The 144179-nt window shown below is 49.4% G+C and overlaps 1 protein-coding gene across 1 annotated transcript; it reads right to left on the reverse strand.

The window, feature by feature from the left end:
• Positions 1–2204: 2204 nt before the first annotated feature.
• Positions 2205–106972, reverse strand: LOC144246967 (uncharacterized). The gene is made up of 3 exons (XM_077785997.1): positions 106896–106972; positions 105772–105791; positions 2205–3208 (listed from the first exon to the last, which is right to left on the reverse strand). The coding sequence occupies exons 1-3, from the start codon at positions 106970–106972 to the stop codon at positions 2205–2207; spliced, it is 1101 nt and encodes a 366-aa protein (XP_077642123.1).
• Between the last annotated feature and the right edge of the window lie 37207 nt (positions 106973–144179).

The raw sequence follows: 144179 nt of genomic DNA on the forward strand, positions 1-144179 counted from the left end.
TTCTGTTAAGGAGGAAGATTTCCACATGCACCTCATGACCTTTTATTCTTCAATCAAATGAGTGGGGTTTTTTATTTCCCAGTTTGGAGAAGAGCAGATAGAAGCATTCCCCAGGTGATCCTGACACTGAATTTCTCTATAGGAGGTCTGGGCATGTACCAGAATGAGCCCCCTGAGGACTGACCCTGCTTGGACAAGCTGCTCCTCACCCCCAGCCTCACCATGTCTGACATCGCCCACCTGGCACTGACATCCCTGTGCCCTGCAGCAGAACCTTGTCCCTGGGCTCTGCAGCTCCATGTCCCAGCCAATTGCACCGTGTCCCACCTGCTCTCCTCAGGGCTCTGCCTGCACACAGGCCCAGGAGAAGTTTTCCTCTTGGGAAAGAAAGAATGGAAAAGCCTGAACAGGTTTCCTGAACAACAAACCCCACTCAGGAACCACCTGCTCAGTACAGGCTGCATGGAATGGTTTCACCTTTCTACAAGGGACAGTGTGACCAGAAATGATCTCTGGAAGCAGAATTCTCTGAGTCTCCCAGCTGAATTCTCTGTCCCTGTCCTTTCCCTAGATCCATGTTGCAGATGGAAGCTGCTGGTGCCATCCTCACCTTTTACCTCTCTTTGGAATGCAAACAGATGTTCCCAGGTGCGTTAAACAGGATTTGCTCAATGTTTCTATAAATCTTTTGTGCCACTCATGGAATGAAGGGGCCATTTTGGCACTGAGGGGGTGACGTGGAAGCAAGGAGTCAATTGTGACCCTGGGGTCCCATGGAACCAAGGGGCCACAGTGACACAGCAGGGCCACGTGGATCCAGTGGTCCATTGTGACACTGTGGATCCAAGGAAACCATGGAGACACCCCCAGAACCTCATGGAACCAAGGAGTCCATGGTGACCCAGCAGGGCTGCATGGAGCCAATGGTCCATGGTGACACTGCCCATCCAAGGAGGCCATTTGGACACTGCAGAAGCTCATGGAGTGAGGTGGCCATTGTGACACTGAAGAACTTCATGACACCAAATATCCATGGGGACACAGCAGGGCATCATGGAACCCAGGAACCGTTGTTGGTAGTGCAGAAACTCCTGGAACCAGGGACCGTGGTGGCACTGCAGCACCAACACAGCTGCTGCACCTTGTCCCCTGCCCTGCACAGCTCCTTGGGAGGCACGGCAGGAGCAGCACCCTGGGAGCCTCGGGAATGCCCCTCTGGGATCCATGGCACACACTCCTTGGGGATGGAATTCCAGTTCCCAGCCAGGAAAAGATGATCCTGCCCTTGAAGGCAAAGCTCTTGTGGAAGAGTCAAAAGCCAAGTGGAGCAAGATCTTAGAGTGACATTTCACTGCCAGCCTTCATAACTTCACCCATGGTGGTTGTAGTTCATGGATTGGGAATGAAATCAGGGCAGGGCCTTTGGTGGGAGCTTCCCTGGGTCAAGGGAGACACTGAGAGATAAACAGAGCAGGCAAAGGAAGGCAGGAGAGAAAGGAGGACACAAACACAATCAACTGAGAAGGTGGCACTCTGAAAAGCAAAACAGAACTGACTGAAAATTAATGGGACAGGAAGCAATAATTCTGAATGTTTTATTTACTTTCAAAATATATCCCATACACCCAGTTGCACACAATCGTGATCCCACACCCTTTAAATTTGGATCCCTCTTCTCCCAATTTCCCTCCTACCCCATCTCACACTGGAGGCTGTGGAATTGGTTCTTTTGTCATGGGTTAGAGTTTTTTGAGGTGGAAATAAGCCATTTTGAGGTGGGGTAAGATTTGGGTGTTTTCAGTGAAACTGAGTCATTTTGAGGTGACAGATCAATCCATCTTGACTTTGGGAGGGCAAAGATGTGGAGAACACAGCCTGAAATCCCCCAAGAACCCACAAATCCTTCAGAATATGTCCCCAGACTATAAATTTCATCTCAAATACCTGTTAAAGGGTTGGACTTTGAATCTCTGAATAATTACTTTCTTTTCAGTCCTATTTCAGGTGTTTTAATTGATAAAGATATATCTGAAGAATGTTAAGGCCAAACCAAAAAGATGACCAGTCAGGTGTCTTCCCAACATGGATCACAGGGAATGTGGGTCACCAGGCCTTTGCACAGCATGGGTCTTCCCATGGGGGATAAGGCTGGAGCAGGGCACAAAGATCTTCATGCAGTTTGGGGACTCTCAGGGCTTCCTTTACTAGTGTCTCCATTGGTGTTTGGTCAAGTGAGAGCTCTGGGTGAAGCTCTTCCCACACTGGGGACACTGGCAGGGCCTCTCCCCAGTGTGTATGCGCCGGTGCTTGACAAGGGAAGAGTTGTACTTGAAGCCCTTCCCACAGTCGGGGCAGCGGAAGGGCCTCTCATCCATGTGAATCCGCTGATGGCAGAGGAGATTAGAGCTGGTCTTAAACTTCTTCTGACACTCAGGACACTCATAGGGCCTCTTGTCAGTGTGGATCATTTGGTGGATGATCAGGTTGGACCTCTGGCTGAAGCCCTTCTCACATTGCTCACACTTGTATGGTCTTTCCCCAGTGTGGATCCTCTGGTGGCGGATCAAGTTGGATCTTGTGCTGCAGCTCATCCCACATTCCTTACACTCATAGGGCTTCTCCCTGGTGTGGATGTGCCAGTGGGTGACGAGGGTGGAGTTGCGCTTGAATCCCTTCCCACAGTCCGGGCAGTGGAAGGGCCTCTCATCCGTGTGAATCCGCTGGTGCAGGAGGAGAGTGGAGCTGGTGTGAAACCTCTTCTGACACTCAGGACACTCATAGGGCCTCTCCCCAGTGTGGATGCTCTGGTGGGTGACAAGGGCAGAGCTGCAGCTGAAGCCCTTCCCACACTCCCCACACTCGTAGGCCCATTCCCCAGTGTGGATCATCTGGTGGCAGATCAGGCTGTTGCTCTTCCTGAAGCTCTTCCCACACTCCAAGCACCTGTAGGGCTTCTCCCCATCAGGAAGCTTCTCAGGCACCACCAGCTCCGAGCTCTGGCTGAAGCTCTGCCCACCTTCCTGGCCCAGAGTGGGTCTTTCCTCCTCAGAGCATCCTGGGCTGGGTTTGCAGCCCCTCCTCCTGTGGGATCTCTGGGGCTTTTCCTCACTGTTGTATTCCTGCACCATGGAGCTGCTCAAAATGGCCTCTTCCATGAGGTTCTCCTGTGGGGATTTATCCTCCCTGGTCTTTATCTTCTTCTCCTTGTCTGGGGGAGGAAGAACAGGGAGAGGATGGGATTTGCCTCCGTGCCGCAGGGAAGGGCAAGGAGATCCCCCCAGTGCGTCCCCGGCAGGAGGGCACTGGCAGCGGGGCTGTCCTGCAGGCGGGGGCTGTGCTGGGCTGGGAGATGGAGCAGGAGAGAGGGGGAAAGGGGCACTGACTTCCTCCTCACCTGCCTCGGTGTCCCAGGGCATCTTCCTCTTCCTTGCAGCCTCCTCCACCATCTGGCGAATTTTTGGGGATGGGAAATCCTGTTTTGGGAGGAAAAAAGTTATGAGCACAGTGAGTTTGTTACTGGTTGGAAGGCAAACCAGGGGGAGAGTCTAAGCCAGAATGACAATTGAATAAGAAAATTAAGATCAAGGCAATGATGCAGGAACACTGTCTTAATCTGAGAGAGTCAGGATATAACCTGACACCCCGTTGCTCAGGGTGGTGGTAGCAGTCTGATGAAATGGTGGCTGCAGTCCAGCTGGAGTGATGAATGTGATTCTGTCAAAGCAGTGATCCTCTAGAAGGGTCTGGTCTTCCTCTGAAGGTCCAGTGGTGGTTATGGAGCTCTTCTCCTCTGAGAATCCAGTAGGCAAGGTGGTTGTGGTGTTGCAAATGGTGAGATTATATCCAGGTAGGAATGCTTGGTTCCTCCCCCTGGGCGGAGCATCCCACAATGGGATGATGTAATTTTATCAGTGCTGCAGTGACACTCAATGGCCCATTAACAGAAGATGGCCCCTGGAGGGCGTTATCAGGGCTGAGCCATGGAAGAGATAAAGAACACTGCCCCACCTGTTGATAACAGTTTATGGAGATGGGGACTGAAAACACTTTTGGTTACATCTGACACTGAAACTGGAAACAATGAGGCAATCCCTGCTCGGGGTGGGGGGTGAACACCACCCCCCTTACCCAAACTGGCTCAGGTGTAAAACCCCCACCCTGGGAAGGCCACGCACACAGGGGACAATGACACACTTGCCCCGCCCCAGGGGAGATCTCTGTCCCTGTCACTCCCTTGCTCTCTCCCCTTTTCTCTTTCTTTGCATCTCTCTCTACCTCACATTTACTGTTCAATAAAATCCACTTTGGATTTGGTCTTGTGAGCACCTTAATTGGGGCAGAGGCATCTCTCTAACAATTTTATTATCCAGAATGCAACATTATTTTACACAGTGAGTTCAGGGCTCTGTTGTCTGACCCCAAGTGCCTTTGACAACAGCATGTTTCTCTCCTCTGAGGAGTTTGTGGCTCTTTCTGGAGGAACTCTTGGAAGCTTGGATGCAGCTTCCTCTGAGTGACTTTTGGGAGAACTTACGAGGAAAATGGCTCTTGTGGGTGGCCAGTGTAAAGAAAATATTTTGTTTTCCTTCTTTGAAAATTCTGTTAAAATCACTGGAGGAAAGGGACCAAATGATACCAGCAAGACTGACAAGGATCATTCACCTCAAAGTGAGGAACACAAGGCTACTTAAATCCTACAAGAAGCCCAGCTCAAGTAGGTAAATTCCCAAATAACTCCTGAATTCACGGGCTTTGGGGGGAGAAGCATTATTTTCTTGATCCCTGTCATCTTTGTGATAGCTACACAGACCTTTCCCTTCCTTTTAATAATCTGTATTGGGCCAAATTTCCATGGGGTTTTTTTTGTTTGTTTGTTTTTTATTTTTTTTTGGAACCTGCCAGCATCTGAGCTGGAGCTGTACTGGAACTGATGAAATTTGGAATTGCCAGAGAATTGCTTCTGTTGTTTGTCTATTCATGTTTGGGATTTATTTGTGTTTCCATCAGAAATGACTTGTGGGAAGAGCAAATCTTCCTCAAGGCATTTTATGTAGGGTTAACTTTGATTTCTGCTGAGTTTGTTTTGTCCAGTGTCCAGGAGATGCTCAAGGGGTCTCTGGTTTTGGTTTGGCCCTAATTTACTTCTGATTTGTCTTTATCACTTAAAAACACCTGAAAAATGACTAAAAAGAGTATTGACCGGAGATGTCAGAAGTCCCACCATTTAAGAGGTATTTGAGGTGGACTTTACTGTTTGGGAACATATTCTGGAGGATTTGTGGGTTCTTGGGGGATATCTGGTAGTATTCTCCATATCTTTGCACTCCAAAACCCAATGTGGATTGGTCTGTCACCTCAAAGTGACTCAATCACACCTCAAAATGGCTGGTTCCCACCTCAGTCCCATGCCAAAATTGCTCAATTCTTCAGCCTCCAGGATGAGATGGGGTTGGAAGGTGATCGGGAGAAGTGAGATCCAAATTTGAGTGTGTGGGGTCAGGATTGTGTGGGGCTGGGTGGGTGTGATTTATTTTGATAATAAGTAAAACTATCAGAATTATTGATTTCTGTCCCATTCATTTTCTGTCAGTTCTGATTTGATTTTCAGAGTGCCGCCTTCTCAGCTGATTTTGTTTGTGACCTCCTGTCCCAGACTGAAAAGCAAGATGTGTTCTTTTTGCCATCTGTATGGCAGTTGTCCTGTGTTAAGTGGGCAGTTTTTCCTTATCTCTTCCACAATCAATCCTCCCTCAGGACAGACATTTGCTGATAATGGGCTATTGAATGTCACAGCATGAATGATAAGAAATGTGGAGAGTTTTGTGGATGAATGGCTTCGTGAGAAAGGACATGACTACGTGCAGTTAGTGAAGCAGTAGCTGAAAATTGCATAGTGCAGCAATAGCAGATGTAGCAATAATATCTTATGTCCTTGGGTAAGCTGGTTCCCAACAGTAGAATGGTCAGCAAAAAGATAAATGTAAGGGAAAACAAAGCAAGCTCAGAAAGCTCCAAAGGCGGGGTTGACCTGTTTTTAATACACCAATGATGAGCCTAAGTTTTGCAATATGCATGAGCTTCATTATAACGCGTATAACTATACATGTGTGCTTGGAATAAACTGAGACTTGTTGACATTATAGAATGGACTTGTCTCCCGTCACTATTTACACAAGGAACGCATAAGAAAGGGGCAGGGTGAATGGGGGGAAGAAGGGAAAATTACAAACCCCCAAACTCCTCCTCGTCCTCATCCTCCATTTACTCGTCGTCGTCCTCCTCCTCCTCCTCCTCCTCCTCATCCTCGTCCTCCTTGTCCTCCTTGTCATCCTAGTCCTCGACCTCCTCCTCCACCTCCTTGTCCTGCTCATCCTTATCCTCCTCCTCCTCAATTTCCCCCTACACATCCTCATTCTCATCCTCTTTATCCTCCTATTCCTCCTCCTCCTCCTCGTCTTCCTCGTCCTCCTCCTCCTTGTCCTCCTTGTCCTCCTCGTCCTCCTTCTCCTCCTCATCCTCGTCCTTTTCCTCATCCTTGTCCTCCTCCTCATCCTCCTCCTTATGCTCCGCATCCTTATCCTCTTCATCCTCCTCATTGTCGTCCTCATCCTCATTCTCCTCCTTCTCCTCCTCCTCATCTTCCTCCTATTCCTCCTCCTTGTCCTCCGCATCCTGCTCATCCTCATCCTCCTCGTCCTTCTCCTCCTGGTCCTCCTCATCCTTGTCCTCCTCCTCTTTATTCTCCTCCTTCTCCTCCACCTCCTCCTGTTCATCTCCTTTCTCCTCCTCCTCCTCTTACTCGTCCGCCTCCCCCTCTTCCTCATCCCCCTCCTCCTCCTCCTCATCCTCGTCCTCGTCCTCGTCCTCCTCCTCCTCCTCCTCCTCGTCCACCTCCTCCTCGTCCTCCTCCTCCTCGTCCTCCTCCTCGTCCTCGTCGTCCTCCTCCTCCTCCTCTTCATCCTCCTCCTCCTCCTCGTCCTCCTCCTCGTCCTCGTCGTCCTCCTCCTCCTCCTCTTCATCCTCCTCCTCCTCCTCGTCCTCCTGCTCCTCGTCCTCTTCCTCCTCCTACTCCTCGTCCTCCTCCTCCTCCTCCTCCTCCTCCTCCTCATCCTCCTCCTCCTCGTCCTCCTCCTCGTCCTCCTCCTCCTCATCCTCCTCCTCCTCGTCCTCCTCCTCGTCCTCGTCCTCGTTTTCCTCCTCCTCGTCTTCCTCCTCGTCCTCCTCATTCTCGTCCTCCTCCTGGCCCTCCTCCTCGTCCTCCTCGTCCTCCACGTCGTCCTCGTAGTCCTACTCATCCTCCTCGACCTTCTCCTCGTCCTCATCCTCGTCCTCGTCCTCGTCCTCCTCCTTCTCGTCCTCGTACTCCTCCTCGTCCTCCTCCTCCTCCTCCTCCTCCTCCTCCTCGTCCTTCTCCTCCTCATCCTCGTCCTCATCCTCCTCCTCCTACTCCTCCACCCCCTCCTCTTCCTCCTCCTCTTCCTCCTCCTCCTCCTAGTCAACTTCATCCACGTCCTCGTCCTCCTCCTCCTAATCCTCATCCTCCCCCTCCTCCTCGTCCTCCTCCTCCTCGTCCTCGTCCTCGTCCTCCTCCTCTTCATCCTCATCCTCCTCCTCGTCCTCCTCCTCCTCGTCCTCCTCCTCCTCATCCTCGTCCTCTTCCTCCTCGTCCTCTTCCTCGTCCTCCTCGTCCTCCTCCTCCTCCTCTTCAGCCTCCTCCTCCTCGTCGTCCTCCTCTTCGTCCTCCTCCTCGTCCTCATCCTCATTTTCCTCCTCCGCGTCCTCCTCCTCCTCATCCTCGTCCTCCTCCTCCTCGTCCTCCTCCTCGACCTCCTCCTCCTCATCCTCGTCCTCCTCCTCCTCGTTCTCCTCCTCCTCTTTGTCCTCCTTCTTCTCCTCGTCCTCCTCCTCCTCGTCCTCCTCCTCCTCATCCTCCTTCTACTCGTCCTCCTCCTACTGCTCCTCATCCTCATCCTCGTCCTCGTCCTCGTCCTCGTCCTCGTCCTCGTCCTCCTCCTCATCCTCCTCGTCCTCCTCATCCTCCTCCTCATCCTCCTCCTCCTCGTCCTCCTCCTCCTCATCTTCGTCCTCCTTCTCCTCCTCCTCATCCTCCTCCTCCTCGTCCTCCTCCTCCTCGTCCTCCTCCTCCTCGTCTTCGTCCTCCTCCTCCTCCTCGTCCTCCTCCTCCTCGTCCTCCTCCTCCTCGTCCTCCTCCTCCTCGTCCTCCTCCTCCTCGTCTTCGTCCTCCTCCTCCTCCTCGTCCTCCTCCTCCTCGTCCTCCTCCTCCTCGTCTTCGTCCTCCTCCTCCTCCTCCTCCTCCTCCTCCTCGTCCTCCTCCTCCTCGTCCTCCTCGTCCTCCTCGTCCTTCTCCTCCTCCTCTATAGCCTCCTCCTCCTCGTCTTCATCCTCCTCCTCCTCCTCTACTTCCTCCTCCTCCTCGTCCTCCTCCTCCTCGTCGTCCTCCTCCTCCTCCTCGTCCTCCTCCTCCTCGTCCTCCTCCTCTTCTTTGTCCTCCTCCTCCTCCTCCTCCTCCTCCTCCTCCTCCTCCTCCTCATCCTCCTCCTCCTCGTCCTCGTCCTCCTCCTCCTCGTCCTCCTCCTCCTCGTCTTCGTCCTCCTCCTGCTCCTCCTCGTCCTCCTCCTCCTCATCCTCCTCCCCCTCGTCCTCCTCGTGCTCCTTGTCCTCCTCATCCTCTTCATCCTCCTACTCGTCCTCTTCCTCCTCGTTCTCCTCCTCCTCGTCTTCGTCCTCCTCCTCATCCTCCTCATCCTCCTACTCGTCCTCCTCCTCCTCGTCTTCGTCCTCCTCCTCATCCTCCTCATCCTCCTCCTCGTCCTCCTCCTTCTCGTCCTCCTCCTCATCCTCGTCCTCCTCCTCCTCGTCCTCCTCCTCCTCCTCCTCGTCCTCCTCCTCCTCGTATTCGTCCTCCTCCTCCTCCTCCTCTTCCTCCTCCTCCTCGTCCTCCTCCTCCTCTTTGTCCTCCTCCTCCTCCTCCTCCTCCTCCTCCTCCTATTCCTCCTCGTCCTCCTCCTCCTCCTCGTCCTCCTCCTCCTCGTCCTCCTCCTCTTCTTTGTCCTCCTCCTCCTCCTCCTCCTCCTCCTCCTCCTCCTCCTCCTCATCCTCCTCCTCCTCGTCCTCGTCCTCCTCCTCCTCGTCCTCCTCCTCCTCGTCTTCGTCCTCCTCCTGCTCCTCCTCGTCCTCCTCCTCCTCATCCTCCTCCCCCTCGTCCTCCTCGTGCTCCTTGTCCTCCTCATCCTCTTCATCCTCCTACTCCTCCTCGTCCTCCTCCTTCTCGTCCTCCTCCTCATCCTCGTCCTCCTCCTCCTCGTCCTCCTCCTCCTCCTCCTCGTCCTCCTCCTCCTCGTATTCGTCCTCCTCCTCCTCCTCCTCTTCCTCCTCCTCCTCGTCCTCCTCCTCCTCTTTGTCCTCCTCCTCCTCCTCCTCCTCCTCCTCCTATTCCTCCTCGTCCTCCTCCTCCTCGTCCTCGTCCTCCTTTTCCTCCTCCTCGTCCTCCTCCTCGTCCTCATCCTCCTCATCCTCCTCCTCGTCCTCCTCCTCCTCGTCCTCCTCCTCCTCCTCTTCAGCCTCCTCCTCCTCGTCGTCCTTCTCTTCGTCCTCCTCCTCGTCCTCGTCCTCATTTTCCTCCTCCTCGTCCTCCTCCTCCTCATCCTCGTCCTCCTCCTCCTCTTTGTCCTCCTCCTCCTCCTCCTCCTCCTCCTCGTCCTCCTCCTCCTCGTCCTCCTCCTCTTCGTCCTTGTCCTCCACCTCCTCGTCCTCCTCCTCTTCGTCTTCGTCCTCCTCCTCCTCCTCCACTTCCTCCTCCTCGTCGTCCTCCTCCTCATCCTCCTCCTCCTCGTCCTCCTCCTCCTCTTTGTCCTCCTCCTCCTCATCCTCCTCCTCCTCCTGCTCCTCATCCTCATCCTCGTCCTCGTCCTCCTCCTCCTCCTCCTCCTCATCCTCCTCGTCCTCCTCATCCTCCTCCTCGTCCTCCTCCTCCTCGTCCTCCTCCTTCTCGTCTTCGTCCTCCTTCTTCTCCTCATTCTCCTCCTCCTCGTCCTCCTCCTCCTTATCCTCCTCCTCGTCCTCGTCCTCCTCCTCTTCGTCCTCCTCGTCTTCGTCCTCCTTCTTCTCCTCATTCTCCTCCTCCTCGTCCTCGTCCTCCTTTTCCTCCTCCTCGTCCTCCTCGTCCTCCTCGTCCTTCTCCTCCTCCTCTATAGCCTCCTCCTCCTCCTCGTCTTCGTCCTCCTCCTCCTCCTCTACTTCCTACTCCTCCTCTTCCTCCTCCTCCTGGTCCTCCTCCTCGTCCTCCTCCTCATCCTCCTCGTCCTCCTCCTCCTCGTCCTCCTCTACTTCCTACTCCTCCTCTTCCTCCTCCTCCTGGTCCTCCTCCTCCTCCTCCTCCTCCTCCTCCTCGTCCTCCTCCTCCTCGTCCTCCTCCTCTTCTTTGTCCTCCTCCTCCTCCTCCTCCTCCTCCTCCTACTCCTCCTCCTCCTCCTCCTCCTCCTCCTCCTCCTCGTCCTCCTCCTCCTCTTTGTCCTCCTCCTCCTCCTCTTCAGCCTCCTCCTCCTCGTCGTCCTTCTCTTCGTCCTCCTCCTCGTCCTCGTCCTCATTTTCCTCCTCCTCGTCCTCCTCCTCCTCATCCTCGTCCTCCTCCTCCTCTTTGTCCTCCTCCTCCTCCTCCTCCTCCTCCTCGTCCTCCTCCTCCTCGTCCTCCTCCTCTTCGTCCTTGTCCTCCACCTCCTCGTCCTCCTCCTCTTCGTCTTCGTCCTCCTCCTCCTCCTCTGAAGAGAGCCTGACAGAGGAATGGTTGAACGACAAGGGACATGATACTGTAAAGTTAATCCAAATAGGGAGGGCTACGTGACTGCTGCAAAGTTCGCATGGCCCTGAAGAATAGATGATGTGCAGAAAGCAGGATATTGAAATTGCTTAGTATGTAGAAGTAGATAGAGAAGAACAAAGGGGGTACTAAGCTGTTCTAACTGCAAGGCCAGCCGGACAGGCATGTATCGATCATAACGATACTTTTAAGATAATAGTACAAGTCACATAGCAACCAATCATGAGCTTGGCTTTTGCAATATGTATGAGCTAATTAACGAACATATATAAACTATGTAATCTGTTACAATAAACAGAGACTTGATGATCATGATATCATGAGTCTTGTCTCCCGCGGCATTTTCCTCTAACAACTGGCGCCCGAAAGCAGGGACCTGATCCGAGCCTAAGGCGAGAGGGGTGCTGCGTTGGAGTGCGGGTCCTGCAGCTGGAAGGACGGCGAAAATAAAGAGAAGAGGCGAAACGCTCTTCTCCGCGCCCTGAGTGACCGTAGAAGCGGGCTCAGCCGATACGTGCTGCCGAAGCCTGAAGGAGCCAGCAACGGTACCGACGTAACCATGGAAAGGCAAGCAGCATATGATTTATTTAGTGCTTCTCTTAGAAAAAGGCAGATTAGGGGGATTGACTTAGATAAGGATCTCCCTTCGCTATTGCATCATGCTGAGTCTTACGGCTTTTTCATTAACCCCCATAGTGTTCATAAACTTTCAGAATGGAGAAGATATAGGGATAAGTTGTGGGAATTAGTGTTAGATGAGGATAAACCGGGCAAGAAAATGAGTAAACTTTGGAGAGTGGTTGATAACGAATTGTTAATGTGTCAAGCAGAAAAGAGGGCGGTGGAAGTGATACGGACAGCTCTGGAGAAAAATAAGGAATGTAAACCCTCGCTTCTCTCCAGTGAGCCAAACCCTCCGGTTCTCACAAATTTTCCCATTCCCATCTCTGCTTCTGAAATGCCTGTACCTCCCATAGACACTAGTAGCATTGAGGTGCTGGAAATTGAGATCCAAATTGCTTTATGGCAACGGGACTGGGATCCCAAATTCACTTTGTGTGAACGGGGATCAGGTAGAACGGAGCGGGCGCGGGGCCAGACAGAACGGGGCCGGCCAGCACCGAGCCGGAGGCGAGCCCGGGGCGGAGCGGACATCAGCCGAGAGACGGAAGGCTCCTTGCTGCCGAGCAGCAGCGCAAGGGGGGAGAGGGGCGTTCCTGGGGCTCAGCCGCGCTGGAGCCGGAGCAGGCGGGGCGCGGCCGTGGCGGGGGTGTCTCTTCTCCCATCCACAAGGTGACACAACAAGGACGGGAGCGAGGCGGCGCCGCCCCTCATCTCCCCGCAGCGCCCAGCAATGGCGGCGGAGATGGCGGCACAGTCCTGGTTGCCATGGCAGCGACAACACCGAGAGCAGCAGCGCCACCGGTGGCGGGATCGCAACACTACAGCAAAAATTTCAACAGCATCTTCCCAATTTCTTACAAGAGTCAGAGACGTAATGAAAAAGTACAGCAGGACCGAGTGTTTTCCAAGATAACAAGAAGGATGAACATTATGTGAATCAATATTATTTCAAATATGATATAGATAAAAATCACTGTATAAAGATAGAAATGTTAGTAATGATTTAATTACCAAAAATGTCTCTGCAAACAAAGAGTTGAGAAAATGTCACCTGATGGAATTTTAGTATTGAGTTTGTAATCTCTGTCTTTGGGTTTTTATAGATAATAATATAAGTAATAGTGATTTTTAAGTTTTATAGATAATACGATAAATAGTGATTGTTAAGTTTTTGTAAGTAATGATAAGTAGTGATTGTTACTAATGTTATATGAGTGCTTTAAAAGGATTTGCTTAAACTATTTTAAACATTTCTTGTTAATAAGTTAATCATAAAATGTGAGTTGTCTGATTTTTGTGATAAGAATTATTATTAAGGTATTAAGGTATTAAGGTGTTGTTATAGTATTTACAGTCAGTTTTCATATGTTTTATTGTCTCTTTAGGTGATTGATTACAAAATGTTTTTTCAGGATCCTGTGTTTTTGATTTTTTAACTACTCATGTGTTTTCTTTATCCAATCTTTTATGCAGCTGCAATTCATCTTCCTTTAAAAATTCATTATCCAAATTTTAATTCAAAATTTCAGACTTCAAATTTTCAGATTTCTGAAGAAAGGGTTTGTTGTATTTAGAGAATTTTTGTCTTGAAAGAGATTTTAAACAGGTTCAATTATTTAATAGTTTGATAAATTTTTAATAATAAGGTTTTTTACTTATAACTGTTATTTCTAAGACTTTTGTTTTATAATGTGTTCAAACATATCCTCCAATTAGAGTTTGAGCTCTGGCCAAGCTCTGGCTCTACATGAATGGTGTGATTGACCCAGGTGTTTTCTGCATCAAAAAGTATTCAAGTCCTTTTGGCTTGACAATTTGACCATGTAGGGCAGCTGAGCCTCAAAGGGAGTTTTGGAGAGACATGATCCGGACATGTTTTATCCAAATCTCTGATGTTTTAAGGTTTATCAGCTGCTGCAGACTCTGGGATGACAATTTGATAGTGTAGCACTTGGTAACTGTGATTTTATATGTAATATTAATTGTGTATTATCTGATTGATTTTTATTTGTTATTAGTTTCTTTACTATATGCATTGTTTTATTCTTGATGTTTTTTCATGTTTATTATAAAGATGTTGATATTTCCATTTCTTCATGCAAATTTTAAGAAACAGAATTGAGAGAGGACCCTCCAGTCCCTGTGGGGAGTGTTGAGTTTGTTTGTGTTTTAGCAGGTACAGAATCTGGATAAATTTCAGTGAAGAATGTTAAACTTATCAATTTCAAGAAAACACTAATCTCTCCACAAGTAAATCAGAGGATGCACAGCAAAAGTGGATTGTGCAAAGATTTGTGTTTCACCCACAAAAGATTGTATATTTTTAATTATGTTACAGACTTTTTTACTAAGTTTTAATAAGTTTTAGTAATGCCTGTGATTTTTCTGTTCATTTTGCCATTGCTTTTCAATGGCAAAAGAAAAAGAGGGACAATCAATTAGATAATCAAAAGCATAACATTAAGTTTATCATAAATATAGTTTGTATTTAGAATTAAATTTGTTCCTTTCATGTTAAACAGAACAATCAAGAACATGAGAAATATGAAGTGGGGTGCACTTCTGTAATACTAACCTCATTTTCACCCCACGAGTTACTTCAGTGCAAGCTCTCACACAATTAAAAATCCTAGCCTACTGGACAGAAAAATAAATTAATATTTCATCTAAAATATTAAGTGAGCTTGCCACAAATATAGGTAGTATCTGTCATGCAGTTCTGCAAAACAGAGCAGCTGCCACTAATTTACTTCTTCTAGCCCAAGGTCATAGTTGTGAAGAATTTGAAGGAATGTGCTGTATGAACTTATCTGATCACTCTACATCTATCCATAAGCAAATACGAAAATTGACCAAGCTAACTCAACAGTTAAAAGTAGAAGATAGATTAGGTTTAAAAAGATAGCTAAAAGGATTGGGGATCGGACCATAGTTAAGAAACATTATCAAATACGGCATAATAGTTCTAAGCATAATTGTGATACTTCTGTTTGTTTTGCCCTGTGTGTTTACTTGCTTACAAGGCTTGATGCAGCAGCTTTTGCAGAAAATGCTGAATGCACACCTTCTTGTCCAAAAGGAAAACGGGGGAGATGAAGAGAGCCTGACAGAGGAATGGTTGAACGACAAGGGACATGATACTGTAAAGTTAATCCAAATAGGGAGGGCTACGTGACTGCTGCAAAGTTCGCATGGCCCTGAAGAATAGATGATGTGCAGAAAGCAGGATATTGAAATTGCTTAGTATGTAGAAGTAGATAGAGAAGAACAAAGGGGGTACTAAGCTGTTCTAACTGCAAAGCCAGCCGGACAGGCATGTATCGATCATAATGATACTTTTAAGATAATAGTACAAGTCACATAGCAACCAATCATGAGCTTGGCTTTTGCAATATGTATGAGCTAATTAACGAACATATATAAACTATGTAATCTGTTACAATAAACAGAGACTTGATGATCATGATATCATGAGTCTTGTCTCCCGCGGCATTTTCCTCTAACACTCCTCCACTTCCTCCTCCTCGTCGTCCTCCTCCTCATCCTCCTCCTCCTCGTCCTCCTCCTCCTCTTTGTCCTCCTCCTCCTCATCCTCCTCCTCCTCCTGCTCCTCATCCTCATCCTCGTCCTCGTCCTCGTCCTCCTCCTCCTCCTCCTCCTTATCCTCCTCGTCCTCCTCATCCTCCTCCTCGTCCTCCTCCTCCTCGTCCTCCTCCTTCTCGTCTTCGTCCTCCTTCTTCTCCTCATTCTCCTCCTCCTCGTCCTCCTCCTCCTTATCCTCCTCCTCGTCCTCGTCCTCCTCCTCTTCGTCCTCCTCGTCTTCGTCCTCCTTCTTCTCCTCATTCTCCTCCTCCTCGTCCTCGTCCTCCTTTTCCTCCTCCTCGTCCTCCTCGTCCTCCTCGTCCTTCTCCTCCTCCTCTATAGCCTCCTCCTCCTCCTCGTCTTCGTCCTCCTCCTCCTCCTCTACTTCCTACTCCTCCTCTTCCTCCTCCTCCTGGTCCTCCTCCTCGTCCTCCTCCTCATCCTCCTCGTCCTCCTCCTCCTCGTCCTCCTCCTCTTCTTTGTCCTCCTCCTCCTCCTCCTCCTCCTCCTCCTACTCCTCCTCCTCCTCCTCCTCCTCCTCCTCCTCCTCGTTCTCCTCCTCCTCTTTGTCCTCCTCCTCCTCCTCCTCGTCCTCCTCCTCCTCGTCCTCCTCCTCCTCGACCTCCTCCTCCTCATCTTCGTCCTCCTCCTCCTCCTCCTCCTCCTCGTCCTCCTCGTCCTCCTCCTCCTCCTCGTCCTCCTCCTCCTCGTCCTCCTCCTCGTCCTCATCCTCTTTTTCCTCCTCCTCGTCCTCCTCCTCCTCGTCTTCCTCCTCGTCCTCCCCGTCCTCCTCCTCCTCGTCTTCAGCCTCCTCCTCCTCCTCGTCCTCCTGCTCCTCGTCCTCGTCCTCGTCCTCGTCCTCGTCCTGCTCCTCCTCGTCCTCCTCATCCTCCTCCTCGTCCTCCTCCTCCTCGTCTTCGTCCTCCTCCTCCTCCTCCTCGTCCTCCTCCTCCTCGTCCTCCTCCTCGTCCTCCTCCTCCTTTTTGTCCTCCTCCACCTGCTCCTCATCCTCCTCCTCGTTCTCCTCCTCCTCGTCCTCCTCCTCCTCGTCCTCGTCCTCCTCATCCTCCTCCTCGTCCTCCTCCTCTTTTTCCTTGTCCTCCTCGTCCTCGTCCTCCTCCTCGTCCTCCTCCTCCTCATCCTCATCCTCCTCATCGTCCTCCTCCTCCTCATCCTCCTCCTCCTCCTCGTCCTCCTCGTCCTCGTCCTCCTCCTCCTCCTCTTCCTCGTCCTCCTCCCAGTCCTCCTCCTCCTCTTTGTGCTCCTCCTCCTCCTCCTCGTCCTGCTCGTCCTCCTCATCCTCCTCCTCGTCCTCCTCCTCCTCCTCCTCATCCTCCTCCTCCTCCTCCTCTTCCTCCTCCTCCTCCTCGTCCTCCTCGTCCTCGTCGTCCTCCTCCTCCTCCTCCTCCTTCTCTTCCTCCTGCTGCTCCTCCTCCTCCTCCTCCTCCTCTGAGTGTGGTTCTCAGGATTCAATGACTCTAGGATTACAGGAACCTGGAACTCTGGGATTCCATGGCTCTGTGACCCCATGGATGGATTCAGGACTGTCTCCAAGGCCACAAGGGAACGTTGGTGCCAGCGGGAGGGGCTGCAGTGCAGGGGCACCAACAGCTGAGAGGCGACTGCAGCTGCTGCTGCTGCTGCTGCTGCTGCTGCTTGTGGGGGTGCTGCTTGGAGGGGTAGAGCCCTGGTTTGGCTGAGCATTGCCATCTCAGCCTGTGAGCTCCTGGGAGCTCAGGACAGAGCCAGGACTGACCCAGGTTGGCAATGCACTTGAGGACAGACACAGAGAATGGAAAGTGCCCACGGAGTGGTTTCGAGCAGGTCTGTGGGAAGGAGGAGGGAGGGAGGATGAATCCCCTACCCAAGGCTGCCAAGGGAAGGCTTTGGGAGGGAAAGGAAGCCTTGACCTGACACTAAGTCCTTCAAGGGCTCAGTTGCCCACGCTGAGCAGGATTTCGTCGCGCAGAACTGACAGGGCCAGATCCAGGGATGGGGAGGACATCGATGCGGGCTTCAGTTGAGCAAATTCTGCAGTGCTGACAAAGAGAGAGACTACATCCAGGTGAGGGAGGCAGGTGGAAAAGGCTTTGTGCCGTCCCTGCTCAGAAGGGATCCTCAGCACAGCCCTGACGATCTGTACATAGGAGAAAACAATCAACACAAAACAACAAAATGATAAACTGCTAGTAACCAGAAGAAGCTCAAGTTCCCTGAGGTGGGAATTGGAGCAGGAGAGCTTGAGGATCTGTGGGATATCACAGAAGAACTGGCCCAGGGCATTGCCATGGCCCAGGGGCAGGGAAAATGTATTGGCTGTGTGCCGCAGAGCATTGAGAAAGGCACTGGCCCAGGCAGCTGCTGCCATGTGGGCACAAGCTCTGCTGCCCAGGAGGGTCCTGTAGTGCAGGGGTTTGCAGATGGATACGTAGCGGTCATAGCACATGATGGTCAGCAGGAAATATTCTGTTGCAGCACAGAAAAGAAAAAAAAAATTGTGCAGCACATCCTGTGTAGGAGATGTTCCTGGTGTCCCAGAGGGAATTGTGCATGGCTTTGGGGACAGTGGTGCAGATGGAGCCCAGGTCGCTGAGGGCCAGGTTGAGCAGGAAGAAGAACATGGGCGTGTGCAGGTGGTGGCCGCAGGCTACGGCGCTGATGATGAGGCCGTTGCCCAGGAGGGTAGCCAGGGAGATGCCCAGGAAGAGGCAGAAGTGCAGGAGCTGCAGCTGCCGCGTGTCTGCCAGTGCCAGCAGGAGGAAGTGGCTGATGGAGCTGCTGTTGGACATTTGTTGTGGCTGCACATGGGCACCTGTTCATGGAGAAAGGACAGGGACAAGTCAGGAGAGGCTGCTTGGAGCCAAACCTTGGCCATTCCCTGCAGCCTGTCCTGCTGGCACTCACCCACCCTTGTTCCTGCTCTGGGAAAACCTTCACCCAGGTCCCTGCCTGAGCTCCAGTTGTGCTGGCTGAGTGTGCCAGGAGCAGCCAGGCCTGTGTCTGGGGGCTCTCGAGGAGCCATCCCTGCCCTGCTGCCCTGGGTTTGTGGCCATTTAGCAGAGGGGCAAGGCTGGATATTCAGGATTTATTAGGGGAGTAATTCCTATTGCAGAGAGGCTTGATACCATCTGCACTCATACTTCTAAGGGAAACAAAACAGATGTCAGGAGTTGGTTTAAGGAATTGTTATCCTACCCATAGATCATTCCTTTCTCTCTGAGGTCAGAAATCCCCAGCATTCCTGCTGCACTCAGAGTTTGCCACTGAGAGATGTGAGAGGCAAAGGATTCCCTGTGGCTGAAGGAAGGTGAGGGGCTGGATGGGCTTGTTCCCCCAGCACTGCTCTGCTCAGCCCCCTCTCCTTCCCTGAGCATCTCCCTGGGCCTGGACATCCCCTCCTGAGAGGTGCCTTGTCCCTGCCAGTGCTCACAGAGCCCATCCCACCCTGTGTGCCCTCGGCCCGGCCCTACAGAAACCTGCCTGTGTGCAGGGCCCTGGCTGGGGCAGGCTCTGTGTGCAGCTGGGCAAGGGCAGCTCAGGAGAGCCCTGCTGGGCCCTGCAGAGGTGATGCTGCTGCTGCCCAGGGCTGAGGAGTGGCTGAAGGCCCTTTGGGAGGCTCCCAGCAGAGACACTGACCACCCAAAGTCACAGTTCTGGAGTCTCTGTAAATGTTCAAACATTCCTTTGATGATCCTGTGTGTCCCTTTCAACTCAGAATGTTCTGTGATTCTGGGATTACAATTTCTGTTCTGCTTCTCTCAACCCCCTGCTGCCTATAATCAAAAGACAAAAAAAGAACCCTTGCAACAGTGTTAGAACAGTAAAGTAAAAACCATACCTTTATTGGAAGTTTCCAGGTGTCCCAGTGAGGATGAGGAACACCCAGCCCCTGATTTCAAAAGTTCATTAAGGTTAATTAATTAGGATATTTAACAGGAACGTCCAGTAGGAGATTCAGTTGCCCCAATTCCACACCCCTGGATCAACACATTCCAGTAAGTCCGAGGACTTCTTTGCCCCAGTTTTAGTTATGACTGTTCACATTGTGGTCAAATACCAAAATATTCTTCTTGTATACACTCTTCCTGATAATAAGACGATACAGTATTTCAGGAATATATTTAGACAGTCAATTTATTGTACTAAAATCTAAGAGAAAAGTAGGAAACATACTAGTGTCAGCAAAGATTACAGTTACATAAGTACATAACAGTAGTTTGATAAAGCTAATTAAGAGTTTAATGGAGCTAAGTAAGGATTATAATTTTATAATTACAAAATAGTAACTTACAGAGCTACAGTATATGAAAAATGTATAAAAAGCAAAAATCTTTATGTAACCACCCCAACATTCCCATCCTGCACCAAGCAGGAAATAGAAAATACTCTCAGGAAAGCTCCTGACCTTTACAGCAATCCCAGGCTTACCTTCTTTGGGAAGTGTCCTCCGGAGCTGTGCCCAGGCTGGTCTGGAGCTGGGAGCAGCCCTGCCCCAGCCAGCCCCTCTCAGCAGCAGCACCTGCCCTGCTCAGGGTGGCTCCTTCCCCCCACAGCTCCTGGCCAGCGCTGGGAGCAGCTCCAGGGCCGGCTGAGAGCTGTCCCTGGCAGGCAGCAGAGTCCCTGGCCCAGCACAGCGCCCTGGGCTGCAGGACCCTGCTCTGCAGGACAGCCCTGGGCACCCTGGCTGCTCTGCACAGGAGATGAGCAGAGAATGCACGCACAGGGTCTGTGGGCATTGGGATGTTCCAGCTTTAGGAGATCTCTCCAGGAGCTGCAGCTGCATTGTCCTGCAGCCAGAGGTTCCTGTGCCAAGGGCTGGCAGTGATTCTGCCCCGGGCACTTCTCAGCCCCTTCCCAGCCCTGACTGATTGAAGCTCTCTGTGCCTCTGTGCTGTGCTCGGGCTGGCTGCAGGCAGTGCCCCAGCCCTGCTGGGCTGGCAGAAGAGCTGCTCAGCAAGAGAAATGTGCTTTTGAAGCTCTGCTTGGTTACCAGGATCACCCTCTGTGCCAGGAGCCCGGCCCAGCTCAGCAGCACAGACACAGCACAAGGACTTTAATGACCCTCTGGGGCTTTGTGCTCAGGCCCTGAACATCAGGCCCTGAGAGGGAGCTGCAGAAACCTCTGCAGAACTCCAAGTCAGAATCCAACTCCAAAGTTTCTTGGACTTTTAATGTGTCCCACTGAGGGACACGACTGAGAAAATGTCCCCAGGCCCCAGGCAGAGCAGAGAACTGGAGGCACTGATGCCAGGTGGGGACAAAGAGAAGCCAAGTCTTGGTGCCCTGGGGCACAGCAGGGTCTGTGCCACCAAGGGCTGTGAGGAGACACCTTGTCCTGAGGCCCTGGGGCCTCCTGGCACAGCCCCAGCCAGGCTGGGCACTGTCACTCCCAGGTCCTGCCCTCAGCATCCCCCCCATGCCCACATCCCAGTGGCCTCAAGGATCTGCTGGAAGGAGTCCCTGGGGAGCCTTGGTCAGGAATGGCCCTGGGGGCTCCTTCATGCTCCCAGGGACTGCAGGTTTTTCAAAGTGCTTTGGCTTTTGCTTTTGCCTTGGAGTCTCTGAGAGGTTTATGCAATCATGGCCTCCAATTATCTGCTGTAATTAGTCCCGGGAGAGGCTTTGTCAGGAACAACACTCAGTGGGGCCCATTATTGCTTCAAGGTACTTCAGTTTTATTAAGGTACTTGGTGTTTGCCTTTTTATACAGACTCTGTGAGAGGTTTGTGCAATCATGGCCCCAGTTATCTGTTTTAATGAGTCCCTTCAGAGCTTTGTACAGGGACTCAGTAGGGCTCATTAATACTTTGAGATTCTTCGCTTTTGTAAGGTACTTTGGATTTTCCTTTCCACATTGACAGTTCTTTGTGCCATTTTGAGTCTCTGAGAGGTTTTTGTGCCATCCTGGCCTCCAGTTCTCTCCTCCAAGGACTCCATGAAGAGACTGTGGTATAGATGAACCTTTGTGGTTCCCATTAATGCTTTAGACCCCAACCACTTTGGGGTTTTCTTCTGACTTTGACTCTGGGAAAAGTTTTTGCAATCTCCTCTCAGGCCCTGAGGTTCCAGGGCTCAGCTCCAAATGCACCATGGGGCTCATTAGGGTCAAGTATGTCCTGACAAACCACGGGTCTGCCTCAATTTCTCTCTGCTCTCGTGCAGCTTGTCATTAAGTTTCTGTAGTGATTTTGGGTCATCATTTTGAGATTTCTCGGCCAATGCTTCAATAGTGTGGTGGCTAATTACCAGTGCACTCACTAGAATATACTTACTATTTCCTGCTGTGACATAGGATTAGGAGAAAGGCAAAGTAGTCAAAAAATATTAAAAGGGTATAAATAAATTGTATTAACAATAACTAAAGAAAGAGTAATAAGAATTACAACAAAACTTTCAGAACACTTCCTCTCTCCATACAACCTGACAATGTAAAGAGACAAAACCCAAAATTTTCAGTCAGTTTACCACCTCTAAAATAGTCTTTCTTCACTTCACTTAGGGAGAGAAGTTCCTCTTGTTAATGTTATGAAGACTTCTCCACAAGAAAACAGTTATCTCATGGCTTTTCATTTCCGTGAGTAACAGCTGACTGGAAAAATCTGCAGTCATGAAGTCCCTCCCATTTTTTCACAGCTTTTCCCACAGTTGTGTTTATGGGCCATGTCAGCTTATGGGGTATTAGTATAAACATGAGCTGTTTAAGAGCAAAGGTTCTCTTCATCTATTTCTGAAATCATCATCTCTGGGAACAGAGATCTTCTCTCCCTGAGGACACAGGGTCTCATCACTCTGCTGTCCTCTGTTCAAACTTCTCATGGGATCACAGCTACTTCAACATTAGCTTACTTTAGCATGGAGGCCTTTGCTGAAACAAGTCATCTCCCCATACTTTTCAATGCATTATAGGGAAAAAGAGAGTCTGATGTATCCATTATATCCTTCTCCATAGCTTTAGCAGAGGATTTAAGCCCCAAGATCAAGGCATCTCCTCATCCCTCCCATCTGGGACTCAACTTCCTCTTCACTGACCTCGGTGTCTTCATGTTGCTCCTCTGTGTTCCTGCCCTGTGTCCTTTTCTCTCACGGGAGGGAGGATGGCAGCACTGGCAGAGTCAATATCTCCCAGGGCTGCAGATGGTTCTGTGAGCCCGGCCGGGCTCGGTAGCCAATTCTTGTTTTGGCCATGGTCCCTGGACATGAAGACCAGTTATTTTCTATAGGAATGAAGGAACAGAGCCCCACTGCTTTTGGGGCAAATGAGAAGTGACCACAAGCGGCAATGTCCAGCCAGAGCTTCCAGATTTTGTTCTTAGAGATACCCTTGAATATAGGAAAGATTTTAGGCAGAGTGTCAGTTTTGGCAATGGGCATCTGAAAAGACGGATGGTTCTTTTCCATACAAAGGAAACAAAGGAGCCCCATTGCACCAGGAGTTGATGAGGGGCAGCCCTTGACATCCCAGCATCAGCCAGACCTGTCAGATGGCCACTGGAAGGCCAAGCCAGCCAGAACTGTTCCATGTTCCCTCGGTTCCATGTGGCCCCACAGTGTCCCAATGGTCCCTGGCTTCCAGGCGGCCCTGAGGTGTCACAATGCCCCTATGGTGACCCCAGGCCCTGAAGGGTCAGAATGGTCTCCATGGTTCCATCTGCCCCACAGAGTCATAATGGTCTCTGGGCCCATGGAGCCCCGCGGTGTCACCATGGCCCCTTGGTTCCATGGGCTCCAGTGGTGCCACAATGATCCCCTTGGTTCCATGAGGTGCCCACAGTGTCACAGTGATCTCCATGGGAAGGAAAGAACCGAGCCCCAGTGTGGCAGGGGCAGCCACCAGAGACCAAAGCCATCCAGACTTGATGGTACTGGCAGATTTTGGCTGGGAGCAACCCTTGGATATAGGGAATTTTAGAGGTGGGATCCCAGTTTCAGATATGGACACCTGGAGGACAGTTTTTTCCATAGGAAGGAAAGCACAGAGCCCGAGTGTTTCAAAGGCAGAAGAAGAAAGGGGTGGCTCCTGGGAGGCTGAGCCAAACAGACCTGTTCTTCCTGGCATCATTTGTCATGGAGGAATCCTTGGATAGATGGAATTTGGGAGGAGGAATCTCAATTTTGACAACAGTCACCTTGAGATAAAGGACAGTTATTTCCACTGGAGGGAAAGCACCAAGCCCCAGGGTTTCAAAAGCAGATGAGAGGCAGCCTCAAGAGGCCAAGGGCAGCCAGACCTGTCTGTCCTGGCAGCTTTCACTTGGGAGCTATCCTTGGATGTACAGAGTTTTGGAGGAGGAATCCCAATTTTGGCCATGGCCCATGGAGGAGAAGGAGAGTTCTCTCCCATAGGAAGGAAAGCCCAGAGCCCCAGTGCCTCAGGGCAGGTGAGAAGCAGCCCTGGACATGCCAAGGTGGTCAGGTGGTCCCCAGGAGGCCCAGCCAGCCAGACCTGGTCCGTGTTCCCTTGGTTTGGTGGTGATGCCTTGAGAGGCTGCCTAGAACAGAGCTAGGCAGTGTTAAAGGAATAAAGCAGGATTTATTAAAAGGCCTTCAAGGGATACACCTTGGGCAGTACAAGAGCCTGGCCCTGGCTCCATCCTAGATGGAGTCCAGGTCATGAGTTTTCACTGGGGCAAACAGAGAGATTTGATCTGGCAGGATGTGTAAAACAATCTCCTGTGATATCTACTTGTTCTCACACAGAGCACTTGGCTGCAGGGACACATTCCCATCGTTCCTGCCCAGGTTTCAGGATTCCAACACTGCTGTCCTTCCCAGGAGCTGTTCCTTCAGCTGCCTCGGGAGGGCCTTTTGGCGTCTGGACCCACACTCTGGCCCCATTATTAGCACTGCTGGATCCAAACCCTTTATCTCCATCAACAGCAGTGATTTGAAGTGGATCTCCTTTTTTTCCAATTGTTCTAAACACTGACAATATCAATAATTGTGCTACTTTGTCATGGGTTTGAATAATCCAATTTTGTTCACTATTGTTTAACTGAATTACTTCAATTTCCCCTTGATAATCTGCATCAGTTCCTCCTCCCATGGCATGAGCACTTTGCAAGGCCAAGCTCCAGTGAACAGTTACCAAACCAAAGTGTCCTGGAGGAATCTGGATTCCTGTTCCTGTATTGCTAACTCTCATTTGCTTCTGATTTATCCTGACTAATTCCAGTGCATGAAGGTCCAGCCCTGCAGCCTCTGGGTTGGCCCTGCCAGGGCCATCACACCCAGAACAATTTCCCAGGTAGTCCCAGTCTCACTGCCCAGGGCTGTATTTGCACACTGGGAGCAGCCGTGCACAGCCAGGGGGTTTCCATTTCCCCAGGGGCCATTGGTAAGGGCATGGAGCACATCTGGGAGATGGGTTCTCCATGGGGACAGGTTCCCAGCTCCTCATTCTTTAACTGCTCTTTTTACAAACCCTTCACCAGTTCAACCAATCCTGCAGCTTGTGGATTGTCTGGTACATGAAAAACCCAGCATTCTTAATCACTGTATTTCTCATGTAACCCACAAAGCATTCCACACCACAGTATCAGCAAGCCCTATAAAAATAGCCAATTTCATGCATTCCTCTGGTATTTGTCGTACACAATCTTGCAGAGTTTACCACTGACATTTGGGTCTTGGCCAGTCCTTTTCTGTAGGGGATTCAGTGTCACAGTGGGCAGCCAAAGCTGACAAATTAGTATTGTCAGCATTATTTCACATTATCAATTTTTTATTATGTCAAAAAAAAGGATCATGTTATATTTTTATATAACTGCTATTATTAGTAATAATAATTATATTTCACTTGCACAAATGAACCTGTATCCCCAAATCCAACCAGAAACACCTGAATTCACCCAAATCCACCAAAGTTTCCCCTTCTATGACAAACCCACCGTGAGAGAGAAATCCGAGCAGGAGTCCTGGAATTTTGGGAACAATCCTGAAATTCCAGGAAAAAAAAAGCCAAAATTCTTGGAAGAACCCCAAATCCAGCCTCAATTATCTCTAAAATCCACACTATAACCACCCAAAGCTTCCCCTTCTGGGACAAACCCATGATGAGAACAGAATCCTGGGGAAAATACCCAAATTCTGGGAAAAATCCTGAAATTCTGGGGAAAAAAATCCCAAAATGCAGTTGAGAACCCACCCAAAATCCCATGGAAAACACCCCAATCCATCCAGGAACCCCCCAGAATTCACACTGAATCTACCAAAGCTTCCCCTTCTACCCCATAGTGATACCCAAATCCAGGGAAAAGTCCACAGATCCTTGAGAAAACAGGACATTTTGGGGAAAAAACCCAAAATCCTGTGAAGAAACATAAATCCAGCCAGTCCACCCCCAGTCCCCTGGGAAGGACTCCAAATCGCTGTTGGAACCTCCCCAATTCCTCTGAATTCCCCCAAAATTTCTCTGAAATTCCCCAAATTCCTTCTAGGACTTCCCCAGATCCCTCAATAACGTCCCAAATTGCTTTTGGAACTGCCCCAAATCCTTTCTGGAACCTCCCCAAATACCTCGGAAAATCCCTTGGAAAACCCCAAAATCCCTCTTGGAACTCTCCCAGATCCCTGAGAATTCCCCCAGACCCCTCACAAAGCCCCAAATCCTCCCCAGACCCCCTCTGAATTCCCCCAGACCCCTCAGAAAGCCCCAGATCCCCTCTGGAGCCTCTTCCAGATCCCCCCAAAATCCTCGGGAACAACCCCAAAGCCCCCGAGCCGTCCCCAGCTCCCCCCGGAGTGATCCCAAATCCCCCCGGAGCCAGCCCAGGTCCCCTCTGGAAGCTCCCCGAGTCCCTCGGGAAGCCGCAGATCCCCGGGAGCCGCCGGGCAGCGCCGGGAAAGCCCAAAGCCCCGCGGCAGTGCCGCATCCCGGCCGGAGCTGCCCCGGGAGCCCCGCGGGGCCGGGGCCGGGGCCGGGATGCGCCGTCCCAGCGGATCCAGCGCGCCCGGCCGGGCTCGGCCAGCGCGGCCCAGGGCAGGGAGCGCTGGTGGGGCGGGAGCGGGAGCGGAGCGCGAACGGGACCAGCGCAGAGCCAAGGGGGGAGAGGCCCCGGCCCCACAGAGAGCGGGGCCGGAGCGCGGGGCCGGGCGGGGATGGCTCGGGGATTGTTCCGGGCGATTCGGGCGCTCGCAGCGATCTGGGCGGGATTCCTGGGCTGCTTCTGGGAGGTTTGGCTGGGATTTTGAGGGAAGTTTTCGTGGGGATTTTTTGGGTGGATTTCCTCGCACTTCGGGTGGGATGTGATAGGACTTGGGGGCATTTTTTGGGGAATTTGAGAGGGGTTTGGTGGGATTTCGGCGCGGATTTTTTGAGTGTATTTGGTGTGGATTTTGCGGGGGTTTAGGGAAATTTTGGTCGGATATTTTGGGTGATTTGGTGGGATTTTTTGTGTGGATTTTGTGTGATTGGGGGATTTTTGGCTGCATTTTTGTACAGATTTTTCTCTGTGGATTCTGTGGGATTTTCATGGGGATTTAGTGGGACTTTTTGTGGGATTTTTGTGTGGCATTTAAGGGGATTTTGGGGGCGATTTTTATGGGGATTTTGAGGGATTTCTGTGAGCCTTGGGGTGATTTTTTGTGGATTTTTTTGGGTGAGTTTTGTGGGCTTTTGGGTGGAATTTTTGTGGAGATTTACCTGGGATTTTGTGTGGTTTTTCTGGCATTTTCAAGGAATCTACAGTGGAATTTTTGTGGGAATTTTATGGTATTTTTGGTGGGATTTTTTGTGAGGATTTTGAGTTGATTTCTATTGGATTTTGGGGAGTTTTGGGGGATTTTTTAGGAAGATTTTAGTTGGGTTTTGGGTGTTTTGGGGGGGATTTTTATGGGATTTTGATGATATTTTTGTGAGGACTTTTGGTGATATTTTTGTGAGGGTGAGTGGTGCCTTTGGTTCCAACCAACTTTCCTCCCCGAGCCAACGTTACCCACTCCCTCACACGTCCCCCCGTGCCTTCCCACTGCCTTGTCCTGTCTGGGCTTCCACAGCCCCTCATCCCTTCGTGGCCCCGTCCCCTCAGGGTCTCCCCCAGCCTGGCCAACCTGATCCATCAAGAGGCACCTGGGAGCCCTCAGCATTCCAGGCAGCAACACACGGGCAGGAGGACACGGATGGCGCTTCCTGCCTGGGACAGGGCTTGTGGCCATCTCCAGGCACCGCTCTCACAGAGATCCCCACAGCTCCAGCCCCTGCCCATCTGCTCTGTGGGCAGCACAAAGGTTTCAGCAGAACCACCAAAGGCCAAGGGGCTTCTGGCCATTTTCCCTGCAACCCTGCATGCCTGGGCAGCTTGCTGAGCCCAGGAACCCTTTTCTCCCTCTTCCCCTAGGCCCTGCAGAGCCTGGGCAGCAAAAGAAAGATCCTGGGAGTCTGTCTATTACAACACATCCTATATTTCTATGCTAAAGAAAAACAAAAAGAAGAAAAGAACAATCCTAAAGAAACGAAACATTCCTGCCGGCTCGGGTGGTCCCAGCAGACAGAGCCTCTGGGATCAGCTCTCTGCAGAGCTGCAGCAGCGCAGCCAGCCGAGCCCTGACAGACGAGGCCGTCTCCTCCATGCCCTGCAGAGCCGATCATGCAGGCTGTGGAAGCGGGAATATCGAGCTCTCTCTATTCCCTGGAGGACAGACAATGTTTGAACTGCCAGGCTCGCAACGGCAACACTGATGTCATTGGCCGTGTCTTCTAGGGCTGAAAGAGAGAGGAACAGCGCCATGGTCAGTTCCCGCATCTGAGGGGACCCGAGGAGATCCCTGTGCCAGGGCCATCCCAGCCGGCTCTGGCCATGGCCAGCAGGGAGCAGGGACCAGCTGGATCAGCCCAAAGCTGCTGGCCACGAATCCCCCAGGTGCCCTGAAAGCTCTGTGTGCTCTGTCCACGCCGCCCCTGGTCTGCACAGGGAGCAGAGCCCTCCGCAGCTGGGGCAGGGCTCGCAGCTCCCCCGCCAGCCCTCGCGTGCAGCCCGCTGCCCTCACTCACCCTCACAGATGAGATGGAGCTCTTCCTTCCTCCCCCTCAGGTACCGCCCGGCCGTCCCTGGGAACACAGAGCCTGTCAGGCCCAGCGGCACAGCTCCCTGCCAGCGGCGCCGCCAGCCCTGTGCCCACACGCCCTCCTGGCCCGGCTCGTGGCTCACCCATGAACCTGACGGCCGCCTCTCGCAGGGGCTCCTGTGGGCTCTGCAGGTAGGGCAGGGCCCGGCGCAGGTGCTCGGCCACGCTGCTGCTGTCCTCTGCCAGCTGGAGAGAGCGACAGGAGGGAAGGGTTGGCCCCGCAGCCCCCCGGGCCGGGGCTCCATGGGCACCCGGCTCGGGCCGCAGGAGCCTGGAGCAGAGCCCGCGCGGCCTCGGGCTGCAGCAGCGGGCAGGGGCACAGCTGCCAGCCCGCACACCGAGCACCGCGCTCAGGGGCTGCTCCAGGCTGGGGCTGCGGCTTCCCGGCCCTCCTTACCAGGATCTCAATGAACCTCCAAAGTTTCTCCTTCTTTACAGGCTTTTCAAGATCTCTCCTGTTCAGGAATTTGGCCACACAAAGCAGGGTTTCCCAAGAAGCCTGGAGAGCAGTAGAGACACGGAAATGGCCCCACAGCCCAGGATCAGCATCCCTGTGCCAGGGCCAGGAGGAGGATGCAGCCTGCCAGGCGCCAGGGCAGGAGGCAGCCAAGCCCCCTCCCAGGGCGACAGCAGCAGCCCGTGAGTCCTCACCTCTGCCACACTCTGATTCTCATCATGGCAGTGGAAGAAGAGTGGGAGCAGGCTGTGACACACTTGTGTCATCAGGAGCTTTTTCTCTTCTTCCACTACAGTAGACAGCAAGGCTCGAAATACAAACATGGAGATCCACTGCACATGCCAGTCATCCTGTGTAACAGGAAGGAAACAAGACCTTGGCATCAGCTGATTCTGGCCCACCTTGGCGCAGGCCTGCATCTCCACAGGGCACCAAGTGTCTGGGCAGCAGCCAGTGGCCGTGGCTGAGGGCACAGAGCCTTACGTGTTCAAAGAGTGGCAGGAGCACCTTAGCCAGCTGCAGGGCGATGGGGCTGGGTATTGGGTGTCATTATCCAAGAACAAATCACTAAGTAGAACAATGCTCATCCTGACCACATCACTATCATTTTCCTGCAGGAGCTCCCCAAGGCTTTCGGTCAGGCTCCGCATTCTTTTGGCCTGTGCGGAACAAAAGTGTGTGAAAGGCCACCCTGCTGCCACAGGGCCCAGAGGCCAAAGGCCTGTCCCGCAGCCCTCGGGCAGCTGAAGTGGGAGGCAGGAGAGCTGGGAGCAGCTGACCCAGTGCCTGAAGACCAGCAACTGCGTTCCCCAGCACCACGCTGCCTGCACGGCTTCAGCTGCTGCCCCCTCCTTACCAGCGAGGGATTATCCCTGACCAAGAGGAGGGCTCTCAGAACCTGGCGGCGCATCTCTGTGTGCTCACTCAGCAAGTGCCTCGACAAGAGATCCATGATGCTGTCACTGCATGCACTCAAGTCCAGGCAATGCAGGACCTGAAAGGCACAGGGCAGTGACAGGGGACCCGGCCGGCAGGAGCCCAGAACCGCACAGGGCGGGGACCAGGCAGCAGCGCAGGGCGTGGGCACCATCCCAGGCAGCTGCGGCTACGAGAGGGCAGAGAGCTGGGAGGCAGCGCCGGCCTTCAGACTCACCTCCACAAGGAATGCCAGGGCAGGGAAGTGCCAGTATGGCATCTCTTTGCGGAGCAACTGAAGGAGATAGTCTAAGATGCTTTTACACTCATCGATGGATTCTTTGCCCATCTCCCTGGAAGGCAGAAAATGGCACTAAGATGTGGCAGCAGCTCTCTGGCCTCAGAGAGAAACAAACAACTTTCCCAGGCATCGCCTGAGAAAGTCTGAGAAGATCAGAGGAAAGAATGAAAAAACATTCTTATCTTAACATGCTGCACCTGGCATTGTGAACATTCGGAATATGTTACAGAGATTTGTCTACCAAAATGTGCTTTCTTAAGTAACTAATGGTATAGTGTTTAGACTAGAAAACACATTAAATCAACCTATATCATAACTATCTATAAGAACAATGGGTTTCTTAATAATAATTATTATTGATCGGACCTCTGAAATACATGGAGTCAGTGATAATTACTGGCCGGGGGCCCGCTCCTACGACACTAAGACCCTGAGCCGGGGGGGAAGCCCCTCCCAGGACAGACTGATGCAGTTCTTGTCTTTACCCCCCACCCTGCAGGGGGACCTGGGCCCTTTGAGATGTGGCTGCTGCTGGGCACCCTCCTCTCCCAGCCTTTCCCAGTCTGCTTGGCTGTCCCTCGTCCCTCTGGCCCATGGCCATGGGGACTGAGTGGGATATCCCAGCCACAGAGCACAAATGCCGGGAGCAATGGGGAGAAGGGGGTCTCACCTGGCCAGCAGACCCACGGCATAAATGTGGGTGTCAGCACAGAGCAGCGTGTCCCAGCCACGCTTGCGCTCCATTGACAACACCACATCCTCATAGTCCATTTGGCACAGCAGGGACTTCAGGGTCCTCACTGCAAACCTGAGTGCAGAGCAAAGCCCGGGTCACACTGGGAGCACTGGCTCCTGCCCTGGCCATGTGGCAGGGACAGAAGGATTGGGATAGAGCACCTGTTGGGGCTGCTGGCAAGGCCATGTTCTTCCTGGCATCCCTTCCAGAAGGTATCCACCTCCTCTGGCATCTCTTTGGTGCTGAAGAACACTTGGAAGAGCAGATGCACAAATAACTGCGGGAAATGCTCATCCACTATATCTGGGACACAGCGCTCCTGAAGGATCTTCCATATCACCACAGTTGCCTGCAAAGGACGAAGCCCCCCGAGGCAGCGTTCAGTGCCAAGGTGTCCGTGGGACAGGGCCCGAGCGTGGCAGGGAGAGGCCCAGAGAGACACAGGGGGAGCAGCGGGCCTGGTGGCCCTGCAGCTGTCCCTAGGCCAGCTTTCAGTCCAGTGCCTGAGGCAGGGAGATGCAGTGGGGAAAGGAGGATGGAGAGCTGCTGGACAGGTGGCCTTGGGGCCAGCAAAGTCCACTGGCAGAAACTCACAGCCAGGGCAAAGACAGTCATTCTGTTCCCATCGCAGGTGCTCATGCTGTGCTCTGGCCAGCTCCCCAGCACATCCAGGAGTATCTGCTGTGCCAGCTCTGCAGTCCAGGGTGTGCACATGATGGTCTTCCACATGGCCATGGCAGCTCTGCGGGGTTAGAGCTCTGTCTCAGGGCATCTCAGACACAGCACCGTGGTCTGGGCATCTCTAGAGGCCCGGGTTGACTGCCGGCTCTGCCTTTGCCCACTGCCCCTCTCCAGCAGCAGCCAGGCAGCCCAGCCCTGTGGGGACAGGCCCCTGTGGGACAACGAGGGAGCATGGCAGCAGGCTTGGGGCTGACATGCCAGGGCCTGGAAAGGGAGCAGCCAGAGGGCCCTGGGACTCTCTGTTGGTCAGAAACCTGGCCCAGGCTGTACAGGGCGATGGGTTGGGGTGAGCCCTGAGCCCTCTGGGCAGATGGGCCCCATACCTGTCACAGGATGGGGCCACACGCAGGAGTGTCATTACTGCCTCATTTGGCTGCGCTTCTGTGAGATACAGCAGGGCGTTGTCCAGCCTGTGCTCAGCAGAATCATTGGCCATGAGCCACTGGTGGATGTATCTCACCATGCCGGGCACCTGGAGAAGGCACAGGGAGACTTGGAAAGCTGCCAGAGGGATCAGCGTTCCCAGGGTCCCCAGAGAAGTGCTTCCCTTCCCGCCACACTGCGATGGCCTCAAAGGCTCACAGGGGCCAGCACTAGTGGCTTGGGAAGCTATGTGACTCATGGGGCAATTGAAGCCTGGCCACATCTGCTTACTTGCTCTGCTCTGGGAACACCACTCTGCACAAGCAAATCCAGCAGGGCGGCACTGGTCTCATGTCCGAGGAGCTCTGAGTATGCTCTGAGCCCAGGGCTCATGACACTGGTCTCTTCCTGCCGAATTCTCTTGATGAATTTGCAAACGAGCTGTAGGAGAAGAGCAAGAAGCCATGGCATGCTGCAGGTGTGCTGCTGGGCTGAGCAGTGCCAGCAGGCCCAGCCCAGGTGGGGATGGCTGCAGGTACCTGCGCTGTTCTGCGGAAGCGGCCACGGGTGCGTTCCTGCTCTTGTGTGCGCTGCACGGCTGCACCTGGCAAAGAGCGAGCGCAGCCCGAGCTGAGGGGCTGCGGGAGAGGCCGGAGAACACAGCCCAGCCCTGCACCGCCCAGGCAGGGACAGCCCCGTGACGGCCCAGGGCACGGAGCACGTCTGTGGGGTGTCTGCCCGGCCCCTATTCCATCCTGACCATGGGCATGGCCCCAGGGGATGGCATGGCATGGCATGGCATGGCATGGCATGGCATGGCATGGCATGGCATGGCATGGCATGGCATGGGGCCAAGCTGGCTGCAGGCACCAGCCCTGTGGCCCAGCTCTGCCACTCACTCTTCTGCCGTGGCTGGAACTGCTCCAGCTCTTCAGGCTGCTGTGCTGGGGCAGCTCCAGGGCCTTCTTTCTCCTCCTTCCCCCGGGCCAGCTTGGGCACGCTCGCAGGTCTGTGCTCTACGACACTGCCTGGATTCATGGCTGCTTGCAGAAGGTGAAAAGGAAAAGGTCCAAGTCAGCAAGTGCTGCAGTCGTGCCTTGAGGGCACCTGCAAGTGTGAAGACTTGGCAAGGCTACAGGACAGCAAGTCCTGCACTCTGCTCTTGGGGCTCCAGCCACAAGGACAGGAGACTCCTGTCAAGGACAGTGAAAAGCAAATGCCACAGTCTGCCCTCGAGGGCAGCTGCAGAAGATTTGCCTTGGGAAGGCCAGGGGTCACCAAGTGCTCTGCTCTGGCCACGAGCTCACCTGCAGGAGTAATACCTTGGGAAAGCTCTGGGTCAGCAAGGAACGAGTGGCTGTGCGAGGGCTCCTCACAGCACCGCTCTCTCGCGTCCTCTCTCGTCGTGTGCACCGAGCACTGTGGAGTGTAACTGTAACTTGTAACTGCCAACACCTCTGCCAGAGCGTGTCACCAAGGGCCCTTGGAATCCCTGCCCCGTTCCATTCCACGGTGACCATGCTGCACCGTGTCACCAAGGGCCCTTGGATCCCCTGTCCCGTTCCATTCCACGGTGACCATGCTGCACCGTGTCACCAAGGGCCCTTGCACTCACTGCCACCTGCCCTGGGGCCACCCCCAGCCCCCCAGAGTGGCCCAGGGTGGAAGGAATGCCTTGCCCCAGGTGTGTCAGACAGCCAGACAGGATCTTTAGGAAGGGCTCAGCCCATCAGCAAACGCTGCCCTGCTCTGCGGGCTCAGAGCAGCAGGAGCCCCCGCAGCTGCCGACGCAGCCGCGGCGGGAAGGGCACGGGGCCTCCACAGAAGCTGGCACGGCCTCCTCGGGACACGTCCCACATGGTGGCCGTCCTAAGCACGGCCGTGGGACACAGACCGGGAACATGTGGACCAGGGCAGGAATGCTGCTCTGAGCCCTGGGGCCCGGGCAGCACTGACAGCAGCAGGTGAGGCACAGTCCCCGCCCAAGCAGAGTTCCCCCGAGCCCTGGCAGCACCGGTGCCCGTCTCCTGCCCCAGAAACCTGTGCCCCAAAAGGGCTTCTCTGCCAGAGGGCAGCCAAAGCTGGTGTGCACTGGGGGCTGTGCTCTGTCCTACAGGGGCTATTGGTAGCAGCACCTGGAGCAACTGGTGGCAACATTTGGTGCGTGTCAGATGTTGTTGCTCCTTCCCAGAATGATTTTTTCATGGAGGGGATTAGCAGTAGCACAGAAACACCAACAGCTACTGAACTTCACAGGACAAAAGGACTCCACCGAAACACTGCCATGTTTCCTTGTGCTTTTGCGTCTTTCTTGCACTCTGAAAGAAAAAGAATTGCCCCAAGCCCTGCTATTCAAATCTCCAGCTGCTGTGTGTCTTCCTGTGGCAGCTCTCTGCAAACAAAACTGGCTGCCTGCTCAGCTGGGCAATGGACGGCCACAAACAGGGAGGGCCCTGGTGAACATCTCTTTGGTCTCGTGGGGCAACGAGGGCACAGGAGACAAAGACTGCTCCTCCCGAGTTCATGGGGCAACAGAGAGATTTTATTTCCCAAGCCCCCCCTTACACAGGGCATTTGAAAGACCAGGCCTGGAAGCTCTCATTGGTTTGAGCTCCACGCCCCTTCAGGTTCTGGCCCGTGAGGTGCCTGCAGTTTTGGGAGATATTTGATTGGTCAAGACCCCTGTCAATCATGGGAACACCTCACCCTCCTTTTCTTTATAAAATTCTGTTTATTGTTCTCTGTCACCCATCTGCAAGGGCCCTTTGCAAACATGGGGACAGAGGAGAGCGTGCATCTAATTTGCACTGGAGCTGCAGCATTCCCCTCCAGGAACTGTTAGGGGAGAACTCAGGCCACAGGCATAATGCTTCTTGGTTACAAATTGAACTTATCTCTAAAAGCAGAAAGCTATTTAACCCTGAGCCCATTAAACACTTAGAGAAAAACCCAATTTTAAAAAACAACCTTTAAGCACTTGATCCCTTGGGGAAAAACCAAACTTCCAGAAAACAATCTGTAAACAGAAAAACTGTTTGCAAACTTGAGAAATAATTTGTAAACAAATCAAATCCATCTATGAACTGTCCATGAGGCAGGTGATCATTTGTAATGCTGTCTGTGGTTTCCAGTGTCCATATTTTAGGCAGCTGTATTGTCCTGTTGTAGGATTTATTGTAAAACATGAGAACAGACTCAGAGGGGAGGAGGGTGTACCCTCAATCCAACCCCTTTCCCCTTTTTTCTTTGTATAAAAATAATAATAGGAACAGAACATGGACTTTGAATACTATTAACTTATGCAACGTTTCATCCACATTTACTGAAAATATTTGTCTTTATCAGTCAGGTTCAGGGCGAAGAACTTGATTGGGAGATGTTTTGATCAGGGCAAGGAACTTGGTTGGGAGACATTTTCTGTATTTATATTTTATCTAGTGCAAACCATATACTTTTTTCCCTTTGTTAGAAGTTAGAAATTTTGTTATTGACTTTAATAGCTGACTTTTCACTTTTAAAATGATGACAAGTGGCAGAATGTCAGTGAAAATCTTTGCAACTGCAATTTGCTTATGATAAATCGATGTTCTATGTGTACCTCAGTGGATATTCTTTGAATCATACCAGTTTATCTTAAAGCAATGCAAGAATAATTACTCGAATATTAAGAAAAGACATGTTAATGCACATACTAGGACTTCTTTAGGACAATGATTTACTAAAATATGAATATCAATCTAATATCGATATCCAACTGAGATGGACAAAAACTCTCTACGGGTTTAAAGTTAGAAAGTGTATGTTTATTGAGACAGCCGGGCAGTACCTGGGATAATTCCCTAATGCACACTGCAAAAATCACAGGTATTACAAAGCTTTTCTATTTACAGAAGTCTTGAATACACAAAATATGAATGCATATTCATATCCCTGTCACTTCCTCTGATCTGCTTCACATGCTGATTGGCAAAAAGGCAATTAAGCATGTGTAGTTCTGTTCCCTGAAATGAGTCTGGGGTCCATTTTGGGGAGGGGTCTCCAAAATGAAGAAGCAAAATAAGTCTTCCTCGTTCTGACCTTTCTGCCTTTCCCATGCACACGTGACAAATGAATCCTTGCCGTTTTCCTGTGCTTAATGGATTCCTAAAGTATGGGAAGTCTGCAACTGTTTTTGTGTCCCTGAAATCTGTTTATCACATTCTGTTTCACATGATAAGCACAGCTACCCAAGCATAAAGCTGGCAAGCAATGAGTTAATAGATCCTGGATATCTTATCTAAGATCCAGCTACTGTTAACTATGAACAAAGCCCATTTATCTACTTCCGATAAGTCAGCAACATCTAATTTAACTATCATCTTAACTTTCCTAAAATTCTTAATTCTTCAAAATTAATGTCTCACCGGGATTGGGGACAGGGAATGGGAATGGGGACAGGGAATGGGAATGGGGACAGGGAATGGGGAATGGGAATGGAGACAGGGACTGGGAGTGGTGACAGAGACAGGGAATGGGGACAGGGACCAGGAATGGGGACAGGGAATAGGACTGGGACAGGGACAGGGAATACGGTACAAGGATCAAGAATGGGGTCCGGATTGGGATGGGAGCAGGATGGGAACGGGACAGGGGGACACGGGAACAGGCAGGGGCAAGGGGAGTATGGAAGGGGAGTAAGGAATGGGGCAGCTGCTGCAGGGGATGAGGTGTTGGGATGGGGCACATGGGGACAGTTCCAGGGCAGGGGATCCTTGACCAGCTGCCCAGAACCTCCACCAGGGTCTCCCAGGGCAACTGGAGCCGCTCAGCCTGGGGTGCCCAAAGCCCTGAGCAACTCCCAGGTCCCTCCCAGGAACCCCCAAGTCCTTCAAACCCAGCATCCCCCATATCCCCTGCAAGACCCCCCCCTCCATGTCCCTATCCTTGTCTTAGCTCAACATCTTTATTTTTGCCTGCTTTTAAGAGTTTTGAAAGGGCAAAGAGAAATGAAAAGAAAATCCAGGCCACGGGGAGCCAGGAGGATGTGGATCCCCCCAGCCGGGTGTCTTCCCAACATGGATCAGCAGCACCACAGGTCACCAGGGCTCTGCCCACCGAGGCTCACTGGGGATCATCCAGCACGGATCCTCCCATGGGGGATGGAGCTGGAGCAGCGCACGGAGCTCTTCCCACACTGGGGCACTCGCAGGGCTGCCCTTCGTGGTGCCTCTGCTGGTTTGGGGTCAAGGTTGAGCTGTGTGATGAGCTCTTCCCACAACTGGGACACTCGTAGGGCCTGGGACATCACCAGGAGTGGGGCTGGGATGTGCCCTGGTGCTTGGGACATCACCAGGAGCGGGGCTGGGATGTGCCCTGGTGCCTGAGACATCACCAGGAGCGGGGCTGGGATGTGCTCTGGTGCCTGGGACATCACCAGGAGTGGGGCTGGCTCTGATGCTCTCCATTGCCTGGGACATGACAAGGGGCGGTGCTGGCTGGGGTTTGTTTGGTGCCTGTGCAATCCCAAGGGCAGTGTCACAGCGGGGCAGCTCTCAGTGTCCCCAGCAGGTCACAGTGTCCAGGGCAGCCCGTGCCAGCGGTCACTGCGCACACAGGGCAGGCTGGGCTGGACAGGGGACGGGGCAGAAACGCTGCCCCGGGACTGGGGTCTGCCCCTGCCTCTGGGGCCCAGCCCCTGCTGGGAGCACCTTGGGCAGGGCACGGGGCTGCTGCTGGGCCAGGGGGACAGGCCGTGCCCCCTGTCCCCTGCTGCTGGCCCAGGGGGACAGGCCGTGCCCCCTGTCCCCTGCTGCTGGGCCAGGGTGTTATGGACAAATTCAATTGGGGAGGCTAATTTTAGATAAATCAATTAACAAGAATTTATTAAGCAAATGGTATTAAGCAAAATAACAGGTCTGGGTGGCCAGGGAGCCTCTGCTCTGCCATGGCGCACCTTCCCTATTTGACCTTTTTGTTTTTATAGTCCCTTTTTTTTTTCCGGCTGACGTATTTTCTCTCTATGCACTCTGTACCCGTGCAATTGGTTGCTAGGGGGTCTTTTTTTCTGCCCTTGGTGGTCGTAGGAATGAATGCTCCTCATCTTCCTTGCAGATTGTCCTTGGCCTAAAAGTTAACTTGTATATAATTACACAGTCTTCTATGCTAGTTGCATTCCCTACTCAGTTCAAATTCTCATATCCTTTAACGCTCATTTTGATGAACAAAGACCTTTTTATTTATTACAATGTCCCCTTTTCCTCTTTACCAATTTGTTCATTAAAATGCTTAAACTCTTGGTAGTTTAAGAACAGGGTTTCATCTACTTCTAAGTCCCTGGGCAATGTTTCCTACCTATCTCTATTAAGCATTAGATGAGCTGCCTCTAGTCTTCCTTTTACAATGTCTATGATTTTATTAAAAATGTAAGGTTTGAAAGTTAAACTTAGTAACAACAATATTACGGGATCTGCAATCCCCCTTATACAGAATTCTCCTTGAGTGCCATACCCCGGAGTTTTGCACCCCTCAGGGTACCATGAGGTATTTAAACATTTATCTTGATGGGTGACTGCCCAGGCGGTTGCTATGGTTTCACAGCCCCAATCCTCACACAGACATTCCACAGGATAATGACAATATCCCCTCCCAGGATTGGAACTAGGACACCAATAGGTAGCCTGGAGTTCAGGTTTACTCCATCCCCAGATAGAGTTTATCAAGTCTTTGTTAGTAACAAAAAAATGGGAGCTACAGTGGTGGCATTATGCTTAACAACTTTCCCTTGGTCTGTTTTGGTCAGAGTCCAATTAAATGGCTGGTGTGCATAGTCCCCTTGACCAGGCCAGGTACAACATATAACTAATATGCACAGAATTTGCAAGCAAGGGTGGAGTCCAAACCGCCCCAGGGTTTGATTATCATTATCTCCCCATTCCCAGTGCTTGTTTTGACATGTTATTGCCGGGCTCACCTTTACCCTTGGGAGATCAGTATCCTTGAGGCAGTTCTTGAAATACTTTGAATTGTCCCAGTCTGAGGGCTCTTTCCTCCACCGCTTCTTATCCCTCTGCCTCGCTCGCCAACTCGGTTGCTCTGAGCCGCGAGGCGCACCATCTTCTCGGAGCAAGGATATTCTTCAGGAGGACCCTTACTCTGTTTTTGTTGCCTCTTTTTGAATGATTCCAAATTTTTATCCTTCACTTGTGATGAGTCACACTGAATCCCAGGTAAAGTTTTCCAGCAATTCCCTTTTATAATTTGGAGTTCATTGGAGTGGAAACAAAAATTTTCAGGCCTAGCTCCCTTAATAAACACCTCCCACCACTCTTGGGATTCTCTTGGCAGGGTCCCGTTCTCTTCTCCAATCCTTAGGACTGACTCTGTCAGTTCTCTTTCTAACTGATAACACCCTTAACAAATACCCCTAGGAGGAGTGCCTCTGTAACTATGGACCCACCACTGTTCCGGCAAATTTTACAAATATGGCATACAAAAGGGTAACAATCACAATCCTTATTTGTACAATATACTCTAAAATCATTAGTTATAGGATATCCATAGTCCAATATCTCACTCTACCAGCTGGTTCGTACAATTCTTACTGAGTCCACTCAGTCCATTTAAATGTGACCTTAAGGTCCCCGGCTGGCTGGTTATTCTCCAGGGCTCTTCGGCAGCAGCAGGAATCGCTCCCTTTATTCGGCTCGCATGGGTCCACCCCTTCTCGGAGGTTCTGACTGCAGTTTCTGTAGTGAGTAAAACAACATAGGGGGCTTGCCAATTTGGGGTTAGTGAGGTTTCTTTCTAGGTTTCTTATTAACACCTTATCACCTGGATTTATATTGTGGATTGCTAGGTCTAAAGGAGGTTGTTGCACTAGTAACCCAGCTCTTCTAAGCCCTTCCCGAGCCTTCATAAGTTGCATGACATATTGGTTAATTTGTTGATTACTTATTTCAGGGTGATCTATAGGAGAATCCATGTCATAAGGCACCCCATAAAGCATTTCAAATTGAGAAATTCCAATATTGGTTCTGGGCAGAATTCTTATATTTAACAAGGCTAAAGGTAAACATTTTACCCAAGATAACTGTGTTTTATACATCAATTTAGTTAGTTTTTCTTAATTTTCCCATTTACCCTTTTCACTTTACCTGAGCTTTGTGGATGTCAGGGAGTATGATATTGCCACTTTGTTCCTAGAGCTGTAACTACTTCTTTGATTATTTTGAAGGCAAAGTGCGGCCCTCTGTCAGAGTCTATTACTTCTGCTAGTCTGTAGCAAGGGATTATCTCTTCTAATAGTATTTTTACTACTGTTTGTGTAGTTGCCCTGGAGGTAGGGAATGTCCCTACAAAGTGAGTCAAGTGATCTATTATCACCAATAAGTGTTTATACCTTCGTACTTTAGGCAAATCAATAAAATCGATTTGAATGTGGGAAAACAGTCTATGTGCCAATTCCCGTCTTCCCCCATTTCCCAAACCACTCAGGATTTCTCACACCTGGGTCTACTCCTGGGTCAGGGGTCTCTTCAGCCCCTCTAGAAATCTCAGCCCTCATTCTAGAGAGACTGCAGACTGTGTAGAGAAAGCTTACCAGATTAAACACCAGGAAGATGGTCTCTTTAACAGTCAGGGGAAACGGAACATTCTCTAATAGGGAGCTAAGAGATTCTGAGGAGAAGAAGGAAAGCAACGGCTGAAAAGCCTCATCCCCTGCTTCCCCTCTAACAAACTGGCTGCACAAGCAGGACCATGAGCCATGCATTCCTGGAACAGACTTCAGCACCTTCATAAACCCCCTGGATGCCACCACACCCTAGCACAGCCTGATGGATATTCTGGTCAGTGCCCTTCTACTGCAAAAACTACGTATTAGGGACAATACCAGAGCTATTCCTGGATAAAAAAATAAACATAGAGACCATAGAGGGATTAAGATCTCAAAAAAAACCCTAGGGACCAGGAACACATACAGGCCTCCGCTCTAAAAGACACTATGAATTCAAACAACAAAGCCAGTAACTGCTCCATACTAACACAAAGTAATTGGAACCAAAATATGATTAGAACGTTTTTGTTTTTTTTTTCATTCTCTCCAGCCACGAGATGGGCAGCAAAATATTTGTCCTAGTTTGGGGCAAATTTGGGAGAAAAACCTCTGGAAGGAGCCCCCAGAAAACAAACCCCCATGGCCCCTCCCCACCCACCTGATTCGGGAAGAATTTTCTCTGAGAGAAGTGGAAAATAACCTGTTTATTTAACAAACAAAACCCTTCCCAGCACTAAAAAAATTAACAACACCAGGTGACAACCGAATTCTTTCACCACTCTGCAGAGATGACAAATCCAGAAAGTCTCTCCTGGGAGTGGTCGCCCGGGTCTGGGCACTGGGGATTGCTCTGGGCACTGGGGATGGCTGCTGCAGATCACAGAGCGCAGGCTCTCGGTGCTCCTTGGTGTTTAGAGGGTCCCAGTCCAGAGCAGGTTGGAGTGACATTCAGGAAAGGGAAAGGGAAAGGGAAAGGGAAAGGGAAAGGGAAAGGGAAAGGGAAAGGGAAAGGGAAAGGGAAAGGGAAAGGGAAAGGGAAAGGGAAAGGGAAAGGGAAAGGGAAAGGGAAAGGGAAAGGGAAAGGGAAAGGGAAAGGGAAAGGGAAAGGGAAAGGGAAAGGGAAAGGGAAAAGAAACAGTCCAGGGAAAGAATTGGACTGCTTAGCTAAATTAATTTAAAATGCAAAGGCAAAAGGAAAAGCAAGCAAAAAAGCAAAGCAAAGCAAGCAAAAGCCAGCAAGCAAAAGAAAGCAAGTCAGTCAACACTGGCCTCTTCTAGACAGCAGACCATGGGGGCAGGTGAGCCGTCCGATAACAAGGCAAAACAAACCTTCACTTTCTGAGTCAGTTCTGAGAGCACAGAACAGAATATCAAACATAAACAGAACACACGATTGGAGATACAAACACCATAATGTCACCCTTGGACATTCCACCCCTTACCTCCATATCTTCAACATCATGTAAAAACTCCATCAAGTAAAAACTTCCATCTTTCACTTACTCATACACATTTCCTTCTATTTCACTTGCTCAAACCTTTGAGCCTTACACATTTCCTTCTGTCTCATGTCTGTGTGTTTTCGTGTACAGACACTGGCAGCAACATCCAGCAAACAGTGATATTTGCACAAGTCTCACCCCACAGTCAGATCCCCCTGAGGTACACATCGTGTTGCTCCATCTCTCTGCATTATCCACCATGTACAACCTGGTCCCTGAGCAAAGACAATCCCACAAATGGGTTTGTCTGTACTTGAGGCAGAATTGATCCACACTGATTTCCCTAACAAACCTCTGACATGTGCCACTGGGACTTTATCTCCATCTACTATATTCAGGGGCTCAGACTGGGCAGGACCTGCTCAATTGGTGGAACCTCGGCTGTTAACTAACCAGGTGGCCTTTGCTAAATGCTGCTCCCAATTTTTGAAAGAACCCCCACCCAAAGCTTTTAAGGTTGTTTTTAACAGTCCATTGTACCTCTCCACTTTGCCTGCAGCTGGTGCATGGTTTGGGATGTGGTACGCCCACTCAATGCCATGTTCCCTAGCCCAGGTGTTGATAAGGCTGTTCTTGAAATGAGTCCCATGGTCTGACTCAATCCTCTCAGGGGTACCATGCCTCCAAAGGACCTGCTTCTCAAGGCCCAGGATGGTGTTACGGGCTATAGCATGAGACACAGGGTAGCTTTCCAACCATCCAGTGGTGGCTTCCACCATGGTCAGCACGTAGCGCTTGCCTTGGCGTGTCTGGGGCAGTGTGATGTAGTCAATCTGCCAGGCCTCCCCATACTTGTACTTGGACCACCGCCCACCATACCACAGGGGCTTCACTCTCTTGGCCTGTTTGATGGCAGCGCACGTCTCACAGTCATGGATCACCTGAGAAACACTGTCCATGGTTAGAGCCACCCCTCAGTCTTGTGCCCACTTGTAGGTGGCATCTCTGCCCTGATGACCTGAGGTATCATGGGCCCATCAAGCCAGGGACAACTCCCCCTTATGGTGCCAGTCTAAGTCTATCTTTGACACCTCTATTGCTGCTGCCTGATCTACCTGCTCATTGTTTTGATGGTGCTCATTAGCCCGACTTTTGGGGACATGGGTGTTGGAGGGATGCCGCGGGAGACAAGACTCATGATATCATGATCATCAAGTCTCAGTTTATTGTGACAGATTACACAGTTTATATATGTTCGTTAATTAGCTCATACATATTGCAAAAGCCAAGCTCATGATTGGTTGCTATGTGACTTGTACTATTATCTTAAAAGTATCTGTGTGATCGATACATGCCTGTCCAGCTGGCCTTGCAGTTAGAACAGCTTAGTACTCCTTTGTTCTTCTCTATCTACTTCTACATACCAAGCAGTTTCAATATCCTGCTTTCTGCACACCATCTACTCTTCAGGGCCATGCGAATTTTGCAGCAGTCACGTAGCCCTCCCTATTTGGACTAATTTTACAATATCATGTCCCTTGTCGTTCAACCATTCCTCTGTCAGGCTCTCTTCATCTCCCCCGTTTTCCTTTTGTACAAGAAGGTGTGCATTCAGCATTTTCTGCAAAAGCTGCTGCATCAAGCCTTGCAAGCAAGTAAACACACAGGGCAAAACAAGCAAAAGCATCACAATTATGCTTAGAACTATTATGCCGTATTTGATAATGTCTCTTAACTATGGTCCGATCTCTAATCCTTTTAGCTATCTTTTTAAACCTAATCTATCCTCTACCTTTAACTGTTGAGTTAGCTTGGTCAATTTTCGTATTTGGTTGTGGATGGATGTAGAGTGATCAGATAAGTTCATACAGCACATTCCTTCAAATTCTTCATAACTATGACCTTGGGCTAGAAGAAGTAAATTAGTGGCAGCTGCTCTGTTTTGTAGAACTGCATGACAGATACTACCTATATTTGTGGCAAGCTCACTTAACATTTTAGATGGAATATTAATTTATTTTTCTGTCCAGTAGGCTAGGATTTTTAATTGTGTGAGAGCTTGCACTGAAGCAACTCGTGGGGTGAAAAATGAGGTTAGTATTACAGAAGTGCACCCCACTTCATATTTCTCATATTTTTGATTGTTCTGTTTAACATGAAAGGAACAAACTTAATTCTAAATACAAACTATATTTATGATAAACTTAATGTTATGCTTCTGATTATCTAATTGATTGTCCCTCTTTTTCTTTTGCCATTGAAAAGCAATGGCAAAATGAACAGAAAAATCACAGGCATTACTAAAACTCATTAAAACTTAGTAAAAAAATCTATAACATAATTAAAAACACACTTATGAAAAAACCCAAAGTCTACAATCTTCTGTGGGTGAAACACAAATCTTTGCACAATCCACTTTTGCTGTGCATCCTCTGATTTACTTGTGGAGAGATTAGTGTTCTCTTGAAATTGATAAGTTTAACATTCTTCAATGAAATCTATCCAGATTCTGCACCTGCTAAAACACAAACAAACTCAACACTCCCCACAGGGACTGGAGGGTCCTCTCTCAATTCTGTTTCCTAAAATTTGCATGAAGAAATGGAAATATCAACATCTTTGTTATAAACATGAAAAAACATCAAGAACAAAACAATGCATACACAATTAATATTACATATAAAATCACAGTTACCAAGTGCTACACTATCAAATTGTCATCCCAGAGTCTGAAGCAGCTGATAAACCTTAAAACAACAGAGATCCGGATAAAACATGTCCGGATCATGTTTCTCCAAAACTCCTTTTGAGGCTCAGCTGCCCTATATGGTCAAATTGTCAAGCCAAAAGGACTTGAATACTTTTTGATGCAGAAAACACCTGGGTCAATCACACCATCCACGTAGAGCCAGAGCTTGGCCAGAGCTCAAACTCTAATTGGAGGATATGTTTTAACACATTATAAAACAAAAGTCCCAGAAATAACAGTTATAAGTAAAAAATCTTATTATTAAAAATTTATCAAACTATTAAATAATTGAACCTGTTTAAAATCTCTTTCAAGACAAAAATTCTCTAAATACAACAAACCCTTTCTTCAGAAATCTGAAAATTTGAAGTCTGAAATTTTGAATTAAAATTTGGACAATGAATTTTTAAAGGAAGATGAATTGCAGCTGCATAAAAGATTGGATAAAGAAAACACATGAGTAGTTAAAAAATCAAAAACACAGGATCCTGAAAAAATATCTTGTAATCAATCACCTAAAGAGACAATAAAACATATGAAAACTGACTGTAAATACTATAACAACACCTTAATACCTTAATACCTTAATAATAATTCTTATCACAAAAATCAGACAACTCACATTTTATGATCAACCTATTAACAAGAAATGTTTAAAATAGTTTAAGACAATCCTTTTAAAGCACTCATATAACATTAGTAACAATCACTACTTATCATTACTTACAAAAACTTAACAATCACTATTTATCGTATTATCTATAAAACTAAAAAATCACTATTACTTATATTATTATCTATAAAAACCCAAAGACAGAGATTACAAACTCAATACTAAAATTCCATCAGATGACATTTTCTCAACTCTTTGTTTTCAGAGACATTTTTGGTAATTAAATCATTACTAACATTTCTATCTTTATACAGTGATTTTTATCTATATCATATTTGAAATAACATTGATTCACATAATGTTCATCCTTCTTGGTATCTTGGAAAACACTCGGTACTGCTGTACTTTTTCATTACGTCTTCTGACTCTTGTAAGAAATTGGGAAGATGCTGTTGAAATTTTTGCTGTAGTGTTGCGATCCCGCCACCGGCGGCGCTGCTGCTCTCGGCGTTGTCGCTGCCATGGCAACCAGGACTGTGCCGCCATCTCCGCCGCCATTGCTGGGCGCTGCGGGGAGATGAGGGGCGGCGCCGCCTCGCTCCCGTCCTTGTTGTGTCACCTTGTGGATGGGAGAAGAGACACCCCCGCCACGGCCGCGCCCCGCCTGCTCCGGCTCCAGCGCGGCTGAGCCCCAGGAACGCCCCTCTCCCCCCTTGCGCTGCTGCTCGGCAGCAAGGAGCCTTCCGTCTCTCGGCTGATGTTCGCTCCGCCCCGGGCTCACCTCCGGCTCGGTGCTGGCCGGCCCCGCTCTGTCTGGCCCCGCGCCTGCTCCGTTCTACCTGATTCCCGTTCACAAAAAGTGAATTTGGGATCCCAGTCCCGTTGCTATAAAGCAATTTGGATCTCAATTTCCAGCACCTCAATGCTACTAGTGTCTATGGGAGGTACAGGCATTTCAGAAGCAGAGATGGGAATGGGAAAATTTGTGAGAACCGGAGGGTTTGGCTCACTGGAGAGAAGCGAGGGTTTACATTCCTTATTTTTCTCCAGAGCTGTCCGTATCGCTTCCACTGCCCTCTTTTCTGCCTGACACATTAGCAATTCGTTATCAACCACTCTCCAAAGTTTACTCATTTTCTTGTCCGGTTTATCCTCATCTAACACTAATTCCCACAACTTATCCCTATATCTTCTCCATTCTGAAAGTTTATGAACACTATGGGGGTTAACGAAAAAGCCGTAAGACTCAGCATGATGCAATAGCGAAGGGAGATCCTTATCTAAGTCAATCCCCCTAATCTGCCTTTTTCTAAGAGAAGCACTAAATAAATCATATGCTGCTTGCCTTTCCATGATTACATCGGTACTGTTGCTGGCTCCTTCAGGCTTCGGCAGCACGTATCGGCTGAGCTCGCCGCTGCGGTCACTCAGGGTGCGGAGCAGAGCGTTTCGGCTCTTTCGCCGTCCTTCCAGCTGCAGGACCCGAACTCCAATGCAGCACCTCTCTCGCCTTAGGCTCGGATCAGGTCCCTGCTTTCGGGCGCCAGTTGTTAGAGGGAATGCCGCAGGAGACAAGACTCATGATATCATGATCATCAAGTCTCAGTTTATTGTGACAGATTACACAGTTTATATATGTTCGTTAATTAGCTCATACATATTGCAAAAGCCAAGCTCATGATTGGTTGCTATGTGACTTGTACTATTATCTTAAAAGTATCTTTATGATCGATACGTGCCTGTCCAGCTGGCCTTGCAGTTGGAACAGCTTAGTACCCCTTTGTTCTTCTCTATCTACTTCTACATACCAAGCAGTTTCAATATCCTGCTTTCTGCACACAATCTACTCTTCAGGGCCATGCGAACTTTGCAGCAGTCACGTAGCCCTCCCTATTTGGATTAATTTTACAGTGTCGTGTCCCTTGTCGTTCAACCATTCCTCTGTCAGGCTCTCTTCATCAGGAGAGTAGCATAAAACAGCTTTAATATTAAGTGACAGCACCACAGAGTTCCTTGGCAAGAGTCACTCTGCTCCTGACTGGACACTTCAGGCACACCAAGGAAACAAAGCAACAACAAAACCAAACAAAATCCAGGCAATCAAACCAAAAATGGGTCAAGAACTGTCCCGGTGTCTGTGTGTCTCTGTGTGTTTGTGTGTGTCTGTGTTTGTGTGTGTCTGTGTGTGTGTCTGTGTGTGTGTGTGTGTGTGTGTGTGTGTGTGTGTGTGTGTGTGTGACAAAAGGACAGTGAGGGCAAGGATAAAAGGAATACAGCCTAAAAGCTAAAGAGAGCTGTGGAATAACACTTAACAATATTCAACTTCGCTTAGAACTTCTATTAAGCTTCACAAATTAGCAAAAGAACAACTCTTAGCAGCATTTAACTTTGCTTACAGCTTGTGACTTTGTCGCTATAAGACACGTGAAAGCACGATGCGAGCCACCTGCTATTTTCAAGGTAAAGCTAAAAGTTTATTCTCTGACTCCAACTTTTATACTTTCCCAAAGGTGACATTGGATTGGAGAGTGAATGGGCCACCTGTCCAAAGACATTGGACAAAGCACTAGTACATCAAGTTTGTCCAGCCCCATAAAAGATTGTAAACAATATGTTGTTGAGTGAAATTGTGTGGGAAGGTTCTCCAACAGAATGTAAACTCAGAAGGCTTTAGAAAATCTTAAGAATCAGGGTGACATGACTTAACCTTACTTACAGGCCTGACTGGCTCAGCTATCCAAGGCAATCAAAGTCCTCAGAGAGCAGCATTTCTGCCACATTTCCCTGATCACAGGCACTCCTGTGTGCACACAGACACAAAGAGTCACTACAAGGCACCTGTGAGAAATTCCCCTGGGCAAAGGGAAATGCTCCCTGTGGAGGCTTTGGCATCTCCCCAGGAAATGAAGGGTTGAGCCTGGAGCAGACAGTGTCTTTGATGAGCTCCAGAGGAGCTGAGCCCAGGGGCTGCTGGCAAAGGCCCAGGCCCAGTGAGCATTTCTCAGCTGGCAGGGTGGCCTGAGAAGGGGAAAGGGGAATGCACCAGACCAGGAACCATGGAACCAAGGGACCATTGTTACACTGTGGGGCCTTGTGAGAAGAAGTGACCATTGGGACACTGTGGGGCCTTGTGAGACCAAGGGACCATTGGGACACTGTGGGACCATGTGAGATCAAGAGACCATTGGGATACTGTGAGTCCTCATGGATTCATGGACACCACTGTGACATTGCTGGGCCTCATGGAAGCAAGGGGACCCTAGTGATGCCGTGTGCCTCAGTGGAATGTAGGCATCATTGTGACACTGTGAGGCCCCATCCAACCAAGGCTCCATTGGGACACTGCGAGACCCCACGGAAACAAAGCTCCAGGGTAACACAGAGAGGCTGCCTGTAATCAGTGCTCCATTGTGACACTGTGGAGCCAAAGGAGACCGTTGTGACACTGCAAAGCCCCATGGTCCATTGGTCCAAAGGTCCATTGTGACATTGCAGGACTCATGGAACAGAGGAGTCACATGACACTGTGGGGCCTGTGGAACCATGGAGAACATTGTGACACTGCAAGGCCTCAAGGAATCATTAGGACTGTTATACGTGTGTAGGATAATTCGTGCAAATAAAATTGTCATCTCTTTTATAGTTATGTGCTGTTAAATTATACTCTTATAGGAAGGTTTTAAATCGCACAAGCCAGCAACAGCGATTGCAGCACCATGTCAAAGCCACCTGGACAAGAGAGGGAGGACTTTATTTACAAGCGAACGAATGTGGCCAGCCCAGAGAGGGATCATGCATCAAGGTTGTCCGAGAAACAGCCGGATGATAAATTGTCCTGGGTGGGTTGTAAGATATGCTTTTATTCTATTTGCCATCTGTTGGAAGTTGGGCAGGTTTGTTATCTCTCAAGAACAATGGTGTGCTAGAAGAGGTAATGGTTTTTAATGGTCCATTTACTGATTCAGTGCAGGGCTGGTAACGTAACACCATCCCATTGTGAGATGTTCCACCCAGAGGGGGAAGCCAAGCACTCTTTTATTGTATAAAGGGGTAGCTTTTGGGGAGACGAAGCAGCTCTCTCTTTGCGGGATTCCCAGAGAAGCAGCTCCTTCGGTGGGACTCCCAGAGAAGCGGCTGGAGCGCGGTGAGGCAGCGGCAGCGGGGCTCAGAGGCATCCCCGGCGCAGAGGAAGACCGGCCCAACTGCCACCAGATCTTCAGAGAAAACTATACCCTTTCTAAAGATCACCACTTCAGCTGCATTTCATCAGCCACTGCAAAGGAGCAGCTATCATTTCGACCGGAGTGATACCAACACCCCGAATACTCAGGTTCTGGACTTTTTCACTAGTTTTTTTTGTACCGATTGCATTTGCCTTTTTAAATTCTTATCTGGTTTTCTCCTAGTAAAGAATTGTTACTCCCATTCCCATATATTTGCCTGAGAGCCTTTTAATTTAAAGATCCTGGTAATTCAGAGGGAGGGGGGTTTGCCGTTCTCCATTGCACAGGAGGCTTTGCCCTCTTTCACAGACTCCTGTCTTGTCGAACCAAGACAGATTTTGGCGCATCAATGTGGGGCTCGAGGGCATTGAGAGGGAAAAAGTATTAACAGTTCTTAAGTAATTTGGTTTTTTGTTGTGTGTAAAAACATCTTAAGCATCACCTTGTGGTCTAGTTTACCTTGGTTTGGGTGGCATGTGATCATAGCTATACTTTTCCCATTTGCAGACCCCTATCTAAAAATGGGTCCTATAACTAAGGCTACTGTGTCTGTTATCAAGTTTGGCTTCTGGGTTAATTGGGTGAGGAATTCATGGATCTTTAATTTCCTCTGGAAGGCAGGTACATGGATTCATAGCTATCACACACTAACTGTATGTTTTTGGGGTTACTTTAATAAACGGTACCTACTGCAAGGAAATAGCACCTGGGGAAACTTTCTCCCAACCTTTTAACCATCTTTTTGGGTCTGCTCCACCAGTTCTCAAAGGGTTAAGATCCTTTCTAAGTGCTAATGATACCATACAATGGGCGGTGTTGCTGATAGTCCTGTTATATTTAGCACTCAGAGATAAGGGAAGATTAACCTGGATAACTACCCTCACACCTACACCAGAGGCTAGGTATGCTCCTGCAGAACCTGACACTGCCCCAGAGACTCGAGATGCTGCTGCTCCAGAGCCTGACCCTGCCCCACAGTCCACCTCAGAAATGAACCACCCAGATTGGGTGAGGGTTCTGGTTAAGGAGATACAAGAGATGCTGAAGGAGTGCATTTCCCCAGCTGGTGAGAAACCGGCCCTTTGCTTTGAGGAGGGATAGTCTAATAGTACAGCTGTGGAACCCACAGATGTTACAACTGTTCAGGTTCCAGCTGAACCACAAAGGCAGACACGGTCAGCAGCAGTTGCCCCAGTAGAAACAAGGAAGTCTAAGGTGAAAGCAGAGCACCCTGCAGATAGGGACACGAATGGAGGAACCTCACAACCCACAGGGGACCCAGAGATTGCTATCATCACCGAGTCCCTGACGTACGAAAGTCTTAGTAATCTGCATAAAGACATTGTGCGACGAGGGCATGAGGCTTATGCTACCTGGCTACTCCGGGTTTGGGATCTTATGGGTACAGGCGTGCAGCTGGATGGTGGTGAGGCAAGGAACTTGGGACCCTTGACCCAGGACTTGGGTATAAATCAGATTTTTGTAATGGAACCAGGGTCCCTTTCTCTCTGGGAGCGGCTCTTAATGATTGTCAGGGAGAGGTTTGTCCACAGAGAGAGAATGCAAGAGCACCATCATAGAATGCGCTGGAAGACCCTCGAGGAAGGGATCCAACAGCTGAGGGAAGTTCAGTATTGGAGGTACTCTTTGGGAGGGATGGACGACACAATAATAACCCCGACACGGTCAGGTGTACAGGACAAATGCTGTGGAGTCTAGCAAATCTTGGGCCATCTCAATACACCACTTTCATTGCAACAATCAGTGCTGACGCTCACCGGGAGACAGTGGGCTCTGTTGCCAACAAACTTAGGAATTATGAGAGTATGATTAATGGCCCAATGCAGGCTCATATCTCAGCTGTGATTAAGGAGTTTAAAGAGGAGATGAGGGAGGAGATAAGGAACCCGTGAGAGTCACAGGCCCCAGAATCAGTGCCCAACAATCCCCAGCTAGAGAGAGAGGGTGGTTCTTCCTGCGTGACCATGGGGAAGACATGGGGAGGTGGGATGGGAAACCCACTTCTGTCCTGGCAGCACGGGTCCGTCAACTCAAGGAGGGAAACTCTAACTGGGGGAGTTCCAACAAAGTAAAGGTAGCCTCAACCTCCCGTGACCAAGCTTGTGGGTACGATCTGTCAGACCCCCTTGAAGGGACCTCTAGTATGTATGCCCAAGAAAGGAATAATAACCAGTGTTAGAGGGGCCCTGTCTCTAGCCAGGGAGAGGCACGGGAAAACCGGATCTTCTGGACAGTGTGGATCCGATGGCCTGGCACATCAGAGCCACAAAGATATGATGCTTTAGTTGATACTGGTGCACAGTGTACTCTGATACCATCGGGACATGTGGGGGCAGAGCCTGTTTCCATTGCTGGTGTGACAGGGGGATCACAACAATTGACTCTGGTGGAAGCCGAGGTGAGACTGACTGGGAAGGAGTGGAAGAAACATCCTGTAGTGACTGGCCCAGATGCTCCGTGTATCCTAGGCATAGACTTCCTCCGGAACGGCTATTACAAAGACCCAAAGGGACTCAGGTGGGCTTTTGGAATAGCCGCTGTAGAGGCAGAAGACATTAAGCAATTGAACACCTTGCCTGGACTGTCAGAAAACCCCTCTGCAGTAGGACTGCTAAGGGTGGAAGAACAACGTGTGCCAATTGCGATCTCGACAGTGCACCGCCAGCAGTATCGGATGGATCGAGATGGCGTGATCTCCACCCACAAAATGATTCAGGAGTTGGAGAGCCAAGGGGTGGTCAGCAAAACCCACTCACCCTTCAACAGCCCCATCTGGCCTGTGTGCAAATCTGAAAAAGAATGGAGATTGACTGTGGACTATCGTGGCTTAAATGAAGTGACTCCGCCACTGAGCGCTGCTGTACCGGATATGCTGGAACTCCAGTACGAGCTGGAGTCCAAGGCAGCAAAGTGGTATGCCACCATTGATATTGCTAATGCATTTTTTTCCATTCTTCTGGCAGCAGAATGCAGGCCTCAGTTTGCTTTCACCTGGAGGGGTGTGCAGTACACCTGGAACCGACTGCCCCAGGTGTGGAAACACAGCCCCACCATCTGCCATGGACTGATCCAGACTGCACTATAAAAGGGTGAGGCTCCAGAACACCTGCAATAGATTGATGACATCATTGTGTGGGGGAGCACAGCGGCAGAAGTGTTTGAGAAAGGTGAGAGGATCATCCAGATACTACTAGAAGCTGGCTTCGCCATCAAGAAGAGCAAAGTCAAGGGACCTGCCCGAGAGATCCAGTTCCTGGGAGTGAAATGGCAGGATGGACGGTGCCAGATTCCCACTGAGGTCATCAACAAGATCACAGCTATGTCCCCACCAACCAGCAAAAAGGAAACACAAGCTTTCCTAGGTGCCATAGGTTTCTGGAGAACGCACATTCCCGAGTATAGCCAGATCGTGAGCCCTCTTTATCTGGTTACCCGAAAGAAGAATGATTTCCACTGGGGCCCTGAGCAGCAACAAGCCTTCACCCAGGTCAAGCAGGAGATCACTCATGCTGTAGCCCTTGGCCCAGTCAGAACGGGACCAGAGGTCAAGAACGTGCTCTACTCTGCAGCCGGGAACCATGGGTTGTCCTGGAGCCTTTGGCAGAAAGTGCCCGGGGAGACTCGAGGCCGACCACTGGGATTCTGGAGCCGAAGTTACAGAGGGTCTAAAGCCAACTACACTCCCACAGAGAAGGAAATCTTGGCTGCCTTTGAAGGAGTCCAAGCCGCCTCGGAGGTAATTGGCACAGAAACACAACTCCTCCTGGCACCCTGACTACCAGTGCTGGGGTGGATGTTTAAAGGAAAGGTTCTTACTACCCACCATGCCACTGACGCCACATGGAGAAAATGGATTGCCCTCATCACTCAGCGTGCCTGTATTGGAAACCTGAATCGCCCTGGGATTTTGGAGATAATTACAAACTGGCCAGAAGGTGAAAACTTTGGTCTCACTGATGATGAGGAGCAGGTACAAGTGGCAAGGGCTGAAGAAGCTCCACCATACAACCAACTACCAGCAGAGGAGTCCTGCTACGCTCTTTTCACTGATGGTTCCTGTCGCATTGTAGGGATGAACCGGAAATGGAAAGCAGCCGTATGGAGCCCCACACGCCAAGTTGCACAAGCTACTGAAGGAGAAGTTGGATCAAGCCAACTCGCTGAACTCAAGGCCGTTCAGCTGGCTCTAGACATTGCTGAAAAGGAGAAGTGGCCAAAGCTCTACCTTTATACTGATTCGTGGATGGTGGCCAATGCTCTGTGGGGCTGGCTGGGAAGGTGGAGGAAGGCCAACTGGCAACGTAGAGGAAAGCCAATCTGGGCTGCTGATATATGGAAAGACATTGCCTCTCGGGTGGAAAAGCTAATGGTGAAAGTCCATCATGTAGATGCCCATGTTCCCAAAAGTTGGGCTAATGAGGAGCACCGAAACAACGAGCAGGTAGATCAGGCAGCAAAAATAGAGGTGTCATAGACTTAGATTGGCATCGTAAGGGGGAGTTGTTCCTGGCTCAATGCCTCAGGTCATCAGGGCAGAGATGCCACCTACAAGTGGGCACGAGACCGAGGGGTGGATCTAACCATGGACAGTGTTTCTCAGGTTATCCATGACTGTGAGACGTGTGCTGCCATCAAACAGGCCAAGAGAGTGAAGCCCCTATGGTATAGTGGGTGGTGGTCCAAGTACAAGTATGGGGAGGCCTGGCAGATTGACTACATCACACTGCCCCAGACACGCCAAGGCAAGCGCTACGTGCTGACCATGGTGGAAGCCACCACTAGATGGCTGGAGACTTTCCCTGTACCTCATGCCACTGCCCGGAACACCATCTTAGGCTTGGAAAAGCAAGTCCTGTGGAGACACGGCACACCTGAGAGAATTGAGTCTGACAACGGCACCCGTTTCAAGAACAGCCTTATCAACACCTGGGCCAGAGAACATGGTATCGAATGGATATGTCATATTCCTTATCATGCTCCAGCTGCCGGCAAAGTTGAACGGTGCAACGGACTCCTTAAGACTACCCTAAAGGCACTTGGTGGGGGAACATTTAGAAACTGGGAAATTAACCTGGCAAAAGCAACCTGGATGGTCAACACCCGAGGGTCTGTCAGTCGAGCTGGCCCTGCCCAGTCAGAACCCTTACACACAGTAGATGGAGATAAGGTCCCTGTAGTAGATATGAAAGGTATTTTAGGGAAATCTGTTTAGATTAATCCCACCTCAGGCAAAGGCCAACCCATTCGTGGGGTTGTCTTTGCTCAAGGACCTGGTTACACTTGGTGGGTAATGCAGAAAGATGGTGAGACCCGCTGTGTACCACAGGGAAACTTAGTCTTAAGTGAGAACTGGGTGTAAGATTTCATTGTGTGCAGATGGAAATAGAATAAGGGGTGGATAATGTCCTGGTTTGTAAGATAAGCTTGTATTCTATTTGCCATCTGTTGGAGGTTGGGCAGGTTTGTTATCTCTTCCAAGAACAATGGTTTGCTACGAAGAGGTAATGGTTTGTTAATGGGCCATTGACTGAATCATTGCAGGGCTGGTAACATAACACCATCCCATTGTGAGATGCTCCACCCAGAGGGGGAAGCCAAGCACTCTGTTATTGTATAAAGTGGTACCTTTTGGGGAGACAGAGCAGCTCTCTCTCTTTGAGAGATTCCCAGAGAAGCAGCTCCTTCGGCAGGACTCCTAAGAGAAGCGGCCGGAGCGCGGTGAGGCAGCGGCGGCGGAGCTCGGAGGTGGCCCCCGCGCAGAGGAAGACCGGCCCAACTGCCACCAGATCTTCAGAGAAAACTGTACCATTCTAAAGATCACCATTTCAGCTGCAATTCATCAGCCACTGAAGAGGAGCAGCTGTAATTACAACTGGACTGCTACCAACACCCCGAATCCTCAGAGTGAAAGGTTGTAGAATTTATCACTAGTTTTGTTTGTACCAATTGCATTTGCCTTTTAAAATTGTTCTTTAGTTTCTCCTAGCAAAGAATTCTTACTCCCATTCCCATATCTTTGCCTGAAAGCTTTTAAATTTAAAAATCCTGGAAATTCGGAGGGAAGGGGTTTACCTTCTCCATTGCACAGGAGGCTTTTGCCCTACTTCACAGACTCCTGTCTTGTCCAAACAAGACACACAGACACTGGGACAGTTCTTGACTAATTTTGGGGTTGATTGCCTGGATTTTGTTTGGTTTTGTTGTTGCTTTGTTTCCTTGGTGTGCCTGAAGTGTCCAGTCAGGAGCAGAGTGACTCTTGCCAAGGAACTCTGTGGTGCTGTCACTTAATATTAAAGCTGTTTTATGCTATTCCACTGCTAGGATTTCTAAAGTGCTCTCAAGGCCTCCTTCATAAGAGGGTGAAGGAGCCCTGGCCAAGCTCTGGCCCTGGGGGCACAGGGATGCTGCTAGGGGGTCCCTGTCTCCCTTTTCCAACTGTGACGGCCCTGAGCCCCTGTCCCCGTGTCAGGCTCTGGGCTTGATCTCCTCGAACATCCTCAGCGGGAGGCTGAAGCGCCAGGGGCAGGGGGACCCAGAGGGACACGGAATGCCACTGTGCACCAGCAGCTTTGGACTTCTCTGGGAGGAACTGTGAGTGGGAGCTGGCTTGAAGTGACCTCCCCAGTAAGGTCACAGAGCCCCTGAGATGTCACACTGCCTCCTGGGATGTCACAGCCCACCCTGGGATCTCACAAATCCCCCTTGTGATGTCACAGAGCCAGTGCTGCTCTATCACTCTGGGATGTCATACAGTTGCGCTGTGATGGCACAGAAGACTCTGGCATCACAAAGTCAGCCCGTGTCACAATCCTCTAGTGCAAGCGGGAATCATGACAGTTCATTTTCCCCGTCTCAGAATTAGCAGAAGTAGATAGGCTTATCATGAGAAACCGAATGTGATAAACATGTTATAAATGCAAGGCTCCAAGTTATTAGTTATTATTTTAAAAAAAGTTATTAAGAGTACCAAATATAAATTTTGAGAAAAATGAAAAAATGCCACTATAAAAAAAAGTCAGCGTGGAGCCAGGGATTGCCACCGGGTGAGACACAGGTTTGACAGCTGCAGCAGAGGGTCCTCTATGCTTCACACCGACCGTCCTGTCTGACCCATTTTTATACGATTTTCCTTGCCTGAGCCAGAGTCCCTTTTCTTCCTTTTTGGAGTGCATGTATTCATGTGGAGTTCTTTTCTCTGTGGCAAGTTGAACAAGACATGTCCGGAGAGTGATGAACACCTGTGTTTGCAGTCCCGGAATTCGGATTTGAGATGTACATCCCTGATGGCTCTGACTATCTCGGTCTTGGATATTTATCGTGTATTTATCGTCCGGGTGTTTCTCGGACAACCTTGATGCATGATCCCCCTCTGGGCTGGCCACTTTCATTTGCTTGTAAATAAAGTCCTCCCTCTCTCGTCCAGGTGGCTTTGACATGGTGTTGCAATCGCTGTTGCTGACTTGTGCGATTTAAAAACTCCCGATAAGAGTATAATTTAACAGCACATAACTATAAAATAGATGACAATTTTTCTTACTGACGTATAACAGTCCTAATGATTCCATGAGGCCTTGCAGTGTCACAATGTTCTCCATGGTTCCACAGGCCCCACAGTGTCATGTGACTCCTCTGTTCCATGAGTCCTGCAATGTCACAATGGACCTTTGGACCAATGGACCATGGGGCTTTGCAGTGTCACAACGGTCTCCTTTGGCTCCACAGGGTCACAATGTAGCACTGATTACAGGCAGCCTCTCTGTGTTACCCTGGAGCTTTGTTTCCGTGGGGTCTCGCAGTGTCCCAATGGAGCCTTGGTTGGATGGGGCCTCACAGTGTCACAATGATGCCTACATTCCACTGAGGCACATGGCGTCACTAGGTCCCCTTGCTTCCATGAGGCCCAGCAATGTCACAGTGGTGTCCATGAATCCATGAGGACTCACAGTATCCCAATGGTCCCTTGATCTCACATGGTCCCACAGTGTCCCAATGGTCTCTTGATCTCACATGGTCCCACAATGTCCCAATTGTCCCTTGGTCTCACAAAGCCCCACAGTGTCCCAATGGTCACTTCTTCTCACATGGCCCCACAGTGTAACAATGGTCCCTTGGTTCCATGATTCTTGGTCTGGTGCATTCCCCTCTCCCCTTCTCAGGCCGCCCTGCCATCTGAGAAATGCTCACTGGGCCAGGGCCTTGGCCAGCAGCCCCTGGGCTCAGCTCCTCTGGAGCTCATCGCAGACACTGTCTGCTCCAGGCTCAACCCTTCATCCCCTGGGGAGATGCCAAAGCCTCCAAAAGCAACATTTCCCTTAGCCCAGGGGAATTTATCACAGGTGCCTTGTAGTGACTCTTTGTGTCTGTGTGCACACAGGAGTGCCTGTGCTCAGGGAAAGGTGGCACAAATGCTGCTCTCTGAGGGCTTTGATTGCCTTGGATAGCTGAGCCAGTCAGGCCTGGAAGTAAGGTTAAGTCATGTCACCCTGATTCTTAAGATTTTCTAAAACCTTCTGAGTTTACATTCTCTTGGAGAACCTTCCCACACAATTTCTGTCAACAACATATTGTTTACAATCTTTTATGGGGCTGGACAAACTTGATGTACTAGTGGTTTGTCCAATGTCTTTGGAGAGGTGGCCCATTCACTCTCCAATCCAATGTCACCGTTGGGAAAGTATAAAAGTTGGAGTCAGAGAATAAACTTTTATCTTTACCTTGCAAAGAGCAGGTGGCTCGCGTTGTGCTTTCACGTGTCTTATAGCGACAAAGTCACAAGATGTAAGCAAAGTTAAATGCTGCTAAGAGTTGTTCTTTTGCTAATGTGTGAAGCTTAATAGAAGTTATAAGCGAAGTTGAATATTGTTAAGTGTTATTCCACAGCTCTGTTTAGATTTTAGGCTGTATTCCTTTTATCTTTGCCCTCACTGTCCTTTCGTCACACACACACACACACAAACACACAGAGACACACAGACAGCGGGACAGTTCTTGACTCCTTTTTGGTTTGATTGCCTGGATTTTGTTTGGTTTTGTTGTTGCTTTGTTTCCTTGGTGTGCCTGAAGTGTCCAGTCAGGAGCAGAGTGACTCTTGCCAAGGAACTCTGTGGTGCTGTCAGTTAATATTAAAGCTGTTTTATGCTACTCCCCTGCTGGGGATTTTTAAAGTGCTCTCAAGCCCTCCTTCATAAGAGGGTGAAGGAGCCCTGGCCAAGCTCTGGCCCCGGGGGCACAGGGATGCTGCTAGGGGGTCCCTGTCTCCCTGTTCCAACTGTGACGGCCCTGAGCCCCTGTCCCCGTGTCAGGCTCTGGGCTTGATCTCCTCGAACATCCTCAGGGGGAGGCTGCAGCGCCAAGGGCAGGGGGACCCAGAGGGACACGGGATGCCACCGGGCACGAGCAGCTTTGGACTTCTCTGGGAGGAACTGTGAGTGGGAGCTGGCTTGAAGTGACCTCCCCAGTAAGGTCACAGAGCCCCTGAGATGTCACACTGCCTCCTGGGATGTCACAGCCCACCCTGGGATCTCACAAATCCCCCTTGTGATGTCACAGAGCCAGTGCTGCTCTATCACTCTGGGATGTCATACAGTTGCGCTGTGATGGCACAGAAGACTCTGGCATCACAAAGTCAGCCCGTGTCACAATCCTTTAGTGCAAGCGGGAATCATGACAGTTCATTTTCCCCATCTCAGAATTAGCAGAAGTAGATAGGCTTATCATGAGAAACCGAATGTGATGAACATGTTAGAAATGCAAGGCTCCAAGTTATTAATTTTTAATTTAATAAAAGTTATTAAGTGTACCAAATATAAACTTTGAGAAAAATGGAAAAATGCCACTATAAAATAAAGTCAGTGTGGAGCCCGGGATTGCCACCGGGTGAGACACAGGTTTGACAGCTGCAGCAGAGGGTCCTCTATGCTTCACACCGACCGTCCTGTCTGACCCATTTTTATACGATTTTCCTTACCTGAGCCAGAGTCCCCTTTCTTCCTTTTCAAAGTGCATGTATTCATGTGGAGTTCTTTTCTCTGTGGCAAGTTGAACAATACGTGTCCGGAGAGTGATGAAGACCTGTGTTTGCAGTCCCGGAATTCGGATTTGAGATGTACCTCCCTGATGGCTCTGACTATCTCGGTCTCGGATATTTATCGTGTATTTATCGTCCAGGTGTTTCTTGGACAACCTTGATGCATGATCCCTCTCTGGGCTGGCCACTTTCGTTCGCTTGTAAATAAAGTCCTCCCTCTCTTGTCCAGGTGGCTTTCACATGGTGTTGCAATCACTGTTGCTGGCTTGTGCGATTTAAAAACTTCTTATAAGAGTATAATTTAACAGCACATAACTATAAAAGAGACGACAATTTTATTTGCACAAATTATCCTATAGACATATAACAGTCCTAATGATTCCTTGAGGCCTTGCAGTGTCACAATGTTCTCCATGGTTCCACAGGCCCCACAGTGTCATGTGACTCCTCTGTTCCATGAGTCCTGCAATGTCACAATGGACCTTTGGACCAATGGACCATGGGGCTTTGCAGTGTCACAACGCTCTCCTTTGGCTCCACAGGGTCACAATGGAGCACTGATTACAGGCAGCCTCTCTGTGTTACCCTGGAGCTTTGTTTCCGTGGGGTCTCGCAGTGTCCCATTGGAGCCTTGGTTGGATGGGGCCTCACAGTGTCACAATGATGCCTACATTCCACTGAGGCACACGGCGTCACTAGGGTCCCCTTGCTTCCATGAGGCCCAGCAATGTCACAGTGGTGTCCATGAATCCATGAGGACTCACAGTGTCCCAATGGTCTCTTGATCTCACATGGTCCCACAGTGTCCCAATAGTCCCTTGGTCTCACAAGGCCCCACAGTGTCCCAATGGTCACTTCTTCTCACATGGCCCCACAGTGTAACAATGGTCCCTTGGTTCCATGGTTCCTGGTCTGGTGCATTCCCCTTTCCCCTTCTCAGGCCGCCCTGCCAGCTGAGAAATGTTCATGGGGCCAGGGCCTTGGCCAGCAGCCCCTGGGCTCAGCTCCTCTGGAGCTCATCACAGACACTGTCTGCTCCAAGCTCAACCCTTCATTTCCTGGGGAGATGCCAAAGCCTCCACAGGGAGCATTTCCCTTTGCTCAGGGGAATTTCTCACAGGTGCCTTGTAGTGACTCTTTGTGTCTGTGTGCACACAGGAGTGCCTGTGCTCAGGGAAATGTGGCAGAAATGCTGCTCTCTGAGGGCTTTGATTGCCTTGGATAGCTGAGCCAGTCAGGCCTGGAAGTAAGGTTAAGTCATGTCACCCTGATTCTTAAGATTTTCTAAAGCCTTCTGAGTTTCCATTCTGTTGGAGAACCTTCCCACACAATTTCACTCAACAACATATTGTTTACAATCTTTTATGGGGCTGGACAAACTTGATGTACTAGTGCTTTGTCCAATGTCTTTGGAGAGGTGGCCCATTCACTCTCCAATCCAATGTCACCTTTGGGAAAGTATAAAAGTTGGAGTCAGAGAATAAACTTTTAGCTTTACCTTGAAAATAGCAGGTGGCTCGCGTCGTGCTTTCACGTGTCTTATAGCGACAAAGTCACAAGATGTAAGCAAAGTTAAATGCTGCTAAGAGTTGTTCTTTTGCTAATTTGTGAAGCTTAATAGAAGTTATAAGCGAAGTTGAATATTGTTAAGTGTTATTCCACAGCTCTCTTTAGCTTTTAGGCTGTATTCCTTTTATCCTTGCCCTCACTGTCCTTTCGTCACACACACACACACACAAACACACAGAGACACACAGACAGCGGGACAGTTCTTGACTCCTTTTTGGTTTGATTGCCTGGATTTTGTTTGTTTTTGTTGTTGCTTTGTTTCCTTGGTGTGCCTGAAGTGTCCAGTCAGGAGCAGAGTGACTCTTGCCAAGGAACTCTGTGGTGCTGTCACTTAATATTAAAGCTGTTTTATGCTACTCCCCTGCTGGGGATTTTTAAAGTGCTCTCAAGCCCTCCTTCATAAGAGGGTGAAGGAGCCCTGGCCAAGCTCTGGCCCCGGGGGCACAGGGATGCTGCTAGGGGGTCCCTGTCTCCCTGTTCCAACTGTGACGGCCCTGAGCCCCTGTCCCCGTGTCAGGCTCTGGGCTTGATCTCCTCGAACATCCTCAGCGGGAGGCTGCAGCGCCAGGGGCAGGGGGACCCAGAGGGACACGGGATGCCACCGGGCACGAGCAGCTTTGGACTTCTCTGGGAGGAACTGTGAGTGGGAGCTGGCTTGAAGTGACCTCCCCAGTAAGGTCACAGAGCCCCTGAGATGTCACACTGCCTCCTGGGATGTCACAGCCCACCCTGAGATCTCACAAATCCCCCTTGTGATGTCACAGAGCCAGTGCTGCTCTATCACTCTGGGATGTCATACAGTTGCGCTGTGATGGCACAGAAGACTCTGGCATCACAAAGTCAGCCCGTGTCACAATCCTCTAGTGCAAGCGGGAATCATGACAGTTCATTTTCCCCATCTCAGAATTAGCAGAAGTAGATAGGCTTATCATGAGAAACCGAATGTGATGAACATGTTAGAAATGCAAGGCTCCAAGTTATTATTTATTATTTTAAAAAAAGTTATTAAGAGTACCAAATATAAATTTTGAGAAAAATGAAAAAATGCCACTATAAAAAAAAGTCAGCGTGGAGCCAGGGATTGCCACCGGGTGAGACACAGGTTTGACAGCTGCAGCAGAGGGTCCTCTATGCTTCACACCGACCGTCCTGTCTGACCCATTTTTATACGATTTTCCTTGCCTGAGCCAGAGTCCCTTTTCTTCCTTTTTGGAGTGCATGTATTCATGTGGAGTTCTTTTCTCTGTGGCAAGTTGAACAAGACATGTCCGGAGAGTGATGAACACCTGTGTTTGCAGTCCCGGAATTCGGATTTGAGATGTACATCCCTGATGGCTCTGACTATCTCGGTCTTGGATATTTATCGTGTATTTATCGTCCGGGTGTTTCTCGGACAACCTTGATGCATGATCCCCCTCCGGGCAGGCCACTTTCATTTGCTTGTAAATAAAGTCCTCCCTCTCTTGTCCAGGTGGCTTTGACATGGTGTTGCAATCGCTGTTGCTGGCTTGTGCGATTTAAAAAATCCCGATAAGAGTATAATTTAACAGCACATAACTATAAAATAGATGACAATTTTTCTTACTGACGTATAACAGTCCTAATGATTCCTTGAGGCCTTGCAGTGTCACAATGTTCTCCATGGTTCCACAGGCCCCACAGTGTCATGTGACTCCTCTGTTCCATGAGTCCTGCAATGTCACAATGGACCTTTGGACCAATGGACCATGGGGCTTTGCAGTGTCACAACGCTCTCCTTTGGCTCCACAGGGTCACAATGTAGCACTGATTACAGGCAGCCTCTCTGTGTTACCCTGGAGCTTTGTTTCCGTGGGGTCTCGCAGTGTCCCAATGGAGCCTTGGTTGGATGGGGCCTCACAGTGTCACAATGATGCCTACATTCCACTGAGGCACATGGCGTCACTAGGGTCCCCTTGCTTCCATGAGGCCCAGCAATGTCACAGTGGTGTCCATGAATCCATGAGGACTCACAGTATCCCAATGGTCCCTTGATCTCACATGGTCCCACAGTGTCCCAATGGTCTCTTGATCTCACATGGTCCCACAATGTCCCAATTGTCCCTTGGTCTCACAAAGCCCCACAGTGTCCCAATGGTCACTTCTTCTCACATGGCCCCACAGTGTAACAATGGTCCCTTGGTTCCATGATTCTTGGTCTGGTGCATTCCCCTCTCCCCTTCTCAGGCCGCCCTGCCAGCTGAGAAATGCTCACTGGGCCAGGGCCTTGGCCAGCAGCCCCTGGGCTCAGCTCCTCTGGAGCTCATCGCAGACACTGTCTGCTCCAGGCTCAACCCTTCATCCCCTGGGGAGATGCCAAAGCCTCCAAAAGCAACATTTCCCTTTGCCCAGGGGAATTTATCACACGTGCCTTGTAGTGACTCTCTGTGTCTGTGTGCACACAGGAGTGCCTGTGCTCAGGGAAAGGTGGCACAAATGCTGCTCTCTGAGGGCTTTGATTGCCTTGGATAGCTGAGCCAGTCAGGCCTGGAAGTAAGGTTAAGTCATGTCACCCTGATTCTTAAGATTTTCTAAAACCTTCTGAGTTTACATTCTCTTGGAGAACCTTCCCACACAATTTCTGTCAACAACATATTGTTTACAATCTTTTATGGGGCTGGACAAACTTGATGTACTAGTGGTTTGTCCAATGTCTTTGGAGAGGTGGCCCATTCACTCTCCAATCCAATGTCACCGTTGGGAAAGTATAAAAGTTGGAGTCAGAGAATAAACTTTTCTCTTTACCTTGCAAATAGCAGGTGGCTCGCGTTGTGCTTTCACGTGTCTTATAGCAACAAAGTCACAAGCTGTAAGTAAAGTTAAATGCTGCTAAGAGTTGTTCTTTTGCTAATTTGTGAAGCTTAATAGAAGTTATAAGCGAAGTTGAATATTGTTAAGTGTTATTCCACAGCTCTCTTTAGCTTTTAGGCTGTATTCCTTTTATCCTTGCCCTCACTGTCCTTTCGTCACACACACACACACACACACACACAGACACACAAACACACACACACACACACAAACACACAGAGACACACAGACAGCGGGACAGTTCTTGACTCCTTTTTGGTTTGATTGCCTGGATTTTGTTTGGTTTTGTTGTTGCTTTGTTTCCTTGGTGTGCCTGAAGTGTCCAGTCAGGAGCAGAGTGACTCTTGCCAAGGAACTCTGTGGTGCTGTCACTTAATATTAAAGTTGTTTTATGCTACTCCCCTGCTGGGGATTTTTAAAGTGCTCTCAAGCCCTCCTTCATAAGAGGGTGAAGGAGCCCTGGCCAAGCTCTGGCCCCGGGGGCACAGGGATGCTGCTAGGGGGTCCCTGTCTCCCTGTTCCAACTGTGACGGCCCTGAGCCCCTGTCCCCGTGTCAGGCTCTGGGCTTGATCTCCTTGAACATCCTCAGGGGGAGGCTGCAGCGCCAGGGGCAGGGGGACCCAGAGGGACACGGGATGCCACCGGGCACGAGCAGCTTTGGACTTCTCTGGGAGGAACTGTGAGTGGGAGCTGGCTTGAAGTGACCTCCCCAGTAAGGTCACAGAGCCCCTGAGATGTCACACTGCCTCCTGGGATGTCACAGCCCACCCTGAGATCTCACAAATCCCCCTTGTGATGTCACAGAGCCAGTGCTGCTCTATCATTCTGGGATGCCATACAGTTGCGCTGTGATGGCACAGAAGACTCTGGCATCACAAAGTCAGCCCGTGTCACAATCCTCTAGTGCAAGCGGGAATCATGACAGTTCATTTTCCCCATCTCAGAATTAGCAGAAGTAGATAGGCTTATCATGAGAAACCGAATGTGATGAACATGTTAGAAATGCAAGGCTCCAAGTTATTAATTTTTAATTTAATAAAAGTTATTAAGTGTACCAAATATAAACTTTGAGAAAAATGAAAAAAAGCCACTATAAAAAAAGGCCAATATGGAGCCCGGGATTGCCACCGGGTGAGACACAGGTTTGACAGCTGCAGCAGAGGGTCCTCTATGCTTCACACAGACCGTCCTGTCTGACCCATTTTTATACGATTTTCCTTGCCTGAGCCAGAGTCCCCTTTCTTCCTTTTCAAAGTGCATGTATTCATGTGGAGTTCTTTTCTCTGTGGCAAGTTGAACAATACCTGTCCGGAGAGTGATGAACACCTGTGTTTGCAGTCCCGGAATTCGGATTTGAGATGTACCTCCCTGATGGCTCTGACTATCTCGGTCTCGGATATTTATCGTGTATTTATCATCCGGGTGTTTCTCGGACAACCTTTATGCATGATCTGCTCCGGGTTGGCCACTTTCATTTGCTTATGAATGAAGTCCTCCCTCTCTTGTCCAGGTGGCTTTGACATGGTGTTGCAATCGCTGTTGCTGGCTTGTGCGATTTAAAAACTTCTTATAAGAGTATAATTTAACAGCACATATCTATAAAATAGATGACAATTTTATTTCCAAAAATTATCTTACTGACGTATAACAGTCCTAATGATTCCATGAGGCCTTGCAGTGTCACAATGTTCTCCATGGTTCCACAGGCCCCACAGTGTCATGTGACTCCTCTGTTCCATGAGTCCTGCAATGTCTCAATGGACCTTTGGACCAATGGACCATGGGGCTTTGCAGTGTCACAACGGTCTCCTTTGGCTCCACAGTGTCACAATGGAGCACTGATTACAGGCAGCCTCTCTGTGTTACCCTGGAGCTTTGTTTCCGTGGGGTCTCGCAGTGTCCCAATGGAGCCTTGGCTGGATGGGGCCTCACAGTGTCACAATGATGCCTACATTCCACTGAGGCACATGGCGTCACTAGGGTCCCCTTGCTTCCATGAGGCCCAGCAATGTCACAGTGGTGTCCATGAATCCATGAGGACTCACAGTGTCCCAAAGGTCTCTTGATCTCACATGGTCCAACAGTGTCCCAATGGTCCCTTGGTCTCACAAGGCCCCACAGTGTCCCAATGGTCACTTCTTCTCACATGGCCCCACAGTGTAACAATGGTCCCTTGGTTCCATGGTTCCTGGTCTGGTGCATTCCCCTCTCCCCTTCTCAGGCCGCCCTGCCAGCTGAGAAATGCTCACTGGGCCAGGGCCTTGGCCAGCAGCCCCTGGGCTCAGCTCCTCTGGAGCTCATCACAGACACTGTCTGCTCCAGGCTCAACCCTTCATTTCCTTGGGAGATGACAAAGCCTCCACAGGGAGAATTTCCCTTTGCTCAGGGGAATTTCTCACAGGTGCCTTGTAGTGACTCTTTGTGTCTGTGTGCACACAGGAGTGCCTGTGCTCAGGGAAATGTGGCAGAAATGCTGCTCTCTGAGGGCTTTGATTGCCTTGGATAGCTGAGCCAGTCAGGCCTGGAAGTAAGGTTAAGTCATGTCACCCTGATTCTTAAGATTTTCTAAAGCCTTCTGAGTTTCCATTCTGTTGGAGAACCTTCCCACACAATCTCTGTCAACAACATATTGTTGACATTCTATTATTGGGGCGGAGAAACTTGATGTACTAGTGGTTTGTCCAATGTCTTTGGACAGGTGGCCCATTCACTCTCCAATCCAATGTCACCGTAGGGAAAGTATGAAAGTTGGAGTCAGAGAATAAACTTTTAGCTTTACCTTGCAAAGAGCAGGTGGCTCGCGTCGTGCTTTCACGCGTCTTATAGCGACAAAGTCAGAAGATGTAAGCAAAGTTAAATGCTGCTAAGAGTTGTTCTTTTGCTAATTTGTGAAGCTTAATAGAAGTTATAAGCGAAGTTGAATATTGTTAAGTGTTATTCCACAGCTCTGTTTAGATTTTAGGCTGTATTCCTTTTATCCTTGCCCTCACTGTCCTTTCGTCACACACACACACACACAAACACACAGAGACACACAGACACCGGGACAGTTCTTGACTCCTTTTTGGTTTGATTGCCTGGATTTTGTTTGGTTTTGTTGTTGCTTTGTTTCCTTGGTGTGCCTGAAGTGTCCAGTCAGGAGCAGAGTGACTCTTGCCAAGGAACTCTGTGGTGCTGTCACTTAATATTAAAGCTGTTTTATGCTACTCCCCTGCTGGGGATTTTTAAAGTGCTCTCAAGCCCTCCTTCATAAGAGGGTGAAGGAGCCCTGGCCAAGCTCTGGCCCCGGGGGCACAGGGATGCTGCTAGGGGGTCCCTGTCTCCCTGTTCCAACTGTGACGGCCCTGAGCCCCTGTCCCCGTGTCAGGCTCTGGGCTTGATCTCCTCGAACATCCTCAGCGGGAGGCTGCAGCGCCAGGGGCAGGGGGACCCAGAGGGACACGGGATGCCACCGGGCACGAGCAGCTTTGGACTTCTCTGGGAGGAACTGTGAGTGGGAGCTGGCTTGAAGTGACCTCCCCAGTAAGGTCACAGAGCCCCTGAGATGTCACACTGCCTCCTGGGATGTCACAGCCCACCCTGAGATCTCACAAATCCCCCTTGTGATGTCACAGAGCCAGTGCTGCTCTATCACTCTGGGATGTCATACAGTTGCGCTGTGATGGCACAGAAGACTCTGGCATCACAAAGTCAGCCCGTGTCACAATCCTTTAGTGCAAGCGGGAATCATGACAGTTCATTTTCCCCATCTCAGAATTAGCAGAAGTAGATAGGCTTATCATGAGAAACCGAATGTGATGAACATGTTAGAAATGCAAGGCTCCAAGTTATTAATTTTTAATTTAATAAAAGTTATTAAGTGTACCAAATATAAGTTTTGAGAAAAATGGAAAAATGCCACTATAAAATAAAGTCAGTGTGGAGCCCGGGATTGCCACCGGGTGAGACACAGGTTTGACAGCTGCAGCAGAGGGTCCTCTATGCTTCACACCGACCGTCCTGTCTGACCCATTTTTATACGATTTTCCTTACCTGAGCCAGAGTCCCCTTTCTTCCTTTTCAAAGTGCATGTATTCATGTGGAGTTCTTTTCTCTGTGGCAAGTTGAACAATACGTGTCCGGAGAGTGATGAACACCTGTGTTTGCAGTCCCGGAATTCGGATTTGAGATGTACCTCCCTGATGGCTCTGACTATCTCGGTCTCGGATATTTATCGTGTATTTATCGTCCAGGTGTTTCTTGGACAACCTTGATGCATGATCCCTCTCTGGGCTGGCCACTTTCGTTCGCTTGTAAATAAAGTCCTCCCTCTCTTGTCCAGGTGGCTTTCACATGGTGTTGCAATCACTGTTGCTGGCTTGTGCGATTTAAAAACTTCTTATAACAGTATAATTTAACAGCACATAACTATAAAAGAGACGACAATTTTATTTGCACAAATTATCCTATAGACATATAACAGTCCTAATGATTCCTTGAGGCCTTGCAGTGTCACAATGTTCTCCATGGTTCCACAGGCCCCACAGTGTCATGTGACTCCTCTGTTCCATGAGTCCTGCAATGTCACAATGGACCTTTGGACCAATGGACCATGGGGCTTTGCAGTGTCACAACGGTCTCCTTTGGCTCCACAGGGTCACAATGGAGCACTGATTACAGGCCTCTCTGTGTTACCCTGGAGCTTTGTTTCCGTGGGGTCTCGCAGTGTCCCATTGGAGCCTTGGTTGGATGGGGCCTCACAGCGTCACAATGATGCCTACATTCCACTGAGGCACACGGCGTCACTAGGGTCCCCTTGCTTCCATGAGGCCCAGCAATGTCACAGTGGTGTCCATGAATCCCTGAGGACTCACAGTATGCCAATGGTCTCTTGATCTCACATGGTCCCACAGTGTCCCAATAGTCCCTTGGTCTCACAAGAACTCACAGTGTCCCAATGGTCCCTTCTTCTCACATGGCCCCACAGTGTAACAATGGTCCCTTGGTTCCATGGTTCCTGGTCTGGTGCATTCCCCTTTCCCCTTCTCAGGCCGCCCTGCCAGCTGAGAAATGTTCATGGGGCCAGGGCCTTGGCCAGCAGCCCCTGGGCTCAGCTCCTCTGGAGCTCATCACAGACACTGTCTGCTCCAAGCTCAACCCTTCATTTCCTGGGGAGATGCCAAAGCCTCCACAGGGAGCATTTCCCTTTGCTCAGGGGAATTTCTCACAGGTGCCTTGTAGTGACTCTTTGTGTCTGTGTGCACACAGGAGTGCCTGTGCTCAGGGAAATGTGGCAGAAATGCTGCTCTCTGAGGGCTTTGATTGCCTTGGATAGCTGAGCCAGTCAGGCCTGGAAGTAAGGTTAAGTCATGTCACCCTGATTCTTAAGATTTTCTAAAGCCTTCTGAGTTTCCATTCTGTTGGAGAACCTTCCCACACAATTTCACTCAACAACATATTGTTTACAATCTTTTATAGGGCTGGACAAACTTGATGTACTAGTGCTTTGTCCAATGTCTTTGGAGAGGTGGCCCATTCACTCTCCAATCCAATGTCACCTTTGGGAAAGTATAAAAGTTGGAGTCAGAGAATAAACTTTTAGCTTTACCTTGAAAATAGCAGGTGGCTCGCGTCGTGCTTTCACGTGTCTTATAGCGACAAAGTCACAAGATGTAAGCAAAGTTAAATGCTGCTAAGAGTTGTTCTTTTGCTAATTTGTGAAGCTTAATAGAAGTTATAAGCGAAGTTGAATATTGTTAAGTGTTATTCCACAGCTCTCTTTAGCTTTTAGGCTGTATTCCTTTTATCCTTGCCCTCACTGTCCTTTCGTCACACACACACACACACAAACACACAGAGACACACAGACAGCGGGACAGTTCTTGACTCCTTTTTGGTTTGATTGCCTGGATTTTGTTTGGTTTTGTTGTTGCTTTGTTTCCTTGGTGTGCCTGAAGTGTCCAGTCAGGAGCAGAGTGACTCTTGCCAAGGAACTCTGTGGTGCTGTCAGTTAATATTAAAGCTGTTTTATGCTACTCCCCTGCTGGGGATTTTTAAAGTGCTCTCAAGCCCTCCTTCATAAGAGGGTGAAGGAGCCCTGGCCAAGCTCTGGCCCTGGGGGCACAGGGATGCTGCTAGGGGGTCCCTGTCTCCCTGTTCCAACTGTGACGGCCCTGAGCCCCTGTCCCCGTGTCAGGCTCTGGGCTTGATCTCCTCGAACATCCTCAGGGGGAGGCTGCAGCGCCAGGGGCAGGGGGACCCAGAGGGACACGGGATGCCACCGGGCACGAGCAGCTTTGGACTTCTCTGGGAGGAACTGTGAGTGGGAGCTGGCTTGAAGTGACCTCCCCAGTAAGGTCACAGAGCCCCTGAGATGTCACACTGCCTCCTGGGATGTCACAGCCCACCCTGAGATCTCACAAATCCCCCTTGTGATGTCACAGAGCCAGTGCTGCTCTATCACTCTGGGATGTCATACAGTTGCGCTGTGATGGCACAGAAGACTCTGGCATCACAAAGTCAGCCCGTGTCACAATCCTTTAGTGCAAGCGGGAATCATGACAGTTCATTTTCCCCATCTCAGAATTAGCAGAAGTAGATAGGCTTATCATGAGAAACCGAATGTGATGAACATGTTAGAAATGCAAGGCTCCAAGTTATTAATTTTTAATTTAATAAAAGTTATTAAGTGTACCAAATATAAACTTTGAGAAAAATGAAAAAAAGCCACTATAAAAAAAAGTCAATGTGGAGCCCGGGATTGCCACCGGGTGAGACACAGGTTGGACAGCTGCAGCAGAGGGTCCTCTATGCTTCACACCGACCGTCCTGTCTGACCCATTTCTATACGATTTTCCTTGCCTGAGCCAGAGTCCCCTTTCTTCCTTTTCAAAGTGCATGTATTCATGTGGAGTTCTTTTCTCTGTGGCAAGTTGAACAATACGTGTCCGGAGAGTGATGAACACCTGTGTTTGCAGTCCCGGAATTCGGATTTGAGATGTACCTCCCTGATGGCTCTGACTATCTCGGTCTCGGATATTTATCGTGTATTTATCGTCCAGGTGTTTCTTGGACAACCTTGATGCATGATCCTTCTCTGGGCTGGCCACTTTCGTTCGCTTGTAAATAAAGTCCTCCCTCTCTTGTCCAGGTGGCTTTGACATGGTGTTGCAATCGCTGTTGCTGGCTTGTGCGATTTAAAAACTTCCTATAAGAGTATAATTTAACAGCACATAACTATAAAATAGACGACAATTTTATTTGCACAAATTATCCTATAGACATATAACAGTCCTAATGATTCCTTGAGGCCTTGCAGTGTCACAATGTTCTCCATGGTTCCACAGGCCCCACAGTGTCATGTGACTCCTCTGTTCCATGAGTCCTGCAATGTCACAATGGACCTTTGGACCAATGAACCATGGGACTTTGCAGTGTCACAACGCTCTCCTTTGGCTCCACAGGGTCACAATGGAGCACTGATTACAGGCAGCCTCTCTGTGTTACCCTGGAGCTTTGTTTCCATGGGGTCTCGCAGTGTCCCAATGGAGCCTTGGCTGGATGGGGCCTCACAGTGTCACAATGATGCCTACATTCCACTGAGGCACATGGCGTCACTAGGGTCCCCTTGCTTCCATGAGGCCCACCAATGTCACAGTGGTGTCCATGAATCCATGAGGACTCACAGTATCCCAATGGTCCCTTGATCTCACATGGTCCCACAGTGTCCCAATGGTCCCTTGGTCTCACAAGGCCCCACAGTGTCCCAATGGTCACTTCTTCTCACATGGCCCCACAGTGTAACAATGGTCCCTTGGTTCCATGGTTCCTGGTCTGGTGCATTCCCCTTTCCCCTTCTCAGGCCGCCCTGCCAGCTGAGAAATGCTCACTGGGCCAGGGCCTTGGCCAGCAGCCCCTGGGCTCAGCTCCGCTGGAGCTCATCAAAGACACTGTCTGCTCCAGGCTCAACCCTTCATCCCCTGGGGAGATGCCAAAGCCGCCACAGGGAGCATTTCCCTTTGCTCAGGGGAATTTCTCACAGGTGCCTTGTAGTGACTCTTTGTGTCTGTGTGCACACAGGAGTGCCTGTGCTCAGGGAAATGTGGCAGAAATGCTGCTCTCTGAGGGCTTTGATTGCCTTGGATAGCTGAGCCAGTCAGGCCTGGAAGTAAGGTTAAGTCATGTCACCCTGATTCTTAAGATTTTCTAAAGCCTTCTGAGTTTCCATTCTGTTGGAGAACCTTCCCACACAATTTCTGTCAACAACATATTGTTTACAATCTTTTATGGGGCTGGACAAACTTGATGTACTAGTGCTTTGTCCAATGTCTTTGGAGAGGTGGCCCATTCACTCTCCAATCCAATGTCACCTTTGGGAAAGTATAAAAGTTGGAGTCAGAGAATAAACTTTTAGCTTTACCTTGAAAATAGCAGGTGGCTCGCGTCGTGCTTTCACGTGTCTTATAGCGACAAAGTCACAAGCTGTAAGCAAAGTTAAATGCTGCTAAGAGTTGTTCTTTTGCTAATTTGTGAAGCTTAATAGAAGTTATAAGCAAAGTTGAATATTGTTAAGTGTTATTCCACAGCTCTCTTTAGCTTTTAGGCTGTATTCCTTTTATCCTTGCCCTCACTGTCCTTTCGTCACACACACACACACACACACACACACACACACACCCACACCCACACACACACACAAACACACAGAGACACACAGACACCGGGACAGTTCTTGACTCCTTTTCAGTTTGATTGCCTGGATTTTGTTTGGTTTTGTTGTTGCTTTGTTTCCTTGGTGTGCCTGAAGTGTCCAGTCAGGAGCAGAGTGACTCTTGCCAAGGAACTCTGTGGTGCTGTCAGTTAATATTAAAGCTGTTTTATGCTACTCCCCTGCTGGGGATTTTTAAAGTGCTCTCAAGCCCTCCTTCATAAGAGGGTGAAGGAGCCCTGGCCAAGCTCTGGCCCTGGGGGCACAGGGATGCTGCTAGGGGGTCCCTGTCTCCCTGTTCCAACTGTGACGGCCCTGAGCCCCTGTCCCCGTGTCAGGCTCTGGGCTTGATCTCCTCGAACATCCTCAGCGGGAGGCTGCAGCGCCAGGGGCAGGGGGACCCAGAGGGACACGGGATGCCACCGGGCACGAGCAGCTTTGGACTTCTCTGGGAGGAACTGTGAGTGGGAGCTGGCTTGAAGTGACCTCCCCAGTAAGGTCACAGAACCCCTGAGATGTCACACTGCCTCCTGGGATGTCACAGCCCACCCTGAGATCTCACAAATCCCCCTTGTGATGTCACAGAGCCAGTGCTGCTCTATCACTCTGGGATGTCATACAGTTGCGCTGTGATGGCACAGAAGACTCTGGCATCACAAAGTCAGCCCGTGTCACAATCCTCTAGTGCAAGCGGGAATCATGACAGTTCATTTTCCCCATCTCAGAATTAGCAGAAGTAGATAGGCTTATCATGAGAAACCGAATGTGATGAACATGTTAGAAATGCAAGGCTCCAAGTTATTAATTTTTAATTTAATAAAAGTTATTAAGTGTACCAAATATAAACTTTGAGAAAAATGAAAAAAAGCCACTATAAAAAAAAGTCAATGTGGAGCCCGGGATTGCCACCGGGTGAGACACAGGTTTGACAGCTGCAGCAGAGGGTCCTCTATGCTTCACACCGACCGTCCTGTCTGACCCATTTCTATACGATTTTCCTTGCCTGAGCCAGAGTCCCCTTTCTTCCTTTTCAAAGTGCATGTATTCATGTGGAGTTCTTTTCTCTGTGGCAAGTTGAACAATACCTGTCCGGAGAGTGATGAACACCTGTGTTTGCAGTCCCGGAATTCGGATTTGAGATGTACCTCCCTGATGGCTCTGACTATCTCGGTCTCGGATATTTATCGTGTATTTATCGTCCGGGTGTTTCTCGGACAACCTTGATGCATGATCCCTCTCTGGGCTGGCCACTTTTGTTCGCTTGTAAATAAAGTCCTCCCTCTCTCGTCCAGGTGGCTTTGACATGGTGTTGCAGTCGCTGTTGCTGGCTTGTGCGATTTAAAAACTTCTTATAAGAGTATAATTTAACAGCACATAACTATAAAAGAGACGACAATTTTATTTGCACGAATTATCCTATAGACATATAACAGTCCTAATGATTCCTTGAGGCCTTGCAGTGTCACAATGTTCTCCATGGTTCCACAGGCCCCACAGTGTCATGTGACTCCTCTGTTCCATGAGTCCTGCAATGTCACAATGGACCTTTGGACCAATGGACCATGGGGCTTTGCAGGGTCACAACGCTCTCCTTTGGCTCCACAGGGTCACAATGGAGCACTGATTACAGGCAGCCTCTCTGTGTCACCCTGGAGCTTTGTTTCCGTGGGGTCTCGCAGTGTCCCAATGGAGCCTTGGCTGGATGGGGCCTCACAGTGTCACAATGATGCCTACATTCCACTGAGGCACACGGCGTCACTAGGGTCCCCTTGCTTCCATGAGGCCCAGCAATGTCACAGTGGTGTCCATGAATCCATGAGGACTCACAGTATCCCAATGGTCTCTTGATCTCACATGGTCCCACAGTGTCCCAATGGTCCCTTGGTCTCACAAGGCCCCACAGTGTCCCAATGGTCACTTCTTCTCACATGGCCCCACAGTGTAACAATGGTCCCTTGGTTCCATGGTTCCTGGTCTGGTGCATTCCCCTTTCCCCTTCTCAGGCCGCCCTGCCAGCTGAGAAATGCTCACTGGGCCAGGGCCTTGGCCAGCAGCCCCTGGGCTCAGCTCCGCTGGAGCTCATCAAAGACACTGTCTGCTCCAGGCTCAACCCTTCATCCCCTGGGGAGATGCCAAAGCCTCCACAGGGAGCATTTCCCTTTGCTCAGGGGAATTTCTCACAGGTGCCTTGTAGTGACTCTTTGTGTCTGTGTGCACACAGGAGTGCCTGTGCTCAGGGAAATGTGGCAGAAATGCTGCTCTCTGAGGGCTTTGATTGCCTTGGATAGCTGAGCCAGTCAGGCCTGGAAGTAAGGTTAAGTCATGTCACCCTGATTCTTAAGATTTTCTAAAGCCTTCTGAGTTTCCATTCTGTTGGAGAACCTTCCCACACAATTTCTGTCAACAACATATTGTTTACAATCTTTTGTGGGGCTGGACAAACTTGATGTACTAGTGCTTTGTCCGATGTCGTTGGACAGGTGGTCCATTCACTCTCCAATCCAATGTCACCTTTGGGAAAGTATAAAAGTTGGAGTCAGAGAATAAACTTTTCTCTTTACCTTGAAAATAGCAGGTGGCTCGCGTCGTGCTTTCACGTGTCTTATAGCGACAAAGTCACAAGCTGTAAGCAAAGTTAAATGCTGCTAAGAGTTGTTCTTTTGCTAATTTGTGAAGCTTAATAGAAGTTATAAGCAAAGTTGAATATTGTTAAGTGTTATTCCACAGCTCTGTTTAGCTTTTAGGCTGTATTCCTTTTATCCTTGCCCTCACTGTCCTTTCGTCACACACACACACACACACACACACACACACCCACACACACACACACACACAAACACACAGAGACACACAGACACCGGGACAGTTCTTGACTCCTTTTCGGTTTGATTGCCTGGATTTTGTTTGGTTTTGTTGTTGCTTTGTTTCCTTGGTGTGCCTGAAGTGTCCAGTCAGGAGCAGAGTGACTCTTGCCAAGGAACTCTGTGGTGCTGTCACTTAATATTAAAGTTGTTTTATGCTACTCCCCTGCTGGGGATTTTTAAAGTGCTCTCAAGCCCTCCTTCATAAGAGGGTGAAGGAGCCCTGGCCAAGCTCTGGCCCTGGGGGCACAGGGATGCTGCTAGGGGGTCCCTGTCTCCCTGTTCCAACTGTGACGGCCCTGAGCCCCTGTCCCCGTGTCAGGCTCTGGGCTTGATCTCCTCGAACATCCTCAGGGGGAGGCTGCAGCGCCAGGGGCAGGGGGACCCAGAGGGACACGGGATGCCACCGGGCACGAGCAGCTTTGGACTTCTCTGGGAGGAACTGTGAGTGGGAGCTGGCTTGAAGTGACCTCCCCAGTAAGGTCACAGAACCCCTGAGATGTCACACTGCCTCCTGGGATGTCACAGCCCACCCTGAGATCTCACAAATCCCCCTTGTGATGTCACAGAGCCAGTGCTGCTCTATCACTCTGGGATGTCATACAGTTGCGCTGTGATGGCACAGAAGACTCTGGCATCACAAAGTCAGCCCGTGTCACAATCCTCTAGTGCAAGCGGGAATCATGACAGTTCATTTTCCCCATCTCAGAATTAGCAGAAGTAGATAGGCTTATCATGAGAAACCGAATGTGATGAACATGTTAGAAATGCTAGGCTCCAAGTTATTAATTTTTAATTTAATAAAAGTTATTAAGTGTACCAAATATAAACTTTGAGAAAAATGAAAAAAAGCCACTATAAAAAAAAGTCAATGTGGAGCCCGGGATTGCCACCGGGTGAGACACAGGTTTGACAGCTGCAGCAGAGGGTCCTCTATGCTTCACACCGACCGTCCTGTCTGACCCATTTTTATACGATTTTCCTTACCTGAGCCAGAGTCCCCTTTCTTCCTTTTCAAAGTGCATGTATTCATGTGGAGTTCTTTTCTCTGTGGCAAGTTGAACAATACGTGTCCGGAGAGTGATGAACACCTGTGTTTGCAGTCCCGGAATTCGGATTTGAGATGTACCTCCCTGATGGCTCTGACTATCTCGGTCTCGGATATTTATCGTGTATTTATCGTCCGGGTGTTTCTCGGACAACCTTGATGCATGATCCCTCTCTGGGCTGGCCACTTTTGTTCGCTTGTAAATAAAGTCCTCCCTCTCTCGTCCAGGTGGCTTTGACATGGTGTTGCAGTCGCTGTTGCTGGCTTGTGCGATTTAAAAACTTCTTATAAGAGTATAATTTAACAGCACATAACTATAAAAGAGACGACAATTTTATTTGCACGAATTATCCTATAGACATATAACAGTCCTAATGATTCCTTGAGGCCTTGCAGTGTCACAATGTTCTCCATGGTTCCACAGGCCCCACAGTGTCATGTGACTCCTCTGTTCCATGAGTCCTGCAATGTCACAATGGACCTTTGGACCAATGGACCATGGGGCTTTGCAGTGTCACAACGCTCTCCTTTGGCTCCACAGGGTCACAATGGAGCACTGATTACAGGCAGCCTCTCTGTGTCACCCTGGAGCTTTGTTTCCGTGGGGTCTCGCAGTGTCCCAATGGAGCCTTGGCTGGATGGGGCCTCACAGTGTCACAATGATGCCTACATTCCACTGAGGCACACGGCGTCACTAGGGTCCCCTTGCTTCCATGAGGCCCAGCAATGTCACAGTGGTGTCCATGAATCCATGAGGACTCACAGTATCCCAATGGTCTCTTGATCTCACATGGTCCCACAGTGTCCCAATGGTCCCTTGGTCTCACAAGGCCCCACAGTGTCCCAATGGTCACTTCTTCTCACATGGCCCCACAGTGTAACAATTGTCCCTTGGTTCCATGGTTCCTGGTCTGGTGCATTCCCCTTTCCCCTTCTCAGGCCACCCTGCCAGCTGAGAAATGCTCACTGGGCCAGGGCCTTGGCCAGCAGCCCCTGGGCTCAGCTCCGCTGGAGCTCATCAAAGACACTGTCTGCTCCAGGCTCAACCCTTCATCCCCTGGGGAGATGCCAAAGCCTCCACAGGGAACATTTCCCTTTGCTCAGGGGAATTTCTCACAGGTGCCTTGTAGTGACTCTTTGTGTCTGTGTGCACACAGGAGTGCCTGTGCTCAGGGAAATGTGGCAGAAATGCTGCTCTCTGAGGGCTTTGATTGCCTTGGATAGCTGAGCCAGTCAGGCCTGGAAGTAAGGTTAAGTCATGTCACCCTGATTCTTAAGATTTTCTAAAGCCTTCTGAGTTTCCATTCTGTTGGAGAACCTTCCCACACAATTTCTGTCAACAACATATTGTTTACAATCTTTTATGGGGCTGGACAAACTTGATGTACTAGTGCTTTGTCCAATGTCTTTGGACAGGTGGTCCATTCACTCTCCAATCCAATGTCACCTTTGGGAAAGTATAAAAATTGGAGTCAGAGAATAAACTTTTCTCTTTACCTTGAAAATAGCAGGTAGCTCGCGTCGAGCTTTCACGTGTCTTATAGCGACAAAGTCACAAGCTGTAAGCAAAGTTAAATGCTGCTAAGAGTTGTTCTTTTGCTAATTTGTGAAGCTTAATAGAAGTTATAAGCAAAGTTGAATATTGTTAAGTGTTATTCCACAGCTCTGTTTAGCTTTTAGGCTGTATTCCTTTTATCCTTGCCCTCACTGTCCTTTCGTCACACACACACACACACACACACACACACACCCACACACACACACACACACAAACACACAGAGACACACAGACACCGGGACAGTTCTTGACTCCTTTTCGGTTTGATTGCCTGGATTTTGTTTGGTTTTGTTGTTGCTTTGTTTCCTTGGTGTGCCTGAAGTGTCCAGTCAGGAGCAGAGTGACTCTTGCCAAGGAACTCTGTGGTGCTGTCACTTAATATTAAAGTTGTTTTATGCTACTCCCCTGCTGGGGATTTTTAAAGTGCTCTCAAGCCCTCCTTCATAAGAGGGTGAAGGAGCCCTGGCCAAGCTCTGGCCCTGGGGGCACAGGGATGCTGCTAGGGGGTCCCTGTCTCCCTGTTCCAACTGTGACGGCCCTGAGCCCCTGTCCCCGTGTCAGGCTCTGGGCTTGATCTCCTCGAACATCCTCAGGGGGAGGCTGCAGCGCCAGGGGCAGGGGGACCCAGAGGGACACGGGATGCCACCGGGCACGAGCAGCTTTGGACTTCTCTGGGAGGAACTGTGAGTGGGAGCTGGCTTGAAGTGACCTCCCCAGTAAGGTCACAGAGCCCCTGAGATGTCACACTGCCTCCTGGGATGTCACAGCCCACCCTGAGATCTCACAAATCCCCCTTGTGATGTCACAGAGCCAGTGCTGCTCTATCACTCTGGGATGTCATACAGTTGCGCTGTGATGGCACAGAAGACTCTGGCATCACAAAGTCAGCCCGTGTCACAATCCTCTAGTGCAAGCGGGAATCATGACAGTTCATTTTCCCCATCTCAGAATTAGCAGAAGTAGATAGGCTTATCATGAGAAACCGAATGTGATGAACATGTTAGAAATGCTAGGCTCCAAGTTATTAATTTTTAATTTAATAAAAGTTATTAAGTGTACCAAATATAAACTTTGAGAAAAATGAAAAAAAGCCACTATAAAAAAAAGTCAATGTGGAGCCCGGGATTGCCACCGGGTGAGACACAGGTTTGACAGCTGCAGCAGAGGGTCCTCTATGCTTCACACCGACAGTCCTGTCTGACCCATTTTTATACGATTTTCCTTACCTGAGCCAGAGTCCCCTTTCTTCCTTTTCAAAGTGCATGTATTCATGTGGAGTTCTTTTCTCTGTGGCAAGTTGAACAATACGTGTCCGGAGAGTGATGAACACCTGTGTTTGCAGTCCCGGAATTCGGATTTGAGATGTACCTCCCTGATGGCTCTGACTATCTCGGTCTCGGATATTTATCGTGTATTTATCGTCCGGGTGTTTCTCGGACAACCTTGATGCATGATCCCTCTCTGGGCTGGCCACTTTCGTTCGCTTGTAAATAAAGTCCTCCCTCTCTCGTCCAGGTGGCTTTGACATGGTGTTGCAGTCGCTGTTGCTGGCTTGTGCGATTTAAAAACTTCTTATAAGAGTATAATTTAACAGCACATAACTATAAAAGAGACGACAATTTTATTTGCACGAATTATCCTATAGACATATAACAGTCCTAATGATTCCTTGAGGCCTTGCAGTGTCACAATGTTCTCCATGGTTCCACAGGCCCCACAGTGTCATGTGACTCCTCTGTTCCATGAGTCCTGCAATGTCACAATGGACCTTTGGACCAATGGACCATGGGGCTTTGCAGTGTCACAACGCTCTCCTTTGGCTCCACAGGGTCACAATGGAGCACTGATTACAGGCAGCCTCTCTGTGTTACCCTGGAGCTTTGTTTCCGTGGGGTCTCGCAGTGTCCCAATGGAGCCTTGGCTGGATGGGGCCTCACAGTGTCACAATGATGCCTACATTCCACTGAGGCACACGGCGTCACTAGGGTCCCCTTGCTTCCATGAGGCCCAGCAATGTCACAGTGGTGTCCATGAATCCATGAGGACTCACAGTATCCCAATGGTCTCTTGATCTCACATGGTCCCACAGTGTCCCAATGGTCCCTTGGTCTCACAAGGCCCCACAGTGTCCCAATGGTCACTTCTTCTCACATGGCCCCACAGTGTAACAATGGTCCCTTGGTTCCATGGTTCCTGGTCTGGTGCATTCCCCTTTCCCCTTCTCAGGCTGCCCTGCCAGCTGAGAAATGCTCACTGGGCCAGGGCCTTGGCCAGCAGCCCCTGGGCTCAGCTCCTCTGGAGCTCATCACAGACACTGTCTGCTCCAGGCTCAACCCTTCATCCCCTGGGGAGATGCCAAAGCCTCCACAGGGAGCATTTCCCTTTGCTCAGGGGAATTTCTCACAGGTGCCTTGTAGTGACTCTTTGTGTCTGTGTGCACACAGGAGTGCCTGTGCTCAGGGAAATGTGGCAGAAATGCTGCTCTCTGAGGGCTTTGATTGCCTTGGATAGCTGAGCCAGTCAGGCCTGGAAGTAAGGTTAAGTCATGTTACCCTGATTCTTAAGATTTTCTAAAGCCTTCTGAGTTTCCATTCTGTTGGAGAACCTTCCCACACAATTTCTGTCAACAACATATTGTTTACAATCTTTTATGGGGCTGGACAAACTTGATGTACTAGTGCTTTGTCCAATGTCTTTGGACAGGTGGTCCATTCACTCTCCAATCCAATGTCACCTTTGGGAAAGTATAAAAGTTGGAGTCAGAGAATAAACTTTTCTCTTTACCTTGAAAATAGCAGGTAGCTCGCGTCGTGCTTTCACGTGTCTTATAGCGACAAAGTCACAAGCTGTAAGCAAAGTTAAATGCTGCTAAGAGTTGTTCTTTTGCTAATTTGTGAAGCTTAATAGAAGTTATAAGCAAAGTTGAATATTGTTAAGTGTTATTCCACAGCTCTGTTTAGCTTTTAGGCTGTATTCCTTTTATCCTTGCCCTCACTGTCCTTTCGTCACACACACACACACACACACACACACACACACCCACACACACACACACACACAAACACACAGAGACACACAGACACCGGGACAGTTCTTGACTCCTTTTCAGTTTGATTGCCTGGATTTTGTTTGGTTTTGTTGTTGCTTTGTTTCCTTGGTGTGCCTGAAGTGTCCAGTCAGGAGCAGAGTGACTCTTGCCAAGGAACTCTGTGGTGCTGTCACTTAATATTAAAGTTGTTTTATGCTACTCCCCTGCTGGGGATTTTTAAAGTGCTCTCAAGCCCTCCTTCATAAGAGGGTGAAGGAGCCCTGGCCAAGCTCTGGCCCTGGGGGCACAGGGATGCTGCTAGGGGGTCCCTGTCTCCCTGTTCCAACTGTGACGGCCCTGAGCCCCTGTCCCCGTGTCAGGCTCTGGGCTTGATCTCCTCGAACATCCTCAGGGGGAGGCTGCAGCGCCAGGGGCAGGGGGACCCAGAGGGACACGGGATGCCACCGGGCACGAGCAGCTTTGGACTTCTCTGGGAGGAACTGTGAGTGGGAGCTGGCTTGAAGTGACCTCCCCAGTAAGGTCACAGAACCCCTGAGATGTCACACTGCCTCCTGGGATGTCACAGCCCACCCTGAGATCTCACAAATCCCCCTTGTGATGTCACAGAGCCAGTGCTGCTCTATCACTCTGGGATGTCATACAGTTGCGCTGTGATGGCACAGAAGACTCTGGCATCACAAAGTCAGCCCGTGTCACAATCCTCTAGTGCAAGCGGGAATCATGACAGTTCATTTTCCCCATCTCAGAATTAGCAGAAGTAGATAGGCTTATCATGAGAAACCGAATGTGATGAACATGTTAGAAATGCTAGGCTCCAAGTTATTAATTTTTAATTTAATAAAAGTTATTAAGTGTACCAAATATAAACTTTGAGAAAAATGAAAAAAAGCCACTATAAAAAAAAGTCAATGTGGAGCCCGGGATTGCCACCGGGTGAGACACAGGTTTGACAGCTGCAGCAGAGGGTCCTCTATGCTTCACACCGACCGTCCTGTCTGACCCATTTTTATACGATTTTCCTTGCCTGAGCCAGAGTCCCCTTTCTTCCTTTACAAAGTGCATGTATTCATGTGGAGTTCTTTTCTCTGTGGCAAGTTGAACAATACGTGTCCGGAGAGTGATGAACACCTGTGTTTGCAGTCCCGGAATTCGGATTTGAGATGTACCTCCCTGATGGCTCTGACTATCTCGGTCTCGGATATTTATCGTGTATTTATCGTCCGGGTGTTTCTCGGACAACCTTGATGCATGATCCCTCTCTGGGCTGGCCACTTTCGTTCGCTTGTAAATAAAGTCCTCCCTCTCTCGTCCAGGTGGCTTTGACATGGTGTTGCAGTCGCTGTTGCTGGCTTGTGCGATTTAAAAACTTCTTATAAGAGTATAATTTAACAGCACATAACTATAAAAGAGACGACAATTTTATTTGCACGAATTATCCTATAGACAAATAACAGTCCTAATGATTCCTTGAGGCCTTGCAGTGTCACAATGTTCTCCATGGTTCCACAGGCCCCACAGTGTCATGTGACTCCTCTGTTCCATGAGTCCTGCAATGTCACAATGGACCTTTGGACCAATGGACCATGGGGCTTTGCAGGGTCACAACGCTCTCCTTTGGCTCCACAGGGTCACAATGGAGCACTGATTACAGGCAGCCTCTCTGTGTTACCCTGGAGCTTTGTTTCCGTGGGGTCTCGCAGTGTCCCAATGGAGCCTTGGCTGGATGGGGCCTCACAGTGTCACAATGATGCCTACATTCCACTGAGGCACACGGCGTCACTAGGGTCCCCTTGCTTCCATGAGGCCCAGCAATGTCACAGTGGTGTCCATGAATCCATGAGGACTCACAGTGTCCCAATGGTCTCTTGATCTCACATGGTCCCACAGTGTCCCAATGGTCCCTTGGTCTCACAAGGCCCCACAGTGTCCCAATGGTCACTTCTTCTCACATGGCCCCACAGTGTAACAATGGTCCCTTGGTTCCATGGTTCCTGGTCTGGTGCATTCCCCTTTCCCCTTCTCAGGCTGCCCTGCCAGCTGAGAAATGCTCACTGGGCCAGGGCCTTGGCCAGCAGCCCCTGGGCTCAGCTCCTCTGGAGCTCATCACAGACACTGTCTGCTCCAGGCTCAACCCTTCATCCCCTGGGGAGATGCCAAAGCCTCCACAGGGAACATTTCCCTTTGCTCAGGGGAATTTCTCACAGGTGCCTTGTAGTGACTCTTTGTGTCTGTGTGCACACAGGAGTGCCTGTGCTCAGGGAAATGTGGCAGAAATGCTGCTCTCTGAGGGCTTTGATTGCCTTGGATAGCTGAGCCAGTCAGGCCTGGAAGTAAGGTTAAGTCATGTTACCCTGATTCTTAAGATTTTCTAAAGCCTTCTGAGTTTCCATTCTGTTGGAGAACCTTCCCACACAATTTCTGTCAACAACATATTGTTTACAATCTTTTATGGGGCTGGACAAACTTGATGTACTAGTGCTTTGTCCAATGTCTTTGGACAGGTGGTCCATTCACTCTCCAATCCAATGTCACCTTTGGGAAAGTATAAAAGTTGGAGTCAGAGAATAAACTTTTCTCTTTACCTTGAAAATAGCAGGTAGCTCGCGTCGTGCTTTCACGTGTCTTATAGCGACAAAGTCACAAGCTGTAAGCAAAGTTAAATGCTGCTAAGAGTTGTTCTTTTGCTAATTTGTGAAGCTTAATAGAAGTTATAAGCAAAGTTGAATATTGTTAAGTGTTATTCCACAGCTCTCTTTAGCTTTTAGGCTGTATTCCTTTTATCCTTGCCCTCACTGTCCTTTCGTCACACACACACACACACACACACACACACACCCACACACACACACACACACACAAACACACAGAGACACACAGACACCGGGACAGTTCTTGACTCCTTTTCGGTTTGATTGCCTGGATTTTGTTTGGTTTTGTTGTTGCTTTGTTTCCTTGGTGTGCCTGAAGTGTCCAGTCAGGAGCAGAGTGACTCTTGCCAAGGAACTCTGTGGTGCTGTCACTTAATATTAAAGTTGTTTTATGCTACTCCCCTGCTGGGGATTTTTAAAGTGCTCTCAAGCCCTCCTTCATAAGAGGGTGAAGGAGCCCTGGCCAAGCTCTGGCCCTGGGGGCACAGGGATGCTGCTAGGTGGTCCCTGTCTCCCTGTTCCAACTGTGACGGCCCTGAGCCCCTGTCCCCGTGTCAGGCTCTGGGCTTGATCTCCTCGAACATCCTCAGCGGGAGGCTGCAGCGCCAGGGGCAGGGGGACCCAGAGGGACACGGGATGCCACCGGTCACGAGCAGCTTTGGACTTCTCTGGGAGGAACTGTGAGTGGGAGCTGGCTTGAAGTGACCTCCCCAGTAAGGTCACAGAGCCCCTGAGATGTCACACTGCCTCCTGGGATGTCACAGCCCACCCTGAGATCTCACAAATCCCCCTTGTGATGTCACAGAGCCAGTGCTGCTCTATCACTCTGGGATGTCATACAGTTGCGCTGTGATGGCACAGAAGACTCTGGCATCACAAAGTCAGCCCGTGTCACAATCCTCTAGTGCAAGCGGGAATCATGACAGTTCATTTTCCCCATCTCAGAATTAGCAGAAGTAGATAGGCTTATCATGAGAAACCGAATGTGATGAACATGTTAGAAATGCAAGGCTCCAAGTTATTAATTTTTAATTTAATAAAAGTTATTAAGTGTACCAAATATAAACTTTGAGAAAAATGAAAAAAAGCCACTATAAAAAAAAGTCAATGTGGAGCCCGGGATTGCCACCGGGTGAGACACAGGTTTGACAGCTGCAGCAGAGGGTCCTCTATGCTTCACACCGACCGTCCTGTCTGACCCATTTTTATACGATTTTCCTTGCCTGAGCCAGAGTCCCCTTTCTTCCTTTTCAAAGTGCATGTATTCATGTGGAGTTCTTTTCTCTGTGGCAAGTTGAACAATACGTGTCCGGAGAGTGATGAACACCTGTGTTTGCAGTCCCGGAATTCGGATTTGAGATGTACCTCCCTGATGGCTCTGACTATCTCGGTCTCGGATATTTATCGTGTATTTATCGTCCGGGTGTTTCTCGGACAACCTTGATGCATGATCCCTCTCTGGGCTGGCCACTTTCGTTCGCTTGTAAATAAAGTCCTCCCTCTCTCGTCCAGGTGGCTTTGACATGGTGTTGCAGTCGCTGTTGCTGGCTTGTGCGATTTAAAAACTTCTTATAAGAGTATAATTTAACAGCACATAACTATAAAAGAGACGACAATTTTATTTGCACGAATTATCCTATAGACATATAACAGTCCTAATGATTCCTTGAGGCCTTGCAGTGTCACAATGTTCTCCATGGTTCCACAGGCCCCACAGTGTCATGTGACTCCTCTGTTCCATGAGTCCTGCAATGTCACAATGGACCTTTGGACCAATGGACCATGGGGCTTTGCAGGGTCACAACGCTCTCCTTTGGCTCCACAGGGTCACAATGGAGCACTGATTACAGGCAGCCTCTCTGTGTTACCCTGGAGCTTTGTTTCCGTGGGGTCTCGCAGTGTCCCAATGGAGCCTTGGCTGGATGGGGCCTCACAGTGTCACAATGATGCCTACATTCCACTGAGGCACACGGCGTCACTAGGGTCCCCTTGCTTCCATGAGGCCCAGCAATGTCACAGTGGTGTCCATGAATCCATGAGGACTCACAGTATCCCAATGGTCTCTTGATCTCACATGGTCCCACAGTGTCCCAATGGTCCCTTGGTCTCACAAGGCCCCACAGTGTCCCAATGGTCACTTCTTCTCACATGGCCCCACAGTGTAACAATGGTCCCTTGGTTCCATGGTTCCTGGTCTAGTGCATTCCCCTTTCCCCTTCTCAGGCCACCCTGCCAGCTGAGAAATGCTCACTGGGCCAGGGCCTTGGCCAGCAGCCCCTGGGCTCAGCTCCGCTGGAGCTCATCAAAGACACTGTCTGCTCCAGGCTCAACCCTTCATCCCCTGGGGAGATGCCAAAGCCTCCACAGGGAGCATTTCCCTTTGCTCAGGGGAATTTCTCACAGGTGCCTTGTAGTGACTCTTTGTGTCTGTGTGCACACAGGAGTGCCTGTGCTCAGGGAAATGTGGCAGAAATGCTGCTCTCTGAGGGCTTTGATTGCCTTGGATAGCTGAGCCAGTCAGGCCTGGAAGTAAGGTTAAGTCATGTCACCCTGATTCTTAAGATTTTCTAAAGCCTTCTGAGTTTCCATTCTGTTGGAGAACCTTCCCACACAATTTCTGTCAACAACATATTGTTTACAATCTTTTATGGGGCTGGACAAACTTGATGTACTAGTGCTTTGTCCAATGTCTTTGGACAGGTGGTCCATTCACTCTCCAATCCAATGTCACCTTTGGGAAAGTATAAAAATTGGAGTCAGAGAATAAACTTTTCTCTTTACCTTGAAAATAGCAGGTAGCTCGCGTCGTGCTTTCACGTGTCTTATAGCGACAAAGTCACAAGCTGTAAGCAAAGTTAAATGCTGCTAAGAGTTGTTCTTTTGCTAATTTGTGAAGCTTAATAGAAGTTATAAGCAAAGTTGAATATTGTTAAGTGTTATTCCACAGCTCTGTTTAGCTTTTAGGCTGTATTCCTTTTATCCTTGCCCTCACTGTCCTTTCGTCACACACACACACACACACACACACACACACCCACACACACACACACACACAAACACACAGAGACACACAGACACCGGGACAGTTCTTGACTCCTTTTCGGTTTGATTGCCTGGATTTTGTTTGGTTTTGTTGTTGCTTTGTTTCCTTGGTGTGCCTGAAGTGTCCAGTCAGGAGCAGAGTGACTCTTGCCAAGGAACTCTGTGGTGCTGTCACTTAATATTAAAGTTGTTTTATGCTACTCCCCTGCTGGGGATTTTTAAAGTGCTCTCAAGCCCTCCTTCATAAGAGGGTGAAGGAGCCCTGGCCAAGCTCTGGCCCTGGGGGCACAGGGATGCTGCTAGGGGGTCCCTGTCTCCCTGTTCCAACTGTGACGGCCCTGAGCCCCTGTCCCCGTGTCAGGCTCTGGGCTTGATCTCCTCGAACATCCTCAGCGGGAGGCTGCAGCGCCAGGGGCAGGGGGACCCAGAGGGACACGGGATGCCACCGGGCACGAGCAGCTTTGGACTTCTCTGGGAGGAACTGTGAGTGGGAGCTGGCTTGAAGTGACCTCCCCAGTAAGGTCACAGAGCCCCTGAGATGTCACACTGCCTCCTGGGATGTCACAGCCCACCCTGAGATCTCACAAATCCCCCTTGTGATGTCACAGAGCCAGTGCTGCTCTATCACTCTGGGATGTCATACAGTTGCGCTGTGATGGCACAGAAGACTCTGGCATCACAAAGTCAGCCCGTGTCACAATCCTCTAGTGCAAGCGGGAATCATGACAGTTCATTTTCCCCATCTCAGAATTAGCAGAAGTAGATAGGCTTATCATGAGAAACCGAATGTGATGAACATGTTAGAAATGCAAGGCTCCAAGTTATTAATTTTTAATTTAATAAAAGTTATTAAGTGTACCAAATATAAACTTTGAGAAAAATGAAAAAAAGCCACTATAAAAAAAAGTCAATGTGGAGCCCGGGATTGCCACCGGGTGAGACACAGGTTTGACAGCTGCAGCAGAGGGTCCTCTATGCTTCACACCGACCGTCCTGTCTGACCCATTTTTATACGATTTTCCTTGCCTGAGCCAGAGTCCCCTTTCTTCCTTTTCAAAGTGCATGTATTCATGTGGAGTTCTTTTCTCTGTGGCAAGTTGAACAATACGTGTCCGGAGAGTGATGAACACCTGTGTTTGCAGTCCCGGAATTCGGATTTGAGATGTACCTCCCTGATGGCTCTGACTATCTCGGTCTCGGATATTTATCGTGTATTTATCGTCCGGGTGTTTCTCGGACAACCTTGATGCATGATCCCTCTCTGGGCTGGCCACTTTCGTTCGCTTGTAAATAAAGTCCTCCCTCTCTCGTCCAGGTGGCTTTGACATGGTGTTGCAGTCGCTGTTGCTGGCTTGTGCGATTTAAAAACTTCTTATAAGAGTATAATTTAACAGCACATAACTATAAAAGAGACGACAATTTTATTTGCACGAATTATCCTATAGACATATAACAGTCCTAATGATTCCTTGAGGCCTTGCAGTGTCACAATGTTCTCCATGGTTCCACAGGCCCCACAGTGTCATGTGACTCCTCTGTTCCATGAGTCCTGCAATGTCACAATGGACCTTTGGACCAATGGACCATGGGGCTTTGCAGGGTCACAACGCTCTCCTTTGGCTCCACAGGGTCACAATGGAGCACTGATTACAGGCAGCCTCTCTGTGTTACCCTGGAGCTTTGTTTCCGTGGGGTCTCGCAGTGTCCCAATGGAGCCTTGGCTGGATGGGGCCTCACAGTGTCACAATGATGCCTACATTCCACTGAGGCACACGGCGTCACTAGGGTCCCCTTGCTTCCATGAGGCCCAGCAATGTCACAGTGGTGTCCATGAATCCATGAGGACTCACAGTATCCCAATGGTCTCTTGATCTCACATGGTCCCACAGTGTCCCAATGGTCCCTTGGTCTCACAAGGCCCCACAGTGTCCCAATGGTCACTTCTTCTCACATGGCCCCACAGTGTAACAATGGTCCCTTGGTTCCATGGTTCCTGGTCTGGTGCATTCCCCTTTCCCCTTCTCAGGCCACCCTGCCAGCTGAGAAATGCTCACTGGGCCAGGGCCTTGGCCAGCAGCCCCTGGGCTCAGCTCCGCTGGAGCTCATCAAAGACACTGTCTGCTCCAGGCTCAACCCTTCATCCCCTGGGGAGATGCCAAAGCCTCCACAGGGAGCATTTCCCTTTGCTCAGGGGAATTTCTCACAGGTGCCTTGTAGTGACTCTTTGTGTCTGTGTGCACACAGGAGTGCCTGTGCTCAGGGAAATGTGGCAGAAATGCTGCTCTCTGAGGGCTTTGATTGCCTTGGATAGCTGAGCCAGTCAGGCCTGGAAGTAAGGTTAAGTCATGTCACCCTGATTCTTAAGATTTTCTAAAGCCTTCTGAGTTTCCATTCTGTTGGAGAACCTTCCCACACAATTTCTGTCAACAACATATTGTTTACAATCTTTTATGGGGCTGGACAAACTTGATGTACTAGTGCTTTGTCCAATGTCTTTGGACAGGTGGTCCATTCACTCTCCAATCCAATGTCACCTTTGGGAAAGTATAAAAATTGGAGTCAGAGAATAAACTTTTCTCTTTACCTTGAAAATAGCAGGTAGCTCGCGTCGTGCTTTCACGTGTCTTATAGCGACAAAGTCACAAGCTGTAAGCAAAGTTAAATGCTGCTAAGAGTTGTTCTTTTGCTAATTTGTGAAGCTTAATAGAAGTTATAAGCAAAGTTGAATATTGTTAAGTGTTATTCCACAGCTCTGTTTAGCTTTTAGGCTGTATTCCTTTTATCCTTGCCCTCACTGTCCTTTCGTCACACACACACACACACACACACACACACACCCACACACACACACACACACAAACACACAGAGACACACAGACACCGGGACAGTTCTTGACTCCTTTTCGGTTTGATTGCCTGGATTTTGTTTGGTTTTGTTGTTGCTTTGTTTCCTTGGTGTGCCTGAAGTGTCCAGTCAGGAGCAGAGTGACTCTTGCCAAGGAACTCTGTGGTGCTGTCACTTAATATTAAAGTTGTTTTATGCTACTCCCCTGCTGGGGATTTTTAAAGTGCTCTCAAGCCCTCCTTCATAAGAGGGTGAAGGAGCCCTGGCCAAGCTCTGGCCCTGGGGGCACAGGGATGCTGCTAGGGGGTCCCTGTCTCCCTGTTCCAACTGTGACGGCCCTGAGCCCCTGTCCCCGTGTCAGGCTCTGGGCTTGATCTCCTCGAACATCCTCAGCGGGAGGCTGCAGCGCCAGGGGCAGGGGGACCCAGAGGGACACGGGATGCCACCGGGCACGAGCAGCTTTGGACTTCTCTGGGAGGAACTGTGAGTGGGAGCTGGCTTGAAGTGACCTCCCCAGTAAGGTCACAGAGCCCCTGAGATGTCACACTGCCTCCTGGGATGTCACAGCCCACCCTGAGATCTCACAAATCCCCCTTGTGATGTCACAGAGCCAGTGCTGCTCTATCACTCTGGGATGTCATACAGTTGCGCTGTGATGGCACAGAAGACTCTGGCATCACAAAGTCAGCCCGTGTCACAATCCTCTAGTGCAAGCGGGAATCATGACAGTTCATTTTCCCCATCTCAGAATTAGCAGAAGTAGATAGGCTTATCATGAGAAACCGAATGTGATGAACATGTTAGAAATGCAAGGCTCCAAGTTATTAATTTTTAATTTAATAAAAGTTATTAAGTGTACCAAATATAAACTTTGAGAAAAATGAAAAAAAGCCACTATAAAAAAAAGTCAATGTGGAGCCCGGGATTGCCACCGGGTGAGACACAGGTTTGACAGCTGCAGCAGAGGGTCCTCTATGCTTCACACCGACCGTCCTGTCTGACCCATTTTTATACGATTTTCCTTACCTGAGCCAGAGTCCCCTTTCTTCCTTTTCAAAGTGCATGTATTCATGTGGAGTTCTTTTCTCTGTGGCAAGTTGAACAATACCTGTCCGGAGAGTGATGAACACCTGTGTTTGCAGTCCCGGAATTCGGATTTGAGATGTACCTCCCTGATGGCTCTGACTATCTCGGTCTCGGATATTTATCGTGTATTTATCGTCCGGGTGTTTCTCGGACAACCTTGATGCATGATCCCTCTCTGGGCTGGCCACTTTCGTTCGCTTGTAAATAAAGTCCTCCCTCTCTCGTCCAGGTGGCTTTGACATGGTGTTGCAGTCGCTGTTGCTGGCTTGTGCGATTTAAAAACTTCTTATAAGAGTATAATTTAACAGCACATAACTATAAAAGAGACGACAATTTTATTTGCACGAATTATCCTATAGACATATAACAGTCCTAATGATTCCTTGAGGCCTTGCAGTGTCACAATGTTCTCCATGGTTCCACAGGCCCCACAGTGTCATGTGACTCCTCTGTTCCATGAGTCCTGCAATGTCACAATGGACCTTTGGACCAATGGACCATGGGGCTTTGCAGTGTCACAACGCTCTCCTTTGGCTCCACAGGGTCACAATGGAGCACTGATTACAGGCAGCCTCTCTGTGTTACCCTGGAGCTTTGTTTCCGTGGGGTCTCGCAGTGTCCCAATGGAGTCTTGGCTGGATGGGGCCTCACAGTGTCACAATGATGCCTACATTCCACTGAGGCACACGGCGTCACTAGGGTCCCCTTGCTTCCATGAGGCCCAGCAATGTCACAGTGGTGTCCATGAATCCATGAGGACTCACAGTATCCCAATGGTCTCTTGATCTCACATGGTCCCACAGTGTCCCAATGGTCCCTTGGTGTCACAAGGCCCCACAGTGTCCCAATGGTCACTTCTTCTCACATGGCCCCACAGTGTAACAATGGTCCCTTGGTTCCATGGTTCCTGGTCTGGTGCATTCCCCTTTCCCCTTCTCAGGCTGCCCTGCCAGCTGAGAAATGCTCACTGGGCCAGGGCCTTGGCCAGCAGCCCCTGGGCTCAGCTCCTCTGGAGCTCATCACAGACACTGTCTGCTCCAGGCTCAACCCTTCATCCCCTGGGGAGATGCCAAAGCCTCCACAGGGAGCATTTCCCTTTGCTCAGGGGAATTTCTCACAGGTGCCTTGTAGTGACTCTTTGTGTCTGTGTGCACACAGGAGTGCCTGTGCTCAGGGAAATGTGGCAGAAATGCTGCTCTCTGAGGGCTTTGATTGCCTTGGATAGCTGAGCCAGTCAGGCCTGGAAGTAAGGTTAAGTCATGTTACCCTGATTCTTAAGATTTTCTAAAGCCTTCTGAGTTTCCATTCTGTTGGAGAACCTTCCCACACAATTTCTGTCAACAACATATTGTTTACAATCTTTTATGGGGCTGGACAAACTTGATGTACTAGTGCTTTGTCCAATGTCTTTGGACAGGTGGTCCATTCACTCTCCAATCCAATGTCACCTTTGGGAAAGTATAAAAGTTGGAGTCAGAGAATAAACTTTTCTCTTTACCTTGAAAATAGCAGGTAGCTCGCGTCGTGCTTTCACGTGTCTTATAGCGACAAAGTCACAAGCTGTAAGCAAAGTTAAATGCTGCTAAGAGTTGTTCTTTTGCTAATTTGTGAAGCTTAATAGAAGTTATAAGCAAAGTTGAATATTGTTAAGTGTTATTCCACAGCTCTCTTTAGCTTTTAGGCTGTATTCCTTTTATCCTTGCCCTCACTGTCCTTTCGTCACACACACACACACACACACACACACACACCCACACACACACACACACACACAAACACACAGAGACACACAGACACCGGGACAGTTCTTGACTCCTTTTCGGTTTGATTGCCTGGATTTTGTTTGGTTTTGTTGTTGCTTTGTTTCCTTGGTGTGCCTGAAGTGTCCAGTCAGGAGCAGAGTGACTCTTGCCAAGGAACTCTGTGGTGCTGTCACTTAATATTAAAGTTGTTTTATGCTACTCCCCTGCTGGGGATTTTTAAAGTGCTCTCAAGCCCTCCTTCATAAGAGGGTGAAGGAGCCCTGGCCAAGCTCTGGCCCTGGGGGCACAGGGATGCTGCTAGGTGGTCCCTGTCTCCCTGTTCCAACTGTGACGGCCCTGAGCCCCTGTCCCCGTGTCAGGCTCTGGGCTTGATCTCCTCGAACATCCTCAGCGGGAGGCTGCAGCGCCAGGGGCAGGGGGACCCAGAGGGACACGGGATGCCACCGGTCACGAGCAGCTTTGGACTTCTCTGGGAGGAACTGTGAGTGGGAGCTGGCTTGAAGTGACCTCCCCAGTAAGGTCACAGAGCCCCTGAGATGTCACACTGCCTCCTGGGATGTCACAGCCCACCCTGAGATCTCACAAATCCCCCTTGTGATGTCACAGAGCCAGTGCTGCTCTATCACTCTGGGATGTCATACAGTTGCGCTGTGATGGCACAGAAGACTCTGGCATCACAAAGTCAGCCCGTGTCACAATCCTCTAGTGCAAGCGGGAATCATGACAGTTCATTTTCCCCATCTCAGAATTAGCAGAAGTAGATAGGCTTATCATGAGAAACCGAATGTGATGAACATGTTAGAAATGCAAGGCTCCAAGTTATTAATTTTTAATTTAATAAAAGTTATTAAGTGTACCAAATATAAACTTTGAGAAAAATGAAAAAAAGCCACTATAAAAAAAAGTCAATGTGGAGCCCGGGATTGCCACCGGGTGAGACACAGGTTTGACAGCTGCAGCAGAGGGTCCTCTATGCTTCACACCGACCGTCCTGTCTGACCCATTTTTATACGATTTTCCTTGCCTGAGCCAGAGTCCCCTTTCTTCCTTTTCAAAGTGCATGTATTCATGTGGAGTTCTTTTCTCTGTGGCAAGTTGAACAATACCTGTCCGGAGAGTGATGAACACCTGTGTTTGCAGTCCCGGAATTCGGATTTGAGATGTACCTCCCTGATGGCTCTGACTATCTCGGTCTCGGATATTTATCGTGTATTTATCGTCCGGGTGTTTCTCGGACAACCTTGATGCATGATCCCTCTCTGGGCTGGCCACTTTCGTTCGCTTGTAAATAAAGTCCTCCCTCTCTCGTCCAGGTGGCTTTGACATGGTGTTGCAGTCGCTGTTGCTGGCTTGTGCGATTTAAAAACTTCTTATAAGAGTATAATTTAACAGCACATAACTATAAAAGAGACGACAATTTTATTTGCACGAATTATCCTATAGACATATAACAGTCCTAATGATTCCTTGAGGCCTTGCAGTGTCACAATGTTCTCCATGGTTCCACAGGCCCCACAGTGTCATGTGACTCCTCTGTTCCATGAGTCCTGCAATGTCACAATGGACCTTTGGACCAATGGACCATGGGGCTTTGCAGGGTCACAACGCTCTCCTTTGGCTCCACAGGGTCACAATGGAGCACTGATTACAGGCAGCCTCTCTGTGTTACCCTGGAGCTTTGTTTCCGTGGGGTCTCGCAGTGTCCCAATGGAGCCTTGGCTGGATGGGGCCTCACAGTGTCACAATGATGCCTACATTCCACTGAGGCACACGGCGTCACTAGGGTCCCCTTGCTTCCATGAGGCCCAGCAATGTCACAGTGGTGTCCATGAATCCATGAGGACTCACAGTGTCCCAATGGTCTCTTGATCTCACATGGTCCCACAGTGTCCCAATGGTCCCTTGGTCTCACAAGGCCCCACAGTGTCCCAATGGTCACTTCTTCTCACATGGCCCCACAGTGTAACAATGGCCCCTTGGTTCCATGGTTCCTGGTCTGGTGCATTCCCCTTTCCCCTTCTCAGGCTGCCCTGCCAGCTGAGAAATGCTCACTGGGCCAGGGCCTTGGCCAGCAGCCCCTGGGCTCAGCTCCTCTGGAGCTCATCACAGACACTGTCTGCTCCAGGCTCAACCCTTCATCCCCTGGGGAGATGCCAAAGCCTCCACAGGGAACATTTCCCTTTGCTCAGGGGAATTTCTCACAGGTGCCTTGTAGTGACTCTTTGTGTCTGTGTGCACACAGGAGTGCCTGTGCTCAGGGAAATGTGGCAGAAATGCTGCTCTCTGAGGGCTTTGATTGCCTTGGATAGCTGAGCCAGTCAGGCCTGGAAGTAAGGTTAAGTCATGTCACCCTGATTCTTAAGATTTTCTAAAGCCTTCTGAGTTTCCATTCTGTTGGAGAACCTTCCCACACAATTTCTGTCAACAACATATTGTTTACAATCTTTTATGGGGCTGGACAAACTTGATGTACTAGTGCTTTGTCCAATGTCTTTGGACAGGTGGTCCATTCACTCTCCAATCCAATGTCACCTTTGGGAAAGTATAAAAATTGGAGTCAGAGAATAAACTTTTCTCTTTACCTTGAAAATAGCAGGTAGCTCGCGTCGTGCTTTCACGTGTCTTATAGCGACAAAGTCACAAGCTGTAAGCAAAGTTAAATGCTGCTAAGAGTTGTTCTTTTGCTAATTTGTGAAGCTTAATAGAAGTTATAAGCAAAGTTGAATATTGTTAAGTGTTATTCCACAGCTCTCTTTAGCTTTTAGGCTGTATTCCTTTTATCCTTGCCCTCACTGTCCTTTCGTCACACACACACACACACACACACACACACACCCACACACACACACACACACAAACACACAGAGACACACAGACACCGGGACAGTTCTTGACTCCTTTTCGGTTTGATTGCCTGGATTTTGTTTGGTTTTGTTGTTGCTTTGTTTCCTTGGTGTGCCTGAAGTGTCCAGTCAGGAGCAGAGTGACTCTTGCCAAGGAACTCTGTGGTGCTGTCACTTAATATTAAAGTTGTTTTATGCTACTCCCCTGCTGGGGATTTTTAAAGTGCTCTCAAGCCCTCCTTCATAAGAGGGTGAAGGAGCCCTGGCCAAGCTCTGGCCCTGGGGGCACAGGGATGCTGCTAGGGGGTCCCTGTCTCCCTGTTCCAACTGTGACGGCCCTGAGCCCCTGTCCCCGTGTCAGGCTCTGGGCTTGATCTCCTCGAACATCCTCAGGGGGAGGCTGCAGCGCCAGGGGCAGGCGGACCCAGAGGGACACGGGATGCCACCGGGCACGAGCAGCTTTGGACTTCTCTGGGAGGAACTGTGAGTGGGAGCTGGCTTGAAGTGACCTCCCCAGTAAGGTCACAGAGCCCCTGAGATGTCACACTGCCTCCTGGGATGTCACAGCCCACCCTGGGATCTCACAAATCCCCCTTGTGATGTCACAGAGCCAGTGCTGCTCTATCACTCTGGGATGTCATACAGTTGCGCTGTGATGGCACAGAAGACTCTGGCATCACAAAGTCAGCCCGTGTCACAATCCTCTAGTGCAAGCGGGAATCATGACAGTTCATTTTCCCCATCTCAGAATTAGCAGAAGTAGATAGGCTTATCATGAGAAACCGAATGTGATGAACATGTTAGAAATGCTAGGCTCCAAGTTATTAATTTTTAATTTAATAAAAGTTATTAAGTGTACCAAATATAAACTTTGAGAAAAATGAAAAAAAGACACTATAAAAAAAAGTCAATGTGGAGCCCGGGATTGCCACCGGGTGAGACACAGGTTTGACAGCTGCAGCAGAGGGTCCTCTATGCTTCACACCGACCGTCCTGTCTGACCCATTTTTATACGATTTTCCTTACCTGAGCCAGAGTCCCCTTTCTTCCTTTTCAAAGTGCATGTATTCATGTGGAGTTCTTTTCTCTGTGGCAAGTTGAACAATACCTGTCCGGAGAGTGATGAACACCTGTGTTTGCAGTCCCGGAATTCGGATTTGAGATGTACCTCCCTGATGGCTCTGACTATCTCGGTCTCGGATATTTATCGTGTATTTATCGTCCGGGTGTTTCTCGGACAACCTTGATGCATGATCCCTCTCTGGGCTGGCCACTTTCGTTCGCTTGTAAATAAAGTCCTCCCTCTCTCGTCCAGGTGGCTTTGACATGGTGTTGCAGTCGCTGTTGCTGGCTTGTGCGATTTAAAAACTTCTTATAAGAGTATAATTTAACAGCACATAACTATAAAAGAGACGACAATTTTATTTGCACGAATTATCCTATAGACATATAACAGTCCTAATGATTCCTTGAGGCCTTGCAGTGTCACAATGTTCTCCATGGTTCCACAGGCCCCACAGTGTCATGTGACTCCTCTGTTCCATGAGTCCTGCAATGTCACAATGGACCTTTGGACCAATGGACCATGGGGCTTTGCAGTGTCACAACGCTCTCCTTTGGCTCCACAGGGTCACAATAGAGCACTGATTACAGGCAGCCTCTCTGTGTTACCCTGGAGCTTTGTTTCCGTGGGGTCTCGCAGTGTCCCAATGGAGTCTTGGCTGGATGGGGCCTCACAGTGTCACAATGATGCCTACATTCCACTGAGGCACACGGCGTCACTAGGGTCCCCTTGCTTCCATGAGGCCCAGCAATGTCACAGTGGTGTCCATGAATCCATGAGGACTCACAGTATCCCAATGGTCTCTTGATCTCACATGGTCCCACAGTGTCCCAATGGTCCCTTGGTCTCACAAGGCCCCACAGTGTCCCAATGGTCACTTCTTCTCACATGGCCCCACAGTGTAACAATGGTCCCTTGGTTCCAGGGTTCCTGGTCTGGTGCATTCCCCTTTCCCCTTCTCAGGCTGCCCTGCCAGCTGAGAAATGCTCACTGGGCCAGGGCCTTGGCCAGCAGCCCCTGGGCTCAGCTCCTCTGGAGCTCATCACAGACACTGTCTGCTCCAGGCTCAACCCTTCATCCCCTGGGGAGATGCCAAAGCCTCCACAGGGAACATTTCCCTTTGCTCAGGGGAATTTCTCACAGGTGCCTTGTAGTGACTCTTTGTGTCTGTGTGCACACAGGAGTGCCTGTGCTCAGGGAAATGTGGCAGAAATGCTGCTCTCTGAGGGCTTTGATTGCCTTGGATAGCTGAGCCAGTCAGGCCTGGAAGTAAGGTTAAGTCATGTTACCCTGATTCTTAAGATTTTCTAAAGCCATCTGAGTTTCCATTCTGTTGGAGAACCTTCCCACACAATTTCTGTCAACAACATATTGTTTACAATCTTTTATGGGGCTGGACAAACTTGATGTACTAGTGCTTTGTCCAATGTCTTTGGACAGGTGGTCCATTCATTCTCCAATCCAATGTCACCTTTGGGAAAGTATAAAAGTTGGAGTCAGAGAATAAACTTTTCTCTTTACCTTGAAAATAGCAGGTAGCTCGCGTCGTGCTTTCACGTGTCTTATAGCGACAAAATCACAAGCTGTAAGCAAAGTTAAATGCTGCTAAGAGTTGTTCTTTTGCTAATTTGTGAAGCTTAATAGAAGTTATAAGCAAAGTTGAATATTGTTAAGTGTTATTCCACAGCTCTGTTTAGCTTTTAGGCTGTATTCCTTTTATCCTTGCCCTCACTGTCCTTTCGTCACACACACACACACACACACACACACACACACCCACACAAACACACAGAGACACACAGACACCGGGACAGTTCTTGACTCCTTTTCGGTTTGATTGCCTGGATTTTGTTTGGTTTTGTTGTTGCTTTGTTTCCTTGGTGTGCCTGAAGTGTCCAGTCAGGAGCAGAGTGACTCTTGCCAAGGAACTCTGTGGTGCTGTCACTTAATATTAAAGTTGTTTTATGCTACTCCCCTGCTGGGGATTTTTAAAGTGCTCTCAAGCCCTCCTTCATAAGAGGGTGAAGGAGCCCTGGCCAAGCTCTGGCCCTGGGGGCACAGGGATGCTGCTAGGGGGTCCCTGTCTCCCTGTTCCAACTGTGACGGCCCTGAGCCCCTGTCCCCGTGTCAGGCTCTGGGCTTGATCTCCTCGAACATCCTCAGGGGGAGGCTGCAGCGCCAGGGGCAGGGGGACCCAGAGGGACACGGGATGCCACCGGGCACGAGCAGCTTTGGACTTCTCTGGGAGGAACTGTGAGTGGGAGCTGGCTTGAAGTGACCTCCCCAGTAAGGTCACAGAGCCCCTGAGATGTCACACTGCCTCCTGGGATGTCACAGCCCACCCTGAGATCTCACAAATCCCCCTTGTGATGTCACAGAGCCAGTGCTGCTCTATCACTCTGGGATGTCATACAGTTGCGCTGTGATGGCACAGAAGACTCTGGCATCACAAAGTCAGCCCGTGTCACAATCCTCTAGTGCAAGCGGGAATCATGACAGTTCATTTTCCCCATCTCAGAATTAGCAGAAGTAGATAGGCTTATCATGAGAAACCGAATGTGATGAACATGTTAGAAATGCTAGGCTCCAAGTTATTAATTTTTAATTTAATAAAAGTTATTAAGTGTACCAAATATAAACTTTGAGAAAAATGAAAAAAAGCCACTATAAAAAAAAGTCAATGTGGAGCCCGGGATTGCCACCGGGTGAGACACAGGTTTGACAGCTGCAGCAGAGGGTCCTCTATGCTTCACACCGACCGTCCTGTCTGACCCATTTTTATACGATTTTCCTTGCCTGAGCCAGAGTCCCCTTTCTTCCTTTTCAAAGTGCATGTATTCATGTGGAGTTCTTTTCTCTGTGGCAAGTTGAACAATACCTGTCCGGAGAGTGATGAACACCTGTGTTTGCAGTCCCGGAATTCGGATTTGAGATGTACCTCCCTGATGGCTCTGACTATCTCGGTCTCGGATATTTATCGTGTATTTATCGTCCGGGTGTTTCTCGGACAACCTTGATGCATGATCCCTCTCTGGGCTGGCCACTTTTGTTCGCTTGTAAATAAAGTCCTCCCTCTCTCGTCCAGGTGGCTTTGACATGGTGTTGCAGTCGCTGTTGCTGGCTTGTGCGATTTAAAAACTTCTTATAAGAGTATAATTTAACAGCACATAACTATAAAAGAGACGACAATTTTATTTGCACGAATTATCCTATAGACATATAACAGTCCTAATGATTCCTTGAGGCCTTGCAGTGTCACAATGTTCTCCATGGTTCCACAGGCCCCACAGTGTCATGTGACTCCTCTGTTCCATGAGTCCTGCAATGTCACAATGGACCTTTGGACCAATGGACCATGGGGCTTTGCAGGGTCACAACGCTCTCCTTTGGCTCCACAGGGTCACAATGGAGCACTGATTACAGGCAGCCTCTCTGTGTTACCCTGGAGCTTTGTTTCCGTGGGGTCTCACAGTGTCCCAATGGAGTCTTGGCTGGATGGGGCCTCACAGTGTCACAATGATGCCTACATTCCACTGAGGCACACGGCGTCACTAGGGTCCCCTTGCTTCCATGAGGCCCAGCAATGTCACAGTGGTGTCCATGAATCCATGAGGACTCACAGTATCCCAATGGTCTCTTGATCTCACATGGTCCCACAGTGTCCCAATGGTCCCTTGGTCTCACAAGGCCCCACAGTGTCCCAATGGTCACTTCTTCTCACATGGCCCCACAGTGTAACAATGGTCCCTTGGTGTCACAAGGCCCCACAGTGTCCCAATGGTCACTTCTTCTCACATGGCCCCACAGTGTAACAATGGTCCCTTGGTTCCATGGTTCCTGGTCTGGTGCATTCCCCTTTCCCCTTCTCAGGCCACCCTGCCAGCTGAGAAATGCTCACTGGGCCTGGGCCTTGGCCAGCAGCCCCTGGGCTCAGCTCCTCTGGAGCTCATCACAGACACTGTCTGCTCCAGGCTCAACCCTTCATCCCCTGGGGAGATGCCAAAGCCTCCACAGGGAACATTTCCCTTTGCTCAGGGGAATTTCTCACAGGTGCCTTGTAGTGACTCTTTGTGTCTGTGTGCACACAGGAGTGCCTGTGCTCAGGGAAATGTGGCAGAAATGCTGCTCTCTGAGGGCTTTGATTGCCTTGGATAGCTGAGCCAGTCAGGCCTGGAAGTAAGGTTAAGTCATGTCACCCTGATTCTTAAGATTTTCTAAAGCCTTCTGAGTTTCCATTCTGTTGGAGAACCTTCCCACACAATTTCTGTCAACAACATATTGTTTACAATCTTTTATGGGGCTGGACAAACTTGATGTACTAGTGCTTTGTCCAATGTCTTTGGACAGGTGGTCCATTCACTCTCCAATCCAATGTCACCTTTGGGAAAGTATAAAAGTTGGAGTCAGAGAATAAACTTTTCTCTTTACCTTGAAAATAGCAGGTAGCTCGCGTCGTGCTTTCACGTGTCTTATAGCGACAAAGTCACAAGCTGTAAGCAAAGTTAAATGCTGCTAAGAGTTGTTCTTTTGCTAATTTGTGAAGCTTAATAGAAGTTATAAGCGAAGTTGAATATTGTTAAGTGTTATTCCACAGCTCTGTTTAGCTTTTAGGCTGTATTCCTTTTATCCTTGCCCTCACTGTCCTTTCGTCACACACACACACACACACACACACACACACACACACACAAACACACAGAGACACACAGACACCAGGACAGTTCTTGACTCCTTTTTGGTTTGATTGCCTGGATTTTGTTTGGTTTTGTTGTTGCTTTGTTTCCTTGGTGTGCCTGAAGTGTCCAGTCAGGAGCAGAGTGACTCTTGCCAAGGAACTCTGTGGTGCTGTCACTTAATATTAAAGTTGTTTTATGCTACTCCCCTGCTGGGGATTTTTAAAGTGCTCTCAAGCCCTCCTTCATAAGAGGGTGAAGGAGCCCTGGCCAAGCTCTGGCCCTGGGGGCACAGGGATGCTGCTAGGGGTTCCCTGTCTCCCTGTTCCAACTGTGACGGCCCTGAGCCCCTGTCCCCGTGTCAGGCTCTGGGCTTGATCTCCTCGAACATCCTCAGCGGGAGGCTGCAGCGCCAGGGGCAGGGGGACCCAGAGGGACACGGGATGCCACCGGGCACGAGCAGCTTTGGACTTCTCTGGGAGGAACTGTGAGTGGGAGCTGGCTTGAAGTGACCTGCCCAGTAAGGTCACAGAACCCCTGAGATGTCACACTGCCTCCTGGGATGTCACAGCCCACCCTGAGATCTCACAAATCCCCCTTGTGATGTCACAGAGCCAGTGCTGCTCTATCACTCTGGGATGTCATACAGTTGCGCTGTGATGGCACAGAAGACTCTGGCATCACAAAGTCAGCCCGTGTCACAATCCTCTAGTGCAAGCGGGAATCATGACAGTTCATTTTCCCCATCTCAGAATTAGCAGAAGTAGATAGGCTTATCATGAGAAACTGAATGTGATGAACATGTTAGAAATGCAAGGCTCCAAGTTATTAATTTTTAATTTAATAAAAGTTATTAAGTGTACCAAATATAAACTTTGAGAAAAATGAAAAAAAGCCACTATAAAAAAAAGTCAATGTGGAGCCCGGGATTGCCACCGGGTGAGACACAGGTTTGACAGCTGCAGCAGAGGGTCCTCTATGCTTCACACCGACCGTCCTGTCTGACCCATTTTTATACGATTTTCCTTGCCTGAGCCAGAGTCCCCTTTCTTCCTTTTCAAAGTGCATGTATTCATGTGGAGTTCTTTTCTCTGTGGCAAGTTGAACAATACGTGTCCGGAGAGTGATGAACACCTGTGTTTGCAGTCCCGGAATTCGGATTTGAGATGTACCTCCCTGATGGCTCTGACTATCTCGGTCTCGGATATTTATCGTGTATTTATCGTCCGGGTGTTTCTCGGACAACCTTGATGCATGATCCCTCTCTGGGCTGGCCACTTTCGTTCGCTTGTAAATAAAGTCCTCCCTCTCTCGTCCAGGTGGCTTTGACATGGTGTTGAAGTCGCAGTTGCTGGCTTGTGCGATTTAAAAACTTCCTATAAGAGTATAATTTAACAGCACATAACTATAAAAGAGACGACAATTTTATTTGCACGAATTATCCTATAGACATATAACAGTCCTAATGATTCCTTGAGGCCTTGCAGTGTCACAATGTTCTCCATGGTTCCACAGGCCCCACAGTGTCATGTGACTCCTCTGTTCCATGAGTCCTGCAATGTCACAATGGACCTTTGGACCAATGGACCATGGGGCTTTGCAGTGTCACAATGCTCTCCTTTGGCTCCACAGGGTCACAATGGAGCACTGATTACAGGCAGCCTCTCTGTGTCACCCTGGAGCTTTGTTTCCGTGGGGTCTCGCAGTGTCCCAATGGAGCCTTGGCTGGATGGGGCCTCACAGTGTCACAATGATGCCTACATTCCACTGAGGCACACGGCGTCACTAGGGTCCCCTTGCTTCCATGAGGCCCAGCAATGTCACAGTGGTGTCCATGAATCCATGAGGACTCACAGTATCCCAATGGTCTCTTGATCTCACATGGTCCCACAGTGTCCCAATGGTCCCTTGGTGTCACAAGGCCCCACAGTGTCCCAATGGTCACTTCTTCTCACATGGCCCCACAGTGTAACAATGGTCCCTTGGTTCCATGGTTCCTGGTCTGGTGCATTCCCCTTTCCCCTTCTCAGGCCACCCTGCCAGCTGAGAAATGCTCACTGGGCCAGGGCCTTGGCCAGCAGCCCCTGGGCTCAGCTCCTCTGGAGCTCATCACAGACACTGTCTGCTCCAGGCTCAACCCTTCATCCCCTGGGGAGATGCCAAAGCCTCCACAGGGAACATTTCCCTTTGCTCAGGGGAATTTCTCACAGGTGCCTTGTAGTGACTCTTTGTGTCTGTGTGCACACAGGAGTGCCTGTGCTCAGGGAAATGTGGCAGAAATGCTGCTCTCTGAGGGCTTTGATTGCCTTGGATAGCTGAGCCAGTCAGGCCTGGAAGTAAGGTTAAGTCATGTCACCCTGATTCTTAAGATTTTCTAAAGCCTTCTGAGTTTCCATTCTGTTGGAGAACCTTCCCACACAATTTCTGTCAACAACATATTGTTTACAATCTTTTATGGGGCTGGACAAACTTGATGTACTAGTGCTTTGTCCAATGTCTTTGGACAGGTGGTCCATTCACTCTCCAATCCAATGTCACCTTTGGGAAAGTATAAAAGTTGGAGTCAGAGAATAAACTTTTCTCTTTACCTTGAAAATAGCAGGTGGCTCGCGTCGTGCTTTCACGTGTCTTATAGCGACAAAGTCACAAGCTGTAAGCAAAGTTAAATGCTGCTAAGAGTTGTTCTTTTGCTAATTTGTGAAGCTTAATAGAAGTTATAAGCAAAGTTGAATATTGTTAAGTGTTATTCCACAGCTCTGTTTAGCTTTTAGGCTGTATTCCTTTTATCCTTGCCCTCACTGTCCTTTCGTCACACACACATACACACACACACACACACACACCCACACACACACACGCACACAAACACACAGAGACACACAGACACCGGGACAGTTCTTGACTCCTTTTTGGTTTGATTGCCTGGATTTTGTTTGGTTTTGTTGTTGCTTTGTTTCCTTGGTGTGCCTGAAGTGTCCAGTCAGGAGCAGAGTGACTCTTGCCAAGGAACTCTGTGGTGCTGTCACTTAATATTAAAGCTGTTTTATGCTACTCCCCTGCTGGGGATTTTTAAAGTGCTCTCAAGCCCTCCTTCATAAGAGGGTGAAGGAGCCCTGGCCAAGCTCTGGCCCTGGGGGCACAGGGATGCTGCTAGGGGTTCCCTGTCTCCCTGTTCCAACTGTGACGGCCCTGAGCCCCTGTCCCCGTGTCAGGCTCTGGGCTTGATCTCCTCGAACATCCTCAGGGGGAGGCTGCAGCGCCAGGGGCAGGGGGACCCAGAGGGACACGGGATGCCACCGGGCACGAGCAGCTTTGGACTTCTCTGGGAGGAACTGTGAGTGGGAGCTGGCTTGAAGTGACCTCCCCAGTAAGGTCACAGAGCCCCTGAGATGTCACACTGCCTCCTGGGATGTCACAGCCCACCCTGAGATCTCACAAATCCCCCTTGTGATGTCACAGAGCCAGTGCTGCTCTATCACTCTGGGATGTCATACAGTTGCGCTGTGATGGCACAGAAGACTCTGGCATCACAAAGTCAGCCCGTGTCACAATCCTCTAGTGCAAGCGGGAATCATGACAGTTCATTTTCCCCATCTCAGAATTAGCAGAAGTAGATAGGCTTATCATGAGAAACCGAATGTGATAAACATGTTAGAAATGCAAGGCTCCAAGTTATTAATTTTTAATTTAATAAAAGTTATTAAGTGTACCAAATATAAACTTTGAGAAAAATGAAAAAAAGCCACTATAAAAAATAGTCAATGTGGAGCCCGGGATTGCCACCGGGTGAGACACAGGTTGGACAGCTGCAGCAGAGGGTCCTCTATGCTTCACACCGACCGTCCTGTCTGACCCATTTTTATACGATTTTCCTTGCCTGAGCCAGAGTCCCCTTTCTTCCTTTTCAAAGTGCATGTATTCATGTGGAGTTCTTTTCTCTGTGGCAAGTTGAACAATACGTGTCCGGAGAGTGATGAACACCTGTGTTTGCAGTCCCGGAATTCGGATTTGAGATGTACCTCCCTGATGGCTCTGACTATCTCGGTCTCGGATATTTATCGTGTATTTATCGTCCGGGTGTTTCTCGGACAACCTTGATGCATGATCCCTCTCTGGGCTGGCCACTTTCGTTCGCTTGTAAATAAAGTCCTCCCTCTCTTGTCCAGGTGGCTTTGACATGGTGTTGCAATCGCTGTTGCTGGCTTGTGCGATTTAAAAACTTCTTATAAGAGTATAATTTAACAGCACATAACTATAAAAGAGACGACAATTTTATTTGCACGAATTATCCTATAGACATATAACAGTCCTAATTGTTAGGAAAATAAGGCCTTTTTGTTCATAATATAGAGTTTCTCACATTCACAGAATAGAGTTTTTACTTAGAGTTTTCACTTGTCTGAACATGTTCTCATTTTGCCAGACATTCCAGTAAATATCTCTCAAGGACAATTCCGTTACAAACTTTTTAGGGAGTTGAAACTGTTTTGAGAAAGTTGCTGCTAGGCACCTAAACACCTGAGCGAGTAGATATCTTTCAAGGACAGTTCCGTTACAGACTTAGCAAAACATGTAAACGTGCCTAGAGATAACATTTCTTGTTTTGAGAAAATTTCCAGGTCGCAGAGACAACCTTGAGGAAGACTACTGGCGCCACCAAGAGGCAGAAAACGACCACCTAACAACAGGGTGCGCCTGCGCAGAAAAGACACCAGAACGTCACACATCCGGCAGAGACGACCCAATAAGTGGGGGGGAAACGGGGAACGAAGCGCGGTAGTTGAAACGACTGCCGCCCAGCGCGCGCTGGTTTGCTTTCGCTTTCTACTATTAATAAATCCCTTTTAATTGGATTTGACAGCCTATTGTGCTCGTTTATAACAATTTGGTGCCGTGACTCGGATCGGGATCTGGGGAACCTCTCTCTGAGAGGGGCGCCACGATTCCGCTCCTTTGAGCGGCCTCAGACCGGGGTTTTTACCCTCATCCCGACCGACGAACCTAAAAGCATAGAGAGCAAAAGCAAAGAAAGGGAAGCGGGCCCAGGGTACCCCTTAATTTTTGTGCACATAAGTCCGGACGAAGACGCAGGACGCGTAAGTATAAAGGAGATCCGTCCGGGCGGGGTTCGGGATCCCGGAGTACGGCGAGTGTGTGTGTGAATGAGAGGAGAACCGGCAGCCGGATTCTCCAAGCGAGTGTGGACCCTTAGTAGTGCGTTTTCCAGAGCCCGCGAGGGCCTGGGCCACGAACCAGGGGAAGCGATTGTGCTGTCGTGAGTGATTGAAGGTACTCCGGAGGACATGGGGCAGGGGAAGAGCAAGAGTAAATCCCCCTCCCCGGTGGGGGTAAAACTTCCCCCAATTCCTAAGGATAGTCCCTTAGGGTTTATGCTGACAAATTGGGAGCACTTTCCAGGGGTACTTGGGAAGGATAAGGCAAAGATGATACACTATTGCATAGAAGTATGGGGAGGACAAGAGATTTCTAAAGGTGTGTTTTGGCCCATCTTTGGGTCCTCAGAGGACTGGGTAAAGCAACTGTTGAATGGTTGGATACACGCTAAACAACCTTCTAACCCTGAGGAGAGTGCCTATGCCCGAGTCTGGACAGAAAAGCTGGAGGTGCTCGTGTTTAAACTCTCGGGGGTTTCAGGAGGAAAGAAAAAGAAGGGGCGAGCGGAAGAAGTAATTATTGCACCCCCGCCCTACATTCCCCCTGCGCCAAATGCACCCCCTCCTCCTCCACAATCGGATGAGGAAGAATCAGACTCGGACTCTGATCAACCCTCAGGCTCGCGTGGTCCTCTTACCCGAAGTAAGATGCGAGGCAAACTATTTCCTTTAAGGGAAATGCCAATGGGGGGACCACAGCCGGGGATTGGGTTTATTTCGGTGCCCTTGAGTTCAGGGGATGTTAGAGACTTTAAGAAGGAGATGGGAAATTTGCTAGAAGACCCCCTGGGCGTGGCAGAGCGGGTGGATCAATTTTTAGGTCCTAATATATACACTTGGGAGGAATTACAATCTATACTTAACATTTTATTCACGGCTGAGGAAAAGAACATGATAAGAACTGCTGGAATGCGGGCCTGGGATGCCCAACCCGCACATGCCCAGCACCCGGCCGATACCAAATGGCCTCTCCAGAATCCTAATTGGAATAACCAGGATGCGGCCCATAGAGCTAACATGCGGGACTTTCGGACCATATTAATTGATGGCATAAGAGAGTCCGTTCCTAGGGGCCAGAATATAAATAAAGCATTTAATGACAGACAAAAGAAGGATGAAACCCCCACTGAATGGTTAGAGAGGTTAAGGAAAAGTTTTCAGCTGTACTCGGGGTTAGACCCGAATAACCCAATGGGACAGGCAATTCTTAAAGTCCAGTTTGTCTCTAAATCCTGGGATGATATTAGGAGAAAGATACAGAAAATGGATGATTGGCAGGACAGGGATTTAGCAGAATTATTGCGAGAGGCGCAGAAGGTTTATGTCCGAAGAGAGGATGAAAGTCAGAAGAGACAGGTGAAAATGATGGTTGCTGCAGTGAGGGAAAGCAGGCGGGCGGAGGAAGGACAGAAGAGAGTCACTCGGAATAGGGAGGGTGACAAGGGAAAGGTAGGAGAAAGGGTGTGTTATTATTGCGGTAAGAAGGGACATTTCAAGAGGGAGTGCAGAAGGAGGCTAAGGGACGAGGAGGAGTTCAAAATCGAATAGGGGAGTCAGGGGCTCTACTTTATGGGGACCAGGAAACATCAAAAAGAGCCCTTGATAAAATTGAAGGTGGGTCCCCAGGGCCAGGAAATAGATTTCTTGGTCGATACGGGGGCAGAAAGATCTACTATTCAATTTCTGCCTCAGGGCTGTAATTTATCGAAACAGACAGCCACGGTAATAGGGACTAAGGGGGAACCATTTGAAGTACAAATTATTAAAGGGGTGGTGGTAGAATCGGGAACTAAAATGGGGATGGGTGACTTCCTATTAGTTCCTGAAGCAGACTACAATTTGTTAGGGAGAGACTTGATTGTTGAATTAGGAGTTCAAATTGAGGTGGTAGAGAAGGAGTTAAAGATCAGACTCTGTTCCCTCCGTTTAGAAGATGAAGAGAAAATAAACCCCGAAGTGTGGTATAATCCAGGGACCGTGGGCAAATTAAATATAACCCCATTTACAGTAAAAATCAGAAATCCCGAGATCCCGGTAAGAATAAAACAGTATCCAATTTCACTAGAAGGGAGGAGAGGGTTAAAACCTGAGGTTGAAAGGCTGTTAAACCAAGGACTGCTAGAACCATGTATGTCGCCTTTTAACACCCCTATACTCCCAGTAAAAAAGGCAGATGGATCTTATCGGTTGGTGCACGACCTTAGGGAAATTAATAAGCGAACCGTGGCCCGATTCCCAGTAGTGGCAAATCCCTATACTCTTTTAAGCAAACTGGGACCTGAGAACGAGTGGTATAGTGTCATAGACCTGAAAGATGCCTTTTGGGCCTGCCCTCTGGACGAATCCAGTCGAGATTATTTTGCCTTTGAATGGGAGGACCCTGACACGGGGAGGCGACAGCAACTCAGGTGGGCGGTACTACCTCAAGGCTTTACGGAATCGCCCAATTTATTCGGGCAAGCCCTGGAACAAATTTTGCAAGATTATAAAACAGACCCAGAGGTAAAGCTAGTTCAGTATGTGGATGATTTGTTAATAGCAGGTAAAGAAGAAGACAAAGTCCGGAAAGAAAGTATCAAACTATTAAATTTCCTGGGACTGAAAGGATTAAAAGTTTCTAAAGCAAAACTACAATTTGTAGAAGAGGAAGTTAGGTACCTGGGACATTATTTGAAAAAGGGAGAAAAGAGAATTGATCCAGATAGAGTACAAGCAATCCTATCCCTGCCTCTACCGCAAAATAAACGACAAATTCGTCAGATATTAGGACTTACAGGGTATTGTAGGCAGTGGATTGAGAACTATAGTGGGAAGGCAAGATTTCTGTATCAAAAACTTACCCAAGATGGGCACCTTAAGTGGACAGAAGAGGAAAAATCTAAATTCCAAGAATTAAAAGAAACTCTGGTCCATGCCCCAGTCCTAAGCCTCCCAGATTTAAAGAGGCCCTTCTTTTTATTTGTCAATATCACAGATGGGGTAACTTATGGAGTACTTACCCAGGACTGGGCGGGGAAAAAGAAACCTATTGCATATCTGTCTAAAATTTTAGACCCTGTAAGCAGGGGATGGCCGGGCTGTTTACAAATAATTGCAGGCTGTGCGGAGTTAGTAGAAGAAGCAAGGAAGATCACCTTTAATGCCACTCTGAAGGTGTTAACTCCACATAACATACGGAGTGTGATGCAGCAAAAAGCAGACAAATGGATCTCTGATGCCAGGCTCCTAAAGTATGAGGGGATTCTATTAGAAACCCCTAATTTCACTTTAGAAACCACCTCATTGCAAAATCCAGCCTCCTTCCTCTTCGGAGAGCCCGAAACTGAATCACTGATACATGACTGTGTAATCACTATAGAAGAACAAACCAAAATTAGACCTGACCTAGAGGAAGAGGAATTAGAGACTGGGGAAAAATTGTTTGTTGATGGATCATCCAGAGTAGTCGAGGGTCAAAGAAGATCAGGATATGCCATAGTGGGGGGGCCTGACTTAAAAGTAATCGAATCTGGACCCCTAGACAAAACATGGTCAGCCCAAGCCTGCGAGATATACGCTATCCTAAGAGCCTTGGAACTATTAGAAGGAAAAGAGGGGACCATCTATACAGATTCTAAATATGGATACGGGGTGGTGCACACTTTTGGGAAGTTATGGGAAGAGAGGGGCCTCGTGAACTCACAGGGAAGGGACTTAATACATCAGAAACTAATAATAGCCCTCCTGAGGGCTTTGAGAGGCCCTACCAGGATAGCAGTGGTCCATTTAAAAGGGCATCAATGGGGAATGGATTACCGGAGTAGGGGTAACAATGCGGCAGATTATGAGGCAAAGAAGGCTGCAATTATTAAAACACTAACTTTAAGTGAGGAAATTAGGAAGGACTTTGTGGATACCCCAAAGGACCCTGAATCGACTACCCAGGATAAGCTTATATTTACAATAGAAGAACAGGAGAAGCTTACAAAATTAGGAATAAAAGAGGAATCAGGGAAATGGCTGTTAAAGGATGGGAGGGAAGTTCTACCTAGAGCCATAGCCCAGCGGATGCTCAGTAAATTACACCAGAGAACACACTGGGGCACTCAAGGACTGGTGGATCACTTTGCCACCCATTATATGACGGTGGGCCTACATGACTTAGCGAAAGGGATTACTAGGAGTTGTCCAACCTGTCTACAGGTAAACAGGAAAAACCTAAGGAAACTACCCCTGGGTGGGAGGCCAGTGGCAAAGAGGCCCTTTTCAAATCTGCAAGTAGACTTTACTGAGCTCCCCAAGATAGGGAGACTAAAATATCTTTTGGTTATAGTGGATCATTTAACACATTATGTGGAAGTAATCCCCACTGCCAGAGAGACAGCTCGGACAGTAACAAAAGCCTTGCTGGAAGAAATAATACCTAGATATGGGGTCCCAGAGACGATAGACTCTGATAAAGGCCCCCATTTCACTTCAAAAATAACACAGATGCTAGCAGAAGCTCTGGGCATAAAATGGGAACAACATACTCCCTGGCATCCACAGAGTTCGGGGAGGGTAGAAAGAATGAATGGGGAAATTAAGAAACAACTCACCAAATTAGTACTAGAAACTAAATTATCCTGGATAAAATGTCTGCCGTTGGCATTATTAAATGTTCGAACTCAGCCACGAGCTGATATAGGACTGTCCCCATTTGAAATGCTGTATGGGATGCCCTATTCCCTAGAAAAAATTCAAACCAATCCTAACATTACTGATCAAAGTATTAATAAATATTTAACCATTTTAATGAAATATAAAAAACAGTTATGGGAAAAGGGAATGTGGGCCCAAAGACCACCCCTAGATCTTGTGTTACACCAGGTACAACCCGGCGACTGGGTCCTCATCCGGAGCTGGAAAGAAGATTCAATCACCCCAAAGTGGGACGGACCATACCTGGTTTTAATCACCACTGACTCCGCAGTCCGCACAGCAGAGAAGGGATGGACTCATGCTAGCAGAATAAAGGGGCCAGTGGATCCAACTCGATTTCATACAGCTTCCAGAGAAACGAGCTGGAAAATTGACGGGAAGACGGGGGATTTAAAGTTAACAGTAAAAAGGACTTACAAATAATTTTCATGAACTCTATCAGCTCTAGGGACATTTGGGTTGGAGATAACTGGGGACTGCAAGTACAACTAGTTGGAGAAACAAAGCCCCCAGGATACTGTAAACGTCTAGAGGATTCAGCCCAGCAGCCCTTTTATCGGTTCATCCGACTTGAAAAAGAACAGAGACCTTGGGAAGGGGAGGGCCATGCTGAACATCAAAGTATTAGAGTAAGGTGTAGCTGGTTAGATTGTCATTGTTACCCTTTTGCCTGTTTTTCCTGCAAAATCTGTAAAGGATTGTGGTGGGCTCACTGCAGAAAGGGGAGAGCTCCAAGAAGTGTATGTCAACGCTGCTGGCTGGAGCAGCGCAAATTGACATCTGAAGTACTAAATTACAAGGTTGCCACTCGGGAATTGACTAAAGGATCCCCTGAGTGGTGGGAGGTTTTTATAAAAGGAATAAACCCTGAATTCCACTGTTACCATTCCAATGAACCCCTGGGTCCGTTCCTCACGGATATAGTCCAGGTCAAGTGTCGCAAATTAGTCAAAAGGCTCAGGTGCGACACTCCACAGTTGAATGCGAAAAATTGGAACTCCCGGAGATCAAAGTGGGAGAGAGGGAACGATCCCACCCCTGAAGAATATCTCTGCTGTCGAGAAGATGGCTTGCCCTGTAACTTGTAGCAACCAAGTTGACAGGCGAGACAGAGAGGTAGGTAGTGGGGATGAGGGGCCCTCCCAAACCTTGAAAAAGAACGTAAATCATCATGAGTATGAGAATGGTGACAACGGAAGGAGGGAGAATGGGAATGTAAAACTGAGCATGATAAGTAACACCCTCCCCTGCAGTGCGTATCACTCAATCCTATGGGTTTTTATGTTTGTATGGCTTCCCCTTCAGAGTGCCACAGTTAATATACATGAACCCTTTAAATGGACCTTAAGCAGGTGGGAGGATCACGATACCCGTCATATTTTACAGACAATAACGGGACCTGGAGCACCAAGCTTCAAGGTTGGGATCTGTGATCTAACTCGAAATTTAAAATGCGGGCGACTGTTAAATTTAACAAGCTTCTATATGTGCCCTGCTTCGAACCCAGGGAAGCAATACTGTAATTACCCCGAACATTATTACTGCGCCTATTGGGGCTGTGAAACAATAGCATCAGCGTGGGCTCCGGGTGGAGGATTAGACAAATATTTAAAAGTAGGACATGGACCAGCAGGGTGTAAACGACCACGAGAGTGGCCTTGGACTGGGAAAAACTTACTTGGGAACTGCACCTTTCTTTACCTAAATGTCACTCAACCAAGCGATTCTGGATGGTTAATAGGCAAAACATGGGGGGTTAGGCATTGGATAGAAGGACATGATCCAGGGAATCTGATTCAAATAAAAAAGGAGGTAGCGCCACATGACCCTAGCCCTATAGGCCCAAATCCAGTAATAAGCAATGACTTAAAGGAGAGTAATAAAACCAGAGATAATGTTATAAAATCAAACAAAGGTAATCAAGAACCTCAGCTATTAGTGCAGAAGTATACAACCTTATGGAAAATTATGCAAGCTACTTTTGGAGTTTTGAATCATACCCATCCTAACCTAACTAAAGGATGTTGGCTTTGCTATATGATAAATCCACCCTTTTATGAAGCTATTGGGATTACATCTGAGGCAAGGGAAATAAATGGTACAAATCCAAAAGAGTGTCTCTGGAAAAAAGAAGGAGATAATGTTTCAGGCATTACCCTGTCCCAGGTTAGTGGACAAGGAAGATGTGTAGGGAAAGTTCCAGCAGATATGCGACACCTCTGCAACACAACAATGAACATCAGCAGAACAGACAAGCCTTCTGATTGGCTTATGCCAGCAGTCAATACTAAGTGGGTATGTCAACAACTTGGAGTCACACCCTGCCTATCGGTAAGAGCCTTTGATAATTCAGACTTCTGCATTCAAGTTCTAATAATCCCCAGAATCGTATACCACCCAAAAGAATACGTATTAGAACATCAGATGACCCCTGAACACTACCTGGTTAAAAGGGAACCACTTACAGCACTAACAGTAGCAATCTTGCTCAGTATAGGAGGAGCAGGAGTAGGAACAGGGGTCGCTTCCTTAGTAAGTCAAACCCAGGGTATGAAAGCTCTGCGCACATCTGTAGATGAAGATCTGAGTAGAATAGATAAAGCCATAAGTGAACTAGTTAAATCAATAAAATCCCTTTCTGAGGTAGTCCTCCAATACCGAAGGGGATTAGATTTGTTATTCTTACAGCAAGGGGGACTGTGTGTTGCTTTGCAAGAAGAATGTTGTGCTTATGTAGATCACACAGGTATTGTAAAAGACACGATGGCTGAGTTACGCAAACAAATAGAACAACGAAAAAGAGAAAGAGAATCCCAGCAGAGTTGGTATGAATCCTGGTTCACCTATTCTCCCTGGCTAACCACTCTATTATCCACCCTTGCAGGACCAGTAATTTTACTAATTCTAATACTTACTTTTGGGCCATGTATTCTTAGCAAGCTTATTACACTAGTGAAAAATAGGTTAGAAGCTGCACATTTAATGATAGTAAGGCCAAAGTATGAGCCACTTAGCGGAGTAGAGACTGAAGAGTATTTAGAATTGAGCAAAAGGGAATTAGAGCGCTTTAATGAACAAAAAGGGGGTTAAAAATAAAAAGGGGGGATATTGTTAGGAAAATAAGGCCTTTTTGTTCATAATATAGAGTTTCTCACATTCACAGAATAGAGTTTTTACTTAGAGTTTTCACTTGTCTGAACATGTTCTCATTTTGCCAGACATTCCAGTAAATATCTCTCAAGGACAATTCCGTTACAAACTTTTTAGGGAGTTGAAACTGTTTTGAGAAAGTTGCTGCTAGGCACCTAAACACCTAAGCGAGTAGATATCTTTCAAGGACAGTTCCGTTACAGACTTAGCAAAACATGTAAACGTGCCTAGAGATAACATTTCTTGTTTTGAGAAAATTTCCAGGTCGCAGAGACAACCTTGAGGAAGACTACTGGCGCCACCAAGAGGCAGAAAACGACCACCTAACAACAGGGTGCGCCTGCGCAGAAAAGACACCAGAACGTCACACATCCGGAAGAGACGACCCAATAAGTGGGGGGGAAACGGGGAACGAAGCGCGGTAGTTGAAACGACTGCCGCCCAGCGCGCGCTGGTTAGCTTTCGCTTTCTACTATTAATAAATCCCTTTTAATTGGATTTGACAGCCTATTGTGCTCGTTTATAACACTAATGATTCCTTGAGGCCTTGCAGTGTCACAATGTTCTCCATGGTTCCACAGGCCCCACAGTGTCATGTGACTCCTCTGTTCCATGAGTCCTGCAATGTCACGATGGACCTTTGGACCAATGGACCATGGGGCTTTGCAGTGTCACAACGCTCTCCTTTGGCTCCACAGTGTCACAATGGGGCACTGATTACAGGCAGCCTCTCTGTGTTACCCTGGAGCTTTGTTTCCGTGGGGTCTCGCAGTGTCCCAATGGAGCCTTGGCTGGATGGGGCCTCACAGTGTCACAATGATGCCTACATTCCACTGAGGCACACGGCGTCACTAGGGTCCCCTTGCTTCCATGAGGCCCAGCAATGTCACAGTGGTGTCCATGAATCCATGAGGACTCACAGTATCCCAATGGTCCCTTGATCTCACATGGTCCCACAGTGTCCCAATGGTCCCTTGGTGTCACAAGGCCCCACAGTGTCCCAATGGTCACTTCTTCTCACATGGCCCCACAGTGTAACAATGGTCCCTTGGTTCCATGGTTCCTGGTCTGGTGCATTCCCCTTTCCCCTTCTCAGGCCGCCCTGCCAGCTGAGAAATGCTCACTGGGCCAGGGCCTTGGCCAGCAGCCCCTGGGCTCAGCTCCTCTGGAGCTCATCACAGACACTGTCTGCTCCAGGCTCAACCCTTCATCCCCTGGGGAGATGCCAAAGCCTCCACAGGGAACATTTCCCTTTGCTCAGGGGAATTTCTCACAGGTGCCTTGTAGTGACTCTTTGTGTCTGTGTGCACACAGGAGTGCCTGTGCTCAGGGAAATGTGGCAGAAATGCTGCTCTCTGAGGGCTTTGATTGCCTTGGATAGCTGAGCCAGTCAGGCCTGGAAGTAAGGTTAAGTCATGTCACCCTGATTCTTAAGATTTTCTAAAGCCTTCTGAGTTTCCATTCTGTTGGAGAACTGTGACCCTGATTCTTAAGACTTCCTAAAGCCTTCTGAGTTTACATTCCTTTGGAGAACTTTCCCACACAATTTCTGTAAACAACGTATTGTTTACATTCTTTTATGGGGGTGGAGAGCACTTGATGTACTGGTGGTTTGTCCAATGTCTTTGGAGAGGTGGCCCGTTCACTCTCCAATCCAATGTCACCCTTGGGAAGGTATAAAAGACAGAGTCAGATTATAAACGTTCCTTTTTTACCTTGCAAGCGGCAGGTGGTCCGCGTGGTGCTTTCACGTGTCCCACAGCGACATCTGGTGACCCCCGACGTGTATTGCAGCTTAGGCTGAAAGCTAGCGGGTGAGGGTTTTTTTTCTGTCTCTCTGTCCAGCGCTCTGCCTGTCGCTATTGTTGGTAATGGAGAGTTTTGAGAGCATCAGGGAGGAGTCAGTGACTTTGAGCGTTTGGAGGGAGGTGTTGAAGCGGAAACGCGTTCTTTTTTATTGGGATGATTTTGAGAGGCTGTTTTTATGGGCAAGGGAACAGGGATTCTTTCCCAGTCTTGCCGAGGCTCTGTCCTGGGAGAAATGGGCGCCTGTGGGAGAACGCCTCATGGATGCCCTGCTTGATAATCGTTTTGAAGGCATTGGGCCGCTGCTGATGTTGTGGAAGAGACTGGATGCCATATGGCAGGGCTCTGACACTGGTGGCTCTCGTGATTCTCTGAGAAATTTTTCTACCTCTGATGTTGGGGAGGCCAAGTCCCTGGGGCGTGGCCCGGATTCCCCTTGTGCCCAGGAGAGTGAGTCAGAGGACGGCTTCTCCTCTGGGGAGCCCCGGGCTCCCAGCCCGCTGGCTCCAAGCGTCCGGTCGGTGGAGCGGGTCCGACCGCCCCGCCCTGCCCCGCGCCGCCGGCGTGGTGGGACGAAGGGGAAAGCACTTCCTCTTTGTGCCTTCCCGGCGCTCGGGGGCGAACGAGGGCTTGTGGACCAGCCCTCGCCTCGGGTTGCATCTGGCTCAGTGAAGGTGAATTGCCCGAATTGCGGGGTCATGTTCCCCTTGAAAGCGACCCAGGCGGATTCGCCCGGATCGGTTTCGGGTTCATCTTCCGAGGATGAGTCAGCTCCAATCCCTGAGCCTGCGCAGCCTGCTGGGCGTGCGCAGGCGGTGGGGGCCGCCAAGGATGGGGCGTTGGTCTCTGTTCCGTCGGGCTCTGCCCCAGCAGGCGGGCAGCCCGTCCGGTCCCGCCTGATGGGGGCGGTGCCCGCCGGGCAGTTGCGTGTTGCGGGTCCAAAACTCCTTGGAGGCGTGCCGGCCTCCGTTGTGTCGTCCCGCAGTGACATTTCTCCGCACTCCGCGTCTCCCTCTACATCCCGCCCTTCCCCCGCTCCGGGGGACAGGAGTGCTGAGCTGGGGTTGCGGTCCGCGCCGCTGCCTGCGTCCGCCACAGTGTCCTCTGCTGATGGTGCGGAGGGCACTGCTGGGACGCCGTCTGGGTCGGCTCCATCTTCCCCGCCTGCCGCGGGGGCTGGGACTGCTGACGCGGCTGGCGGGAGACCGGTGACTCCCCATGGCCGTGGATCCTCCCTGTCGTCCTTGTGGACCCTCCCCCCTTGCCAGGTGACCGTGTGCCCGAGAAACTACGGGCGGTTCTGGCAGGAGGTCCTCGATAAGGCTGAGGAGATGTGTGACCTTGGTCCCTCGCAGAGCCTGCCGGATCACGGGGAAGGCTCCTCTGGCTCTGCTGATGCTGCAGGGGGTGTGGTGTCCAGTGATGTCGCACTGCCTCACAGCCCAGGAGCTTCCACCGTCCCAGAGTCCACGGGACATGAAACAGTGGACGATGCAGCCTTGCCAGGGGGTCTTCAGGCTTTCCCTGTGCTCAGGGGTGTTACTCACAACACTCATCAGCCCTTTTCGTTTAAGGTGTTGAAGGAAATCCGAGACACTGTGGCACAATATGGTCTTGGGTCTGATGAGGTTATGCACACGATTCGGCTACTTGTTACTGACCTGCTGACGCCTTTTGATATTCGCGCTGTGGCACAGGCTCTTTTTAACCCTGTGCAGTTTGACCTGTTTGAGGACAAATGGGTTAGTCTAGTGGCTAGTGCAGTGCGGAAGAATGCTACACGGGGGCAGCAGGATCCCAGGCGTGTTGTTAACGCTGACATGTTGATGGGCACAGGAAATTATGTTGATCCTCGGGGGCAGGCTGGATACGATCCTCTTGTGCTTGATCAATGTCGGACGTTAGGCTTGGCAGCTATAATCCAGGCCCTAGAAATGGCTGCTCCAATGGAGCCCTTTCTGACTGTTGTTCAAAGGGCTGACGAGCCTTTCATAGACTTTGCATCGAGGTTGACTGCCTCTGTAGAGCGGCAGGTGGTAGAACCTGAGCTGAGGCGAATGGTCCTTGCAAGATTTGCTAGGATCCATTGTAACGCAGAATGCAAAAGAGTCATACAGGCTCTTCCTGAAGGGGCTACCATTTCACAGATGGCAGCAGCCTGTGTAGACATAGGCCCGTCGGTTCAGAAGGTGGATTCTTGGGCTGCTGCCGCACAGCCAGTCTGGAAGCAGCCGCAGGGGGCTGCTCAGACAAGCACCAAACGAGGGAAGAAAACACAGAAGGGAAAATTTCCCTTGTATGTGTGTGGCCAGTGCGGAAGGCCAGGCCATCTATCAGATGTTTGCAAGGCGACTGTTCATGCAAGTGGCCAGGCAATCCCGAGCTCGGGAAACGGGAAGCGGAGCGCGAAAGGGGGGCGCGCTCAGACACAAGTTCCTCTCCAGACCCCGGAGCCCATGGAGGTCTGCTCAGCCAGCTCGTAGCCAGCACCTGCGGGTCAGCAGGTGTGGATGTCTGCACAGCAGCAACAGTTGTTTTAGACTCTTGCAAGGTGCACAAGGTTCCCCTGGACGCCTTTGGTCCTTTTTGTGAGGGCATGAGTGCCTTCCTTATGGGGAGGTCTAGTGCCACCCTTCAGGGCATCATTGTGCATCTGGGTCTTATAGATGCAGACTTCACAGGGCAGATCTGTGCAATGATCTCCACGCCCACCCCCCCTGTTACAATCCCAAAAGGGACACGGCTTGCTCAACTTGTGCCTTTTAAGTCTTCTGTTCGCAGGACGGCTGACCAGTCACGAGGGGATGGCGGTTTTGGATCCACTGGACCGCCTCAAGTTCACTGGACCGCTGTCCTGACTAAAGACCGTCCCGAGATGCTGTGTACCCTGTCCATCCCTGGTGCGACGCCGTCAGAGATCCGCCTGCGCGGGCTCCTTGACAGCGGCGCTGATGTCACGGTTCTCTCCCTTGCCGCCTGGCCTCCAGATTGGCCCCTGGATCCAGCGGAGACGTCTGTTGCGGGCCTGGGAGGAACAGCGCGATGTTATGTGAGCCAGCGGCCCGTGCTGGTCACAAACCCAGAGGGACAGACGGCTTGGATCAGGCCTCATGTTACTTCTTCTCCTGCTAACCTCTGGGGGAGGGATGTTTTGTCTGCATGGGGGGTGCGCATCGGGACGGGTTTTTGATGGGGGCCACTGCAGCGAAGGGCGAGGAGTGTCCTACGCCTCCTATACGGTGGCTGGTGGATACACCTGTTTGGGAAAACCAGTGGCCCCTCCCTCAAGATAAACTGACCGCCCTTCAAAATTTAGTGCAGGAACAGTTGGACCAGGGTCGTTTGGAGCCTTCCAGGAGCCCCTGGAACACCCCTGTTTTCTGCATCAAAAAGAAGTTTGGGAAATGGAGGTTGTTACAGGACCTCCGGAAGGTCAATGCTGTCATGGAAGGCATGGGAACATTACAGGCGGGCATGCCATCGCCTACCATGCTTCCTGCAGGCTGGCCGATCTTCATCGTGGATTTGAAGGATTGCTTCTTTACAATTCCTTTGCATCCCGATGACAGACCAAAATTTGCCTTCACAGTGCCAGCAGTTGACAATGATGATCCCGCACAGCGATATCAATGGAGAGTTCTGCCACAGGGGATGCGCAACTCCCCAGTTATATGCCAATGGTATGTGGCTCGTGCCTTGTCTGGAGTTCGCAAGCAGTTCCCTGATGCATGTCTGTATCATTATATGGACGACATCCTGGTGGCTGCGTCCACTCAGGAGGAGCTGCTGAGGATTCAGCCTCGGTTGCTCGATGCTTTGCATGCTCATGGGTTGCAGGTGGCTCCAGAAAAGGTTCAGCAACAACCTCCTTGGAAGTATTTGGGGGTCAAAATTCTGGAACGGACAATCCAACACCAGGAGGTGCAATTTGTGCATTCGGTGAAGACACTGAATGATGTTCAAAAACTGATGGGTGTCATCACCTGGTTACGTCCATACTTGGGACTAACCGACGCACAACTGTCTCCTGTGTATGATCTGTTGAAAGGAGACCCTGATTTAAAATCACCTCGCACATTGACCCCTGAGGCACGTCAGGTGCTGGAGGAGGTTCAGCAGGCTGTTTCTGCCCGTCAGGTTTATCGCATTGATCTTTCCGTTGATGTCACTGTGTTCGTTACCACTCCAGATTTGCATCCCACAGGTATCATTGGTCAATGGAGTGACAAATGGTCTGATCCCTTGCACATTTTGGAATGGGTTTTCCTGCCCCATCAGCCGCAGAAGACGGCAACGACATTGGCTGAGTTGATTGCTCGGTTGATAATCAAATGCCGGCAACGGTGTTTGCAATTGATGGGTGCGGATCCTGCAAAGATCGTACTCCCAATATCCCGGGAGGACTTTGACTGGAGCTTTGCACACTGTGTGTCCATGCAATGTGCTCTGGAAAATTTTTCAGGGCAAATCACTTATCATTTGCCCAGCCACAAGCTACTGCAGGTGGCGAAATCTACGCAGATCTCTTTGCGGCCCAAAAATAGTCAGGAACCCGTGCAAGGACCCACCGTCTTTACTGATGGTTCAGGGAAAACAGGAAAGGCCATTGTTACTTGGAAGGACGGATCTGAGTGGCAGGTTCTGAAAGCTCATCAGGAGGGGTCGGCCCAATTGGTTGAGTTGAGGGCTGCTGTTATGGCATTTGAGAGATTTTCCCAGGAACCTTTCAATTTGGTCACGGATTCTGCCTATGTGGCTGACATCGCACAGCGGTTGGGTCACTCAGTTTTGAAGGAGGTCAGTAACCCTGCCTTGTTTCATTTACTGAAGACCTTGTGGTGTGCTATTCAGGCCCGGGTTCATCCGTTTTACGTTCTGCATGTGAGAAGTCACACCAATTTACCAGGGTTTGTGGCGGAAGGTAACGCGAGGGCTGACAGGTTGGCTAATCCAGCGTGGGTAGCACCTCAGCCTGATACACTCGCGCAGGCCAAGGCATCGCATGGGTTTTTCCATCAGAATGCACATACTCTGCAGAAGCAGTTTCAGCTGACACCGACAGAGGCTCATGGCATTGTTGAGTCCTGTGACGACTGCCATGCACTTGCTCCACCTCTACCAGCAGGGGTAAACCCTAGAGGCCTTAGGGCCCTGGAGCTTTGGCAGACCGATGTCACCCAGATTGCTGAGTTTGGCCGGCTCAAGTATGTGCGTGTCACAGTGGACACGTTCTCCTCTGCAATGTGGGCTTCCGCTCACACTGGAGAAAAGGCCCACGATGTCATTGCCCACTGGAGGCAGGCCTTTGCCGTTCTAGGCATACCTTCTGCTGTGAAAACCGACAATGGTCCTGCTTACGCATCGCAGCAGGTGCGGCAGTTCCTGCAGTTGTGGGGGGTGTCACACAAGTTTGGTATCGCCCACTCTCCAACTGGCCAAGCTATTGTAGAACGTGCTCATGGTACTCTGAAGCGGGTTCTTCAAAAACAAAAACGGGGAATGCAGGGTGAGACCCCACACAGCCGGTTGGAGAAAGCATTGTACACCATCAATCATCTTACGGTGCAGCAGAATTCAAATAACCCTGTCATTTTAAATCATCATCTCTCGTTGCAGGCTTCAGACGAGGCACATCAGCCTCGAGCAAAAGTTTGAGTGCGGAATTTAGTCACCAAACAATGGGAAGGTCCCTATGACCTTATCTCTTCGGGGCGCGGGTATGCTTGTGTATCCACAGATACAGGGGTGCGCTGGGTACCTTCGAAGTGTGTTCGTCCTGATCTGAAACCGCAGAGACAGAACCCGATCAACGGGCAACATGGAAACCGTGACCAAACTGAAAGGCATCAAATGGATGGATCGTCGAGTGATGACTCAGTTGACGATGATGGCGGGTGATCGCTCTGAGGATTCCTCCGTGAATGGACATTGAACCTTATTTATTTATCTATCTATTTATTTATTTTTCTTCCTTTTCTTTTAAACTAAAAAGGGTGAGATGTCACCCTGATTCTTAAGACTTCCTAAAGCCTTCTGAGTTTACATTCCTTTGGAGAACTTTCCCACACAATTTCTATAAACAACGTATTGTTTACATTCTTTTTTGGGGGTGGAGAGCACTTGATGTACTGGTGGTTTGTCCAATGTCTTTGGAGAGGTGGCCCGTTCATTCTCCAATCCAATGTCACCCTTGGGAAGGTATAAAAGACAGAGTCAGACAATAAACGTTCCTTTTTTACCTTGCAAGCAGCAGGTGGTCCGCGTGGTGCTTTCACGTGTCCCACAGCGACAGAGAACCTTCCCACACAATTTCTGTCAACAACATATTGTTTACAATCTTTTATGGGGGTGGACAAACTTGATGTACTAGTGGTTTGTCCAATGTCTTTGGAGAGGTGGTCCATTCACTCTCCAATCCAATGTCACCTTTGGGAAAGTATAAAAGTTGGAGTCAGAGAATAAACTTTTCTCTTTACCTTGAAAAGAGCAGGTGGCTCGCGTCGTGATTTCACATGTCTTATAGCGACAAAGTCACAAGCTGTAAGCAAAGTTAAATGCTGCTAAGAGTTGTTCTTTTGCTAATTTGTGAAGCTTAATAGAAGTTATAAGCAAAGTTGAATATTGTTAAGTGTTATTCCACAGCTCTGTTTAGCTTTTAGGCTGTATTCCTTTTATCCTTGCCCTCACTGTCCTTTCGTCACACACACACACACACACACACACCCACACACACACACACACACACAAACACACAGAGACACACAGACACCGGGACAGTTCTTGACTCCTTTTTGGTTTGATTGCCTGGATTTTGTTTGGTTTTGTTGTTGCTTTGTTTCCTTGGTGTGCCTGAAGTGTCCAGTCAGGAGCAGAGTGACTCTTGCCAAGGAACTCTGTGGTGCTGTCACTTAATATTAAAGCTGTTTTATGCTACTCCCCTGCTGGGGATTTTTAAAGTGCTCTCAAGCCCTCCTTCATAAGAGGGTGAAGGAGCCCTGGCCAAGCTCTGGCCCTGGGGGCACAGGGATGCTGCTAGGGGGTCCCTGTCTCCCTGTTCCAACTGTGACGGCCCTGAGCCCCTGTCCCCGTGTCAGGCTCTGGGCTTGATCTCCTCGAACATCCTCAGGGGGAGGCTGCAGCGCCAGGGGCAGGGGGACCCAGAGGGACACGGGATGCCACCGGGCACGAGCAGCTTTGGACTTCTCTGGGAGGAACTGTGAGTGGGAGCTGGCTTGAAGTGACCTCCCCAGTAAGGTCACAGAACCCCTGAGATGTCACACTGCCTCCTGGGATGTCACAGCCCACCCTGAGATCTCACAAATCCCCCTTGTGATGTCACAGAGCCAGTGCTGCTCTATCACTCTGGGATGTCATACAGTTGCGCTGTGATGGCACAGAAGACTCTGGCATCACAAAGTCAGCCCGTGTCACAATCCTCTAGTGCAAGCGGGAATCATGACAGTTCATTTTCCCCATCTCAGAATTAGCAGAAGTAGATAGGCTTATCATGAGAAACCGAATGTGATGAACATGTTAGAAATGCTAGGCTCCAAGTTATTAATTTTTAATTTAATAAAAGTTATTAAGTGTACCAAATATAAACTTTGAGAAAAATGATAAAAAGCCACTATAAAAAAAAGTCAATGTGGAGCCCGGGATTGCCACCGGGTGAGACACAGGTTTGACAGCTGCAGCAGAGGGTCCTCTATGCTTCACACCGACCGTCCTGTCTGACCCATTTTTATACGATTTTCCTTGCCTGAGCCAGAGTCCCCTTTCTTCCTTTTCAAAGTGCATGTATTCATGTGGAGTTCTTTTCTCTGTGGCAAGTTGAACAATACGTGTCCGGAGAGTGATGAACACCTGTGTTTGCAGTCCCGGAATTCGGATTTGAGATGTACCTCCCTGATGGCTCTGACTATCTCGGTCTCGGATATTTATCGTGTATTTATCGTCCGGGTGTTTCTCGGACAACCTTGATGCATGATCCCTCTCTGGGCTGGCCACTTTTGTTCGCTTGTAAATAAAGTCCTCCCTCTCTCGTCCAGGTGGCTTTGACATGGTGTTGCAGTCGCTGTTGCTGGCTTGTGCGATTTAAAAACTTCTTATAAGAGTATAATTTAACAGCACATAACTATAAAAGAGACGACAATTTTATTTGCACGAATTATCCTATAGACATATAACAGTCCTAATGATTCCTTGAGGCCTTGCAGTGTCACAATGTTCTCCATGGTTCCACAGGCCCCACAGTGTCATGTGACTCCTCTGTTCCATGAGTCCTGCAATGTCACAATGGACCTTTGGACCAATGGACCATGGGGCTTTGCAGTGTCACAACGCTCTCCTTTGGCTCCACAGGGTCAGAATGGAGCACTGATTACAGGCAGCCTCTCTGTGTCACCCTGGAGCTTTGTTTCCGTGGGGTCTCGCAGTGTCCCAATGGAGCCTTGGCTGGATGGGGCCTCACAGTGTCACAATGATGCCTACATTCCACTGAGGCACACGGCGTCACTAGGGTCCCCTTGCTTCCATGAGGCCCAGCAATGTCACAGTGGTGTCCATGAATCCATGAGGACTCACAGTATCCCAATGGTCTCTTGATCTCACATGGTCCCACAGTGTCCCAATGGTCCCTTGGTCTCACAAGGCCCCACAGTGTCCCAATGGTCACTTCTTCTCACATGGCCCCACAGTCTAACAATGGTCCCTTGGTTCCATGGTTCCGGGTCTGGTGCATTCCCCTTTCCCCTTCTCAGGCCGCCCTGCCAGCTGAGAAATGCTCACTGGGCCAGGGCCTTGGCCAGCAGCCCCTGGGCTCAGCTCCTCTGGAGCTCATCACAGACACTGTCTGCTCCAGGCTCAACCCTTCATCCCCTGGGGAGATGCCAAAGCCTCCACAGGGAACATTTCCCTTTGCTCAGGGGAATTTCTCACAGGTGCCTTGTAGTGACTCTTTGTGTCTGTGTGCACACAGGAGTGCCTGTGCTCAGGGAAATGTGGCAGAAATGCTGCTCTCTGAGGGCTTTGATTGCCTTGGATAGCTGAGCCAGTCAGGCCTGGAAGTAAGGTTAAGTCATGTCACCCTGATTCTTAAGATTTTCTAAAGCCTTCTGAGTTTCCATTCTGTTGGAGAACCTTCCCACACAATTTCTGTCAACAACATATTGTTTACAATCTTTTATGGGGCTGGACAAACTTGATGTACTAGTGCTTTGTCCAATGTCTTTGGACAGGTGGTCCATTCACTCTCCAATCCAATGTCACCTTTGGGAAAGTATAAAAATTGGAGTCAGAGAATAAACTTTTCTCTTTACCTTGAAAATAGCAGGTAGCTCGCGTCGTGCTTTCACGTGTCTTATAGCGACAAAGTCACAAGCTGTAAGCAAAGTTAAATGCTGCTAAGAGTTGGTCTTTTGCTAATTTGTGAAGCTTAATAGAAGTTATAAGCAAAGTTGAATATTGTTAAGTGTTATTCCACAGCTCTGTTTAGCTTTTAGGCTGTATTCCTTTTATCCTTGCCCTCACTGTCCTTTCGTCACACACACACACACACACACACACACACACCCACACACACACACACACACAAACACACAGAGACACACAGACACCGGGACAGTTCTTGACTCCTTTTCGGTTTGATTGCCTGGATTTTGTTTGGTTTTGTTGTTGCTTTGTTTCCTTGGTGTGCCTGTAGTGTCCAGTCAGGAGCAGAGTGACTCTTGCCAAGGAACTCTGTGGTGCTGTCACTTAATATTAAAGTTGTTTTATGCTACTCCCCTGCTGGGGATTTTTAAAGTGCTCTCAAGCCCTCCTTCATAAGAGGGTGAAGGAGCCCTGGCCAAGCTCTGGCCCTGGGGGCACAGGGATGCTGCTAGGGGGTCCCTGTCTCCCTGTTCCAACTGTGACGGCCCTGAGCCCCTGTCCCCGTGTCAGGCTCTGGGCTTGATCTCCTCGAACATCCTCAGGGGGAGGCTGCAGCGCCAGGGGCAGGGGGACCCAGAGGGACACGGGATGCCACCGGGCACGAGCAGCTTTGGACTTCTCTGGGAGGAACTGTGAGTGGGAGCTGGCTTGAAGTGACCTCCCCAGTAAGGTCACAGAGCCCCTGAGATGTCACACTGCCTCCTGGGATGTCACAGCCCACCCTGAGATCTCACAAATCCCCCTTGTGATGTCACAGAGCCAGTGCTGCTCTATCACTCTGGGATGTCATACAGTTGCGCTGTGATGGCACAGAAGACTCTGGCATCACAAAGTCAGCCCGTGTCACAATCCTCTAGTGCAAGCGGGAATCATGACAGTTCATTTTCCCCATCTCAGAATTAGCAGAAGTAGATAGGCTTATCATGAGAAACCGAATGTGATGAACATGTTAGAAATGCTAGGCTCCAAGTTATTAATTTTTAATTTAATAAAAGTTATTAAGTGTACCAAATATAAACTTTGAGAAAAATGAAAAAAAGCCACTATAAAAAAAAGTCAATGTGGAGCCCGGGATTGCCACCGGGTGAGACACAGGTTTGACAGCTGCAGCAGAGGGTCCTCTATGCTTCACACCGACCGTCCTGTCTGACCCATTTTTATACGATTTTCCTTGCCTGAGCCAGAGTCCCCTTTCTTCCTTTTCAAAGTGCATGTATTCATGTGGAGTTCTTTTCTCTGTGGCAAGTTGAACAATACGTGTCCGGAGAGTGATGAACACCTGTGTTTGCAGTCCCGGAATTCGGATTTGAGATGTACCTCCCTGATGGCTCTGACTATCTCGGTCTCGGATATTTATCGTGTATTTATCGTCCGGGTGTTTCTCGGACAACCTTGATGCATGATCCCTCTCTGGGCTGGCCACTTTCGTTCGCTTGTAAATAAAGTCCTCCCTCTCTCGTCCAGGTGGCTTTGACATGGTGTTGCAGTTGCAGTTGCTGGCTTGTGCGATTTAAAAACTTCCTATAAGAGTATAATTTAACAGCACATAACTATAAAAGAGACGACAATTTTATTTGCACGAATTATCCTATAGACATATAACAGTCCTAATGATTCCTTGAGGCCTTGCAGTGTCACAATGTTCTCCATGGTTCCAGAGGCCCCACAGTGTCATGTGACTCCTCTGTTCCATGAGTCCTGCAATGTCACAATGGACCTTTGGACCAATGGACCATGGGGCTTTGCAGTGTCACAACGCTCTCCTTTGGCTCCACAGGGTCACAATGGAGCACTGATTACAGGCAGCCTCTCTGTGTTACCCTGGAGCTTTGTTTCCGTGGGGTCTCGCAGTGTCCCAATGGAGCCTTGGCTGGATGGGGCCTCACAGTGTCACAATGATGCCTACATTCCACTGAGGCACACGGCGTCACTAGGGTCCCCTTGCTTCCATGAGGCCCAGCAATGTCACAGTGGTGTCCATGAATCCATGAGGACTCACAGTATCCCAATGGTCTCTTGATCTCACATGGTCCCACAGTGTCCCAATGGTCCCTTGGTGTCACAAGGCCCCACAGTGTCCCAATGGTCACTTCTTCTCACATGGCCCCACAGTGTAACAATGGTCCCTTGGTTCCATGGTTCCTGGTCTGGTGCATTCCCCTTTCCCCTTCTCAGGCCACCCTGCCAGCTGAGAAATGCTCACTGGGCCAGGGCCTTGGCCAGCAGCCCCTGGGCTCAGCTCCTCTGGAGCTCATCACAGACACTGTCTGCTCCAGGCTCAACCCTTCATCCCCTGGGGAGATGCCAAAGCCTCCACAGGGAACATTTCCCTTTGCTCAGGGGAATTTCTCACAGGTGCCTTGTAGTGACTCTTTGTGTCTGTGTGCACACAGGAGTGCCTGTGCTCAGGGAAATGTGGCAGAAATGCTGCTCTCTGAGGGCTTTGATTGCCTTGGATAGCTGAGCCAGTCAGGCCTGGAAGTAAGGTTAAGTCATGTCACCCTGATTCTTAAGATTTTCTAAAGCCTTCTGAGTTTCCATTCTGTTGGAGAACCTTCCCACACAATTTCTGTCAACAACATATTGTTTACAATCTTTTATGGGGCTGGACAAACTTGATGTACTAGTGCTTTGTCCAATGTCTTTGGACAGGTGGTCCATTCACTCTCCAATACAATGTCACCTTTGGGAAAGTATAAAAATTGGAGTCAGAGAATAAACTTTTCTCTTTACCTTGAAAATAGCAGGTAGCTCGCGTCGTGCTTTCACGTGTCTTATAGCGACAAAGTCACAAGCTGTAAGCAAAGTTAAATGCTGCTAAGAGTTGTTCTTTTGCTAATTTGTGAAGCTTAATAGAAGTTATAAGCGAAGTTGAATATTGTTAAGTGTTATTCCACAGCTCTGTTTAGCTTTTAGGCTGTATTCCTTTTATCCTTGCCCTCACTGTCCTTTCGTCACACACACACACACACACACACACACACACCCACACACACACACACACACAAACACACAGAGACACACAGACACCGGGACAGTTCTTGACTCCTTTTCGGTTTGATTGCCTGGATTTTGTTTGGTTTTGTTGTTGCTTTGTTTCCTTGGTGTGCCTGAAGTGTCCAGTCAGGAGCAGAGTGACTCTTGCCAAGGAACTCTGTGGTGCTGTCACTTAATATTAAAGTTGTTTTATGCTACTCCCCTGCTGGGGATTTTTAAAGTGCTCTCAAGCCCTCCTTCATAAGAGGGTGAAGGAGCCCTGGCCAAGCTCTGGCCCTGGGGGCACAGGGATGCTGCTAGGGGGTCCCTGTCTCCCTGTTCCAACTGTGACGGCCCTGAGCCCCTGTCCCCGTGTCAGGCTCTGGGCTTGATCTCCTCGAACATCCTCAGGGGGAGGCTGCAGCGCCAGGGGCAGGGGGACCCAGAGGGACACGGGATGCCACCGGGCACGAGCAGCTTTGGACTTCTCTGGGAGGAACTGTGAGTGGGAGCTGGCTTGAAGTGACCTCCCCAGTAAGGTCACAGAGCCCCTGAGATGTCACACTGCCTCCTGGGATGTCACAGCCCACCCTGAGATCTCACAAATCCCCCTTGTGATGTCACAGAGCCAGTGCTGCTCTATCACTCTGGGATGTCATACAGTTGCGCTGTGATGGCACAGAAGACTCTGGCATCACAAAGTCAGCCCGTGTCACAATCCTCTAGTGCAAGCGGGAATCATGACAGTTCATTTTCCCCATCTCAGAATTAGCAGAAGTAGATAGGCTTATCATGAGAAACCGAATGTGATGAACATGTTAGAAATGCTAGGCTCCAAGTTATTAATTTTTAATTTAATAAAAGTTATTAAGTGTACCAAATATAAACTTTGAGAAAAATGAAAAAAAGCCACTATAAAAAAAAGTCAATGTGGAGCCCGGGATTGCCACCGGGTGAGACACAGGTTTGACAGCTGCAGCAGAGGGTCCTCTATGCTTCACACCGACCGTCCTGTCTGACCCATTTTTATACGATTTTCCTTGCCTGAGCCAGAGTCCCCTTTCTTCCTTTTCAAAGTGCATGTATTCATGTGGAGTTCTTTTCTCTGTGGCAAGTTGAACAATACGTGTCCGGAGAGTGATGAACACCTGTGTTTGCAGTCCCGGAATTCGGATTTGAGATGTACCTCCCTGATGGCTCTGACTATCTCGGTCTCGGATATTTATCGTGTATTTATCGTCCGGGTGTTTCTCGGACAACCTTGATGCATGATCCCTCTCTGGGCTGGCCACTTTCGTTCGCTTGTAAATAAAGTCCTCCCTCTCTCGTCCAGGTGGCTTTGACATGGTGTTGCAGTCGCAGTTGCTGGCTTGTGCGATTTAAAAACTTCCTATAAGAGTATAATTTAACAGCACATAACTATAAAAGAGACGACAATTTTATTTGCACGAATTATCCTATAGACATATAACAGTCCTAATGATTCCTTGAGGCCTTGCAGTGTCACAATGTTCTCCATGGTTCCACAGGCCCCACAGTGTCATGTGACTCCTCTGTTCCATGAGTCCTGCAATGTCACAATGGACCTTTGGACCAATGGACCATGGGGCTTTGCAGTGTCACAACGCTCTCCTTTGGCTCCACAGGGTCACAATGGAGCACTGATTACAGGCAGCCTCTCTGTGTTACCCTGGAGCTTTGTTTCCGTGGGGTCTCGCAGTGTCCCAATGGAGCCTTGGTTGGATGGGGCCTCACAGTGTCACAATGATGCCTACATTCCACTGAGGCACACGGCGTCACTAGGGTCCCCTTGCTTCCATGAGGCCCAGCAATGTCACAGTGGTGTCCATGAATCCATGAGGACTCACAGTATCCCAATGGTCTCTTGATCTCACATGGTCCCACAGTGTCCCAATGGTCCCTTGGTGTCACAAGGCCCCACAGTGTCCCAATGGTCACTTCTTCTCACATGGCCCCACAGTGTAACAATGGTCCCTTGGTTCCATGGTTCCTGGTCTGGTGCATTCCCCTCTCCCCTTCTCAGGCCGCCCTGCCAGCTGAGAAATGCTCACTGGGCCTGGGCCTTGGCCAGCAGCCCCTGGGCTCAGCTCCTCTGGAGCTCATCACAGACACTGTCTGCTCCAGGCTCAACCCTTCATCCCCTGGGGAGATGCCAAAGCCTCCACAGGGAACATTTCCCTTTGCTCAGGGGAATTTCTCACAGGTGCCTTGTAGTGACTCTTTGTGTCTGTGTGCACACAGGAGTGCCTGTGCTCAGGGAAATGTGGCAGAAATGCTGCTCTCTGAGGGCTTTGATTGCCTTGGATAGCTGAGCCAGTCAGGCCTGGAAGTAAGGTTAAGTCATGTCACCCTGATTCTTAAGATTTTCTAAAGCCTTCTGAGTTTCCATTCTGTTGGAGAACCTTCCCACACAATTTCTGTCAACAACATATTGTTTACAATCTTTTATGGGGCTGGACAAACTTGATGTACTAGTGCTTTGTCCAATGTCTTTGGACAGGTGGTCCATTCACTCTCCAATCCAATGTCACCTTTGGGAAAGTATAAAAGTTGGAGTCAGAGAATAAACTTTTCTCTTTACCTTGAAAATAGCAGGTAGCTCGCGTCGTGCTTTCACGTGTCTTATAGCGACAAAGTCACAAGCTGTAAGCAAAGTTAAATGCTGCTAAGAGTTGTTCTTTTGCTAATTTGTGAAGCTTAATAGAAGTTATAAGCAAAGTTGAATATTGTTAAGTGTTATTCCACAGCTCTGTTTAGCTTTTAGGCTGTATTCCTTTTATCCTTGCCCTCACTGTCCTTTCGTCACACACACACACACACACACACACACCCACACACACACACACACACAAACACACAGAGACACACAGACACCGGGACAGTTCTTGACTCCTTTTCGGTTTGATTGCCTGGATTTTGTTTGGTTTTGTTGTTGCTTTGTTTCCTTGGTGTGCCTGAAGTGTCCAGTCAGGAGCAGAGTGACTCTTGCCAAGGAACTCTGTGGTGCTGTCACTTAATATTAAAGTTGTTTTATGCTACTCCCCTGCTGGGGATTTTTAAAGTGCTCTCAAGCCCTCCTTCATAAGAGGGTGAAGGAGCCCTGGCCAAGCTCTGGCCCTGGGGGCACAGGGATGCTGCTAGGGGTTCCCTGTCTCCCTGTTCCAACTGTGACGGCCCTGAGCCCCTGTCCCCGTGTCAGGCTCTGGGCTTGATCTCCTCGAACATCCTCAGCGGGAGGCTGCAGCGCCAGGGGCAGGGGGACCCAGAGGGACACGGGATGCCACCGGGCACGAGCAGCTTTGGACTTCTCTGGGAGGAACTGTGAGTGGGAGCTGGCTTGAAGAGACCTCCCCAGTAAGGTCACAGAACCCCTGAGATGTCACACTGCCTCCTGGGATGTCACAGCCCACCCTGAGATCTCACAAATCCCCCTTGTGATGTCACAGAGCCAGTGCTGCTCTATCACTCTGGGATGTCATACAGTTGCGCTGTGATGGCACAGAAGACTCTGGCATCACAAAGTCAGCCCGTGTCACAATCCTCTAGTGCAAGCGGGAATCATGACAGTTCATTTTCCCCATCTCAGAATTAGCAGAAGTAGATAGGCTTATCATGAGAAACTGAATGTGATGAACATGTTAGAAATGCAAGGCTCCAAGTTATTAATTTTTAATTTAATAAAAGTTATTAAGTGTACCAAATATAAACTTTGAGAAAAATGAAAAAAAGCCACTATAAAAAAAAGTCAATGTGGAGCCCGGGATTGCCACCGGGTGAGACACAGGTTTGACAGCTGCAGCAGAGGGTCCTCTATGCTTCACACCGACCGTCCTGTCTGACCCATTTTTATACGATTTTCCTTGCCTGAGCCAGAGTCCCCTTTCTTCCTTTTCAAAGTGCATGTATTCATGTGGAGTTCTTTTCTCTGTGGCAAGTTGAACAATACGTGTCCGGAGAGTGATGAACACCTGTGTTTGCAGTCCCGGAATTCGGATTTGAGATGTACCTCCCTGATGGCTCTGACTATCTCGGTCTCGGATATTTATCGTGTATTTATCGTCCGGGTGTTTCTCGGACAACCTTGATGCATGATCCCTCTCTGGGCTGGCCACTTTCGTTCGCTTGTAAATAAAGTCCTCCCTCTCTCGTCCAGGTGGCTTTGACATGGTGTTGCAGTCGCAGTTGCTGGCTTGTGCGATTTAAAAACTTCCTATAAGAGTATAATTTAACAGCACATAACTATAAAAGAGACGACAATTTTATTTGCACGAATTATCCTATAGACATATAACAGTCCTAATGATTCCTTGAGGCCTTGCAGTGTCACAATGTTCTCCATGGTTCCACAGGCCCCACAGTGTCATGTGACTCCTCTGTTCCATGAGTCCTGCAATGTCACAATGGACCTTTGGACCAATGGACCATGGGGCTTTGCAGGGTCACAACGCTCTCCTTTGGCTCCACAGGGTCAGAATGGAGCACGGATTACAGGCAGCCTCTCTGTGTCACCCTGGAGCTTTGTTTCCGTGGGGTCTCGCAGTGTCCCAATGGAGCCTTGGCTGGATGGGGCCTCACAGTGTCACAATGATGCCTACATTCCACTGAGGCACACGGCGTCACTAGGGTCCCCTTGCTTCCATGAGGCCCAGCAATGTCACAGTGGTGTCCATGAATCCATGAGGACTCACAGTATCCCAATGGTCTCTTGATCTCACATGGTCCCACAGTGTCCCAATGGTCCCTTGGTGTCACAAGGCCCCACAGTGTCCCAATGGTCACTTCTTCTCACATGGCCCCACAGTGTAACAATGGTCCCTTGGTTCCATGGTTCCTGGTCTGGTGCATTCCCCTTTCCCCTTCTCAGGCCACCCTGCCAGCTGAGAAATGCTCACTGGGCCTGGGCCTTGGCCAGCAGCCCCTGGGCTCAGCTCCTCTGGAGCTCATCACAGACACTGTCTGCTCCAGGCTCAACCCTTCATCCCCTGGGGAGATGCCAAAGCCTCCACAGGGAACATTTCCCTTTGCTCAGGGGAATTTCTCACAGGTGCCTTGTAGTGACTCTTTGTGTCTGTGTGCACACAGGAGTGCCTGTGCTCAGGGAAATGTGGCAGAAATGCTGCTCTCTGAGGGCTTTGATTGCCTTGGATAGCTGAGCCAGTCAGGCCTGGAAGTAAGGTTAAGTCATGTCACCCTGATTCTTAAGATTTTCTAAAGCCTTCTGAGTTTCCATTCTGTTGGAGAACCTTCCCACACAATTTCTGTCAACAACATATTGTTTACAATCTTTTATGGGGCTGGACAAACTTGATGTACTAGTGCTTTGTCCAATGTCTTTGGACAGGTGGTCCATTCACTCTCCAATACAATGTCACCTTTGGGAAAGTATAAAAATTGGAGTCAGAGAATAAACTTTTCTCTTTACCTTGAAAATAGCAGGTAGCTCGCGTCGTGCTTTCACGTGTCTTATAGCGACAAAGTCACAAGCTGTAAGCAAAGTTAAATGCTGCTAAGAGTTGTTCTTTTGCTAATTTGTGAAGCTTAATAGAAGTTATAAGCGAAGTTGAATATTGTTAAGTGTTATTCCACAGCTCTGTTTAGCTTTTAGGCTGTATTCCTTTTATCCTTGCCCTCACTGTCCTTTCGTCACACACACACACACACACACACACACACACCCACACACACACACACACACAAACACACAGAGACACACAGACACCGGGACAGTTCTTGACTCCTTTTCGGTTTGATTGCCTGGATTTTGTTTGGTTTTGTTGTTGCTTTGTTTCCTTGGTGTGCCTGAAGTGTCCAGTCAGGAGCAGAGTGACTCTTGCCAAGGAACTCTGTGGTGCTGTCACTTAATATTAAAGTTGTTTTATGCTACTCCCCTGCTGGGGATTTTTAAAGTGCTCTCAAGCCCTCCTTCATAAGAGGGTGAAGGAGCCCTGGCCAAGCTCTGGCCCTGGGGGCACAGGGATGCTGCTAGGGGGTCCCTGTCTCCCTGTTCCAACTGTGACGGCCCTGAGCCCCTGTCCCCGTGTCAGGCTCTGGGCTTGATCTCCTCGAACATCCTCAGGGGGAGGCTGCAGCGCCAGGGGCAGGGGGACCCAGAGGGACACGGGATGCCACCGGGCACGAGCAGCTTTGGACTTCTCTGGGAGGAACTGTGAGTGGGAGCTGGCTTGAAGTGACCTCCCCAGTAAGGTCACAGAGCCCCTGAGATGTCACACTGCCTCCTGGGATGTCACAGCCCACCCTGAGATCTCACAAATCCCCCTTGTGATGTCACAGAGCCAGTGCTGCTCTATCACTCTGGGATGTCATACAGTTGCGCTGTGATGGCACAGAAGACTCTGGCATCACAAAGTCAGCCCGTGTCACAATCCTCTAGTGCAAGCGGGAATCATGACAGTTCATTTTCCCCATCTCAGAATTAGCAGAAGTAGATAGGCTTATCATGAGAAACCGAATGTGATGAACATGTTAGAAATGCTAGGCTCCAAGTTATTAATTTTTAATTTAATAAAAGTTATTAAGTGTACCAAATATAAACTTTGAGAAAAATGAAAAAAAGCCACTATAAAAAAAAGTCAATGTGGAGCCCGGGATTGCCACCGGGTGAGACACAGGTTTGACAGCTGCAGCAGAGGGTCCTCTATGCTTCACACCGACCGTCCTGTCTGACCCATTTTTATACGATTTTCCTTGCCTGAGCCAGAGTCCCCTTTCTTCCTTTTCAAAGTGCATGTATTCATGTGGAGTTCTTTTCTCTGTGGCAAGTTGAACAATACGTGTCCGGAGAGTGATGAACACCTGTGTTTGCAGTCCCGGAATTCGGATTTGAGATGTACCTCCCTGATGGCTCTGACTATCTCGGTCTCGGATATTTATCGTGTATTTATCGTCCGGGTGTTTCTCGGACAACCTTGATGCATGATCCCTCTCTGGGCTGGCCACTTTCGTTCGCTTGTAAATAAAGTCCTCCCTCTCTCGTCCAGGTGGCTTTGACATGGTGTTGCAGTCGCAGTTGCTGGCTTGTGCGATTTAAAAACTTCCTATAAGAGTATAATTTAACAGCACATAACTATAAAAGAGACGACAATTTTATTTGCACGAATTATCCTATAGACATATAACAGTCCTAATGATTCCTTGAGGCCTTGCAGTGTCACAATGTTCTCCATGGTTCCACAGGCCCCACAGTGTCATGTGACTCCTCTGTTCCATGAGTCCTGCAATGTCACAATGGACCTTTGGACCAATGGACCATGGGGCTTTGCAGTGTCACAACGCTCTCCTTTGGCTCCACAGGGTCACAATGGAGCACTGATTACAGGCAGCCTCTCTGTGTTACCCTGGAGCTTTGTTTCCGTGGGGTCTCGCAGTGTCCCAATGGAGCCTTGGCTGGATGGGGCCTCACAGTGTCACAATGATGCCTACATTCCACTGAGGCACACGGCGTCACTAGGGTCCCCTTGCTTCCATGAGGCCCAGCAATGTCACAGTGGTGTCCATGAATCCATGAGGACTCACAGTATCCCAATGGTCTCTTGATCTCACATGGTCCCACAGTGTCCCAATGGTCCCTTGGTGTCACAAGGCCCCACAGTGTCCCAATGGTCACTTCTTCTCACATGGCCCCACAGTGTAACAATGGTCCCTTGGTTCCATGGTTCCTGGTCTGGTGCATTCCCCTCTCCCCTTCTCAGGCCACCCTGCCAGCTGAGAAATGCTCACTGGGCCAGGGCCTTGGCCAGCAGCCCCTGGGCTCAGCTCCTCTGGAGCTCATCACAGACACTGTCTGCTCCAGGCTCAACCCTTCATCCCCTGGGGAGATGCCAAAGCCTCCACAGGGAACATTTCCCTTTGCTCAGGGGAATTTCTCACAGGTGCCTTGTAGTGACTCTTTGTGTCTGTGTGCACACAGGAGTGCCTGTGCTCAGGGAAATGTGGCAGAAATGCTGCTCTCTGAGGGCTTTGATTGCCTTGGATAGCTGAGCCAGTCAGGCCTGGAAGTAAGGTTAAGTCATGTCACCCTGATTCTTAAGATTTTCTAAAGCCTTCTGAGTTTCCATTCTGTTGGAGAACCTTCCCACACAATTTCTGTCAACAACATATTGTTTACAATCTTTTATGGGGCTGGACAAACTTGATGTACTAGTGCTTTGTCCAATGTCTTTGGACAGGTGGTCCATTCACTCTCCAATCCAATGTCACCTTTGGGAAAGTATAAAAGTTGGAGTCAGAGAATAAACTTTTCTCTTTACCTTGAAAATAGCAGGTAGCTCGCGTCGTGCTTTCACGTGTCTTATAGCAACAAAGTCACAAGCTGTAAGCAAAGTTAAATGCTGCTAAGAGTTGTTCTTTTGCTAATTTGTGAAGCTTAATAGAAGTTATAAGCAAAGTTGAATATTGTTAAGTGTTATTCCACAGCTCTGTTTAGCTTTTAGGCTGTATTCCTTTTATCCTTGCCCTCACTGTCCTTTCGTCACACACACACACACACACACACACACACACCCACACACACACACACACACAAACACACAGAGACACACAGACACCGGGACAGTTCTTGACTCCTTTTCGGTTTGATTGCCTGGATTTTGTTTGGTTTTGTTGTTGCTTTGTTTCCTTGGTGTGCCTGAAGTGTCCAGTCAGGAGCAGAGTGACTCTTGCCAAGGAACTCTGTGGTGCTGTCACTTAATATTAAAGTTGTTTTATGCTACTCCCCTGCTGGGGATTTTTAAAGTGCTCTCAAGCCCTCCTTCATAAGAGGGTGAAGGAGCCCTGGCCAAGCTCTGGCCCTGGGGGCACAGGGATGCTGCTAGGGGTTCCCTGTCTCCCTGTTCCAACTGTGACGGCCCTGAGCCCCTGTCCCCGTGTCAGGCTCTGGGCTTGATCTCCTCGAACATCCTCAGCGGGAGGCTGCAGCGCCAGGGGCAGGGGGACCCAGAGGGACACGGGATGCCACCGGGCACGAGCAGCTTTGGACTTCTCTGGGAGGAACTGTGAGTGGGAGCTGGCTTGAAGAGACCTCCCCAGTAAGGTCACAGAACCCCTGAGATGTCACACTGCCTCCTGGGATGTCACAGCCCACCCTGAGATCTCACAAATCCCCCTTGTGATGTCACAGAGCCAGTGCTGCTCTATCACTCTGGGATGTCATACAGTTGCGCTGTGATGGCACAGAAGACTCTGGCATCACAAAGTCAGCCCGTGTCACAATCCTCTAGTGCAAGCGGGAATCATGACAGTTCATTTTCCCCATCTCAGAATTAGCAGAAGTAGATAGGCTTATCATGAGAAACCGAATGTGATGAACATGTTAGAAATGCTAGGCTCCAAGTTATTAATTTTTAATTTAATAAAAGTTATTAAGTGTACCAAATATAAACTTTGAGAAAAATGAAAAAAAGCCACTATAAAAAAAAGTCAATGTGGAGCCCGGGATTGCCACCGGGTGAGACACAGGTTTGACAGCTGCAGCAGAGGGTCCTCTATGCTTCACACCGACCGTCCTGTCTGACCCATTTTTATACGATTTTCCTTGCCTGAGCCAGAGTCCCCTTTCTTCCTTTTCAAAGTGCATGTATTCATGTGGAGTTCTTTTCTCTGTGGCAAGTTGAACAATACGTGTCCGGAGAGTGATGAACACCTGTGTTTGCAGTCCCGGAATTCGGATTTGAGATGTACCTCCCTGATGGCTCTGACTATCTCGGTCACGGATATTTATCGTGTATTTATCGTCCGGGTGTTTCTCGGACAACCTTGATGCATGATCCCTCTCTGGGCTGGCCACTTTCGTTCGCTTGTAAATAAAGTCCTCCCTCTCTCGTCCAGGTGGCTTTGACATGGTGTTGCAGTCGCAGTTGCTGGCTTGTGCGATTTAAAAACTTCCTATAAGAGTATAATTTAACAGCACATAACTATAAAAGAGACGACAATTTTATTTGCACGAATTATCCTATAGACATATAACAGTCCTAATGATTCCTTGAGGCCTTGCAGTGTCACAATGTTCTCCATGGTTCCACAGGCCCCACAGTGTCATGTGACTCCTCTGTTCCATGAGTCCTGCAATGTCACAATGGACCTTTGGACCAATGGACCATGGGGCTTTGCAGTGTCACAACGCTCTCCTTTGGCTCCACAGGGTCACAATGGAGCACTGATTACAGGCAGCCTCTCTGTGTTACCCTGGAGCTTTGTTTCCGTGGGGTCTCGCAGTGTCCCAATGGAGCCTTGGCTGGATGGGGCCTCACAGTGTCACAATGATGCCTACATTCCACTGAGGCACACGGCGTCACTAGGGTCCCCTTGCTTCCATGAGGCCCAGCAATGTCACAGTGGTGTCCATGAATCCATGAGGACTCACAGTATCCCAATGGTCTCTTGATCTCACATGGTCCCACAGTGTCCCAATGGTCCCTTGGTGTCACAAGGCCCCACAGTGTCCCAATGGTCACTTCTTCTCACATGGCCCCACAGTGTAACAATGGTCCCTTGGTTCCATGGTTCCTGGTCTGGTGCATTCCCCTTTCCCCTTCTCAGGCCACCCTGCCAGCTGAGAAATGCTCACTGGGCCAGGGCCTTGGCCAGCAGCCCCTGGGCTCAGCTCCTCTGGAGCTCATCACAGACACTGTCTGCTCCAGGCTCAACCCTTCATCCCCTGGGGAGATGCCAAAGCCTCCACAGGGAACATTTCCCTTTGCTCAGGGGAATTTCTCACAGGTGCCTTGTAGTGACTCTTTGTGTCTGTGTGCACACAGGAGTGCCTGTGCTCAGGGAAATGTGGCAGAAATGCTGCTCTCTGAGGGCTTTGATTGCCTTGGATAGCTGAGCCAGTCAGGCCTGGAAGTAAGGTTAAGTCATGTCACCCTGATTCTTAAGATTTTCTAAAGCCTTCTGAGTTTCCATTCTGTTGGAGAACCTTCCCACACAATTTCTGTCAACAACATATTGTTTACAATCTTTTATGGGGCTGGACAAACTTGATGTACTAGTGCTTTGTCCAATGTCTTTGGACAGGTGGTCCATTCACTCTCCAATACAATGTCACCTTTGGGAAAGTATAAAAATTGGAGTCAGAGAATAAACTTTTCTCTTTACCTTGAAAATAGCAGGTAGCTCGCGTCGTGCTTTCACGTGTCTTATAGCGACAAAGTCACAAGCTGTAAGCAAAGTTAAATGCTGCTAAGAGTTGTTCTTTTGCTAATTTGTGAAGCTTAATAGAAGTTATAAGCGAAGTTGAATATTGTTAAGTGTTATTCCACAGCTCTGTTTAGCTTTTAGGCTGTATTCCTTTTATCCTTGCCCTCACTGTCCTTTCGTCACACACACACACACACACACACACACACACCCACACACACACACACACACAAACACACAGAGACACACAGACACCGGGACAGTTCTTGACTCCTTTTCGGTTTGATTGCCTGGATTTTGTTTGGTTTTGTTGTTGCTTTGTTTCCTTGGTGTGCCTGAAGTGTCCAGTCAGGAGCAGAGTGACTCTTGCCAAGGAACTCTGTGGTGCTGTCACTTAATATTAAAGTTGTTTTATGCTACTCCCCTGCTGGGGATTTTTAAAGTGCTCTCAAGCCCTCCTTCATAAGAGGGTGAAGGAGCCCTGGCCAAGCTCTGGCCCTGGGGGCACAGGGATGCTGCTAGGGGGTCCCTGTCTCCCTGTTCCAACTGTGACGGCCCTGAGCCCCTGTCCCCGTGTCAGGCTCTGGGCTTGATCTCCTCGAACATCCTCAGGGGGAGGCTGCAGCGCCAGGGGCAGGGGGACCCAGAGGGACACGGGATGCCACCGGGCACGAGCAGCTTTGGACTTCTCTGGGAGGAACTGTGAGTGGGAGCTGGCTTGAAGTGACCTCCCCAGTAAGGTCACAGAGCCCCTGAGATGTCACACTGCCTCCTGGGATGTCACAGCCCACCCTGAGATCTCACAAATCCCCCTTGTGATGTCACAGAGCCAGTGCTGCTCTATCACTCTGGGATGTCATACAGTTGCGCTGTGATGGCACAGAAGACTCTGGCATCACAAAGTCAGCCCGTGTCACAATCCTCTAGTGCAAGCGGGAATCATGACAGTTCATTTTCCCCATCTCAGAATTAGCAGAAGTAGATAGGCTTATCATGAGAAACCGAATGTGATGAACATGTTAGAAATGCTAGGCTCCAAGTTATTAATTTTTAATTTAATAAAAGTTATTAAGTGTACCAAATATAAACTTTGAGAAAAATGAAAAAAAGCCACTATAAAAAAAAGTCAATGTGGAGCCCGGGATTGCCACCGGGTGAGACACAGGTTTGACAGCTGCAGCAGAGGGTCCTCTATGCTTCACACCGACCGTCCTGTCTGACCCATTTTTATACGATTTTCCTTGCCTGAGCCAGAGTCCCCTTTCTTCCTTTTCAAAGTGCATGTATTCATGTGGAGTTCTTTTCTCTGTGGCAAGTTGAACAATACGTGTCCGGAGAGTGATGAACACCTGTGTTTGCAGTCCCGGAATTCGGATTTGAGATGTACCTCCCTGATGGCTCTGACTATCTCGGTCTCGGATATTTATCGTGTATTTATCGTCCGGGTGTTTCTCGGACAACCTTGATGCATGATCCCTCTCTGGGCTGGCCACTTTCGTTCGCTTGTAAATAAAGTCCTCCCTCTCTCGTCCAGGTGGCTTTGACATGGTGTTGCAGTCGCAGTTGCTGGCTTGTGCGATTTAAAAACTTCCTATAAGAGTATAATTTAACAGCACATAACTATAAAAGAGACGACAATTTTATTTGCACGAATTATCCTATAGACATATAACAGTCCTAATGATTCCTTGAGGCCTTGCAGTGTCACAATGTTCTCCATGGTTCCACAGGCCCCACAGTGTCATGTGACTCCTCTGTTCCATGAGTCCTGCAATGTCACAATGGACCTTTGGACCAATGGACCATGGGGCTTTGCAGGGTCACAACGCTCTCCTTTGGCTCCACAGGGTCACAATGGAGCACGGATTACAGGCAGCCTCTCTGTGTCACCCTGGAGCTTTGTTTCCGTGGGGTCTCGCAGTGTCCCAATGGAGCCTTGGCTGGATGGGGCCTCACAGTGTCACAATGATGCCTACATTCCACTGAGGCACACGGCGTCACTAGGGTCCCCTTGCTTCCATGAGGCCCAGCAATGTCACAGTGGTGTCCATGAATCCATGAGGACTCACAGTATCCCAATGGTCTCTTGATCTCACATGGTCCCACAGTGTCCCAATGGTCCCTTGGTGTCACAAGGCCCCACAGTGTCCCAATGGTCACTTCTTCTCACATGGCCCCACAGTGTAACAATGGTCCCTTGGTTCCATGGTTCCTGGTCTGGTGCATTCCCCTTTCCCCTTCTCAGGCCACCCTGCCAGCTGAGAAATGCTCACTGGGCCTGGGCCTTGGCCAGCAGCCCCTGGGCTCAGCTCCTCTGGAGCTCATCACAGACACTGTCTGCTCCAGGCTCAACCCTTCATCCCCTGGGGAGATGCCAAAGCCTCCACAGGGAACATTTCCCTTTGCTCAGGGGAATTTCTCACAGGTGCCTTGTAGTGACTCTTTGTGTCTGTGTGCACACAGGAGTGCCTGTGCTCAGGGAAATGTGGCAGAAATGCTGCTCTCTGAGGGCTTTGATTGCCTTGGATAGCTGAGCCAGTCAGGCCTGGAAGTAAGGTTAAGTCATGTCACCCTGATTCTTAAGATTTTCTAAAGCCTTCTGAGTTTCCATTCTGTTGGAGAACCTTCCCACACAATTTCTGTCAACAACATATTGTTTACAATCTTTTATGGGGCTGGACAAACTTGATGTACTAGTGCTTTGTCCAATGTCTTTGGACAGGTGGTCCATTCACTCTCCAATACAATGTCACCTTTGGGAAAGTATAAAAATTGGAGTCAGAGAATAAACTTTTCTCTTTACCTTGAAAATAGCAGGTAGCTCGCGTCGTGCTTTCACGTGTCTTATAGCGACAAAGTCACAAGCTGTAAGCAAAGTTAAATGCTGCTAAGAGTTGTTCTTTTGCTAATTTGTGAAGCTTAATAGAAGTTATAAGCAAAGTTGAATATTGTTAAGTGTTATTCCACAGCTCTGTTTAGCTTTTAGGCTGTATTCCTTTTATCCTTGCCCTCACTGTCCTTTCGTCACACACACACACACACACACACACACACACCCACACACACACACACACACAAACACACAGAGACACACAGACACCGGGACAGTTCTTGACTCCTTTTCGGTTTGATTGCCTGGATTTTGTTTGGTTTTGTTGTTGCTTTGTTTCCTTGGTGTGCCTGAAGTGTCCAGTCAGGAGCAGAGTGACTCTTGCCAAGGAACTCTGTGGTGCTGTCACTTAATATTAAAGTTGTTTTATGCTACTCCCCTGCTGGGGATTTTTAAAGTGCTCTCAAGCCCTCCTTCATAAGAGGGTGAAGGAGCCCTGGCCAAGCTCTGGCCCTGGGGGCACAGGGATGCTGCTAGGGGGTCCCTGTCTCCCTGTTCCAACTGTGACGGCCCTGAGCCCCTGTCCCCGTGTCAGGCTCTGGGCTTGATCTCCTCGAACATCCTCAGGGGGAGGCTGCAGCGCCAGGGGCAGGGGGACCCAGAGGGACACGGGATGCCACCGGGCACGAGCAGCTTTGGACTTCTCTGGGAGGAACTGTGAGTGGGAGCTGGCTTGAAGTGACCTCCCCAGTAAGGTCACAGAGCCCCTGAGATGTCACACTGCCTCCTGGGATGTCACAGCCCACCCTGAGATCTCACAAATCCCCCTTGTGATGTCACAGAGCCAGTGCTGCTCTATCACTCTGGGATGTCATACAGTTGCGCTGTGATGGCACAGAAGACTCTGGCATCACAAAGTCAGCCCGTGTCACAATCCTCTAGTGCAAGCGGGAATCATGACAGTTCATTTTCCCCATCTCAGAATTAGCAGAAGTAGATAGGCTTATCATGAGAAACCGAATGTGATGAACATGTTAGAAATGCTAGGCTCCAAGTTATTAATTTTTAATTTAATAAAAGTTATTAAGTGTACCAAATATAAACTTTGAGAAAAATGAAAAAAAGCCACTATAAAAAAAAGTCAATGTGGAGCCCGGGATTGCCACCGGGTGAGACACAGGTTTGACAGCTGCAGCAGAGGGTCCTCTATGCTTCACACCGACCGTCCTGTCTGACCCATTTTTATACGATTTTCCTTGCCTGAGCCAGAGTCCCCTTTCTTCCTTTTCAAAGTGCATGTATTCATGTGGAGTTCTTTTCTCTGTGGCAAGTTGAACAATACGTGTCCGGAGAGTGATGAACACCTGTGTTTGCAGTCCCGGAATTCGGATTTGAGATGTACCTCCCTGATGGCTCTGACTATCTCGGTCTCGGATATTTATCGTGTATTTATCGTCCGGGTGTTTCTCGGACAACCTTGATGCATGATCCCTCTCTGGGCTGGCCACTTTCGTTCGCTTGTAAATAAAGTCCTCCCTCTCTCGTCCAGGTGGCTTTGACATGGTGTTGCAGTCGCAGTTGCTGGCTTGTGCGATTTAAAAACTTCCTATAAGAGTATAATTTAACAGCACATAACTATAAAAGAGACGACAATTTTATTTGCACGAATTATCCTATAGACATATAACAGTCCTAATGATTCCTTGAGGCCTTGCAGTGTCACAATGTTCTCCATGGTTCCACAGGCCCCACAGTGTCATGTGACTCCTCTGTTCCATGAGTCCTGCAATGTCACAATGGACCTTTGGACCAATGGACCATGGGGCTTTGCAGTGTCACAACGCTCTCCTTTGGCTCCACAGGGTCACAATGGAGCACTGATTACAGGCAGCCTCTCTGTGTTACCCTGGAGCTTTGTTTCCGTGGGGTCTCGCAGTGTCCCAATGGAGCCTTGGCTGGATGGGGCCTCACAGTGTCACAATGATGCCTACATTCCACTGAGGCACACGGCGTCACTAGGGTCCCCTTGCTTCCATGAGGCCCAGCAATGTCACAGTGGTGTCCATGAATCCATGAGGACTCACAGTATCCCAATGGTCTCTTGATCTCACATGGTCCCACAGTGTCCCAATGGTCCCTTGGTGTCACAAGGCCCCACAGTGTCCCAAT

Source organism: Lonchura striata, chromosome 11 (genome assembly GCF_046129695.1).
Source record: "Lonchura striata isolate bLonStr1 chromosome 11, bLonStr1.mat, whole genome shotgun sequence".
NCBI lineage: Eukaryota > Metazoa > Chordata > Aves > Passeriformes > Estrildidae > Lonchura > Lonchura striata.

Excerpts from the sequence above, each read along its gene's own strand:
- LOC144246967 (XM_077785997.1), bottom strand. The coding sequence starts at position 106,972 with ATGGGCCGCATCCTGGTTATTCCAATTAGGATTCTGGAGAGGCCATTT. Across the intron at positions 105,792-106,895 it reads CGGGTGCTGGGCATGTGCGG|GTTCGTCGGTCGGGATGAGG; the intron begins GTTGGGCATCCC and ends CTATGCTTTTAG. Across the intron at positions 3,209-105,771 it reads GTTCGTCGGTCGGGATGAGG|ACAAGGAGAAGAAGATAAAG; the intron begins GTAAAAACCCCG and ends TTCCTCCCCCAG.